Source organism: Bufo bufo, chromosome 2, assembly GCF_905171765.1.
Source record: "Bufo bufo chromosome 2, aBufBuf1.1, whole genome shotgun sequence".
Classification (NCBI taxonomy): Eukaryota; Metazoa; Chordata; class Amphibia; order Anura; family Bufonidae; genus Bufo; species Bufo bufo.
The window spans coordinates 297219779-297355007 of NC_053390.1; the positions used below are offsets into that span (position 1 = coordinate 297219779).

Here is a 135229-nt window from a genome sequence, read left to right on the forward strand (position 1 = left end):
CCTTCTATCTTCATTCAGCAGGACCTGCGCTGACATCACCGCGTTCACCACGTGATGAGCGCGATTACGTCATCAAAGGTCCTTTTGCAGGTCCTGAAAGATGAAGAAAGAAGACGATGCCGGCAGCGCGAACAACAGGATGAGGAGAGTTAATTAATTAATTAATTTTTTAACCCCTCAATCAACATTTTAGTAAGCATTCCTTATTAAGAAGGCTATTATTTTCCTTTATAACCATGTTATAAGGGAAAATAATACAGTAAATTCACTTTAATCAATTTACTAACATCATCTCCTAGCAACCATGCGTGAAAATCGCACCGCATCTGCACTTGCTTGCGGATACTATGCGATTTTCACGCAGACCCATTCATTCTATGGGGCCTGCGTTGCATGAAAAACGCAGAATATAGATCATGCTGCTATTCTTGCGAAAAGCACAAGTGATGTGTGAAATTCACTGGTCATCTGCACAGCCCCATTGAAGTGAACAGGTCCGGATTCAGTGCGGGTGCAATGCGTTCACCTCACGCATTGCACCCGGGCGGAAATCTCGCCTGTGTGAAAGGGGCCTAAGTGGTTGCCAAGAACCAACATTACAATCATTGCAGACTGGGCCTGGAAAAGAGTCCTAGCCACCTGAGAAGAGTCCTGGTTATTCATGAGTTCCTGCTCTCCTGCCCACCTGCTGATGACTGACAGTCTTCTACCTAGTTTTCTCCCTTTCTCTCTAGGAGAGAACTGCCAATCATCAGCAGATGGGCAGGAGATTATGAATAACCAGGACTCTTCTCAGGTAGATCTGACTCTTTTCAAGGCCTGGGCTGTAATGATTATGATGCTGGTTCTGGGCAACCACTTACTTTTAGCTCACTAGCGACACACCGCTGAAATCAGCATTTCTGTCACTATTTTATACTGCCCTCAGTGAGGTCAGCAGAAAGTTGATGACCGGTTCCCTTTAACTGTAAAACTACAGCCACCATGTGTGAATGTTTTTTTTTTTTTTATACAAAACTTGTTTGCATGGAAACTTCTACATGTGAACTGTCTTAGGGCTCATGCACAAGACCGTATGTATTTTGCTGTCCTCAAAAAATACAGATGACGGCTGGGTACATTCTGTATTTTGTGGAATGGAACAGCCTACCCCTAATAGAACAGTCCTATCCTTGTCCGTAATGCAGACAATAATGTGACATGTTCTATTTGTTTGCGAAACGGAATGCACATGGAGTGTCTTCCATTTTTTTTGAGGACCCATTGAAATGAATGGTCCACCAAAAAAAATAAAAAAAATGGACACGGAAAGAAAATACGTTTGTGTGCATAAGCCCGTAGGCTCCATTCACACGTCCGTAATTTCGTTCCGCATTTTGCGGAACGGAATTGCGGAACCATTCATTCCTAGTGCTGCCCGGACACGGAATTGCGGATCCGCACTTCCGTTCTGCAAAAAAATAGAACATGTCCTATGCTTGTCCGCAATTGCGGACAAGATCAGGCATATTCTATTAGTGCCGGCAATGTGCGGTCCGCAAAACACGTTGCGGACGTGTGAATGGAGCCTTAGGGTGGGTTTACATCACATTTTTTACATCAGTTTAATGTATAGGTTGGGAAAAAAAAGATACAAAAGTGTTATACACTACGTTTTCTATCCTGGAGAGTCCAGTAAAAAAGTATACATTGAGATATACGTTTTTTTTTTACAGTGGAACTCTATGGTGACTGATACAACAGTATGGCATCAGTCTAAGGCATCCGTTAACGTATACTATTTTGTATATGTTAAACGGATGGCAAAAACGTGATGTGAACCCAGTCTTAGTCCCCTTCACACCACTTTTTTCTTTCCTTTTACAAACCTGACATAAAAGTTACATTGGTGCTGGCGTGAGTGGAGGAACCCCTAATAAATAAACCTGGTTTGCACCTTTTAAATTTATTTCAGCATAAAAAATGGCTTCACGTATGAATGGCAACTCAATTAAAAAATATATATTTTATTCAGAAAATCTGCACCAAAAGTAAAAATTACAATGTAAGGACATAAAATGGTAACTGTACATTTTAATATTATTCTACGGCTAGATAAAAAAAGAAGATGAAAAGCACATCAAGTGTCAGATGTCGATAGTACCCACATTACACAGTTCATGATTTGTAAAACCTTTAATACATACTATTACTGAGATAACTTATACATTCTATTACTTTTTTCTTTCTTTTTATGTCTTAAATTTGCTGCTTGGAAGGTATGCACTGAAAAACCAGTAAGTCCTTTGTATTGAACTTCAGAAGGTAAGTTTTTTTAAAGAGCAATAAATAATCCAGAGCAGACCTTCTTAGTGGCTGCCATTAAAGATACAGCAGTGCTTATATCAGTGTACAAAATGTTTTGGTCACTCATTTGCCTGTAGTTCAAAACTTGAGGTTTATAAGAAGTTCTGAGAGCTTATTAAGATTATTTAGGCATGGCTCCTTTTGGAGTATAAAATCCACTTTAAAGTCCTGTTGAGGAAATATACTTAAGAGTTCACATCTCAGCCTCTCAGTGTCTATGGGAGAACGAACACCTTCATCTTGTCTCTCCTTATATCCAACTGGTTTTCTGTCCCGAAGGTTGAGGACTTCTGTTTGAGAAGATGGTTTTGGTTGAGCATGGGTAGCCCTTCGCCCAGCAAATGAATGACCTTTGGCTTTAGCCCTATATAAGTACATTTTTGTTAGTAAGAATGTGATACAGTGCTGATATTATCACAAGCTATTTGAGATAACTTACTTAGGTAAAGAACTCTTTGTAAGAAACTCGTCCAAAGGTGGCCCGTTTCTCCCTAGAGGATCATCTGGAACCATAAAGATGTCTCCAACAAAAGTGAACTGCAGCAATCTGGATACCCCCGAGATATGAAATAGGAGAAATGAATGTGACTGATACAATGAAATACCGTATTTTTCGCTTTATAAGACGCACTTTTTTTCCCCCAAAAGAGGGGGGGAAATGACAGTGCGTCTTATAAAACGATGGTTGACTTTTTTTTTACAGGGCTGACACGGATGTATCGCTGGCCGCTATGCTGCACAGTGTGGCCGGCGATACATCAGTCACAATGCGGGGAGGGAGGAGGGGCTTGAGGCAACTCACAGCGGGGCCCGGTGCAGTCACTGTAGTACACCGGGCCCCGTGCACAGAAGTCTCTTTGTATGTAAAATCTTTCATTAATCCTTTATACCGTAAATCGCTATCCTTTTGATAAACTTTACTAGCCTAATCGCCTGCATCAGTACTCACTATGAATGTAGCGTGCGGTCCTTCCGGCGCATGACTTCATCCTGCTCCTGCTTCATTAATGAAGTGGGAGGAGCGTGACGTCAGTCACACGCCGGCCGGACCGCACGCTACATTCATAGTGAGTACTGATGCAGGCGATTAGGCTAGTAAAGTTTATCAAAAGGAGAGCGATTGTGCGCTGGGCCCGGTGTACTACAGTGACTGCACCGGGCCCCGCTGTGAGTTGCCTCCAGCCCCTCCTCCCTCCACGCACTGTGACTAATGTATCGCCGGCCACACTGTGCAGCATAGCGGCCGGCGATATATCAGTGTCAGCTAGTTTATCAAAAGGAGAGCGATTGATTCAGGATTAAAGAAATATTTTACATACAAAGAATAAAGTACTGTAATGCTGTGAAACATAGGGCCATGAGGGGGACCAGCATAAGATGCTATATGTGTGTCTCATGGCCCTATGTTTCACAGCACACATCCCCCATAACAGTGCATCATCCATAGATCCCTCCATAACAGTGCATCATCCATAGATTCCCCCCATAACAGTGCATCATCCATAGATTCCCCCCATAACAGTGCATCATCCACAGAATCCCCCCCATAACAGTGCATCATCCATAGATCCCCCCATAACAGTGCATCATCCATAGATCCCCCCCATAACAGTGTCCGTCATCCACAGATTCCCCCCATAACAGTGCATCATCCACAGAATCCCCCCCATAACAGTGCATCATCCATAGATCCCCCCCATAACAGTGCATCATCCATAGATCCCCCCCATAACAGTGTGTCATCCACAGATCCCCCCATAACAGTGCATAATCCACAGAACCCCATAACAGTGTCATCCCCAGACCATTAGTTCAAAATCCACCAAAAGCACACCTTTTGGTTAAAAAAATTTTTTTTCTTATTTTCCTCCTCAAAAACCTAGGTGCGTCTTATAATCAGATGCGTCTTATAAAGCGAAAAATACGGTAAATAGTTTTTGGAGATAAAAGCTGTCTTTATAGGTACCTGTCCTTTATGATGTTCTGCCAAGCATGAGATTCTGCAAAAATGTCCCTTAGATAATCATTTGTGACTATTACGCCGTCTGTCTTCTCTGCCAGCTGTAGCATAAACCTGTGTTGGATTGGAAAATAAATTCAGCTGTTTAATACTTTTATTTCACCTAGCAAACATAATTTAAATCAATACTAATAAAAAAGGATCAACAATTTACCAGTTAAAAGGGTTGTCTCACTTCAGCAAGTGACATTTATTAATTAGAGGAAGTTAATATAAGGCACTTACTAATGTATTGTTATTATCCATATTGTCTCCTTTGCTGTCTGGATTGATTTTTCCATCACATTATACACTGCTTGTTTCCATGGTTACAACTAGGGATGAATTGCGTTATGGATTCCGTTACCACAGACCATAAAGCAATTCTATGATGGAATGCATAACGGAATGCCTTTAGAGGCATTCCGTTATTCATTCCATCATAATAGAAGTCTATGGACTGCATAACGGATTCGTCCCATTTCCGTTATGCAGGAGAGGACTCCCCTACATAACGGAAACCGGACGGATCCATTATGCAGGCCATAGACTTCTATTATGACGGAATAAATAACGGAATGCCTCTAAAGGCAGAATTCGCTCATCACTAGTCGTAACCATGGAAACAAGCAGTGTATAATGTGATGGAAAAATCAATCCAGACAGCAAAGGAGACAATATGGACAATCACAGTACATTAGTAAGTGCCTCGTATTAACTTTGTCTACATGCTAAATACCATTTGCTGAAGTGACACAACCCCTTTAATGATACTGCTGTAAAGGGCTTTAAAAGAGTATTCCCATCTTGGACATTGGGGGCATATGCCTTGTAATTTCACTGGAGTCTTTGAAACTGCATAACCAGGGGTATAGCTGGGGGAGGGGGGGGGGGGGGGGGCTAGGGCATGCGCCAAACTACTTTATCTAGGCCATGGTATTTAGATACTTGGTGAAGGCAGCAAACTTTGCACAGGGTGAAGGATAACATAGCTGTGATGTAAGAATCATTCCAAACTCAATAGAAAACATTCCAGAAGCATTAGGTGTGGTCCAGGACCATGAATATCTAATGTCTGTGGTAAATGTGCTTATGGAGATACACCTCGTGTCAATCACTGCAATTATTTGACCTGGTTGGAGAAAACTTAAAGTTCCAACTTTTGTGCAATTTGGAGAAAGTAGTATTATAGAGGGCAAACGTGCCAATCGCCCAGGACTTCTGCTTAAAGGGAACCTGTCATCAACTTTCTGCTGACCTCACTTAGGGTCACATAAAATAGTGACAGAAATGCTGATTTCAGCGGTGTGTCAGTCAGGAGCTAAAAGTAAGTGGTTGCCCAGAGCCAGCATCATAATCATTACAGCTCAGGCCTTGAAAAGAGTCACATCTACCTGAGAAGAGTCCTGGTTATCCATAATCTCCTGCTCTTCCCGTCCATCTGCTGATAATTGGCAGTTCTATCCTAGACAGAAAGGGAGATAACTCGGTAGAAGACTGTCAGTCATCAGCAGGGAGAGCAGGAACTCATGAATAACCAGGACTCTTCTCAGGTGGCCGGGACTCTTTTCCAGGCCTAGTCTGCAATGATTGTGATGTCTGTTCTCAGCAACCACTTACTTTTAACTTATAAATGATGGACCGCTGAAATCAATTCATTTGTCTCTACTTTGTGCTGCTGTTAGTATGGCCAGCGTAAAGTTGATGACAGGATTCCTTTAAAGGGATCTTATGGGAATGAAATATTCATATGCTATTCTCGGTAAAAGACATCAATAGCTGATCAGTAAGGATCCGAATCCTGGCACCTTCTGCCAATCAACAGTTTGAAAAGGCTGCATTCTCTTCATAGCGTAACAGCCACAATAGTGTAGGGTGTATATCGACCATGCTTGCTTTTGCAGTTCAATCCAATTCACTTGAATGGGACTGATCTGCCCAAAAGCCAATAGATGTGATATCAAGGGACTTGGAGGAGACCGCAGCACTTGCCCGAGTGCCACTGGGAATCGGACCCATACTGATAAGATAAAGATGACCTATCCACAGGATAGGTCATCAGTATTTAAGTCCTGGACAACCTCTAAGTATCTCCACCACACATCTCACCTAAAAAATACCATACAGTTGAAGACTTTTATATGCACCATATAGTAATACTATCTACAGTACAGACCAAAAGTTTGGACACACCTTCTCATTCAAAGAGTTTTCTTTATTTTCATGACTATGAAAATTGTAGATTCACACTGAAGGCATCAAAACTATGAATTAACACATGTGGAATTATATACATAGCAAACAAGTGTGAAACAACTGAAAATATGTCATATTCTAGGTTCTTCAAAGTAGCCACCTTTTGCTTTGATTACTGCTTTGCACACTCTTGGCATTCTCTTGGTGAGCTTCAAGAGGTAGACCCCTGAAATGGTTTTCACTTCACAGGTGTGCCCTGTCAGGTTTAATAAGTGGGATTTCTTGCCTTATAAATGGGGTTGGGACCATCAGTTGCGTTGAGGAGAAGTCAGGTGGATACACAGCTGATAGTCCTACTGAATAGACTGTTAGAATTTGTATTATGGCAAGAAAAAAGCAGCTAAGTAAAGAAAAACGAGTGGCCATCACTACTTTAAGAAATGAAGGTCAGTCAGTCAGCCGAAAAATTGGGAAAACTTTGAAAGTAAGGGCTATTTGACCATGAAGGAGCGTGATGGGGTGCTGCGCCAGATGACCTGGCCTCCACAGTCACCGGACCTGAACCCAATCGAGATGGTTTGGGGTGAGCTGGACCGAAGAGTGAAGGCAAAAGGGCCAACAAGTGCTAAGCATCTCTGGGAACTCCTTCAAGACTGTTGGAAGACCATTTCAGGGGACTACCTCTTGAAGCTCATCAAGAGAATGCTAAGAGTGTGCAAAGCAGTAATCAAAGCAAAAGGTGGCTACTTTGAAGAACCTAGAATATGACATATTTTCAGTTGTTTCACACTTGTTTGTTATGTATATAAGTCCACATGTGTTAATTCATAGTTTTGATGCCTTCATAGTCATGAAAATAAAGAAAACTCTTTGAATGAGAAGGTGTGTCCAAACTTTTGGTCTGTACTGTATATGTTACCATTATTTTGGCAGTATAATAGAAGTTCCCTTACTCTCCTCTCCAAAAACAGAATAAGTGTACTTTATCTGACACTGAACATGGGGCGATGATGCATTACTCACATTTTTCAATCACTTCTATTAGAACTCAACCCAAGAGAGAACCTACAGAATCATAGGAAAGCTGCATAATGCAGTTTAAGTTGTGTGACCTGCCTAGAAGTTGGCACCTAGCCTGTGTTTTTATATTGCCCTTAGATTTATAAACTGCAATTTTCAGTGTTACCTGTCATCATAAGATGTAATTCTTTTGCCTTCGATGGTTCTTGAAGGGGTGAAAGAGAGAAGCCCAAGATCATTTAGCTCAGTTAGGAAGTTCTGCTCTGTGAGGAGACATAAAACGGTCATGCACATAGAGTCCTGATCAAAAGTTTAAGACCACTTGAAAAATGGCAAAAAATCATATTTTACATTGTTGGATCTTAAGAGTGAGACAAAACATTTTTTGAGCATTCAATTAATTGAAAATAACGATTAAACTGAAACAGGCTGTTTTTCAGCTGATCAGAATTTTAGGACCACATGCCTTTAAAAGGCCAAATCTGTGCAAAGATGTGGATTCATTGTCATTTTCTGTCAGGTAGTCACACGTTGTGATGGCAAAAGCAAAAAAACTCTCCCTTTTTTAAAGTGGTCGGGTTGTTGAACTGCATAAGCAGGGTCTCTCACAGCGTGCCATCGCTGCTGAGGTGGGACGCAGTAAGACAGTCATTTGGAATTTCTTAAATGATCCTGAGGGTTATGGAAAAAAAAAGTCAAGTGGAAGAGCCAAAAAAATTTCATCAGCACTGAGCCGGAGGATCCAATTGGCTGTCCGTCAAGACACTGGACGATCCTCGACCCAAATTAAGGCCCTTACTGGTGCTGACTGCAGCCCCATAACCATCAGCCAGCATCTGAGACTGAAGGGCTTCAAAAACAAAAAACGTCTCCTTGAACGCCAGAGAACTGCTCGTTTGGACTTTGCAAGAGAGCACCAAACATGGGACATTCGAAGGTGGAAGAAAGTTTTAATCTCTCAGGAGAAAAAATTTAACCTTGATGGTCCTGATGGTTTCCAACGTTACTGGCATGACAAGCAGATCCCACCTGAGATGTTTTCTACGCGCCACAGTGGAGGGGGCGCCATAATGGTCTGGGGTGCTTTTTCCTTCAGTGGAACAATGGAGCTTCAGGAAGTGCAGGGGCGTCAAACGGCCGCTGGCTATGTCCAGATGTTGCAGAGAGCATTCCTCATGACTGAGGGCCCTCGTCTGTGTGGTAACAACTGGGTTATTCACCAGGACAACGCTACAGTACACAATGCCAGCAGGACAAGGGACTTCTTCCAGGAGAATAACATCACTCTTTTGGCCCATCCTGCGTGTTCCCCTGATCTAAATCCAATTGAGAACCTTTGGGGATGGATGGCAAGGGAAGTTTACAAAAATGGATAACAGTTCCAGACAGTAGATGGCCTTCGTGCGGCTGTCTTCACCACTTGGAGAAATGTTCCCACTCACCTCATGGAAACGCTTGCATCAAGCATGCCGAAATGAATTTTTGAAGTGATAAACAATAACGGCGGAGCTACTCATTACTGAGTTCATGTTTGGAACTTGGATTTCTGTTTTGGGAGGGGGGGGTTAGTTTTTTTTTTGGAGGTGTGGTCCTAAACTTTTGATCAGCTGAAAAACAGCCTGTGTCAGTTTATTCGTTGTTTTCATTAAATTGAATGCTCAAAAAATGTTTTGTCTCACTCCCATTTCTTCTTGTTGCATGTTGAAGCTCTACTTGGAACCTTGTTAAGATCCAGTCATGCTAAATATGCCATATTTTTTGCCATTTTTCAAGTGGTCTTAAACTTTTGATCAGGACTGTATAAGCTTCACAACAATAAAACTCTGTGCACAAATTTTGTATTTTTTCCAGTTTTTCTGTTCTGTTAGGGAAGCAGAAAGATGCTACAAATGGACTGCCAGATCTCTCATATGATAGACACCAGCGGTGACAGATGGACCTCATTGATTTATAATAGGTCAGGGCCAGTTCCACCACAGTGTTCATCAGTTTGACAGGAGGGTAGCACTGCATGCTGGACTATTATTGCTGTCCTATATGATGACATCCCACAATAAAGGAACCCAACAAAGCTTTGATTTATTTCCTAAATAGAATTTATATCTCTATTGTGTGGTATGAATTGATGGACTAAAGATGTTCATGGACATGTTCTGATATCCATAATTGCATTTACATCTATCGTGTTTATAACTCAGCAGAGGAATCAGTCATTCTATGTCAAAGAAATTCCAAGATTAAGCGAGGCAATGCTAGGTTCTTGGAAATGTGCTGGAATGCCATTTGTGCCAAGAGAGATCAATCATAGATCCCTCCTGTGCAAGAGAACCATTCTACTGACTGTGGATATGCTCCTCAAATGTTTCTCTTGGCAAAGGGATTTCATTTATAACCATTACTTTGGGCACAATGTTATGGGCAATTTTAGGTTCATTTTATGACTGTAATGGCACTGCTCTTCTACCTCCATTACTGTATTAGGGTTACAGTGTGGAATATCTATGAGGCAGCAAAAATATAGGGGGTTATGTGGCCCTCGTCTAAAACAGTCAGGCACTACATTTTGATTGGGTCACTCAGAAAACTCTGCACTGACATTCCATCTATATGTGTGGATACATTACTGATTCTGTTCTCCAGCTAATCACTGACATTACTAAATTACCAGAATGGCTTCATGGAAATACAGATATGTCCTTCCTCACCTTTCCTCTTGGTTTGCAATATTCCGTGCTGCGAGATAACCAGCTTTGGAAACAAGTAATCTCTTCCATTACTTACAACATGCAATAAGAGGATAGATTTCAAAACTGGTCATCTAGCATCACATTTACTTGGAGTGCCAGGACAAAGTTTTATACGTTACAGTTGATATTTTGGATAAAAGTGGCATCAAAGCCTTTCTCTGAGAAATGTGAAAGATTATTTTAGATACTTACCTTTAGCCTTGCTATCCTTTTTCATCCTCCACTGGGGCACAAAGACAGTGATGTTGCGATGCCCTCTGTCCCAGAAGAACTGTACAGCTAGTGCAATGCCACGGCAGGAGAAAAAACGATGGAGACCATGTCTACAGGGGAATTTAAAGATTATATATGACTTTTCTGTACTTTCAGTAATGAACATAATATTTCACTCATTATCAGTCATTGGCATGTCCTACACCTTTGTATACACTGCTAGGAATAGATCAAGGAATTATAAATGTAAAGTGCTCAGATATTTTTGAAAGTCCCATAGCAGCAAATGGAGAAAGATCTGGTGGAAGGTGAAATGCTCTGTGTCCTCATTATTAATGACAGGGCCCTGTTCTTGAGATAGGAGCAGGTCCCAGATGTGGGACTGGCACCTATTGGACTTTTAAGGCATATCCTATCAATATCTCAGAAATGTCCAGATGGGACAACCCTATTAATCTGGGTTTCTACTGCATTTTTTCCACATTTTATTACTAAGCAGTTGCTGACCTCAACTACAAGTGTGGACAAGGATTTACACACTCTGAGGAATTTTTGAAGGACCCTTTACTCTGCCCAATGTTTGAGCAGATTATCGCTAAAGAACATTCGTACAAACACTGGTTAGAGACAATATACATGTAAATGTACAGGTCTCCTTTAGGCTACTTTCACACTTGCGCTTTCTCTTTCCGCTATTGAGATCCGTCATAGGTTATGTTACTATGTTAAAGATAATACAACCGGATCCGTTCTTAATGAATGCAGGCGGTTGTATTATCAGTAACTGAAGTGTTTTTGCTGATCCATGACCGATCCAGCAAAAACGCTGGTGTAAAAGTAGCCTTACTGACAAGCAGGCGATTGTCGGGAAGGAGTGCTTTCTATACTGTTTTAAAGGCCAAAATATGCATTGTCACAAAAAAAAAGTCAAACATTATCATAAAACATAACCTTTTTTTATAACTTATAAAAACCACATGGAGATTGAATCATCGACAAATGAGATGGAAAACAGACAAAAAAAACACAGACCGATAAGAAGACTCTAAAGCCTAATCCCCCAAATAGATGTACTTAGGGGGGGGGGGTCTATGTAGGGGTGATAGTATGATAGTAAGGTCCAAAAATCTATTCTCGAATGACCCTACTTATCCCTATAATGCCCTAACTAGTGCTCTACATTTTTTTTTTTATTGGAGGCCAAAATACATTCATCTTGACGTTCAGTATGCACAAAGAGTGAATTCTCAGTAGTTACTATGAGTTGTTGAATGAGTCATGGAAAGTATCAGGTTTGCATTTTAAAGTGAACACAAGAAAGTGAGAGGAACAAGGGACAAAAGCAGAAATCACCGTTATCTGAATAATTGCAGTACATAAATAGATGTTATTTTCCCCTATGTATGGTAAAGCTGACCAACACTCTCCATAAATAACAAAGTAGCTTGACAAGTCACGCAATCAACACTGCACATACTGTTTGGACAAGGGAGGCACACAAGGTTCCAACAATGCCTTTACAAAATTCACCACTTTCTATAAGAATTGCTTGTTTACTCATTATCAATACTGAATAATAATTCTTACATAATTACTAAGAAAGGGCAAATCCAAGCTAAACCATTTCTAGATACAGTACAGACCAAAAGTTTGGACACCTTCTCATTCAAAGAGTTTTCTTTATTTTCATGACTATGAAGGCATCAAACTATGAATTAACACATGTGGAATTATATACATAACAAACAAGTGTGAAACAACTGAAAATATGTCATATTCTAGGTTCTTCAAAGTCGCCACCTTTTGCTTTGATTACTGCTTTGCACACTCTTGGCATTCTCTTGATGAGCTTCAAGAGGTAGTCACCTGAAATGGTCTTCCAACAGTCTTGAAGGAGTTCCCAGAGATGCTTAGCACTTGTTGGCCCTTTTGCCTTCACTCTGCGGTCCAGCTCACCCCAAACCATCTCGATTGGGTTCAGGTCCGGTGACTGTGGAGGCCAGGTCATCTGGCGCAGCACCCCATCACTCTCCTTCATGGTCAAATAGTACTTTCAAAGTTTTCCCAATTTTTCGGCTGACTGACTGACCTTCATTTCTTAAAGTAATGATGGCCACTCGTTTTTCTTTACTTAGCTGCTTTTTTCTTGCCATAATACAAATTCTAACAGTCTATTCAGTAGGACTATCAGCTGTGTATCCACCTGACTTCTCCTCAACGCAACTGATGGTCCCAACCCCATTCATAAGGCAAGAAATCCCACTTATTAAACCTGACAGGGCACACCTGTGAAGTGAAAACCATTTCAGGGGACTACCTCTTGAAGCTCACCAAGAGAATGCCAAGAGTGTGCAAAGCAGTAATCAAAGCAAAAGGTGGCTACTTTGAAGAACCTAGAATATGACATATTTTCTGTTGTTTCACACTTGTTTGTTATGTATATAATTCCACATGTGTTAATTCATAGTTTTGATGCTTTCAGTGTGAATCTACAATTTTTGTAGTCATGAAAATAAAGAAAACTCTTTGAATGAGAAGGTGTGTTCAAACTTTTGGTCTGTACTGTACGTCACAGTGACATGTCACATATCATCTCCCGACCTATTCTCATATTCAGAAGACCAAGCAACAGACACGTCTGACCAAACCCCTTGAGGCATAAACACTTATGTGCAGCAGAAAAGTCCAAATAGAGCCAGCGAGTAAAATCAATGATTCTTTATTTCTTCATTTAAAAAAAATGTATAAACAAGTAATCCTCCTGCATAAAATCAACGCGTTTCAACCATAAGACAGGTCTTCTTAATGGATTCAAAGTATAAAGTATTCAGATACAGGCATTTAACTGCTTTTTAAGCAAAAAGGGGGGAATGAAATCAATTGAAAATGTTAAGGAACGCCCGCAGTGCAGGTGTAGGGTAAAATGTAGATAATATTAACTCTTGATGTACATGCCTGTGGCTGAAGACTAAGTAGCAAGTAGAAAAGATCGACTAGTATGCCGCACGGGACAAGAGCGAACTCCAAGACAGTAATAAAGGAATCCCAGCGGACCACGGCTTCTTCAATCAATATACTTGATATTTATTCCATAAGTGAGTACAATAATAGTACTCACGAAACGCGTCCTACTATTATTGTGGCTGAAAACTGACTTGCACTAAAAAATATATATGAGTAAGTTGCATGCCTGTATCTGAATACTTTATACTATGAATCCATGAAGAAGACCTGTCTTATGGTTGAAACGCGTTGATTTTATGCAGGAGGATTACTTGTTTATAAAAAAATTTAAATGAAGAAATATAGAATCATTGATTCTACTCGCTGGATCCATTTGGAGTTTTTTGCTGCATCTACGTTGGGTGTGAACACAGCCCGGATCCGTGCAGAGCAGGTCACAGCACCTTTACCACTTGAGAGCTGGACTTTATTCTATCTACATAGACACTTATGTGACTGGAGAATTAGGACTCATTTCTCTCTCTAATCTGCTCCAATGATTTCACAAGCATGAGAATTGTGTCTACTATTTCTAGGTACAGAACTGTCTGACAATGACTGGATCATGCAGTATAAGGGTCTGTTTACATCTCGTTTTTTTGCTGTACGTCAAGTGGATACTTTTAGACATACAGTAAAAAAGTACACAAACATATGCAATTTTGTGGTTATCTATCCTTTTTTTTAGGGTATACCTTTGATGGATGTGCATATGTTTGTGTCTGTTTTTTAAATAAAAACGTATCAGTTTTTTTCTTAAACTTTTGTTATTTTTAATAAAGATTTTAGATGTATCTGGATAAAAACGGATATGTTTAACAGATGGAAACGTATTGTCTTACGTTTCCATCCGTCTCACATTCACTGCAATGTAAAAAAAACACATATACCTGTGAGGGCTAACCTCCGGCACTCCAGCTGTGATAAAACTACTACTCCCAAGATGCACAGTTGCTTAGCTGTTCTCAGTCGTAGTTTCAAAATAGCGGGAGTGCTGCAGGTTAGCCATCACTGATATAGGTTTCTATATGTATTTTTTGCAGGACAGAAAAGCGTGGTGTGCTACGTTATACAGTCCTGCAAGAAAAATGTACAGAAACATAAACAGTGACAAAAAATATACACTTTTGTACTGTTTGCCCAATTATAGTCTATGGATGAGTCAAGCCATACGTTTCCTCTATGTTTTTTCTGTTTACAAACCTATCCGCTTTACGTACAGCAAAAACGAGATGTGAACAGCCCCTAAGCAGGGGCGTAGCTAAATGCTCATGGGCCCTGGTACAAGAGTTCAGCTTGGGCCCCCCTTCCCTCAGTGCTTTGTGGCCAGGGGCAGGGAAGCACATCCCCTTTGTGCTGCCTAAGGCAAAAAATGAAATGGCATCCCCCCCATGCCAAATTCTTGACCTAACCCCTTCCCTCCAGCCAGAGGTGTAACTTTACTAGGATGCACTTTCTATAATACTGGTGTCTTCTTATGTGGCACAAGGGTCTTTGGGCCCCCTCAAGCTCCTGGGCCCGGTAGCGACTGCTACCTCTGCACCCCCTATAGCTACGCCCCTGCCCCTAAGCATGATATCGCAGAGCTAGGTGCACTGATTGTTCGGCCCCATATAGCCCCCGACACAAATGTCGCTAATGAGCGGGCAATGATCTGGAACATACATTTCTATGAACATTTGTTCCCGGTCATTGCCCACTTTCTTGGCGCTTACTCTCTGTAGTGTAGGTCAAAGCAGCATGCACAATTCTGTTGACTGAACTTGGAAATAGTGGAAGAGCTTGTTGTCACACATCCCTATCATAGCTGAGCTTCTGTAAGTCAGTGAGACAGAACTTTATATATCACATTATTTTTCAGTCCAGGTGTAAAGACTATAACTGCAGATCACCAGAGGAGGTTTTGTACAGCTGAGCTAGCAAGGATGCTGGGAGATTTCTGCTCTGAAGTAATGCTGTTCTGAATTATTACACATGCTAGGACACAATGAAATGTATCTACAAGGTAGGTAAGCTAGTGGGTCACCTGCTTGTGCAATGTCTACACATGGAACAGGATTCTTTGTCTTCATCCTACCCCCAGGGTACAGGAAGTTATGCAAAGGGTGTTTGCATTGTTCTTTAACTTTCAGTCCCAATGACGGGCAGTCACGATACGCATCAGGAAATATATACCATAACAATATAGGGAAATATCTAAATCTGCATAAGAAAACTGAGGAGATCAAGTTTACATTTATTACACCATGGTTACGTCCTGTTAATGATCTCCTGGCAATACAAGCCAAATGTATCCATAGGTCTCCATTCATCTGGTAGAGGCCAAAAGGACATCAGTATACCTCGTTTTGCAGTATGGAATAAAAACATATACTATGCAGTATATTTTTTGTATGAAGGGACTCGGAGGGCAACGTATTCCACTGTATGCCAATACAGTGTGATACGCTGCAGCCTGTTCAGAGGTATACATCAAGCAGAGGCTGAATGTGTGATGTGAACTCAACCTAAGGTATTGAAAGCAGCACCCTCACCAATCATACACTTATCCCCTATTTTATGGATAGGAGATAAGTGTACGTATTGGCACAATCCCCTTAACTTATTATTCCAGACAACCTCTCTAAGGGGAGACTGTACTTTGTGAGGAAGATTTTATTGTCTAACCAGCAAAAATAGGTTTTAGGAACTCAGAACATTGTTACTTACATCTTAGCCACATTACTGCCATCTATAATAATATGCCTCAGTTGGCCATTTCCTTTTTCATTTCTTAAATTTAGCTCAAAAGGTGTCTGCATTGCTTCATTAAACCTCTGTACTCCTGTTACAACAGGGACATTGTGTTCATCTCTCTTTATAATTTCATCCATAACCACAGGTTCCTGTTGGGCACCACCATTAAATATATCCTCCTCTGGAAAGTTTCTGTCCAGTGTTGCCTGCTTTCCAGCATTGAATTGTACCATCCTAGAGTCTGAAATGTTTGGTTCAGGTTGCGATTGAGAAACAGCGTTCTGCTGAAGTCTAAAGTCCATTTGTTGTTGCCCTTTATTTTGAGCTTTAACAGCCATTGCAAAATCCTCCGGATTGTTTTTTTCATTCAGCTTTCTTAACAGTCCTGTCACAGAACCATCTCCAATGTCTTCAATTTCACTTGGTGAATAGCCACAATTCTTGGCTGCTGACTTCATCACTTCTAGAAGGTAACTATCATCGTCATCATTGTTGGAAAGAGTATATGATATCCCTTTTAACATTGAAGGCCTGGTATTTTGACTCATGAGCTGATCATGGCTAGATTGCTCCATGTTAACTTTGTCCAGTATTTCCGATGGTTCCTGGATCCCATTCTCATGTAGCACTTTAAGAACAACAGATTCCTGATAACCCATCGTCTTAAAAAAATCTAAAAGCATGTTAAACTCTTTTTGTGTTCCCAAAGAAAATTGAGCTTGAGAGCCAGGATCTCTCTCATCCCTTCCCATTATGGTATCAAGCAATCCAGATATCTGCTTGAACTCATCATCATGTTCATCATCTAATGGTTCCACCTTTTCACTCAGGGTAGGTTCTTCTGCATGTTGACTAGAGGGGTAGTGATTGTTTTCCTGTACTGTAGGTCCCTTGTTGTTACTTATCTGCATTGGATGTCTGCTGTTATCCCATGTACTATCAGTAATTAATTGGCGTGGCTCAGAGGCCCTTTGGCGCAAAATTCTTTTAGTGGACTTTGATTTAGATCTATCCATTGGCTGAGATGTTGCACTGTTCGTAATTATTGGATTTTGGAATTCTACAGGTGCAGTGAAGAAAGGACTATTGCTCATTGCTGCGTCTGATGGTTGCATAGGTGTCCTTTCATGGGTTATTAACTGTTTCACCCCGAGATACTTATCTTCTTCTACTAAGAATAGTAATTGTTCTTTTATGGAAGTAGGGAGTATTAGAAGATCCAGTGAATGATGATCATTATGCTTCTCCACCAGATCCTTGAAATTCCTTTTGATGGAAGCTTCTTGGTCATCTGCTTTGGATATACTTTCATCTAAAAAAGTATGAATCCGACTCTGGGCCATTACCACTTCTTCTAATAGGCCAGAGATTCTAATACGACCAGGAGTTTGTGGTTGCACACATGATGAAGTGGCTCGAATTAAGCAATCAAGAAAAAGACCTCTTGCCCCTACAAAAATACAGTGCATCTCACGTGGGTAGTTGACATATTCCTCTAACTCTGGGGAGCATAGTCCTTTAATATAATCCTGAAAAGAGAAAGCAAACATTTCTTAGTTTTCTCATTTTGTCCATGCACATTTATTGGAAATAAATATTGACCATAAATGCTGATAATTTTACTTCGACACTTCTGGAAAAGCTGGGGGTGACACCCAACTACCCCAGCTACTTCTACACAGCCTAGTTAAGAGGTATTATGGTCACAAACCTTTATCACTTTTTCTGGTGATAAACGTTATACAAGTCGGTGTCTGACTGCTGGAACACTCACCGATTGCTAGAACGAGAGGATCCGGGCCCCTGCCAAGTGCAAGAGGAGTTTGACAGAAGATTTGGTCAAGCATGCGTGCTGTACTACTTTCAATCTCTATGAGAGTGATGGGCACAGCTAAGTGCATCAATCCAACATTTAACTGGATAGGTGCTAAATGTTTGTAACTTGAATACCCCCTTTGAGCTCAGTGCATGGGACTGAATCTGGTTTTATGGCCTTTACCATAGCTTGTAGCTTGTGCTCTCTCTTATACCGTGGCTTCCAATCTCATCTCTGCACTAGGCACAGAGCTCTTATTTTGAGATTCCCCACTTGATCGTTTAAAGGGGTTACACCATAACTGATGTAATAAAAGCAAATAAGACATCATATAGTACATGCCAATCTCTTTCCAGCAAAGCTAGAACCAGCCCTGTACCTCACATGCATCCAGAGATCTCCACAATCACTGCTCCAGTTAAAGATTTAAACTTAGCACGTTCAACCAGCTCAGTGAAACGGACAAAAAATTATTAAAAGAACAAACAGCAGGGTGGCGCTTTACAGATACATTTTTATTAAATAGCTTATTGGCTGTAATAACTTTTTAATTACATGCAATTACAAAAGTATTCAGGTCCAGGTGGGAAAGCTGGATGGCAATCCATTTTTAATATATAACAATTAAGCTGTCCACAATGCCATCAGCAGCTCTAGCTGGAACTTCCATCAGCAGATGTGGCAGATTTGATGGGAAGATCAGCACTGCGTGCATCACTATTTTAACCTAGGAATGACAGACCCCAGTATGGAGTCCATTGGGCAATGTTAGTATCCATCACACAAGAAAGCATATCACAGTTTCCTCTATAAACAGAAACTGCAACACAAGAGTGGACAAAGCCTTAGCTGAATTATTATTATTTTTTTAATAGAAATCTTACATCTTTTAGGGAAAACCATACAGAACAATTCCCCGTCCCATCTTACCTTGGCCTTTACTATGTTCCTTTTGTTACCTTGAAGCTGCAGCCACATCTGCTGCTGTCCGGGTGATTGCAGGGATAACTGATCTTGAGTAAGAACTCCTAAAATGTTCATTGCGATACCAAATATCCTCTCAATGTGGGAATGTTGGTCTCGTAGCTCCTTTTCCGATCCTCGAGGCACAGCAAATTCATCCATGCTGTTGCTGTCATGCACTGCCTCATACTCACCTACAGCCATCAGCATTCTAAGCAGCACAGCTTATGCCTGATAGGAAATGATATAATCATTAAAGGGCTGAAGTCTTGCCCTATACAAGTGACACTCTCCTTTTCCAGCTCTGGATTCTTGTTGTGATCACAAATGTAATTGTGCCCTGACCCCACAACTGGACCTATGAGTAGAACCGTCTGCAGAAGGTACATGAGGCAGACATCAGATACTTCCTGTTTTCTATAGTCAAACTGTATGCTCTATTTTCAGCACCGCAGAGTTTGTATCTCCTTCCTCATTCTGTAATGTCCCTAACAACCCTCCCATTACCCCCGCCTATGTGCTCCTATTTTCCTATGCACTTTATGTCGTCTTCCCTTATGTTCCCCTTCTAGCCAGTTTTTCCTACACAGATTCACTATAGCCCTACTGCAAGACTAGGCTCCAGCACTTGCAATAATCTGCCATTCCTGCCCTCTATACCTACCATTAGGATATTTCTTCCTTGCTGTAAGCAAACTTCCTGGCCCAATTCTCCGCCTCCCTATCACGATGACTGATGGGAAGTTCCTATGTGTGTCAGACTGGGGAATTCCACTTTTAGCTCACACAGAGGGGAGGAGTAAAGTGAATATGGTTTTTTATGTTTAGTCACAAGAGTTCAAACCTGTTCTGCATCTCTGTCTGCAAGCTAAGAACTATACTGGCATAGACTGTATGTACACATAGTAAACTATGTTACTAGGTTAACACATAGTTGAATTTGTGCTTATTGTTCCCTTGTCATGAACGTTATTGAGAAACAAAACAGAAACCATTCCAGCAAAGCAGAATCTGTCTGCTCCCCCTGCTGGCAGTATTACTGAACTGACTATAGACATAAGAAACAGGAAGTCTGAGGTTAAACAGTAGTTCTTTCCATAATTACTTAGGTCTCTTTCATATGGGTGATTGATGATTTTGCATGCAATTTGAATCAGCTATGTTGGCGATTTTGTTCAGTGTTTTTATTTTTTCCATCCAGATGGCATATGTTTGTCATCTGTCACGATAGAGCACGAATATTTAGAAATCTGGACATTTGTGGACATTTGTCCTTGTTTTTCTTAGGCAAAGTCATCAATTCTTTACTTTATTTCACTTTGAAGGGTCGACTTGCACTAACTTATAGAGGACCTTTCACCTCTCCGGACATGCCAATTTTATTAGCTTAATGCATTCCCCATGTAATAACAATTCTGGAGCATCTATTCTTATGTCTGTATGTTGTGCCATTCCTTTATTATTTCTACTAGAAGTAATGAATGAATTGCTAGCAGTCTGCAGTAAGGGCTAGTTCACACGAGCGGATGCCGTGCGAGTTATCCGCTGTGTGAAAGAGAGCCAAGCCCCGTTCCGGACAGCAAACACGGAGCAGTAACATGACTGATAATGCTCCGTTGCCTCTCTGTGACTTTTTTACTACAAAATCACGGGGACAACTTTATCTCACTGTGATTTTGCAGTAAAAAGATCACAGAGAGGCACGGAGCATTATCAATCATGTTACTGCTCCGTGTCTCTGCTGTCCGGAACGGGGCTTGGCTCTCTTTCACGCAGCAGATTACCCGCACGGCATCCGCTCCTATGAAAGAGCCCTAAGGGTACAGAGGGGTGTTAACCAGTTAGGATGTGTACCTGCACAGACTGACTCTATCGAATCAGTTCTTCCATTTTCAGACTGTGCAAGTAAACACCCCAAAGTTGTTACCATCGCTGGGTATCTTTAATGCAGACTGCTAGGAATTCATTCATAACTTCTAGTTGGAATAATAAAGGAATGGCACAATATGGAGCCATGAGAATAGATGCTCCAGACCTTACCATCCTTTCCGGGGAGCAGCAACACGTGATGACACCTCAACAGTTGCCGAGAGACCCAGTGTAGTGTTGGGGCCGCCCCAAACCTGGCCGCTGCATTTACAAAAAAAACTAAGGAAAAACAGAGTATTTACGAGGAGCCATCAATAAAAAATGTACTATACACAGATGCCATTTTTTTCCACTACCGCATTCACTTGACTGGACCAGTCCTGCATGAAGACAGAATATGCTACAGTTTTTCCTGAACTGGCAGATGGTCGCTGAAAACAATGCTCATGTGCATATACCTATTGAAATGAATTGGTCTACTATAGATACTGTCTGCTGTAAAAATGGACCACAGCTGGATCCAAAAATAGATTTTGTGAAGTAGGCCTTAGCCTACGTAACTAGTTATTCTGCCCCACTGCTCCTCAAACCCCACTCCATACAGCAATTGTTTACATATTTTTTACTACACTGCTCAAAAAAATAAAAGGAACACTATCACTAATTTTTTTTATTCTCTAACCTGTCAGAAAGGTGCATGATGTAAATCACAGTGAAGGTAATCTTCCTACCAGTTCCTGTATTTGTGAGTTATCCCCTCCCTTCTGATCCTCAGCTGTGTCATGTGACCAACAATCTGACTTTCAAAATAACACAGCATCTTATGCGTGGACAGGAAGTCTGTTTCTCTATGTATTACAATGGCAACATCAATGTCAGTCTCATAGGAATGAATAGAGCAGTAACTGAAGTCATGCCTTGTCAGTTGGAGATCAGAGTGTTGGTCACATGACACAGCTGAGGATCAAAAAGGAGGTTATAACTCAGAAATACAGTCACTGGTATGAGTGCTACTTTAAGGAAAACATTTTAATCAGACTTTGGATCTCGATAGGTGAAAGATTCAAGTTGAAAATCTTTACTGATTGTGTAATTCATCGAGAGCAGAATGATGTATCAACAGTCAATTGAAGCCAAAATCATCAAAAAACTGAGGGATGGATTCCAAATCATCCTGAAATCAAAGTATAAAATTCACATCACAGATGGATTCAATATGCCTGACTTTCATCACAGCAACTTATAATGTGAATCAGTAGTGTGTATGGACCTCATGTGCCTGTATGCACTCCTGACAACATCTGGGCATGCTCCTAATGAGAGTAAACTGCTGGACTGTTTGTGGAGCAACTTGGCAGCATTGGATGCACTGATACAGAATGTTTCAGAGGTTCTCAATTGGATTCAAGTCTGGAGAATTTGAGGGCCAGTCAAAGGCATTAATGCCATAATCATCCCGAAACTGCCTGCACATGCTTGCCACATGAGACTAGGCTTTGTGCTGCACCAGCATAAGATCTAACAATGATTAAAGGATTTCATTACTGTACATAACAGCAGTCAGTATACCATTGGCTATTATATGGGTTTGTGCAACACTCCAGGTATGCCTCCCCAGATCATCACTGACCCACTGCCAAACAAGTCATGCCAAACGATGTTGCAAGCAGCATTATGTTCACTGCGACATCTCTAGACTCTTTTGTGTTTGTCACATTTAACTCAGTAAGAACCCGCTATCATCTATGAAGAGAGAAGGGCACCAGTGGAGGACCTGTCAGTTTGTCTCCATGCTCATGAGACTGTGCTGGAAGACACAGCAAACCTTCTTGTGATGGCACATATGGATGTACCATCCAGTAGGAGTACCAGAAAGGACTCATGCTACTACTAGTGGTGACAATAACACTAGAAAAATATAAAACTGGGGAAGAATCATTCAGGGAGAATAAGGCCACCACTGAAAGTCACCGTCAGGGGAACAGTCTGCTGGATCTGTAACTACTGTGTGCTGCCGGAAGTTCGTCTGGCCCCATTCACTATAATGGGGAACGGTGGAGATCCGGTCGCAGATTGGAAAATATGCATGCAGCAGTTTTTGTCTGGCCACCTCTTGGCATATTTGCTGTGTTGCGTCCGGATCTCCGCCAGTCCCCATTATAGTGAATGGAGCCGGACGAACTTCTGCCAGCACACGGTAGTTACGGACCTGGCAGGCTGTTCCCCTGCTGAAACAGCCTGTTGGAACCAGGAATGCCAGTGTGAACTAGGCCTTAAGGTGAACCTACAATTTAAGCAATTTTCTTGAGTTGCTGTCCGCAAGAATACAGTGAGTAGCTTGAAAATCTCTTAAAAATGCTCCAGTCAAGCAAGTTGCTAGCAGTTTCTTAATTGTTACATACTAAGGCCTCATGCACACGACCGTTGTTTTGGTCCGCATCCGAGCCGCAGTTTTTACGGCTTGGATGCGGACCCATTCACTTCAATGGGGCTGCAAAAGATGCGGACAGCACTCAGTGTGCTGTCATGATCCTTTGCTCCGTTCCGTGGTTTGCAATAATATAACCTGTCCTATTCTTGTCCGTTTTGCGGACAAGAATAGGCAGTTATATCAATGGCTGTCCTTTTTCATTCCGCAAATTACGGAACGCACACGGACGCCATCCGTGTTTTGCGGATCCGCAATTTGCGGACCGCAAAGCACACAGCGGTCGTGTGCATAAGGCCTAAGGGAGAGATTTGTCTTCCCCATGAACCAGGCACATGGACTGCTGGAAGTTTCATTTAATTTATGATGAGGCGTGCATTTGGTCATAAATTAAATAAATGTTCCTGCAGCACAGGAGATATCAAGACCAGCATAGCACACACTGGTCTTGATAAAACTTCCCCTCAGTGTAGCCCTAGCCTTATGTGTGAAGAGTAAGTTCAGGTAAAGTGACATTGATGCATAGTTCTAGGGCTCCTGCATATGTCTGAATTTCAGACGTGTTTCCCAACCAGACCATGCCCCAAGATCACAGCCTCATAGATCCCTATGATGATGTGAGTTTGGGTCAGTAAACCTGAGGTCAGGCTGGGACACTCTGAGTGATTGGGCATCAACTTGGCAAATAAGGTTTAATGTGGATAAATGTAAAGTTATGCATCTTGGTAGTAATCTCTGTGTATCATATGTACTAGGGGATGTAGCACTGGGAGAGTCACTTATCGAGAAGGATTTGGGTGTCCTTGTAGATGGTAGATAAAATTACAGCATACAATGTCAATCAGCTGCTTCTAAGGCCACCAGGATATTGTCATGCATTAAACGAGGCATGGACTCGCGGTGCAGGGATGTAATACTACCACTTTACAAAGCGCTGGTGCGGTCTCATCTGGAATACGCAGTTCAGTTCTGGGCACCAGTCCATAGAAAGGACGCTCTGCAGCTGGAAAAGTACAGAGGAGAGCGACTAAGGGGCATGGAGGGTCTTAGTTATGAAGAAAGAGTAAAAAAAAAAAAAAAAAAATGTATTTAGTCTTGAGAAGAGACGTCTAAGGGGGACATGATTAACCTATACAAATATATAAATGGGCCATACAAAAAATAAGGTGAAAAACTGTTCCATGTAAAATACTTGCACCCAACCCATCTCCCCTGATGCCAGTATGCCTTATCCCAGACCTTCTAGATAAAAGTAGTAGGGACAAGCCACAGATATGGTCGCACCTTACATCAATCAGGTTTAGGGATGTCACACCTGAAGTGGAATCTTCCATTCTTGAAGTGCTCCCAAGCGCAGTCGTAGACTCATCTGGGTTTTTCCTCATGAAGTCACATATCAGAGCTGTGTGCGGGGAACTGAAAGAGCAGTACTCTGTCCGTGGGCATTTGACTGAATTTGAGAAATTGATATGCTCACCAATTACTGGCACAAGGAAAATTGCAAAGCTCTATCCTTTGGTGGTAGGCCTGGGCGAATCACTGAAACCACTATATCTTAGGGAGTGGGAAAAAGAATTGAACAAGGTTCTTAATGATGCTGAGGTCAAAAGAGTGCTAGCACACTCGCATGGATTCTCAACATGTATTCGCCTACAGGAGAATCATTTCAAAATGCTATCAAGATGGTATAGAACCCCTGACTTTCTCTTCAAGAGGGGATTAACGGAAGCGAGGGAGTGCTGGAGATGCGGAGGAGGAGTTGGCACATTATCACATATTTGGTGGGAATGTCCCCGCATAAAAAAGTATTGGGAAGAAATAGAAGTAATAATCCAAAAATTTACAACACCAAATTTCAAGCTTAAACTAGAAACGATAGTTTTGTCTCTCCCCACATCTGAATATAAACCATCCAAGAGGAACCTAGTATCCCATCTTCTTGCAGCTGCAAAAATAATAATTCCTCTACAGTGGCTGGACGCGGACCCCCCTCCGTATCTGAATGGAAGGCCAAGGTTAATCAAATTTGTAGGTTTGAAGAGATGAGCAGTTGGATCAACAGGACTCATGATAGGTATCTGGAAATGTGGGGCCCATGGATATCTCTGAAAGAGGCAACTCCTGGCGATAGCAACTCATAACTTAGGAAAAAACACAATGGATCAATGGATCAAGGTCCCCCTCCTCTTTCCCTCCCTGTCTTCCCTGTCTCTCTTCTCTGTGGTTTTTCTTCTTTCTTTATTGTCTAATATATTTTAATGATCTGGCCTATTATATACGTTTCTCTTTAATAGCACCAACAAAAGTGATTAAGGGATTGTATTAAACTATCCAACGCTTTTTCGGTACTCAGCCTCCCTTGCTATGAGACGTATCCATGACTGTACAAGATAAAGAATCCGGAATTGTTAATATTCAGACCATTGTCTGATACTCAGCTGTAATAACAGATGTTGATTCTTCATGGCCATGCATGTATGTCATGTTACATTGTTCTTCTTATTGAAAATTTAAAAATAAAGAATATATAAAAAAAAAAAAAAAAAAAAAAACTGTTCCATGTAAAATGCCCTCAAAAGACAAGGGGGCACTGCCTCCGACTGAAGAAGAAAAAGTTCAGTCTCCAGAAGCGTCAAAACTTCTTTACTGTAAGAACTGTGAATCTGTGGAATAGACTTCCTCAGGACGTGGTCACAGCAGGAACAGTGGACGGTTTTAAAAAAGGGTTTAGATGAATTCTTAAAAGGAAATTACATTAATGCTGATGAAAATGTGTAGAAATCTGAGTCTCACTTCCTTCTGGGATTCGCGTCCCCACCTATCCCTTGGTTGAACTTGATGGACTTATGTCTTTTTTCAACCGTATTAACTATGTAACTATGGTACTACGGCTTTCTGGCAGATTTTCAGCACAGAATCCATTACAAATTCAGCTCACAAAAACTCTATGTAAACCACCTTCTTGGGTAGGTACATACTGAACTAATATAACACGAATATATTGCTTAGTCAAAGCTTAGTACTATATCGGTAGCCGGATAGGACAGAAAATATCACATGGGGTAATGAACCGATATTAAAACTTAACATTTAATAAATATACGTTATAAAAAATGAGCCCAAAAATAGATATTCAATGTGTAAAATCCATATAACACTATTAATAGCTTACGCCTAATCATCCAACACTGTATGGTGGATACACAGTGGAATGACAGAAGCAAATGGGAACGAGGAAATAGCAAGGACAGTATTGAGATATAAGATACTGGGTCTATGCCCCTATATCTCCCTATATGCTAATCCTCTGACCCAAAAGAACTCAAAGTCCCTACCTCTCTCTCCTAAAGACAGGACAGTGACTGCCCAGCTTCGTCAAGATGTATAGGGAAAAGAGAGGTGAAACAATAATGGTAAATGAAAGTGTCTCAACGTGTTTCTTTGGCTCACGCCAAGTCTTCAGGGGACAGATACATACAATTATGTTACACCTATAAAATCCATGGTACAAATAATTGTGTAAACCGGGGATTAGTCGCCTAATAGGACTACTTAGCTGTCCAATGAAGTCCGGATAACGGTCAGCTGTAGCATGTTGGAGATCCTGCGTATGGCAGTCCCCAGTGGCCTTCCACGTGTGGCAGTAATAGCAATATAAGTGTGCAGCGTGTATTTTACAATACAAAGGGTAGCGCATTAAATCTCTGAGTGAAAACAACCAATATACTAGTCCATATTCTGTGTCAGGGCATATTCAGCCAATTCAAGTTTTTTTTGTTGCTAAAAATAGCCATACAAGTAGGACACTCCCGGGAGGTGCCGCAGCATAATGGCCGCATCTTAAACGAGCTCCGGACTTACCGCTCATAAGTGGCTGCCCCACGCTCTCCCTGTGAGGTACCGAGGGCAGCCACTGTCCGGATACGGCTAGGACAAAGGCGTGAAACACCTAGCCCAGCTCTTCTGCATCCCTGGAAGCCCCAGAGACCACCATTACTACTGTGGCCTGCGCTGACCCGCCCGCCATTGCCTTGTGGCGGCAACGACTATCAGCAGCCTCTCGAAGCATATACTATCCAGCGCTTCTGCACTCTCACAACTACAAGGCTTCTGCCTCCCTCCGGCTGTGCCACAGGACCGGGTGAGATTTAAGGGTGGCACAGGGGCACATAACCCCTTTACTAACTGGGCGGACATCCCGCAAGGCGCATCGTCATTTTCGCTCTATTAATTAGTCAAGGAGGGCTGTTTATGCACCTCTGCCTCATACTTTCTGATTTATAAACACAGGCTGCTTGTTGCCCACATTATACTTGCACTATATCAGCAGAGCTTGCACTATTACAGTTTCCCACTGGACTGGGGGGGGGGGGTGAATGCATAAGATCCCTCTGACTATATATTTGGGGATATCAACCTACAAATTGCTGGCTATTATCTACACCTAAGCCTGCGTGTCTTCGTTGCATTGCCCACCACTGGATCTTCATATTGAGGGACTTAATCCGCATCTGCTATAAGCTGCCTATAATCAGCACCTCATTACTTCTCTTGCTAATGTAACTCCGCTGGTTTGTTTACATTGAAGCTCAACCTATACAGCGAATATCCACTCTGTTGCTACCCCATGGATAAGTTTATGGGGAAAAGTAAGGATCTAGAACCCTGACCCCATCCTCTTTGGTACATATGTCTGCAGACCCTATTATGGATACTTATAGCCCAGGCTATATCTGATCTACTAATGCCAACTATTGATACTAGGTTGGCGGCCTTTCAGTCCTCATTGGACCTACCTTATCGTCTCTCGAGTAACTGCCCACAATACCCACCTAACTGAAGTTGAGCAGAGAGAGTTTCTGATCTGGAGGACACGGTCCACACATGCCGCGAACAATTGAAAGGAAAAGGAGCAACAGCTCATCACTATGCAAAACAAGGTAGATGACTTAGAGAATCAATCCCGGCATAACAACTTATGTCTTATTGGAGTTCCTGAATCTGTCTGTCCCAATGAATTCTTATGGTTTACCTCTGAATGACTACCTCAGGAATTAAAGTTGGGGGACTCCTCATACAAAATACCAGTGGAACATGCTCACAGAGTGGCCCCCCCGCATCCTGACAGCTCCTCTAAACCGAGACCTGTTATTTTTGGGATCCTCAACTATCAGGATAAACTCAGAATCATGACTGCCTTTCGCCAAGTCTCTGTAGTTAGCTATGAGAAGTCCAAGCTCCTATTCCAAGATTTCTCCTCAACAGTGGAGGAAAAACGAAGAGCCTTCAACCCGTTCTTTAAGCTTCTGCTGGACAAATCGATCCGCTTTACTTTTCAATATCCCGCCGCTCTCTGATTCTCTATGGGCAACAAAACGTGGGTGTTCAACAATATCCAGAAGGCTGTAACCCATCTTCATACTTCAGGTCGAGCTCCGCCCACCTCTCCTACCGCACCTACTTGAATGCGGGGTCACATATTGATCAACTTAGTGATAACTTGTTATTTTTAGGCTGTTCACATAAACAGAAATCCTGTGCGCACTACTTTGGGGGACCTCATATGCTATTGGGGAGAATCCCTGCTCGCTGGGACGGGTTTTCTTCCATCTCTTTCTCTTCACATTTGTAACAATTTTAGTTGCTTACTGGTATTGGTTAAATGGTGAGTACTACTAACATTACTGCGTCCACCATCTCCACCTTAACATGGTCTACCTGGAATGTTAACGGCCTTAATACTCCAGTCAAACGTAAAAAAGTGTTGAACCCTCTGCATAAATTTAAATCACATCATTTTTACAGGAAACCCACTGGGTAAAAGGGAATCATCCTCCATTACATAACAAAAGGTTCCCAACCTGTGTTGAAGCTTCCTTTTCTAGGAAAATGAGGGCGTAGCTATCCTATTTAGCTCACTGCTTCAACACAAAATATTGGAAACTATTGAGGACCCAGTGGGCAGGTATCTCCTGGTGAAGGTTATTATTAAAGGTACAATCTACTGTTTGGTAAATGTACAGTCGTGGCCAAAAGTTTGGAGAATGACAAAAATATAAATTTTCACAAAGCTTGCTGCTAAACTGCTTTTAGATCTTTGTTTCAGTTGTTTCTGTGATGTAGTGAAATATACAGGGAGTGCAGAATTATTAGGCAAATGAGTATTTTGACCACATCATCCTCTTTATGCATGTTGTCTTACTCCAAGCTGTATAGGCTCGAAAGCCTACTACCAATTAAGCATATTAGGTGATGTGCATCTCTGTAATGAGAAGGGGTGTGGTCTAATGACATCAACACCCTATATCAGGTGTGCATAATTATTAGGCAACTTCCTTTTCTTTGGCAAAATGGGTCAAAAGAAGGACTTGACAGGCTCAGAAAAGTCAAAAATAGTGAGATATCTTGCAGAGGGATGCAGCACTCTTAAAATTGCAAAGCTTCTGAAGCGTGACCATCGAACAATCAAGCGTTTCATTCAAAATAGTCAACAGGGTCGCAAGAAGCGTGTGGAAAAACCAAGGTGCAAAATAACTGCCCATGAACTGAGAAAAGTCAAGCGTGCAGCTGCCAAGATGCCACTTGCCACCAGTTTGGCCATATTTCAAAGCTGCAACATCACTGGAGTGCCCAAAAGCACAAGGTGTGCAATACTCAGAGACATGGCCAAGGTAAGAAAGGCTGAAAGACGACCACCACTGAACAAGACACACAAGCTGAAACGTCAAGACTGGGCCAAGAAATATCTCAAGACTGATTTTTCTAAGGTTTTATGGACTGATGAAATGAGAGTGAGTCTTGATGGGCCAGATGGATGGGCCCGTGGCTGGATTGGTAAAGGGCAGAGAGCTCCAGTCCGACTCAGACGCCAGCAAGGTGGAGGTGGAGTACTGGTTTGGGCTGGTATCATCAAAGATGAGCTTGTGGGGCCTTTTCGGGTTGAGGATGGAGTCAAGCTCAACTCCCAGTCCTACTGCCAGTTTCTGGAAGACACCTTCTTCAAGCAGTAGTACAGGAAGAAGTCTGCATCCTTCAAGAAAAACATGATTTTCATGCAGGACAATGCTCCACAGCGTGGCTGGCAAGAAAGGGTATAAAAGAAGAAAATCTAATGACATGGCCTCCTTGTTCACCTGATCTGAACCCCATTGAGAACCTGTGGTCCATCATCAAATGTGAGATTTACAAGGAGGGAAAACAGTACACCTCTCTGAACAGTGTCTGGGAGGCTGTGGTTGCTGCTGCACGCAATGTTGATGGTGAACAGATCAAAACACTGACAGAATCCATGGATGGCAGGCTTTTGAGTGTCCTTGCAAAGAAAGGTGGCTATATTGGTCACTGATTTGTTTTTGTTTTGTTTTTGAATGTCAGAAATGTATATTTGTGAATGTTGAGATGTTATATTGGTTTCACTGGTAAAAATAAATAATTGAAATGGGTATATATTTGTTTTTTGTTAAGTTGCCTAATAATTGTGCACAGTAATAGTCACCTGCACACACAGATATCCCCCTAAAATAGCTAAAACTAAAAACAAACTAAAAACTACTTCCAAAAATATTCAGCTTTGATATTAATGAGTTTTTTGGGTTCATTGAGAACATGGTTGTTGTTCAATAATAAAATTAATCCTGAAAAATACAACTTGCCTAATAATTCTGCACTCCCTGTAATTACACGCACTTCATACGTTTCAAAGGCTTTTATCGACAATTACATGACATTTATGCAAAGAGTCAGTATTTGCAGTGTTGGCCCTTCTTTTTCAGGACCTCTGCAATTCGACTGGGCATGCTCTCAATCAACTTCTGGGCCAATTCCTGACTGATAGCAACCCATTCTTTCATAATCACTTCTTGGAGTTTGTCAGAATTAGTGGGTTTTTGTTTGTCCACCCGCCTCTTGAGGATTGACCACAAGTTCTCAATGGGATTAAGATCTGGCCATGTTAAGTTTCCAGGCCATGGACCCAAAATGTCAACGTTTTGGTCCCCGCGCCACTTAGTTATCACTTTTGCCTTTTGGCACGGTGCTCCATCGTGCTGGAAAATGCATTGTTCTTCACCAAACTGTTGTTGGATTGTTGGAAGAAGTTGCTGTTGGAGGGTGTTTTGGTACCATTCTTTATTCATGGCTGTGTTTTTGGGCAAAATTGTGAGTGAGCCCACTCCCTTGGATGAGAAGCAACCCCACACATGAATGGTCTCAGGATGCTTTACTGTTGGCATGACACAGGACTGATGGTAGCGCTCACCTTTTCTTCTCCGGACAAGCCTTTTTCCAGATGCCCCAAACAATCAAACAGAGGCTTCATCGGAGAATATGACTTTTCCCCAGTCCTCAGCAGTCCATTCACCATACTTTCTGCAGAAGATCAATCTGTCCCTGATGTTTTTTTTGGAGAGAAGTGGCTTCTTTGCTGCCCTTCTTGACACCAGGCCATCTTCCAAAAGTCTCCTCACTGTGCGTGCAGATGCGCTCACACCTGCCTGCTGCCATTCCTGAGCAAGCTCTGCACTGGTGGCACTCCGATCCCGCAGCTGAATCCTCTTTAGGAGACGATCCTGGCGCTTGCTGGACTTTCTTGGACGCCCTGAAGCCTTCTTAACAAGAATTGAACCTCTTTCCTTGAAGTTCTTGATGATCCTATAAATTGTTGATTGAGGTGCAATCTTAGTAGCCACAATATCCTTGCCTGTGAAGCCATTTTTATGCAACGCAATGATGGCTGCACGCGTTTCTTTGCAGGTCACCATGGTTAACAATGGAAGAACAATGATTTCAAGCATCACCCTCCTTTTAACATGTCAAATCTGCCATTTTAACCCAATCAGCCTGACATAATGATCTCCAGCCTTGTGCTCGTCAACATTCTCACCTGAGTTAACAAGACAATTACTGAAATTATCTCAGCAGGTCCTTTAATGACAGCAATGAAATGCAGTGGAAAGCTTTTTTTGGGATTAAGTTAATTTTCATGGCAAAGAAGGACTATGCAATTCATCTGATCACTCTTCATAACATTCTGGAGTATATGCAAATTGCTATTATAAAAACTTAAGCAGCAACTTTTCCAATTTCCAATATTTATGTAATTCTCAAAACTTTTGGCCACGACTGTACATGCTTCTAATGCTTCCAATAGGGCTTTCTTTGCTTCGTTGCTGACAGCGATTGCCAGCTGGGATGTAAACAATGTCATAGTGGGGGGGCGGGGGGAGACTTTAATGATGTTCATGATATGCTATTAGATAGGTCTCAACAGCGTGCATCTTCTTCCACTACTGTATCAAATGCTATTCAAACTCTTATTGATCATCTAGACCTGATAGATCTCTGGCGATTATTGCACCCCACAGACTCTGAATATACCCATTACTCGCATGACCAAAATTCTCATACAAGAATTGATTACTGGTTGATCCCACATACCACCATTCACCTATTGAAATCATCTCGATTTCGGATCATGCACCTGTTATTTTTGAGTCGGCCATAACTACGCCTATTCCTCTTTCTAAGAGATGGCATTTTTCTTCATATTTATTTCATTTCTTAGGTTTCTCATAAACTGAAAAAATAATGGCCTCATTATCCTCAACCCAAAAAACCCTTACTGAGGCATACAAGAAATGTAAGCTTTTTAATACTCCTGAAACGAAACAACAATATTTAAATGCCAAAATGGAGGCCAAGGCAGTTGCTTATGAGCGAGATCTATTAGATGTGACACAGATTCTTTCGTTGGGGCAATAAACCAGGCAGACTGTTTGCTTCCCTCACCAAACCTTTTCGTAATGCTACAAAAATTCCCAAATTGAAGCTACATACAGGTTCTTTCATATCTCATCCTATGGAAATTGGAGAGCAATTAAAATCCTTTTTTGAATCCTTATATACTCCACTTTCAGAGGACGTAACTTCAGGATCACCTTTTCTCAATGCTAATCTTTTACCCACCTTGTCAGACGATCATCGCCTAATTCTGAATGCCCCTATTAGTCAAGAGGAAATCACTACCACTATTAAATCTCTCAAGCTTTCTAAGGCACCAGGTCCCGATGGCTTTGGGAATAATTATTATAAATTATTGAGTACAAACCTGAGCCCCCATTTACACTCTGTGTATAATCATATTACTTCTAAAACTATTCCTGACAGATTTAATGATGCTTGCATGACGGTTCTTCCATCTCACTCTTAAATGCATATTTCAAAATATTCACTAAAATATTGGCAAACAGACTTAAAACGATTCTCTCAGATATTATACACCCAGATATTATAGACCCCTTTATGTTAAGGAGATCTATTACCTACAATATCCAAACGGCTATTGGGGCGATATCATCTAGCACAGCGGTCCCCAACCGCCGGGCCGCGGCCCGGGACCGGGCCGTGGAGGATTGTTAGCCGGGCCGCGGCGATCAGGACAGTCTTTAACTCTGTACTAATGAAGCGCTTCCATTATGGAAGTGCTTCATTAGTACAGAAGGACCAGGGAGCGGTGAAGGATCTGTACTCACCACTTCCTGGTCCTCGGCTCGGCTATCCGCTGTGCATGGCTGCGCACAGCGTGAGGTCTCTCTGTGACCTCACGCTGTGCGCCGCTATACACAGCCAGCCGACAGCAGAATGAAGAGGATTGCGATGGTGACCAGGAGCAGGAGAGGTAAGTGTTTTTTTTATTTTATTTGCACTGGGGGCTGATGGCTGACATGAGGGACATGGGGCTGACATGAGGGGCTAATCGGGGCTTATGGCTGACATGAGGGGCTAATGGGGGGGCTTATGGCTGACATGAGGGGCTAATGGGGGGCTTATGGCTGACATGAGGGGCTAATGGGGGCTTATGGCTGACATGAAGGGCTAATGGGGGGCTTATGGCTGACATGAGGGGCTAATGGGGGGCTTATGGCTGACATGAGGGGCTAATGGGGGGCTTATGGCTGACATGAGGGGCTAATGGGGGGCTTATGGCTGACATGAGGGGCTAATGGGGGGCTTATGGCTGACATGAAGGGCTAATGGGGGGCTTATGGCTGACCTGAGGGGCTAATGGGGGGCTTATGGCTGACATGAGGGGCTAATGGGGGGCTTATGGCTGACATGAGGGGCTAATGGGGGGCTTATAGCTGACATGAGGGGCTAATGGGGGCTTATGGCTGACATGAGGGGCTAATGGGGGGCTTATGGCTGACATGAAGGGCTAATGGGGGGCTTATGGCTGACCTGAGGGGCTAATGGGGGGCTTATGGCTGACATGAGGGGCTAATGGGGGGCTTATGGCTGACATTGAGGGGCTAATGGCTGACATGAGGGGCTAATGGGGGGCTTATGGCTGACATGAGGGGCTAATGGGGGGGCTTATAGCTGACATGAGGGGCTAATGGGGGCTTATGGCTGACATGAGGGGCTAATGGGGGGCTTATGGCTGACATGAAGGGCTAATGGGGGGCTTATGGCTGACCTGAGGGGCTAATGGGGGGCTTATGGCTGACATGAAGGGCTAATGGGGGGCTTATGGCTGACATGAGGGGCTAATGGGGGGGCTTATGGCTGACATGAGGGGCTAATGGGGGGCTTATGGCTGACATGAGGGGCTAATGGGGGCTTATGGCTGACATTGGGGGGTTTATGGCTGACATTGGGGGGGTTTATGGCTGACATTGGGGGGGGGGTTTATGGCTGACATTGGGGGGGTTTATGGCTGACATTGGGGGGGTTGATCTGAGCCATTGGGGGTCTGATCTGAGGTCTGATTAACATTGGGGGTCTGATTGCTGGTCTGACCTGAGGTGTAATGAAAAATATTTTTTTCTTATTGTTCTCCTCTAAAACTAGGTGCATCTTATAGGGCGAAAAATACGGTACAGTGCAGCAGAGACCATAGTAAGTTTATATAGTCATTTTATAGTGTTATACATTTTAATATGCACCTTGTGTTTTGTTATGCGCGTGAATCAGTCAGCCCCGCCTACCCCCTAAGCCCCCCCCCAGAACCCCTGCCCCCTCCCCCCCCCCCCCCCCCCCGGTCCCTGGGAAAATTGTCTTGCATGAAACCGGTCCTTGGTGCAAAAAAGGTTGGGGACCACTGATCTAGCAGAGTACATCGGCAAACTAAGAATATCCTAGTTAGCCTAGATGCTGACAAAGCTTTTGATCGAGTGTCCTGGAGATATCTTCAGAAAATCCTCCAGTTACGAGACTTTGGCCCCATGTTCTTTACTGCTGTCCAGATGATTATGGGTTCTACAATATACAATTATGGGTTCTACAATATCTACAATATGGGTTCTCTCTATTTGCTCCTCCTCATTTGAAATTAGCAGATGGACGAGACAGGGATGCCCATTATTCCCACTATTATTCAACTTAGCCCTAGATCCTTTAATTAGAGTGCTACAAACTGTCCCATCATTCCATGGTATTTATACAGGATTGGTCAAAACCAAACTACTAGCCTTTGCTGATGACATATTATTGTTCATCTCAAATCCGCGCCAGGCTATCCCGGAGATAATGTCAGTTATAGCATCTTTTGTGGCTCTCTCTGGATTTAAGGTTTGTGGCTCTCTCCTATTTGTCGCATAGCCAGTCATCATTGGGGTACCTCATTCCCATGGCATCCCAAATCCATTACATATCTTGGGGTTAAAGTGTCAGCCAACCCAACCCAGCTGTATAGGCTGAATTACTGTCCTCTTATTGCTTTGGTCATTTCTTTAATTCAGTCCTGGCAACATTTTACTTGGTCTTTCTCTGGCTGATATCACCTCCTTAAAATGGTGGCCTTCCCTAAACTGCTCTACTTAATTCAAACTCTCCCCCTACTGCTCCACTCATCAGACATCAAACTTCTTCAGAGAACTTTTAGCCGGTTCATTTGAAGCTCCTCATGGAGGAGTAGTATTAGCCTTTATAAAATTACAGCAACCTCGAATATTGGGGGAAGGGGGGTCTTAACTTCCCCGACATTTCACTATATAACCTGTCTGCCAACTTTAGATATGTTGTTGATTGGATGTGAGGTCGAACCCTTTTTGCTAATGTAGATTTATGGGAGAGGCTTAACTGTGATGAGTGGGTGAAGCGCTTCCCCTGACCTAGCTGGCTGTGTTGTGCCGGAAGCCAGGAGCGAGGGTAAGCCTAGTAGTGGGCAAAATAAACGAGGAGAGCAGAGTAGTGACCAAAAGCCTTTAATACCACCCAGAGAGCAAGATTACAAAATGCCTGGGAAATCTCAACATGCGGGTTCGGGATGTATCTCGTGAAGCAAGAAGAGCGCCACCTACCCATGCATTTAATCACGTGCGCCGGGACCCCGTTTTTGATGCTGAGGACGCGGCTCCGGTTCGGAGCGAGTGTCCTGTGATGGCCAGCGGGTTATAACCGAGACCTGAGGCCAGCGTTCTGATGTGGGACACAAACTGGATTGACGTCAGGGGCCCCCCCACGCCAAGGAAGCAGCGGGGCCTCTGGGGAGGCATCTTGCAACAGGGCCAGCAATTGACGGGGGACCATGACTGGGCACCAATCGTTGGAGGTTTTAAAACCTGACCTCCGAGGGTGGTCCATGCTGATTGGCCTTCGTGGAAGGGAGCCAGAGGACAAAATGGTCATGGGCCCAGGACAACTATCGCACCTGCGACCCCTTACGTTTAGGGGAGGTGCTGGTGAACTCACCTGGCCTGAGGAACCCGTAAAACCCGAGATACATGGCTGCCTTAATAATCAAACTAGGAGAGTGCCCAAAAAGGAAATCCATCCAGCGCGGACGAGAGTCGCCTAAACATCTCGCCGGAGACAGGCTGCCTACGGGCGGGAGGGACGTCCCCGCACTTCTGGATCCCCCTAAGGGCAGCTTTTACCGCCTGCACTGAAAAAATGGAACCTCCATTCGGGTTATGGAGCATTGCGCAGTGCTGTCTCCCCGCTAGGTACAGCTTGATGGTGTTGAATGACAGCCTGAGATTGCGGTGATAGTGGGCTATAAACGCCAGGGTGTAGGAGACATCGTCCAAGCCACCTTGCGGGTGGGACCTGGCGAAACCTTCGTAAACCCTGACGCCGGCTTGGTAGTTCCTGATGGTATTGGAGGAGAGGGAGTGCTGAACCAGGTTCCTGGCGTGAGCAAGGAGGGATATGAGATCGGAACGTAGTACGACTGGTGCCTACGAGAAGGCTTGAATCGGTCTGGGCAACGTACCTGGCTTAGAGGCTACTACCTGTATCGATGTGTTGGGTCACCTGACCTTGATCCAAATGTCGCATAAGTGAACGATCAGGACACGTTCCTGAGAGGGCAAATCATAAGGTTCGGAAGGAAAAAGAGAACATAACTGAGGAGGGTGACGGGACTGGGTGAACCAGGAGATAGAGGTAGGTATGAGCCTGGGCGATCCAGGAGACAGAGGCAGGTGCGTGCCTGGGCGATCCAGGAGGCAGAGGTAGGCATGAGCCTGGACGAACCAGGAGACAGAGGTAGGTGCGTGCCTGGGCGATCCAGGAGGCAGAGGTAGGTGCGTGCCTGGGCGATCCAGGAGGCAGAGGTAGGTATGAGCCTGGACGAACCAGAAGACAGAGGTAGGTGGGTGCCTGGGCGATCCAGGAGGCAGAGGTAGGTGCGTGCCTGGGCGATCCAGGAGGCAGAGGTAGGTATGAGCCTGGGCGATCCAGGAGGCAGAGGTAGGTGCGTGCCTGGGCGATCCAGGAGGCAGAGGTAGGTGCGTGCCTGGGCGATCCAGGAGGCAGAGGTAGGTATGAGCCTGGACGAACCAGGAGACAGAGGTAGGTGCGTGCCTGGGCGATCCAGGAGGCAGAGGTAGGTATGAGCCTGGACGAACCAGGAGACAGAGGTAGGTGCGTGCCTGGGCGATCCAGGAGGCAGAGGTAGGTGCGTGCCTGGGCGATCCAGGAGGCAGAGGTAGGTATGAGCCTAGGCGATCCAGGAGACAGAAGTAGGTGTGAGCCTGGGTGATCCAGGAGACAGAAGTAGGTATGAGCCTGGCGAACCAGTAGATGAGACAGCAGCATATAACGTGAAGTACATACCTATAACACATGGCACTGTTGCCTCCATAGAATAGATGACTGCAATGAGCGTTTAGTGACCGCTGAATGGGTATGGCGTGCAATGATGACCTGGCCTACTCGTGGTGAGACCCCGGTTTCTTTGAACACGGTGCTGAAACTAGGTCCCTTCCACCCAGCAGGGACCCCGGGGCCCTCCCCCTAAATGAGGAACCGAGGATGACTTGCCTTCCTCCTGCTGCGGCACGGCGGGAGTGCGTATGAAATGGCTGGTGATTGGAACCTACCGATTTCATTGTATATTTTTATTTTTTTGCTGTTTGTGGGCATGGGCCGTCGTTGCCCAGGGGCTAGAAACCCCTGCTTGCCGCGTGTGGCCTGTTTCGACGGGGGTGCCAGTCTGGGGGCCGTAGACCTAATAGTAAGGCCAGAAACAGGGTGTAATAGAAGAAGGGGAGGGACCCAAAGGGGACAGGGATGACCCAGGTAGGAGCCAAGGCACCGGAGCCGCCATGGCATGAATCAGCCGGGCCCGAATGGCGATTCCGGCGTGCGCTCCACCCTGGAACGCACGCCGAATCCGCGACCAGGCCCAGGGCCGCTTGAGGGACTCCGGCGTGCGCTCCAAGCCGGAACGCACGCCGACCACGTGACCCGGCCCATGCCTGGCGGCGGACTTCCGGCGTGCGCTCCACCCTGGAACGCACGCCGAACATGTGACCCAGCCCAGGCCCGACGGAGGCACTCCGGCGTGCGCTCCAAGCTGGAACGCACGCCGAACATGTGACCAGGCCCGGCTGAGGGACTCCGGCGTGCGCTCCAAGCCGGACCGCACGCCGACCACGTGACCCGGACCATGCCTGGTGGCGGATTTCCGGCGTGCGCTCCATGCTGGAACGCACGTCGGCCTGCAGCGGAGCCCGAGGTAAGGACGGGGGAGGCCGTGTGGAGGGGTGAACCCGCGGGTCAGACCCTGCCCCCCCTGCTGTCTCGGGAGGGAGTTGGATGGGAAAAGACAGGGGAGAAACAAGAAAAGAAAAACAATTTTGGGCAGAAGTGTGTATCGGCATGCGTTCCACGCTGGAACGCACGCCGACTCAGGGAGCCGGAGGTATGTGACCGCCGCTGATGGAGCCCTTGTGGCGCATTGTTTGCACAGAGTTACCTCTCCTGAAGACGTGACGGCAGTGTATGAAAACGAAACGAACGAACCAGATGAAAGCAACTCATGATGTGCACGGATGCAGTACCAGAGCAAGCGACTCCTTATCCAGACTGTGAACAGAAGCCCTGTGAACAGAAGCGCCCTGAGGATCTGGGGGCTGGAGCTTAAGAAGGTAAGATGCCCCTCCGACAAATTCAGGCTGACTTTTCAGCCTTCCACATGGAGAAACTATTTTTCCCTCACATTTCCCTCTTGGCACTACTGCATTTACCGACAGCTGCTCTTCCTCCTAACAAAAGATTTCCCTGTTCTATGAAATACTATTCAGGTCTGGCATAAAGTAAGGAAATTTAGTAAACTAGAGGCACCTGGGGTTTTTCAGGGGTAGAACGCCCAGTATATACTACCCTAGCATAAAAGGGCTGTATTTAGATTCTTGAAAGATTCCAGTTACTTTGTTATTTCTTTTACGAAAGCCTCCCAACAATTCCAGGCATTTAATTATAATAAATGTATATATCTTCAAGCCCGTAGTTTTGTTCAACGTTGTATGAATAATATTCCGGGGGACTCGAGAGGGGCATGCTTAAACATATTTCTTAAAAGAGTCAGAACTCAGATTTCTTCCACTAGTACTATCTACAGATTCCTCAGACCATTGATAAATTGGGATGTAGTCACCACAGGTCCAAGGAAATGGATCAAAGACTTTCAAAATCTTGAAGTCAAAACACTATTAGAGGCAGGGCTGGCCTTAGGTGTTCAGGCGCCCTGTGCGAGCTAATCTCGTGGCGCCCCCCCCCCCCCCTTCACCTAAACATACACAAAGAGATAAACAATCTTTGTAACAAACTGTTTTCTTTAATTACAGATAATTTAAGTGCAAGTGCAAACAAGTACAATCATACCCAGTGTCACCCATAGCCAGTCTCCTGCCCCCCTTAATCATACCGTCACCTTTGCCCAGTCCCCTGCCCCCCTTAATCATACCCAGTGTCACCCAGAGCCAGTCCCCTGCCCCCCTTAATCATAACCTGTCACCTTTACCCAGTCCCCTGCCCTTCTTAATCATACCCAGTGTCACCCTTACCCAGTCCCCTGCCCCCTTAATTAGACCCCGCCCCCCTTAAATTAAGGGTGACAGACACTGGGTATGATTAAGGGGGAAGGGCACTGGATAAGGGTGACACTGGGTATGACAAAGGGGCAGGGGACTGGCTTTAGTTGACACTGGGTATGATTAAGGGGGGCAGGGGACTGGGTAAAGGTGAAAGGGTATGATTAAGGGGGGCAGGGGACTGGCTATGGGTGACACTGGGTATGATTAAAGGGGGCAGGGTCTAATTGAGGGGGCAGGAGACTGGGCAAAGGTGACACTGGGTGTGATTAAGAAGGGCAGGGGACTGTGTAAAGGTGACAGGGTATGATTAAGGGGGGCAGTGGACTGGCTCTGGGTGACACTGGGTATGATTAAGGGCCTTAATCATACCCAGTGTCACCCATAGCCAGTCCCCTGCCCCCCTTAATCATACCCTGTCACCTTTACCCAGTCCCCTGCCCTTCTTAATCATACCCAGTGTCACCCTTACCCAGTCCCCTTAATCATACCCAGTGAATGTCACGGTGTCACCCACCTTATCCAGTCCTCTGCCCCCTTAATTATACCCAGTGTCTGTCACCCTTATCCTTATCCAGTCCCCTGCCCCCAGGCCCCATTTAAAGAAAGATATTTGTAAAAAAAAAAAAAAAAAAAAAAAGGAGTACCGCACCATACCTGTTACATCCAGTGACATCTCCTGTGATGTAGACTTTCCTCAGCATCTTCATTCGGAGATAGGACCGTCATGATAACTTCTTTCAGCCGCGTCTCATCTCTGTAGAGTTTCACAGAAAATTTTGACTTTACTATCATCCTCAGATAACAGACCTCCCCTCCCCCGTAGTGCCCATAACTATAATGCCCTCTGTATAATTATAATATATACTGGCCCCTCTATATTATTATTATTTCCTCCTCTGTATTATTATTATTATTATTAATATTATAATGGCCCCCTCTGTAGTATTATAGTAATAATTATGCCCCCCCCCTCAGCCCCTCCAGCATACAGTCCCATGTAAGATACAACCTTCCCCCTGCCTTCAGCCCCTCTAGCATACAGTCCCATGTAAGACATATTACTTCCCTGCCTTCAGCTCCTCCAGCATACAGTCCCATGTAAGGTAGATCACTCTCCTGCCTTCAGCCCTTCAGCATACAGTCCCAAGTAAGGTACATCACTCTCCTGCCTTCAGCCCCTCCAGCATACAGTCTCATGTAAAATACATCACTTGGGCCCCTCCAACATACAGTCCTATGTAAATAATATCACACTCCCTCTCTTTTCCGCCTGCCTTCAGCCCCTCCAGCATACAGTCCCATGTAAGATACATCACACCCCTGCCTTCCAGTCCTTCTTGCACAGTCCCATGTAAAATGCATCACTCATCCTGCCTTCAGCCCCTCCAGCATACAGTCCTATGTAAAATACATCACTCCCCCTGCCTTCAGCCCCTCCAGCATACAGTCCAATGTAAAATATATCACTCCCCCTGCCTTCAGCTCCTCCAGCATACAGTCCCATGTAAGATACAACGCCCCTCCAGCATACAGTCCCATGTAAGACACATCACTTCCCTGCCTTAGCCCCTCCAGCATACAGCCCTATGTAAAATAATATCACCCCCTTGCCTTCAGCCTCTCCAGAATACAGTCCCATGTAAATAATATCACCCCAACTACCCTCTCTTCAGACCCCTCTAACATACAGTCTCCAGTACACAGATGATTCCTTCTCCCTTCAGCCCCTGCAAAAAGCCCCCCCAAGTAAAAATAACAGTCACTATTCTCCTCCACATACTTACCTGCAGACTTTGCTCCTGCTCTGTAGAATCTCCTGCACATCTTTAGGTCCCGCCCCCTGGATGACGAGACTCCGCCTCTTCCCCTGACATCATACCTCCTAGGATCAACTACATTCTAGACACTACGCTCGCTCTACTGCCTCATAGGCTTCAGGCGCTGAAGCCTATGAGGAAGAACGGAGGGGACTGGAGCCATAGGCTCCCATGATCCTCATTTTAGTGTTTGCTGCCTGGCGCCCCCTGCAATTTTGCGCCCAATCTCGGCTCAGGTCGGGACGGCCGGCTGCTGTAGCCTGTAGAGACCGACTGTGAGCTGTGTCGGCCGCCGGGCGCCCCTGTTGCCATGGCGCCCTGTGCGGCCGCACAGCTCGCACACCCCAAAGGCCGGCCCTGATTAGAGGCCACATTGAAAATGCACAAACATTCCCCAGTCAGTAGCTATACGGATATGGCATTGATGATATTTCATAGAGCTTATGTGACACCTAGCATTTTAAAATAAGGAGATTTTTGTATAACTTACCAGTAAAATCTCTTTCTCGCTCTTCATTGGGGGACACAGGAACCGTGGGTATAGCTATGTCCTCTAGGAGGCGTTGACACTAGTAAAAGCTGTTAGCTCCTCCTCTGGCAGCTATACCCCCTCCAGCCTGGAGAGAGAGGTTCAGTTTGTGTACAAGCAGTAGGAGAAGCAAGCCAACCAAAGAAAAACACGTGGAAAACCAACCATGTCAAAGGACCCAACGGGGTTCAAACCAGCAACAGCTGCAACTGTGGCCGGACAACAATACTGGGTGGGTGCTGTGTGCCCCAATGAAGAGTGGGAAAGAGATTTTACTGGTAAGTTATACAAAAATCTCCTTTTCTCGCCCATATTCATTGGGGGACACAGGAACCATGGGACGTCCAAAAGCAGTCCACAGGGAGGGAAAAAGCCACAGACCCATGGAAGCAAGCGTCCCTGCAGGCATCTAAGAACTGTCGCCTGCAAGACCACGCGGCCCACACAGTGACCGTCGATGCATAAGTATGCACCTGGTAATTTCTTGTGAACATGTGTAAGGAGGACCGGGAGCCGCCTTACACAACTGTGCAGCTGAAGCGCGATTCCTCCTAGCCCAAGAAGCGCTCACCGCTTTGGAAGAGTGAGCCGTGACACCTAAGGGTGGAACCCTGCTCCAGGCGCGGTATGCTTCAGCACTTGCAGACCGAATCCAAAGTGCAATCGCCCCTTGGAGGCCGCCAATCCCTAGCAAGGACCCTCCGTAGAGAAAAGGGGGTCCGTACGCCGAGAGGGACTGGAGGCTGCTAATAATGATTAGAGCTCTGACAACGTCCAATAATGTAACTCCCTTCCGTAGGGTACGAAGGAAAGGGACAGTGAAGGAAGGACAATTTCTTCATTGATATGGAAGTCAGAGACCACCTTCGGGAGAAGAAGGAATGGGCCGGAGAACCACCTTATCCTTATGAAGAACCAGGAAGGGGATCTTGCAAGAGAGCACCCCCCTTAGACACCCGCCTGATGGATGTGATAGGGACAAGAAAAACTACCTTCTAGGACAGGAGCCAGAGTGAGAACTCCCGCAAGGGCTCAAGGGGAGAAGACTGGAACGCTGAGAGAACTATATTTAGATCCCAAGGCTGTAAGGACGGTACAGACGAACCGTATGTGCCACTCCCTGAAGGAAGGTTTCCATGGGCACCAGAGGATGCTGGAAGCTGCCCCAGGACAGAAGCACCAACACCTGACCCATCAAGGAACTAAGGGCTAAACCAAGGTCCATCCCTGAATGTAGAAAGGATAGGACCGTGGGGAAAGAAAAACACGAAGTGAGGGGATGTCCCGACTTTCACAGAAGCCCAGGAAGGACCTCCAGGTCCCATAATAGATCCTGGGCGATGCAGGAATCATAGCGCAGAAGACATCCGCCGAAAACCCTCTCCATGTCAGAATGGCGGTCTCAATAGCCACGCCGTCATTGAAATGCAGATGTAAGACCGGACCCAGTGTAAGAAGGTCATCTCTGAGTGGCAGTGACCAAGGAACATCTGCAGGAAGAACGAGGTCGGCGTACCACGCACGACAGGACAAATCGGAGCGACTAGGATTTGTCGGAATGTCCTCCATCTTAATCTTCCGTGGAAAGGAGGGGAAGAAACACGTGTGGGGGGGGGGGGGGGGACTCCCACCAAGGAGAATCAGGGCGTCCCCGGCGCATGCTTCCGGAACTCTGGCTCTGGAGAGAAAGGTTGGAAGCTTTCGTGTAGATACCGTTAGCACACCCGAACCAATGGAAGAGTCCCTGTAGAAGGAGGGATGTGGAGGGCGCCACAGCCCACCAGTCGGGACCGGATCGTGCCTGGAATGGAAGGCCACCAAACGAATACCCCGTGTAAATGCAGATGAGGGAAGGTAGCAATGTAGGAACTACCAAGGCATGTGGGGTGGCTATAAACCATGAGTCAGAGGAGGAAGAGACAGAAGAAGAATAGGCTAGGTCTAAGCCCATTCCCCGTCTGAGACTAGCGCTATACAGAAGTAGCCAAGGTTTAAGTGGCTGTGCAAAAAAAACTCAGTCTGAGAAGGAAGCCAGGCAAGGGGAGTCACACTGTATTGCTAGCCCCATACCCCAGCAGAGAAGGGGGTCACCCGTAGAGGCCACCGAATCCAGTGCTAAAAGAGTCCACTGCCTGACGAGCTGTGCAGTAAGAACCCAAGCATGTAGTGGAAATGCAATACCACTCTTACAGTGGTAGCCAGCGCTTGCCCCGTCAGCGCAAAACTGAGGGGGAAGGTCCATACTGCCCCAGTTAAGTAGAGCTAACCTTAAAAAACTCTACCTGGAAGGGTGCTGAACAGGCGCAACTGCCAAGCTAGCTCCAGGGTAGGAGCCCTACCTGAGGGGGATGTCCCACTGCAGCGACCACGAACTCGAGCATTAGCGAAAAGCTGCACCTGTGGAGGAGAACAAGCTGTCAGAGCTAAACCAGAGTGCCAACATAACCACTTTCCCAGAGAAGGGGGAGTGGTGGATAGAGAATACGGAGTCAGTGAAACACTCGACTCGCTGGAAAGTACTCACCAGATATGTGCAATGGAGTACGTATTACGTATTGATGCAGACAATATTAGGACCGACTGGAACAACGGAGGCCCATGGAGATGGGGGTCTCTTGGACATGTAAGTGATGCTAGGCAACCCCCTGAGAAGACAGAGGATGTTATAATCATGCGCAAAACCAGCACCAAATGAAAAGAAGGAAACCATGAGGAATAGCCACCGTGTCCACTCGTGGCACCCATGTAGCACTAGAGTAAGAGTGCCAGGCACCTGCGAGTACCGACTGTTGCCACGCCCCCTTGGAAATAAGCGAAGGACCTAGAGCCGTGGTGCAGCAGAATTGCAGCATCTGAAGAGGTTTAGTTATTCCCCGCTAGTGGATCACTTGTGGAAGGGGGTAATGCGACAGAAAGCACGGTGATGTGCAACACTCCGCCTATGGAAGGATAGTGCGACAGTCAGAACCGTATTCAATGGTAGTGCAATTAGCTACCTAAGGAAGGTGGAAGCATACGGCAAATACTGGTCAGTGGTAGGGAGAATACCTCAGCTATGAAAGGGGGCGAACTAGTGCCGATGGCGATTCCTGTACCCCGTGGAGTGCAAATATTGCACCTAAGGGGGTATTGCATACAGCACACAATGTAACCAGTGATAATGTCATCGCGCCACCAATGGATATACATATGGCAGGTCCCGAACCCCATGGTATTGTACTTAGTCCACCTATGGCAGGGGTAGTGCAGTTAATCTGCCTAGGGAAGGGGGTAATGCATATGACAAGTACTGCTGGTCACCTAGACGCAATCTTGGGAGATTGCTTCGGACTCATGTCAGAGTCTGAATCAGTGACTCTTCCCCCCCCCTCCGGACGGACCCTCCAGAGTGAAGGAGGGTGTGTCTGAGCGTGATTTAGGGAGGAAGGGTGGGGGAGCGGAAATATTAGAGGAGAAAGATGCCCTGCTGCGGTTCGCTTGCGCGTAGGGCTACCCTTCAGAATCTCGCCCCTGGCAGTTGTGGACTGCGCAGGCAGGGACTTATCAATCAAACTACCCGAGGGTGGAATGGGAACTACCAGAGGTCTCTCCACCGGATTGCGAAGGCAGTGCATTATCAACCTAATAACCCCGGAGGGTGGATGGGAGGTTCCAGCGGACCCCAGTGGATTGCGCAGGTGGAGAAATGACCCAGGAGGGTGGATTGGAAATGTCAGAGGTCCTTAATGGGATTGCGCAGGTGGAGAATTATCAACCAACAACCCAGGAGGGTGGATTGGGAATCCCAGAGGTTCTCCACCGTAAGGCGCAGGTGGAGAATTATCAACCAAACGGCCACGGAGGACAAAATGGAATCCTGCAGAGGTCCTTCACTGGATTGCGCAGGTGGAGAGTTATCAACCAAACGACCCGGAGGGTGGATTGGGAACTATGCGAGGTCCTCCTTATCAGAGATAGGACACTGGCCCAGTGTGGGACCACACAGACAGGGTGGTCCTGCGGCTGAGGAGGGGGACCCGTATGGATGCACATTTTCTTTATTGTTTTTATTAATTTTTATTCTTTTTTTTAAACTAGGAAGCCCGCCTTAATGACAAGAGGCAGGAAGCGGTTAAAATCCTCCACTCATGCACTGTACTTAGGGGAAGAGCCCCAGAAATCAGGTGCCGGCCTAAGAATGGTGGATGGCCAGGAAGGGTTAAGGCAGTCACGAGGACCGGTGGCGGAGCTCAGCAGCTGTCTGGGGGAGGGGGAGAAGGGCGGGAAGAATTTCGCACCAGAGTGCCCCCCCGCCCCAGGGACGAAGGCTGCAGCTTTCCAAGAGGGTGCCCCCCCTCCGCCGAATGCTGCACCGGCCGTGTCACAGACCGGCCAGACTGACTGGGGGTGTTCACCCCGCGGGCCGGCAGTTGATACGCGGGTCGGGCCGAGAAAAGCGGGGGCTGGAACACCGATGCGGTGCACGGCCAATTGCGCTGCAGTTAACCCCTTCCAGAGCGGTGCGCCGGCGTCCGCTCCAAGGGGTGTAAATTGTGGCAGGTGTCAGGGAGCGGGAGTGTGTGACCGAGCGCCTTGGACCAGCAGTGCGCTCAGTCCCCGTATGCCCTGCCGGCTGCCATAGCTACCACGGTAAGCCTGCTTATTCCATGGTATTGCGCTGCAGTTAACCCCTTCTACTTAGCATCCCCGCTGCAGCTGCCCGTCTCCGTTGCTCTAGGCCTCCGCTGGAGTCGCCGAGCTTAGGCACATCGCAGGGGCAGGTGGGTAAAGACCAGAGATGGTTGCCGACCAGTGACTATGTCGGACGCCATCTTTTTGTATAATAGCGCAGGCATTGTCATTAACCCCCGATGGAGTGTGCCCTTGCCTAGTAAGGGGGGAGGGGGGGGACTAGAATGCCGCCACAACAGGGACTGCCCCTGGAAGGGTTAAACTGGCTAGAGATGCCACGAGGTAGGTGGCAATGCCTTAACCGTACGTGTGCTGTGAAGGTCGAGCAGCCACTTCCATCCTTGTCAAGGGGAGTGCAACCTTCTCTCCTTTCCCCATTGCCCTCATTGTGGAGTGGGCCCATGAGTGATAATGAACAAGGGAGGGAGGGGGAAGAAGGTTAATACTTACCTATTCCCGTGTACTCACCTCATCCTGCCACCATCTTCACCCTTCCTCTTCTCCAGCAGGGTCACCCCTTCAGCTACCATCACCGTAGTGGCAGGACGCTGGAAGGGGGGGGGGGCTTGGACGGGTGACCCTTCTGCTGGCGGGATGCAGGGAAGCGAGGCTGCCCTGGTCCAACTTGTCTTATTGTGGGGGGGAGGAGGCAGCGTGGCGGTCCAACGCTGGCGTGCTCCCCCCGGGAGAACAGGGAGGCTAGGCAACCACTGTTTCCCATCTAAAAAAAGAGAAAAAAATAAACTAAAATAAAAAATCTTCAGGAGCTTCCTTACAGAACAGGAAGGTCTTGCTCCTATTGACACTAGAAAAAACTGAAGCTCTCTCTCCAAGCTGGGGAAGAGCTAACAGCTTTTACTAGTGTCAACGCCTCCTAGAGGATATAGCTATACCCACGGTTCCTGTGTCCCCCAATGAATATGGGCGAGAAAAAATGTATTCTGATTGTACCTATTTCTTGCTCTAAATGCAATATACCCAATACAGACCTATACCATCATCTATGGGGCTGCACATGTGTTCAAGATTTATGGGAGCAACTGCGATCCCACAGATTAACAACTTACAAAATAACCTTCACTGCTACTCCCCAGTGGGCTATTTTTAACATATTATCTGAGGAACAGCAATGTCTCCCTAGACAAGATAAAGCTTTATTCCACATTTGGGCGGCTGCTACTAGAAAGAGCCTTTTACATCGATGGCTAGACTCAGAAACACCTTCTATCCCTTTTATTCAGGCCAAAAGAACTTTCCTGTTTAATACGGATTGGATTTACACCTTACCAGATAAAGAAAAACTGACCAAACGTTTCTTTTTTTTAAATTGTCTTTAATTTATGAATACCCTTTCTACTTCCATTAGATCTAAACTCATTTCACATTTTTAGCAAACCACATGGTTTTTATATGAGGTCCTACATGGATGCAAACCTCTTCAAACTTCGGCTAACACTTGAGGTTTCCTAGAGGAGACATTCTCTTGGGGGTTTGCACACGGGATTGGGGGGAGGGATGGGAACGGGGCAATGTTCTTGACATTCCTTTTTACCGGTGTCTGTATCTCTCCGTGTATATCGCCTTGTTACCGGTTTTGCTGAACTATATTTGCTTATTGATGTAATGATAAAACAATAAACAGATTTGGGGGGGGGGGGGGGGGGGGGGGGGGGAAGCCATACAAGTGTACAACACAACATGTGTTTTACAATCCAGAGTGTAGCATTTTAAATCTCTGACTGGCAACACTTGAAATACTAGTCTGAAATCTGTCAGGATATTTCTAGACAGCTCAAGGGTTTTTTGGTTTAGGAAATACATGTGCAACATGTTTTTTACAATACAGAGGGTAATGTTTTAAATCTGAGTGAAAACACGTTAAATACTAGTCTGAAATCTGTGTCAAGGCATCTCCAGACAGTCTAAGTTTTTTTTTTTTTTGGCGAAAATAGCAATACAAGTGTGTAACATGTGTTTTACAATCCAGAGGGTAGCATTTTAAATGTGAAAATCCATGAAATACAAGTCCGAAATCTGTGTCAGGATATCTCCAGACAGCTCGTAGTTTTTTTTTTTGGTTTATGACATAAAGCAACACAAGTGTGCAACATGTAATATAGTAACGTGGTTTATAAAGCTGGACAAAGACATACATACATTTAGTTCAGCCTGTTAACTTGCAAGTTTATTCAGAGGAAGGGAAAAAAACTCAAATCAGGCAACCGGAATAACTGCCTGGACCAACGACCTTTCTCCAGAAATCTAGTAACTATAACCCGTTTACAATACAGAGGGTAGTGCGTTAAATCTCTGAGTGAAAACACATGAAATACTAGTCAAAAATCTATAACAGGGCATCTTCAGACAGTTCAAGGTTTAGTTTTGCAAAAATAGCAAAACAAGAGTGCAATGTGCGTTTTACAATCCAGAGAGTAGCATTTTAAAATCTGGGTGAAAACCCGTAAAATATTAGTCTGCAATCTGTGTCAGGATAAGTTTTTTTTAATTTTTTAAATAGCAATATAAGTGTGCAGTGCTTGTTTTACAATACAGAGGGTAGAGTTTTAATTATCTGAGTGAAGACATGTGAAATACTAGTTGAATGTGTCTTAGGGCTTTTCGATACAGTTCAAGGTTGTTTTTTTGTTTTGCAAAAATTAGCAATATAAGTGCATAACACGTTTTACAATTTTACTATCCAGAGGGTAGCATTTTAAATCTTTGAGTGAAAACACATAAAATACTAATCCAAAATCTCTGTCAGGGCATCTCAAGACAGTTCAAGGTTTTCCCCCCCAAAAAATAGCAACACAAGTGTGCAACATATGTTTAACAATCCAGAAGGTAGCGTTATTAAATCTCTGAATAGGTGTGAAAAACTAGTCCAAAATCTGTTTTTTTTTGTGGAAAATAGCAATTTAAGTGTAAAACAGGTGTTTTACCATACAAAGGATAGCGTTTTAGATCTCTGAGTGAAAACATGTGAAATACTAGTCCAAAATCTATCAGGGCATCTCAAGACAGTTCAAGTGTTGGTGTGGAGGGGGGGGATAATATCATAGTAGGTTGACAACTTGTGTTTTACACAAGCTTTTTTCAGAATCTACATATTTGAACGCATATAAGACTATTAGGCCAAAATCTGTTATTGGCGCCGATACTGCATTATTTCCAAAGTAAATTGTCAGTGTCAGTGTTTTCAGTCTGTTTGTGGAAAGGGAAGAACGTTTTATTATGCCTCTCTGTCTTTAAGCTCCGGAAAACTGACATGCAAACTATTCCATACTTTGTGTGACTATGTACCTTAGGCCGAAAAATATCTGGAATATGGAAAGGTTCCAAAGAAAAGACCCAGGACTTCTACTCCCAGAGCCAGAATGTGGGTAGTAGCAGCACCAGCTATCCAGCCAAAAGTAGTAGTAGGCTGCAGTTCTCCCTGGCTTCAGAAAGGCATAACATTATCATTGAGGATAAGATTGTGTATTGGAGGGCTCATTCCTCCTCTCAGTTACAGCAGGATGATTTAGAGGTGAGTTATGGGTCTGAAACCATGCCTTAGAGGCAGGGATCACAGGATTCCTCCTGGTCCTCCTCCTTGCAGCCCCAAAGAAGCCTTTCAGTGGAGTCTTCACTGCCCTTTTCTTATCTTCCTGTTGATGACTTGTGTAAGAGCAGTCAGCATTTTGAAAAGGTTCAGGAGAAGGCGGGGGACCCTGTACATAGCTGTGTTGGTGATGGCAATAGTGGCACCCCCTAGCTAGGGTATTGGCATTGGGGCAGCGACGTTGGCAGTCGGGGAAAATACAGAGCAGGGAATCGGGAAGGAGGCCAATAGCCCACCATGATATTTCACAGTCTGATAAAATTGGCAGGGAGGGCGAGGACTCAGATTGTGTGTCGGAAATGAGCCGAGAGCCAAATTGGGGTGTTGAGGAGGTAACATCAGAGAACGAGTGTGGCAGCAGTGACATCAATAAGGAGCAGAGGTAACGTAAGAACTGCCAGGGCTGTATCTGCTTTGGAAACTGGTGATGCCGCTGACACTGTTGGTGCATTAGACCCTAAATGGGCCAGTGATAAGCCAAGCTTGACTGCCTCTAGCTCTGCACCAGTATCTCCTGCCTGGCAGTTTTTCTCCACGCTGCCAGAAGACAGAAGCATTGACCTGTGCAAGCTCTGCAAGAGTAAAGTAAGCCATGGGCAGTCAAACACAAACATAGGCACCAGCTATATTTAACTACATGAAGAAGCATTACCCCATCCCGTGGTCAAACAGAGGTGGCAGCCAGCTACCACAACAAAAGTTTTGTCCTTCTCCTGGTCTCCCTTTGCGGTAGCCAGGCCGCATCCACAGGCAGTACGGTTCCCCGAGTCAGATACCAAGGTTTTTTACAGTAATAATTCATGAAGTTATTACATGCGCGACTTCACAAAGTAATAACTTTGGCTCATTGGAGCCAATACATTCTAATACTGTACGGAGCAGGAACTCTGTGCAGTATTACAACAAAGTTTTTCGCTCATCCCTAATTATCATTGAGATTATGGATTGGATGTCTCACTCTTCCTCTCAGTTACAGCAGGATGACATAGAGTCGACTTATGGGTCTGACACTGTGCCTTGGAGCCAGGGATCACAACATTTCTCCTGATCCTCCTCCTTGCAGCCACAGAGAAGCCTTTCAGTGGAGTCCTTTCTGTCTTCAGAAAAAGAAAATGGGGTAATGATTTCCTCCCTTTGAAAGGGACTTCAACACCCAGGTTCAGGCCTACCTACACTCTGGCCTGTCTCCGGCGCATACCCTATTCCCTAACCTCATGGACTTCTGGCAGGCAGACTGGAACAGTGACCTGAATTGGCACAGTTTGCCCTCAATCTTCTTTATTGCTCACCCTCCAGTGTCATCTCAGAGAGAGTTTTCAGCATTGCATGGACCCAAACTGACCTAGCTGTCCTCTGCCCATGTCCAAAACATCACTTTTGTCAAAATAAACCAAGCCTCGATTCAGGAGGATTTTCACACTCCTCCAGCTGAGGCTGATTAATAGATCTGGCCTTGCTGAGGGTGCACCATCTTGCCATTGTTGCTGTCTGCCTTTCATTGTGTTGCCTGCCTACCATCATGTTCTGTACACCTGCTGCCTGCCAAAATTTACCATATGGCTGCTGCCACCTCCACTACTCCTTTCTATTAATTCCCTACTGCCACTACTATTAATGCTATGCATCCGCCACTACCACCACCATTACTACTACTACTGAGTATGCAGCTGCTCCTGTCCTGACCTCCCAGCACTGACGGGGTCGCGTATGATTTATGATGCTATGTAACCCTTGCAGTTCTGAAATGTATAGTATAACACAGCATTATGTCAATGTTATAAAATACATTCCAGACCTCTAAGGGTTACATAGCATCATAAATCAATACAATGCTATGTGACCTCGTCAGTGCTGGCAGATCAGGAAGGGAGATGCCACATACGCACACTGCGAGTTCAATGCGTGGAACTTGCCCATCTGAAAGGGGCCAGAGGGGGAGAAAAAGCAAAAATTACTTAATTTAAAAATTACTGACAAATTCTGTGTCCAAGAGACTAGAGGGTGTTCTATACTAATTTCCTGGGCAACTGGAGCCACTTTGGTTCGTGCTTCATCGATTGGGGTCCAAACTGAACCTTTTAAAAAATGTCGCGAATTGGAACCGAATCTAATCTCTAAAGGTTTGCTTGTCTCTAGTATAAAACCTTCCTTTATATTTCCCATTCGTTTAAAATCCACCTTTGGCTTTGGCTGAGAAACTTGCAGGAAAATCTGTCTCAAACCCTCCTCCAAAAAATGAAGTCCTTAGGCTGGATTTCCAAATTCAGTTTTTTTTTTTTTTTTTTGAAGCCAAAGTCAGGATTGGATTGGATTAAAAAAAATAGAATCCCAGTTAATGTATGCTCTATTTATGATCTGTTTTTGAAACCAAAGCCAGGAACTGCATAAAAATAAGCTGAAACTGTAAACCTAGCCTTTAGCTGTCAAGAGTTTCAGAGCATTGGCCCAGATTTACTACTCCTAAAAATGGCGTAAGCTTAAACAGGCTGTCTAGACCTGCACCAGATTTATCACAGGGGCTCAGGATGGATGTTAAATCTGATGCAGAAATAGACCCTTTTTTATGACTCTATACCAATTATTGATTGGGTTTGAATTTTAGTGGGTGGGCACTTTATTTCAGCAATATACCAATAAATTCTAATGGCGATTATGATTGAAGCTAATAACTATTACATCTTCACTTTCTGTGCTAGCTTACTCTTATGTTCACAGGGTGCTCCCTTCCATAAAATTGCTGCAGCTGAAGAGCCACTAGTTTAAATGCACCATGCCTCCTCCATTAAAAAACAATGCCCTTGACTTCTGACATCCAGAACTTGTGGATACGCAGATAGCAGGTGTAATGTGTTTCAATGGAGGAGGTATAATGATGGGTTTGGTTACATGCCAAAAAAACTAAACTTGAAACAGACTCCATAAATGTAAAAAAAAATATTTTTAATCCAAGCAATAAATCTGCATCTGATAGAATGTTATTGTCACAATGAAAGTAAAAAACTGGGATCCAGCCCCAAAAGTTATTGCAGGAGTTACCTGGTGCAAAGAGAAGCTCTTTTGTATTTTTGTGGAAGTGATACATTTTCTAAGGAAATTATGTGCCATTATGAAGTCAGTGAAATAGTTCCCTGAATCAACTGCTGACTCTCATTTGTACAGGCTTAGGTCAGGGCTGTAATACAGACACATATAAGCATCACAAAGTAGACGTCGGGCATATGTTGGCATAGTCTTTGGGTCTTCTTGCTGTAGTTCTTCAGCTGTCATTTCCAAGTATTCAGTCACTTCTGGGCAAAGAGTTACGCGAGGGATGTTGAAGCCATTCTGTCCTCCTAAAATGAGAAAATACAACACCCAAGGGAATAAATGTGATAAAATGGAGTGTCAGAAATCAAGATTTACTGATGAAGGGTATAGGAATTTTATGATGGGATATGGGTAGTTTTGCAGGAAGTGTGCACAAGTATAATGAGAACTCGCAGACTGGATCATACCACAGAGCTGGAACTCACCTTCCCGATCAGCCATGCTATCGAAGAAAACCCACAGAGGACGATTGTCAGAGTTCATTTTAATGAAAGCCACGTAATGACTTGTTTCTATACATAACACAGCATAGAGCTGTAAACTCTGTCTCTGGAGCACAGCTTGGCCATTCAGATTTTCAGGGACACTGAGGTTTCTTGGTTGGTGGCCACATCTTTGCCTGTGAAGGTGAACCTATCCATAAGGAAAAGTTAATTATGACTAAAAAGATCAATGTTTTCCAGACCACTACAATCGATTATTTCGGTCTGATTAACCACACAGAAACGTAGTACCTGCTTGTTGCAGATGGCACAATACTGTTTTATTTGTCCTGGTGTTATCTCGAGATCCTCGTAGCAATCAAGGCATTCCACAACTGCTAGAGATTGACAGACTGAACACTGACGTGGGGCTGCAGGTATGAAAAAACAGAATATAGTGCAGTATCTTAGAATATGTACATATAATACATATATCTCCTTCCCTTCAGCCGTCTTTCATACACTATATTCTGACTGTAATGTTATCCAGACATAGCCGTTTACCACAACGTTCCAAGTCAATGGTACTTTTTGTTCATTGCAAACAGAATCAGTCAAGAAAGAAGAGAAATGTCTGCTTTAGGGCTCATGCACGCAAACGTTTTATTTTCCTGTGTCCGATCTGTCTTTTTTCGGCCCGTATGCGGAACCATTGACTTGAATAGGGTCGCAAAACACGGAAATGACTCCGTGCATTCCATGACCATATGTCCACATGGCTGTTTTGCCAAAAAATAGGTGAATTCTTCAACTAAGAAGTTCCCTCCTGTTGTGTTTCCTAGTGTTTCAGCTCCCCTCAGTCTCTGCCTGTTTCCTGTAGCATTTTACACTTTCGTTTCCCTCTAACAATGTGAGAGATATAATATATATTATATCTCTTATATTATATATTAACATTGTGCATGATTGTGCTATAAGGATGATTTTTCACGATGACCTAAAATAAAAATTGTAGCAGAAAAGCTGGATGGAAAATGATCTAAAAGGCATCTAGAATATTAAAAACAATCATAACTGTGTGTATATCAAATAATTATTATAACAAACCAGTAAATGCTGTGTAAGTGATCTTGTATGTTCTTTAGATTAGATTCCAATCACCTATAGCTTTCTTATAAAAACTGAATGCCAATAAACGTAAAAAAAAATAAAAAAAATTATAATAATAGTAATATTATAAATACTCATACATAACAAATGTGACTATAGTAATTCCCAAAGGAAATCATTCTCCCTTGGTAAGTGTCAGCATGTAGTATAGTAATGCAGTCTAACCAGCAGAGGGAGATATTTCCAAAGCAGTATCTGGGCTAGATCATTACAACGCTGCTCTGTAGTCATGTCTTTTGCAGGTTTCACCTTTAAAGGAGGAGTATTCCCACCTCGGTCGTACATTCAATTGAGCTAGTCCTAAAAGGCATTGTGGCTGGTTTAACAGTTCAAACCACCTTTAAAAGGGCTATACCCATCTCTTCTTTCATGGCTGCTATGCTAATAACTAGAGTAGGCACCGGCCGGAGTTACGGAAATATTCGCTGTTGTCATAACTGCCATAGTAGCAGTAAACACAAGCAATGTAGCATAATAAGCGATGCAGTTTCTTGTAATTTGGGAGTCCACTGCTATGGGAGTTACAGAAATAGCAGAGTGCAGCCTGCTTGGAGGTTTTCATAACTCTCCCTATATCCAACCAGCATTTACTCTGGTTATTCCCATCACAGCCACTAAAGGCTGACATAGGAATAAAACTTTAAAGGGAATCTGTTACCAGGAAAGTCAGTTAGACCAGGGACTATGCCTTGTAGAGTTACCTCAGCTGGAGGTAAAGATACCTTTCACTTAGCGATCCAGTGCTTCAATCTGGAGAAAAAGTACTTTTAACATATATGCAAATCAGCAGTTAAGTGCACTGAGGGCGGTCTAAGCCACTCTATGAACCCTTACTCCTCCTGCTTCCTCCACCAGCCCTTGCCTCTTTTTGACTGTCAGGGCCAGGCAAGATGATAATACAGGAAACTGACCCTGTCAATCAAGAAAAAGAATGAGGGGCTGGCAGAGGGCAAGGGTGCACACAGTGGCTTGGGTCCACCAAACCGGTTCTCTGCATATGGATCAGTACTTTTTTTCTACAATGAAGTAACAGATCACTAAGTGAACGGTATCATTATATTTAACTGAGTAAGCCCTACAAGGCACTGTGTCTGGTTAAACCCCTTAAGGACAAAAGGAACAGCTTCATTTTTCTAATCTGACAGGTGTTAATTTATGTGGTAATAACTTGATATGAACACTTCTACATCAAGTTATTCTGGCCATGTGACTGATGAAGGTGACGTCATATTGCCAAGGCCAAGCTGGAAGAAGGCCATGGCACTACTGTGAGCAACGGTGCCTTCACAAACAGCTGATTGGCGCGGGTCCCTGGTATCGGACCCCCATCGATCAAATACTGATGGCCCTTCCAGAGGATAGGTCCATCAGTATAAAAGTCTTGGAAACCCCCTTTAAGGTTGTCATGTATCTTAAAAACACTATAGACGCAATAAACTTAAAGTAGCACTCCCACAAAAAAATGTATTCTCTGACCTGCTAGAAAAGTGCATGATGTAATTCTGTAGGGAAGGTAATCTTCCTACCAGTGGCTGTAGTTGTGTTATCCCCTCCCTTCTGATCCTCTGCTGTGTCATGTGACCATCAATCAGACTTTCCAAATAACACAGCATCTTATGTGTGGACAGGAAGTCAGTTTCTCCGTGTATTCCTACGGGAGCCTCAATGTCGGTCTCATAGGAATGAATAAAGAAGTAACTGACGTCCTGTCCTGTGTCAGTTGGTGATCAGAATTGTTTACATGACACAACTAAAAATTAAAAGGGAGCGGATAACTCACAAATACAGTCACTGATAAGAAGGTTACATTCACTACAGATTACTTCTTGTACTATTCTAACAGGTCAGAGAATAAAAGGTTTTTGTGGGAGTGCTACTTTAACAAATGAATACAGATTTAGGGAGTAAATTCCTGTATACTGCCTAAAAACACACCTCTAAAAATAAGAGGTTATGCATGTATTGTGTACCATCCTGGATGTCATCACAGTCATATGATAATGATAATGTCTCAGTTCTGGATCGTTGACTCGCATCTTATTTTATTCTTTTTTTCCATTAGCACTTACTGTCTTCTAGAAGATCAGTTATATCCAGCTGTTGGGTTGGAATAATGGTATTAAACATCTTGAAGTTTTTTCCATTCCTGGGCATTTGAATGATAAGGCAAGAGGGAACCTGTCAGAACATGGGGTAATTATTTGCTAAGACTCTAGGACATGACAAATTGTATATAATAAAGACATTAATAAGGTTGTTTGAGAGTTTTACAAATAAAGCTAAGACCAGGTGTTCCCCACCGATCTTTATTTTCCTGCAGTGGTGACATACAATACTGCCACATGACCATACATGATGGTGCGAAAATGCTGAGGCCAGTGACTGGCTGCAGTAGTCATTTGTATGTACAGGATGTCACCTCATCTTTATGGGGATAAACGATTGCTGTGGTGATCAGTCATTCCCATAGAGTAGAGATGATTGCTGCAATATGAATGTAGATCTCTCCTCTGCTCATGACCAGGCAATAATTGCCTGGTCAGTTGGCCCATAGAGGGACCTAACTGTATCAGCCGATAGAGTTGGAGGGTCTTGTGGTTTACCATTTCAATGCCAGGAATTAGGGTGGTATACTGGGTTATCGGGTTCAGGGATAATTTCTGCAAAAAGCTTGAACGTAGTGGAAAGAAGCAAAAACCAGAGCAGTGTCAGAACGGCTGTGGTTGGGGAATCCTGAGGTTGTGTAATGCTTCTGTAATGGCCCCCCCCCCCCCCCCCCTTCCCGTGTCTTACATCCTTCAAAATATTGAGGTATATAATCCTAAAAAATGACTTGTTGTCTATATTGATATGTCACTGCATTCCACAAAATAAGATACCATACCCATGTTTGTTGAATCAGAGGCTCTAGCACCATAAGCAGACTTTGGAAAAGCAGGATGATATCTTACCTCCGTAAACTTGAGATCACAAGTAACCATGGACCATTCGAGCAATTGCTGCACTGAGGGTACATCCACTGACTGCTTCTTCTCCATGAAAATTTGATAGAATATACAACCTTGGGGCTTTTTCTTTGCTGTTCTATTGAATCAGAAGACAAATTATAAAAAGGACTCTGTCCACCAAAGGCTGTTTTCACTCAAATACTTTCAGAATGATCTAAGAAACTCATTCTGGTCTGGTGGTTCTTCACATTATTTACACTCATTGAGACCATAATTAATAAAAATGCTTATAAATATTAATTTTTTTCAGTTTCCATTTCATCTATAGGTCTCTGAATAAGTCAACAACTTCCACCATGTAGAATGTTTATGAAGAAAAAGGGAGACTCCGAACTTCAACTGCCTTCCGACAGCAGATGTCAGGATTTAAACAACTGATTTGTTTTCAAGGTAGATAAGCTGCCACTAACAGGTGTCTGGCAGTATCTCATTCCCCCTCTGCTGAAAATACATACACAGAGGAAGAGGTTTCCATGAGGAATAGCTGTCGGCTGTGCCCAGCTTTAGACATATTCAGATCTAACTAAATCATTTTTAAAAGGACATCTGTCCGCAGATTTGTACCTATGACACTGGCTGACCTGTTACATGTGAACTTGGCAGCTGAAGGCATCTGTGTTGGTCCCATGTTCATGTGTGTCTGAATTGCTAAGAAACATGACATTTTAAGCTATGCAAATAAACATCTAGGAGCAATGGGGGTGTTGCCAGTACACCTAGAGGCTCAGCTCTCGCTTTGCAAATGCTATGCCCTCTGCAATTTGACTGACAGGGCCAGGCAGGCCTGATCAAGTTTTCACTGCCCTACCGAATCAATGAAAGTGCAGAGGGCATGACAGCAGTAGAGAGAGCAGAGTTTCTAGGTGCAATGGCAACACCTCCGTTGCTCCTAGAGGCTCATTTGCATATAGCAAAACTGAATTTTTCTCTGAAATAAAAGCAGATATGAACATGGTACCAACACAGATGCCTTCAGCTGCCAAGCTCACATGTAACAAGTCATTTTCAAAGGTACAAAACTGCTGACAGATGCCTTTTAAGACATTTAAAAATGAAGACCGAATTCCCAAGAGAATACAATAGAACATTGATTCTTACTCATAAAACAGTAAACATAAAACATCCTTAAAGGGGTTGTCCGAGTTATTTTTTTGTTCTTTGTATGTTTAATTAAATTTAACAGCTTTACCATGCACTTACTGCATCTTTAGTTGTTCCTTTCTTAGATTTCACTGAGGGTCACATGACCTGTGATGTCAGCCTCTCTCCCTGCTCTGATAATGTTTGGTGCACAAGCCTGAGAGAGCAGAAGTCACTGTGCTGGTCACGCTCCCCTGCACTGGCTGAGCTGCTGCTGTCTGCCCTGTGTCTCCCTCCCACTGGATACTTCAGGAAAGAGTAACCCCTTCAGGAGCACAGACTCCGGGCTGAAGGCTTTACTGAGCAGCTGTAGGCAGTGAGGAGACAATTGCTGGGCACAGAAGCTGACAGACTAGAGGGGTTCTGCACAAGAACAGGTAGGGAGAAGATCCTGTGTGTATCAGCAGTGTCATTGTACAGCTGGGACTTGTAGTCCTACACATACAACATGCTGCTGAGTATCCCGGCAGGCAGACATGTCACTCAGGGCAGCACTTGTATTCACTCCCTTTGCAGAGCAGGGGAAGGGGCAGAGATTGTTGTTATTGCAGGTAAACAAAGGGCCAGAAGACAACAAGGGAAATGAGGAAATATTTTTTTTGCTGTCCCTCAGATTTACAGTGCTATATATAATTTTTTTTCCATAACTTGGACAACCCCTTTAATAATGATCTGTTATGCTGATTGTACTGATTGTATTGTACTGTAGCACCATACTTGACCATATTTTTGGAGGGGCAGGCAAGAACAGTGAGTGAAAAGCATAGGAGTAGAAAGGTAGTCATCAAGAGGAAAATAAAGGATCAGAATCAAAACTATTAAATGAGGAACCACAAGTAAGATAAAGATAAAAGCAGGAATATTCAAGAGTTACAATGTGGTATTGACCCTAAAATGATTACTTAAATACCTAATATAAAAGAGGGGCTCCACCCTAAGGACTTGGAACAAGTGATTTAGAAATTCCTCAGGATCTAAAAAGCAAGAGCAGAGGTTAGATCATTGACATATTTTACAATTTAGCAAAACGTATTATAACTACAGTAATCTCCTATGGACTAAACAGTAGTGCCAATCTAACAGGAATAATCTCCACCTGTATGCTTAGTGCCCTTTATCTTTGTATTAGCTGTCCCTACAGGAACCATATAATCTCCAATGATGTGTAAACTCTAGACCAGGGGCCAGTAACCTACAGCACTCCAGGTGTTTTCAAACTATGGGCATTTCGATAACAGCTGACCAAGTGTGCAGGCAGGAAGATGTAGTTCACAACAGCTAGTGTGGGATGACTAATACACCTCCATTCTAGGAGTTTTCCGGGAGTTCCTTTTTTCTAAAACACACAAATCTATATTGGCCCACCGGGTAGGGCAAAGAGCAGAATACACTTTCCTCCACAAGGTAAAAGAATAAAGCTACCTTGTGCTCTACCAGTGATTAGACACTTGCAAACTAGAATAGAATCCGAAGTCAGGTGTGTGGCCCAGAGGCAGAATTCCCTCCAGGCTGTTAACCACCGCTACATCTAATCTTCCATTTTATCTCGCTCTTTCAGTCATAGTGCTGAGCAGCTTATTATACTCACAAACGAGCATATATCATAGGCATATCAAATGCTATTTGGTACTGCTCAACTCACATCTTCTGCTGTGCATGTGTTCCATGTATAACATTCCATTCAATGATTTTGCATAAAATTATTATTCATAATACTCAATATTTAACAGCAACAAAACATCATAAATTACAAATAATTGTTTTTATTTGTAATCTATGCCGTTCATGTCCCAAATAAAGTCGGCCCAGGAAAACTTGAAATGGTTGGTAACCAAACAGCAGTATTCATCACATGGACTTGGATTTTAAAGGGGAATAGCTATCTAATCGGGGGGTACCCCCACCAATCATGAGAACAGGGAACCCATATTTCCATCCTGATAGAGCAGCAGGCCGATCATGCACCCTGCCAATGCATTCATCTTCTACAGGACTGCTGCAGAGAGCAGAGTACAGTGCTTTGATATCTCTGGCAATCTCATAGAGAATAAATGGAGCAGCAGGGCGCAGGGTTGTATCACATTTATTAAAGAGGACCTTTCATCAGTCAAAACATTGTGAACTAAGTGTCATGATCTGTACAGCGGCGCCCAGGGATCTCACTGCACTTACTATTATCCCTGGACGCCGCTCCGTTCTCCTGCTATGTCCTCCGGTATGTTCGGTCACTTGGTTATAGTAGGAGGAGACTGCCCTTGTTCTCCTGGGCGTCTCCTTCTCCCAGGCTGTAGCGCTGGCCAATCGCAGCACAGAGCTCACAGCCTGGGAGAAAAAAAAACCTCCGATGCTGTGAGCTTTGCGCTGCGATTGGCCAGTGCTACAGCCTGGGAGAAGGAGACGCCCAGGAGAACAAGGGCAGTCTCCTCCTACTATAACCAAGTCCCCTAAGTCTCCGCCTACTATAACCAAGTGACGGAACATACCGGAGGGCATAGCGGCAGAACAGAGCGGCGCCCAGGGATAATAGTAAGTGCAGTGAGATCCCTGGGCGCCGCTGTACAGATCATGACCAGAGATGAGCGAACTTCTGTTTTAAGTTCAGCGTCTAAAGTTCGGCTTCCGGTTAGCGGAGGATCCCGATATGGATTCCGAATTCCGTTGTGGTCCGTGGTAGCGGAATCAATAATGGCCATTATTGATTCCGCTACCACGGACCACAACGGAATTCGGAATCCATATTGGGATCCTCCGCTAACCGGAAGCCGAACTTTAGACGCCGAACTTAAAACAGAAGTTCGCTCATCTCTAATCATGACACTTAGTTCACAATGTTTGGACCGATGAAAGGTCCTCTTTAAGCTGTTTTAGACGCTTTTTTAACCATTATATGACAATGGAGCACAGCTTCACATGAAAAAACAGTGTGCTCCAAAAAAAAGTGCCAACATTTAGGTGCATTTTTGAAGTAAACTAAGCCAAAAATAACAAGTGGTGTAAAGTTAGACTACACAGTATATAGGTGTGCCAAATTTATCATCCAGCATCAGCCACTGTGATAAATTTGGTGCAGTTTAAGTCTTACTTTTAGACAGTATTAGTAAATGTGCATATATATCTTTATTTCCTTGAATTAAAACAGGGAGTTGAAATGGAAGATGTAAATGTAGCAGTGGATAACAGCCATTTGATTTGAGACACTGCCCTTTATACCTCTGGAGCCACACACCTGAACTTGGATTTTTTCCAGTCTGCAAGTGCCCAATCACTGGTAGAGCACAAGGTAGCTTTATTCTTTTATTCCATAAGATATAGACTGTTGACCCATCCTTAGGATAGGTCATCAATATCTGATTGGTGTGGGTCCAACTCCCTGCACCCCGCAGAGTGAGCTGCAGAAAGGCCAGGTGACCAATGGACATGACAAGCCTAGGAAGAGGGTGCAGCATCACTGACCAGATATTAATGACCTATTCTGAGAATAGGTCTTCAGTATTTTGTTTATTCCCGGACAACTTCTTTAAGATCATCTGATCATCTTTTTACCCACAATCATAATGAACCCCGTAAAAGCATGTCACATGAATTGTGGAGACCTTCCAACACAGTTATGGACAGCAAGTATAGATGTGTACTGAACAGGTGGTATCTAGTTACCTTTTTCCTCATTGGTGAAGCCAGTGTTCTTTCCTGCAGCTTCCAAAATCTTCCTCAAGGCCATTATTTTGGTGGCACAGACATAGCCATTTCTAAAATGATATTAGCAGACAAAATATGGGAAATAAGAGCAGTGATGGTAATAAGTGATGTTTTTATACAGTAAATAATTAATACAGGTTAAACTCTAGACAATACAACTCAACCCACACACAGTTTTCTTCTTTTATTATTTTTCTTCAGCTAATATAGAAACATAGAAACATAGAATGTGTTAGCAGATAAGAACCATTTGGCCCATCTAGTCTGCCCAATATACTGAATACTATGGATAGCCCCTGGCCCTATCTTATATGAAGGATGGCCTTATGCCTATCCCATGCATGCTTAAACTCCTTCACTGTATTTGCAGCTACCACTTCTGCAGGAAGGCTATTCCATGCATCCACTACTCTCTCAGTAAAGTAATACTTCCTTATATAACTTTTAAACCTTTGCCCCTCTAATTTAAAACTGTGTCCTCTTGTGGTAGTTTTTCTTCTTTTAACCACCTCCGGACCGCCTAACGCAGGATCGCGTTCCGGAGGTGGCAGCCCTGCGCAGAGTCACGCATATATGCGTCATCTCGCGGTGGCCGAGATTTCCTGTGAACGCGCGCACACAGGCGCGCGCGCTCACAGGAACGGAAGGTAAGAGAGTTGATCTCCAGCCTGCCAGCGGCGATCGTTCGCTGGCAGGCTGGAGATGTGTTTTTTTTAACCCCTAACAGGTATATTAGACGCTGTTTTGATAACAGCGTCTAATATACCTGCTACCTGGTCCTCCGGTGGTCCCATTTGTTTGGATCGACCACCAGAGGACACAGGCAGCTCAGTAAAGTCCCACCAAGCACCACTACACTACACTACACCCCCCCCCCCCCCGTCACTTATTAACCCCTTATTAGCCCCTGATCACCCCATATAGACTCCCTGATCACCCCCCTGTCATTGATTACCCCCCTGTCATTGATCACCCCCCTGTAAAGCTCCATTCAGATGTCCGCATGATTTTTACGGATCCACTGATAGATGGATCGGATCCGCAAAACGCATCCGGACGTCTGAATGAAGCCTTACAGGGGCGTGATCAATGACTGTGGTTATCACCCCATATAGACTCCCTGATCACCCCCCCTGTCATTGATTACACCCCTGTCATTGATCAACCCCCTGTAAAGCTCCATTCAGACGTCCGCATGATTTTTACGGATCCACTGATAGATGGATCGGATCCGCAAAACGCATCCGGACGTCTGAATGTAGCCTTACAGGGGCGTGATCAATGACTGTGGTGATCACCCCATATAGACTCCCTGATCACCCCCCTGTAAAGCTCCATTCAGATGTCCGCATGATTTTTACGGATGCACTGATAGATGGATCCGATCCGCAAAACGCATCCGGACGTCTGAATGAAGCCTTACAGGGGCATGATCAATGACTGTGGTGATCACCCCATATAGACTCCCTGATCACCCCCCTGTAAAGCTCCATTCAGATGTCCGCATGATTTTTACGGATGCACTGATAGATGGATCCGATCCGCAAAACGCATCCGGACGTCTGAATGAAGCCTTACAGGGGCATGATCAATGACTGTGGTGATCACCCCATATAGACTCCCTGATCACCCCCCTGTAAAGCTCCATTCAGATGTCCGCATGATTTTTACGGATGCACTGATAGATGGATCCGATCCGCAAAACGCATCCGGACGTCTGAATGAAGCCTTACAGGGGCATGATCAATGACTGTGGTGATCACCCCATATAGACTCCCTGATCACCCCTCTGTAAAGCTCCATTCAGACGTCCGCATGATTTTTACGGATGCACTGATAGATGGATCCGATCCGCAAAACGCATCCGGACGTCTGAATGAAGCCTTACAGGGGCATGATCAATGACTGTGGTGATCACCCCATATAGACTCCCTGATCACCCCCCTGTAAAGCTCCATTCAGATGTCCGCATGATTTTTACGGATGCACTGATAGATGGATCCGATCCGCAAAACGCATCCGGACGTCTGAATGAAGCCTTACAGGGGCATGATCAATGACTGTGGTGATCACCCCCCCTGTCATTGATCACCCCCCTGTAAAGCTCCATTCAGATGTCCGCATGATTTTTACGGATGCACTGATAGATGGATCCGATCCGCAAAACGCATCCGGACGTCTGAATGAAGCCTTACAGGGGCGTGATCAATGACTGTGGTGATCACCCCATATAGACTCCCTGATCACCCCCCTGTCATTGATTACCCCCCTGTCATTGATTACCCCCCTGTAAAGCTCCATTCAGACGTCCGCATGATTTTTACGGATCCACTGATAGATGGATCGGATCCGCAAAACGCATCCGGACGTCTGAATGAAGCCTTACAGGGGCGTGATCAATGACTGTGGTGATCACCCCATATAGACTCCCTGATCACCCCCCTGTCATTGATCAACCCCCTGTCATTGATCACCCCCCTGTCATTGATCACCCCCCCTGTCATTGATCATCCCCCCTGTCATTGATCACCCCCCTGTAAGGCTCCATTCAGACATTTTTTTGGCCCAAGTTAGCGGAATTATTATTTTTTTTTCTTACAAAGTCTCATATTCCACTAACTTGTGTCAAAAAATAAAATCTCACATGAACTCGCCATACCCCTCACGGAAACCAAATGCGTAAAATTTTTTAGACATTTATATTCCAGACTTCTTCTCACGCTTTAGGGCCCCTAGAATGCCAGGGCAGTATAAATACCCCACATGTGACCCCATTTCGGAAAGAAGACACCCCCAGGTATTCCGTGAGGGGCATATTGAGTCCATGAAAGATTGAAATTTTTGTCCCAAGTTAGCGGAACGGGAGACTTTGTGAGAAAAAAATTAAAAATATCAATTTCCGCTAACTTGTGCCAAAAAAAAAAAATTTCTATGAACTCGCCATGCCCCTCATTGAATACCTTGGGGTGTCTTCTTTCCAAAATGGGGTCACATGTGGGGTATTTATACTGCCCTGGCATTCTAGGGGCCCCAAAGCGTGAGAAGAAGTCTGGTATCCAAATATCTAAAAATGCCCTCCTAAAAGGAATTTGGGCACCTTTGCGCATCTAGGCTGCAAAAAAGTGTCACACATCTGGTATCGCCGTACTCAGGAGAAGTTGGGGAATGTGTTTTGGGGTGTCATTTTACATATACCCATGCTGGGTGAGATAAATATCTTGGTCAAATGCCAACTTTGTATAAAAAAAATGGGAAAAGTTGTCTTTTGCCAAGATATTTCTCTCACCCAGCAAGGGTATATGTAAAATGACACCCCAAAACACATTCCCCAACTTCTCCTGAATACGGCGATACCACATGTGTGACACTTTTTTGCAGCCTAGGTGGGCAAAGGGGCCCATATTCCAAAGAGCACCTTTAGGATTTCACAGGTCATTTACCTACTTACCACACATTAGGGCCCCTGGAAAATGCCAGGGCAGTATAACTACCCCACAAGTGACCCCATTTTGGAAAGAAGACACCCCAAGGTATTCCGTGAGGGGCATGGCGAGTTCCTAGAATTTTTTATTTTTTGTCACAAGTTAGTGGAAAATGCTGATTATTTATTTATTTATTTTTTTTTTCATACAAAGTCTCATATTCCACTAACTTGTGACAAAAAATAAAAACTTCCATGAACTCACTATGCCCATCAGCGAATACCTTGGGGTCTCTTCTTTCCAAAATGGGGTCACTTGTGGGGTAGTTATACTGCCCTGGCATTCTAGGGGCCCAAATGTGTGGTAAGGAGTTTGAAATCAAATTCTGTAAAAAATGACCTGTGAAATCCGAAAGGTGCTCTTTGGAATATGGGCCCCTTTGCCCACCTAGGCTGCAAAAAAGTGTCACACATCTGGTATTGCCGTACTCAGGAGAAGGTGGGGAATGTGTTTTGGGGTGTCATTTTACATATACCCATGCTGGGTGAGAGAAATATCTTGGCAAAAGACAACTTTTCCCATTTTTTTTATACAAAGTTGGCATTTGACCAAGATAATTATCTCACCCAGCATGGGTATATGTAAAAAGACACCCCAAAACACATTCCCCACCTTCTCCTGAGTACGGAGATACCAGATGTGTGACACTTTTTTGCAGCCTAGGTGGGCAAAGGGGCCCATATTCCAAAGAGCACCTTTCGGATTTCACAGGTCATTTTTTACAGAATTTGATTTCAAACTCCTTACCACACATTTGGGCCCCTAGAATGCCAGGGCAGTATAACTACCCCACAAGTGACCCCATTTTGGAAAGAAGAGACCCCAAAGTATTCGCTGATGGGCATAGTGAGTTCATAGAACTTTTTATTTTTTGTCACAAGTTAGTGGAATATGAGACTTTGTAAGAAAAAAAAAATCAAAAAAAAAATCATCATTTTCCGCTAACTTGTGACAAAAAATAAAAAGTTCTATGAACTCACTATGCCCATCAGCGAATACCTTAGGGTGTGTACTTTCCGAAATGGGGTCATTTGTGGGGTGTTTGTACTGTCTGGGCATTGTAGAACCTCAGGAAACATGACAGGTGCTCAGAAAGTCAGAGCTGCTTCAAAAAGCGGAAATTCACATTTTTGTACCATAGTTTGTAAACGCTATAACTTTTACCCAAACCATTTTTTTTTTACCCAAACATTTTTTTTTTATCAAAGACATGTAGAAAAATAAATTTAGAGCAAAATTTATATATGGATGTAGTTTTTTTTGCAAAATTTGACAACTGAAAGTGAAAAATGTCATTTTTTTGCAAAGAAATCGTTAAATTTCGATTAATAACAAAAAAAAGTAAAAATGTCAGCAGCAAAGAAATACCACCAAATGAAAGCTCTATTAGTGAGAAGAAAAGGAGGTAAAATTCATTTGGGTGGTAAGTTGCATGACCGAGCAATAAATGGTGAAAGTAGTGTAGGTCAGAAGTGTAAAAAGTGGCCTGGTCTTTCAGGGTGTTTAAGCACTGGGGGCTGAAGTGGTTAAATATGCTCTCTTCCTTTACCGAGTTGATTCCCTTTATGTAATATGCCAATATTAAGACCAAAATGTTTGTTACATTCTTTTCTACATATTTCCAATACATCTGGCAAAACTCAGGCATTAAAAGGCAACAGAAACAAGTCAGAATATGAATTGGGAGGAAAAAGAAGGCATAGTAGGACCCCATGTGCCCCCTATTATGGCTCTGTACAACACAGATCCTTAATACAACCATGTGAAATAAGCCTAAACTCTACTTTGCACATTGCTGTACATATTCCATAATTAATGAGTACAGATTTCTTAAAAGGGGTTTTCTGAGACTTTAGAACACATGAACTATCATCTGGATAGGTCATCGGTTTCTGATTGGTGGGGGTCCGACACCCGGGACCATCGTCAATCAGCTGTTTGAGAAGGCAGTGGCACTGAATGAATGGTGCTGAGCGCGATTCCAAGCACAGCCACTATACAATGTACGGCGCTGTGCTTAGTAAAAGCAAAGAGAAGGCTACGGCGCTCAAAAGGAGCACTGGTGCCTTCTCAATTAGAGGATTGGCGGGAGCCCTAGGTGTCGGACACCCACTGATCAGATACTGAAGATCTATCTAGAGAATACTGTATGTCATCAGTTCCAAAGTCTTGGAAAATCCTTTTAAAGTCTCCTTGCTTAAATAAAATGGGTAATTTGGCAGGGAGCCACCCTACAATTGGGTTAGTGCCATCTTTTTTTCTGGCTAGTCTACAGGCTTACTCTTGGTGCCAGCACACTAACCTATTTACTTCTATTCAACCATGCACACATCTGGATTTTTTGCGGATCCGTGTGGCTGTTCTGCAAGTTATAGAACACATCCAATTATTGTCCGTATTGTGAATGAGAGTAGTCCTTTCTGTTGATGGGAGTGAGACAGAACATATCTGTATCTGTTTTGCAGAGCCGTTGTTTGAGGACTAGAATACAGACATGGCCGTGTGCATTAAATCTTAGCTTTACTCAGTAGCCTAGTCTCCAAGGAACATCAGGGTTCTCTGTCACGCGACAAAATATTTCAAAAGAAATATTAAAGTTCCTTTAATACGGGAAGATCTGCCGACTGAGCGTTGAAAAGATCGCTGGTTGGCTGCACATATTCCTGTGTATAAAGAGGGGATGTGCTGCCGCCAATATGTTAACTGTATGGGGATTACCTATTGTACTAATGACAGTCTGTCCCCCTTTTAGTTTGCATCAGCCAGTGTGAAAGGCCCTTTAAACAAGCACTGACGGACTAGTTATATCATTGATCAGCGCTCATTTCAGACTGAACCTGGCCCATGTAAAAGTATCCTTAGCATGCCTCAACTGTAGAACACAAATCTGTTTAGGAGTGCAAGATATTCTGGATACAATTGGGTAGAAATGCTAGAAAGGTCTCTTGTTTCTGCTTATCTGGGTGGTATTTTTTACTACAGTTCAAGAAAGGTATATTTAGCTTTCTTTTTTCCAGTGTACAGTTTTGGATGTCTGGCCTATAACAAACAACTATAGGTATTTTTTTTTCAAGTAGATGTTCCTTTAAGAGGGCGTTTAGGGTGCATGTACTGTAGCTGTGAATACATGAATGCCGCCTTTATAAAAACAAGGCTGAATCTGTTTCAACACACACAAACTGCCACTCTCTGTAGTCTGCTCTTGCCAAAAGTGACTCACTCAACAGAGCACATTGGCAGTAATCTCCAATTATTTATGCGTACGAGGCACAATTAAAAGTCTTTTCCCTTTTGCGAATAAGCTTCTTATGATCCACCATCACGTTAATTCCAGGTTTACATGGAACTTGGACTTTGCAATTTTAGGCCTCTTTCCATTACATTTCCTTCTCTGTTATAAGGGAATTTAAGGAAAGCAGCTATAATATAAGCCATTTCCGCCAGCGTCTCCTGAGCATTGGAATTAAGTTTAACAGAGCACCAACTTTAGCTGCCTCCATTTCCAGCCATATTAGGCCCCTTTCACACGGGTGAGAATTCCGTGCGGGTGCAATGCATGAGGTGAACGCATTGCACCCGCACTGAATCCGGACCTATTCACTTCAATAGGGCTGTTCAGATGTGCGGTGATTTTCAGACATCACTTGTGGTTGAGTAAAAAATCGCAGCAGGTTCAATATTTTTCACGCAACGCAGGCCCCATAGAAATGAATGGGGATGCGTGAAATATCGCATATCATCCGCAAGCAATTGCGGATGCAATGTGATTTTCACGCATGGTTGCTAGGAGATGATGTTAGTAAATTGATTAAAGTCAGTTTACTGTATTTTTCCTTATAACATGGTTATAAAGGAAAATAATAGCATTCTTAATACAGAATGCTTTCACACGACAGAATGCTTTCACACAAGCGTCCTGGATTTGCTTATAGAAGTACCTTTTCACCAAAGGAAGACCCCGAAGGAGAATTTAAGTCCAAACGGTAGTGCCTATAAAAGGTTGAAGGAGAAGACCAGGTGGCAGCTTTGCAAATATCCTCGATGGGAACCAAGGATCTTTCTGCCCAAGAGGTAGCCACCGCCCTGGTAGAATGTGCTCTGAGACCCATTGGTGGAGATAAACCTGAAGACAGGTAAGATAAAGAGATAGCCGAAACAATCCACCTGGCAATAGAGCTTCTTGAAGCTGCGCCTCCCTTATTCACTCCTTGGAATAGAATAAAGGGTGATTTGCGCCATTCTTTTGTATTGGAAATATAGTTAATTAAAGCCCTTCTGAGATCCAAGCAGTGAAGGGACTTTTTTTCCTCAGAACCAGGGTTTTTAAAAAGGGTAGGAAGAGTAATCTCTTGTGATCTGTGAAATTTGAAAGCGACTTTTGCTAGAAAAGCCGGGTCAGGACGAATCACAACCTTGTCCTCAAGAATAGTTAATGGAAATGGCCTGGATTTCATTTATTCTGCGGGCAGATGTCAATGCAACCAGGATACATAGTTTCAGGGTGAGACATTTTATGGAAAGGAAATCTATAGGTTCAAATGGGGGAAAAGTTAAGGCTTTTAAGACTATGTCCAAATTCCAAGGAGGAGGCCTGACTGATGACACCAAGGAAGACCTGTTAACTGCTTTAAAAAACCTAGATACCCATGGACATGCTGCAATCTTCTGATTGAACAGTGCTGACAAGGCAGAGACATGTATTTTTAAAAAGGTACTACCTGCTAGACCCAGGTCTAACCCTTTTTGGAGGAATTCTAACACCAAGTTTATGGGAGCAGAGGGTGGAATATCATTAATCTGGATTTGTGCAAAGGCTAAAAATTTTTGCCATACCCTAGTATAAATGGCAAAGTAACCTTCTTCCTAATCTTAATAAGGGTCGAAATTAGGGCCTCAGAAAAAAACCTTTTCCTTAGCATGTACCTCTCAAGTTCCAAGCAGTTAAGTGGAGGTTCTTTATATGAGGATGCAATACTGGTCCCTGGCTCAACAGGCCCCGGATCTCCGGAAGCACCCATGGGTCAGAGACCGACAGGATCTGGAGCCACGTGAACCAAGACCTTCTCGGCCAAAAGGGTGCAATGAGGATCACTCTTGCCATCTCTTCCTGGATTTTTTGCAACACACGGGGAATTAAAGGAAAGGGAGGGAAGGCGTAGGCCAGGTGAAAATCCCATTTCTGAATCAAGGCATCTATCCCATAAGGGGATCCGGTCTTATCTAGGGAAAACATTTTTTTTTACTTTCTTGTTCTGTTGAGTCGCGAATAAATCTAGGTCTGGTTTCCCCAGAGGTCCGTTATCTTTTTGAAAATGGATTGGTCGAGAGACCACTCGGTTTGAGAGAGGATCTCACAACTTAGAAAGTCCGCCTGTTTGTTTTCGATGCCCTTGCTATGGACTGCCGAGATTGAAGTACATACTCTTTCTGCTAGATTTAGGATTCTGTAGGCTTCTTGCATTAGAGTGCTGCACTTTGTGCCTCCCTGTTTGCTCCAGTAAGAAACTACCGTCTTGTTGTCCGTTACAATTCTTAAATCTCTTCCCCTTATCCTGGGAAGGACAGAGTTCATTGCTAGACGTATGGCCATCAGCTCTTTCAGGTTGGAGGACCCTTTTTCTTAGACACTTCCCCACAGGCCCTGAAGGGAGACCTCCTGAATATGAGCTCCCCATCCCCATGGGCTTGCGTCCGTGGTCAGACAAATTAGTTCTTCCATTTTCCATGGAACGCCCTGGATAAGATTTTCTCTTTCCAGCCACCATGTTAAGTTCTGGAGGGTCTGGTTTGATATTTTTATCTTTAACTCTAGAGAGTTGCTTTCTATCCATTCGGACAAGATCTCCCATTGTATTGTAGTCCCCTTGAATGGAGCTGTGACCATCGTACTGCTGGAATACAAGATGTGAGAGACCCCAGAATAGACATCCCCTTCCTTATTGAAATACAGGGTTTCTGATCAGGCCCCTGATTCTTGGATGAGACTCACTTTTTCCTCTGGCAAAAAACATCTCTGGAGGGACGAATCCAGAATTAATCCCAGAAAGGACTGCCACTTTGTGGGACGTGGTCTTGATTTTTCCCAAATTACTATCCACCCTAAACTGTTTAGGATATTCACTACCTCTGCTACCGCTGTTCTGCAAGCATTTTCTGCATTTCCAACAATTAAAAAATCATCTAGGTAGGGAATAAAAAGAATATCCCTCTCCCTTATATGGGCTGCCATTTCTGCGATTATTTTATTTTCATGAATACTCTTGGAGCCACAGATAGGCTGAAAGGGTACGCATCCTTGAGGTCAAGTACTGCCATGAAGCAATGAGGCGAAAGAAGGTTTATGGCTGAACTGATCGTTTCCATTTTGAATTTTTTGAACTGCAGGAACGGATTTAACTTTAGGTTTATAATTGTTCTTAAAAACCCATCTGGTTTTTCTACCAGAAATAGGGGGGAATAAAACCCTTTGCCTTTCTCTTGCTCCATTACCGGGATTAAAACTGCTTTTTCTATAATTTTACCTCTTTTTCCATGGCAAATTTTCCTAGACTTGAAGTTAGAATTTTTGTAATAAAGAATCTTGCTGGAGGGACCAGACTGAATTCTAATTTTAAACCGCTGCGGATTAAGTCTAGAATCCAAGAACTTGATGAAATTTGGGTCCATTCTATGAAGACATTTTTTAGTCTGCCCCCCACTGGATATTTGGCGTCATTGTTGGTTTTGTTTATTTTTTACCCCCATAGGACTTGTTGAAGAAGTAGTTTCTACCCTTCCTCTGGTTCCTAAATTTGTTATCTCTGGATTTTTTGTCTGATTCTCGATTCCCTCTGAAAGTACGAAAGGACCGGTTAAACCTATTTCCAGAAAAAGAAAAATCCTGGAACCCCGGAAACTTCCTCTTTTTATCAGCCTCCTTATCTAATAGATCGTCCAAAGTGGGACTGAAGAGGTGTTCTCCTTCGCATGGGACACCACAAAGTTTGTTTTTAGAAGGGAGATCGCCACCCCAATTTTTTAACCATAGCGCTCTTTGTGCAGAGTTTGATAATGCTGCATATTTGTCCGCCAATCTGACTGAATCAGCGGAAGAATCAGCTAGGAAGTCCACTGCTTTCTTAATTGTTGGAAGGGAAGCTATAATTTCTTCCCTGGGACATCTATTTTTAAGTTGGTTTTCTAACTCTGAAAGCCAGACTATAAGGGACCTGGCTGTACAGGTAGAGGCTATACTTGGCCTAAAAGGAGAAAGTTGATGCCTCCCATGCTTCTTTTAAAAAGGTATCAGCCTTTTTATCTAGAGGATCTTTTAATATTCCCATATTGTCGAATGGAAAGGCTGTTTTCCTAGAGACTTTAGAGATCTATTTTTGGGGCTTTATCCCATGTAGCAGTCTTCCTCTTTGAATGGATATTTACGCTTTAAATTTTGTTTATATAAACACTCTCCTATTAGGCTTTTTCCCTTCCCCCTTGATTAAAGGCTGAAACATTTCTGTGGACTGGAAACGTGGTATGGTGTTTGGATTCCAGGCCCCCAAACATGATGTCCTGAATAGATCGGGGCTCTCTCGTCTCCTCAATGCCCATGGTTGAGCAAATCGCTTTCAGGAGTTTCTCGGTGTCCTCTAAGGGAAAACAGGGTCTGCCACTAATCTCGCCATTCTCAGAGGAGGACTGTGAAGAATTTTCAGATTGTTCAAACAGAGAGGAGTGTATCTCTTCCTCCTCAGGGTCAATGGATATATACTCCTGGTACAGACTCCCGATGCTTTGCTCTAGTAGGGTTTTTTTCCCCAGTCCCTTCCTGGATGATAGTGTAGAGTTGACTTCGGATCTAACCAGGGTCTGGAGACATTTATAAAAGGAAGGAGACTCTTCCGCTACTGTTTTATCTATGCAAAATTGACACATCTTCTTTTCCCAATCTGAGGACAACATGGATTTACATATGGCACATTCTCTATTCTTCTTCTTAGAAAACACTTTTTTAGTTCTTGTCTGAAAATTGATTAACATAATACATCAGTATAAGGAAGCATAATAAAGAGATCCAGGCACTCACCCCCTCAGAGGTACCGAGACTGGAGGGACTGTCCTCATCAGTAAGTTTGTCCTCCTCCATGCTTCTCCTTGCTGGCCACCAGGACAGCTTGGAACGCCAGGCAAATCGAAAAGTGCGCTCTTCTCATAGGCGCACCTGAATGACGTCACTCGCGACGCAGTGCGTCGATCACGTGACCGCATTCCCAGGCCTACTCACTGCCGGAAGCTCTTACACCTCCTCCTCCGCCTGGGGTTCGGCGTCCGTGCCTCTAGCGCATCAAGTGATGCCGCCAGGCACCTCCCGCTCCAGCACACTATCACCCCCTCCGGAGTTTAGCTGTGCCTGTGCTTGTCCCCGTGCGCACCAACTGATGCCGCCTTACTTACCCCGGGACCGCAGGTATGAACAGAGAATCACCAGAGGAAAGGACCTGAAAGGAACAAACTGCAGGCTTTCCCAGAGACAGGAATCCACACTGAATTGGGAGGAGAGTGTCCGCCCTTTTATTTTCTGCAGGTTTCCTGTATCTGGGGGCAGATCCTCTCTCTCTCGTGTTGCTGTCATGGGTGAAGGGGAAAAGAGGCCTTAGAGTTTAGATTGGATACCTGGGTAAATGGCATCATGTTGATCCAAGTGAAAGTAATCATAAATCAAATACTGGCAGGGCATGCCTAAAACTCACTTTTCCTGCTGTGCACAGGACTTGTGTGGCAGTGCACAGCCTAGCCTCTGTATGCTGCCTGTCCCCATTGCCCCTATTTAACTGTCTACACGTAAACTGACTATTGAGAGGCATTTGTGGCACCATGTAGCACGTACATTTCTGCTGCTTAAAAAAATGTAAACTATTCTCTCAAATTTCTTTGTTTATTAAGTCAAGACAGAGTAATAAGTAAAGGGACAATTGAGGCTTGACACTATATTTCATCTTAATACCCACTGGTAGACTGCTGCCACACCAGGGGTATTGCTGCAGTAATCATTTATATATGCAGCTTAAGTAAATGGAACCCCACAAAAAACAGATTTTTGTGAAAATGGGGGGGGGGAAATGAAAGCATTTGCTTGCAGGTAGCTGCTTTTGAGGTGCACCTGCACTTCTGATAGCAGGCACAACCACAGGTCCTATCTCCTCTCCCCCTGTCTGTTGGCTGCAATGATTCTCTCTATTGTACATAACACACATAATTGTACTTTGGAATCCTAGACTTTCCCTGGTAATAAGCTTGTTTGATTTCTGACTCTCCCTAACTCCCTAAGATAGTTTTCCTGGAGGACACTGTAAGACCCAACCGCCCTTATTCACAGCCCAGCACAGAATGGCGTTCTGCTAGGACACCTCCCTGCCTGCTGCAGCACCGATTGGCTCATCCAGGCTGTCTGTTAGCCTGGGAGCCGATCAGGGGAATCCCTCCCCCCACTTTCTCTCAGGGTCATGCGAGACCCCTTCTTCCTCCCTAGTGCTTTTTTTCCTGCCTACATGTGCCCTAAAATGGCGCTACTTGCCGTTTAGGTGGATTCAGGTAGAGGTCAGAGAGGTCCACAGCTACTACGGAGAGATTTATCTCACAGCAGAACAGGATTATCAGTCATTTGTAAAAAAGTTTAAGACCAGAGATATTTCAACAAATGGCATAACATATTAAGTCCTAGGGGGAGATTTATCAAATGTGGTGCAGAGGAAAACGGGCTTGTTTTTCTATAGCAGCCAATCAGAATCAACCTTTGGAAAATGAAAGGATCGATCTGATTGGTTGCTATGGGCAACTAAGCCAGTTTTGCTTTGCACCTCTTTTGATAAATCTCCCCCCTAGTGTCTTTGAGTACTGAAACTGTCTGAAATCAGTACTTTATTTGGCCACCTTTGTTTTTTATAAGGCACAGAATGCGTTGTGGCATACTGTCAATGAGGGACTTGCTTTACTCACGCATAAAGTCTTTGCACCATAGTTCTTTATGGCAGCAACCAAAGTTTGAGAATTTGATGGTTGCATTTCTACAAGCTTGTCCATCAATTTAGTCCACTAATTCTCTATAGAGTTGGGGTCAGGACTGTTACCCGACCACTCAAGCATGTTGATGATGTTTCTCTGCAGGTAGTCCTTTACTAGCTTTGATCTGTGGAATGGAGCACCAACATAAAGATTGTGAATCTGTGCACTTCCATATGACTAAACTTTTCCTGTAACAACTCCAAATAAACAGGACCAGTCATGGTTGTCCCCCGGGGAAAAAAACATAATGCATCGGATCCGTTAGAGGACATAGCCCCCTATATCATCTGACTTGGCTGATGTTACAGAGTATTCACAATTTATTTTTCCTCACACCGATCGCCTTTTGGTCATTAAACGTGTTGTTGACGTGATGCAAACTGGTACAACGTTGCTTCATCAGAAAAGAGTACTCCAATCTTGAGCAGTCCACGACTGATGACGTTTCACAAAATTGAGTCTGGGGTTAGTCTTGGTTTATGTGCAGGTTTAAAGGGTTTCTGTCACCCCACAAAACTCATTTTTTTTTTTTTTGGATAGTTAGATTCCTCATAGCGCGATATAGGAGAATATAATAGTCTTACTTACTTTCATGCGGCCGATTCTTTATAAAACGAAGTTTTATAATATGTAAATGAGGGCTCTACCAGCAAGTAGGGCGTCTACTTGCTGGTAGCCGCAGCAGAAAACCGCCCCCTCGCCGTGTTGATTGACAGGGCCAGCCGTGATCTCCTCCTCCGGCCGGCCCTGTCAGTAATTCAAAAATCGCGCGCCTCTGGTCATTCGGCGCAGGCGCTCTGAGATGAGGAGGCTCGTCTCCTCAGCACTCCCTCAGTGCGCCTGCGCCGATGACATCATCGAAAGAGAAGACGTCATCGGCGCAGGCGCACTGAGGGAGTGCTGAGGAGACGAGCCTCCTCATCTCAGAGCGCCTGCGCCGAATGACCAGAGGCGCGCGATTTTTGAATTACTGACAGGGCCGGCCGGAGGAGGAGATCACGGCTGGCCCTGTCAATCAACACGGCGAGGGGGCGGTTTTCTGCTGCGGCTACCAGCAAGTAGACGCCCTACTTGCTGGTAGAGCCCTCATTTACATATTATAAAACTTTGTTTTATAAAGAATCGGCCGAATGAAAGTAAGTGAGACTATTATATTCTCCTATATCGCACTATGAGGAATCTAACTATCCAAAAAAAAAAAAAATTAGTTTTGTGGGGTGACAGAAACCCTTTAAGTGAAGCATAATCTATGATGAGCTGTCAGCAAACAGTGCTAATACTAATATCAAATCCTTCTGAAGGACTCTTTGGAGGCCACATAACAATGCGCTTTATAGAGCTATCATCAGGTGTAGTTTTCTTAGGATGATCTTTTTTCTTTCCATCACTCAAATCGCCTGAATTTTGTGATGGCGTTATGGATTGCAGTTTTGCCAACTCTCCTCTTTCTGCTTATGTCCCATTCAAAGTATCTTTCACTGTGTAAACTCAATATTCGTTCCCTCAAAAAGACAATTAATGGCGTTGTACCCACAGCAACAATGCATATACAACCTCTCAGTGCGAACACTAGAAGCAAACTGCACTGAAAAGCTTCCACTTAGGCCTCATGCACACAACCGTTTTTTTTTTAAGTCCGCAAAAACGGGGTCCATAGGTCTGTGATCCGTGACCGTTTTTTTGTCCGTGGGTCTTCCTTGATTTTTGGAGGATCCACGGACATGAAAAAAAAAGTCGTTTTGGTGTCCGCCTGGCCGTACGGAGCCAAACGGATCCGTCCTGAATTACAATGCAAGTCAATGGGGACTGATCCGTTTGACGTTGACACAATATGGTGCAATTGCAAACTGATCCGTCTCCCATTGACTTTCAATGTAAAGTCAGGAGTCCCTTTTATACCATCAGATCGGAGTTTTCTCCAATCCGATGGTATATTTTAACTTGAAGAGTCCCCATCACCATGGGAACGCCTCTATGTTAGAATATACCATCGGATTTGAGTTAGATCGTGAAACTCAGATCCGACAGTATATTCTAACACAGAGGCGTTCCCATGGTGATGGGGACGCTTCAGGTTAGAATATACTAAAAGAACTGTGTACATGACTGCCCCCTGCTGCCTGGCCGGTGCTGCCAGGCAGCAGGGGGCAGACCCCCCCCCTCCCTCCGCTGTAGTTAACACATTGGTGGCCAGTGCGGCAGGCCCCCCCTCCCTCCCCTGTAGTACTGTAGATTCATTGGTGGCCAGTGGGCCCCCCCCTCCCTCCCCCTCCTAATTAAAATCTCCCCCCCTATCATTGGTGGCAGCGGAGAGTACCGATCGGAGTCCCAGTTTAATCGCTGAGGCTCCGATCGGTAACCATGGCAACCAGGATGCTACTGCAGTCCTGGTTGCCATGGTTACTTAGCAATTTTTAGAAGCATTATACTTACCTGCGAGCTGCGATGTCTGTGACCGGCCGGGCGCTCCTCCTACTGGTAAGTGAAAGGTCTGTGCAGCGCATTGCTTATAGCACAGACCTGTCACTTACCAGTAGGAGGAGCGCCCGGCCGGTCACAGACATCGCAGCTCGCAGGTAAGTATAATGCTTCTAAAAATTGCTAAGTAACCATGGCAACCAGGACTGCAGTAGCGTCCTGGTTGCCATGGTTACCTATCGGAGCCCCAGCGATTAAACTGGGACTCCGATCGGTACTCTCTGCTGCCACCAATGATAGGGGGGGAGATTTTAATTAGGGGGGGGGGGGGATTTTAATTAGGAGGGGGAGGGAGGGGGGGGCCCACTGGCCACCAATGAATCTACAGTCTACAGGGGAGGGAGGGGGGCCGGCCGCACTGGCCACCAATGTGTTAACTACAGGGTAGAGAGGGGGGGGGGGGCCCACTGGCCACCAATGAATTTAAAACTGGGGAGGGACGGGGGTGTGCCCCCTCCTGCCTGGCAGCACATGATCTCTTACAGCGGGCTATGATACGCACAATTAACCCCTCAGGTGCAGCACCTGCCACTGCCACCAATGCTTTTAATACTGGGGAGGGAGGGGGGGGGGGCCGCACTGGCCACCAATGCTTTTAATACTGGGGAGGTAGGGGGAAGGGGCGCACTGGCCACCAATGCTTTTAATACTGGGGAGGGAGGGGGGGCCGCACTGGCCACCAATGCTTTTTTTTTTTTTTTAAATCAGATAATTTTTATTTGGTTTTTCAAAAAATCACAAAAAAGCAAAGGAAGACAGTCTGTACAGCATACATGCAACAGTAGATGACAAAAATACCATAGCATTACACGATTGGACAGATAGTTACTTACATAAGTATCACAAGTAACATAAACCATGTTACAAGAAGCACATAAAATCACGTATTCTAGTTACAAAGTATATCTGGTACAGAACCACATTTCCCATCCAATAATCAACAGGAAACCAACCCTCCCTACCCAACTAAAGCCCAGTACCCCCCCCCCCCCCCTACCCAAGCGATGGAGCGGGTCCAAACTCCAAGATTGGACATCTTATTAACATGTCAAAGGCATATCCATTGGTGTACACCTCCTGTCTGTGTATCAGACCTCTGCACACCCGACCTGCGTAGTATTACACACCTTCATACAGCATGCATCCAGAGTAAATTAGGATAGAGGAGATAGAGAGCCTACATAAACCAATACTGCGCCTCTTCCTAGCCCGTAGTCCAACTACGAGGAAAGGCTAAACCGGACACTGTAACCTGCATTTCTCCCAGTTATCCCATATTTTGTCATACTTCCCAACACAGTTTCTTTTAACATACACACTTTTCTCTAAGCGTAATATCTCTGACATTCTATTGAGGAATTCTCCCCTAGTCGGAGATTGAGGTCTAAGCCAGAATCTAGCTATGAGTTTCCTAGCTTGAAATAGTAGACGCTGTACTCCCAAACGATGATGACGATTTTTGATGTCTAATATCCCGACCACACACGCTCTCGGCCCAGGCGGGACTGCAATATTATATGCGTCTTTTATTAGGGCTAAAACCGAGGACCAAAAGTTCCGGAGCTCCGCACAATCCCAGAACATGTGCAACAAGGATGCAGGACTCCTGCCACATCTAGGACAATCCGCACCTTCCCGAACACCTATCCGGCATAAAAACTCTGGCGTCCTATACACCCGGTGTATTAAAAACAGCTGGGACATACGCTGCCCCTCGCAAACTGACAGTTGTGGAGTGAGCGCCAAAAGCGATTTCCACTGCTCTTCTGAGATCGGCCCGACCTCCCTTTCCCATTTAGATTTGACTGCTAAGACCCCTTGCTTCAATGATTTCACATACAAGTTCCTATAGATAGAGGATATCAGACCGCTCGAGGAGCTGTTTGTGAGGAGTTGTTGAAACAACGGGACCACAGTGCATTTCAGCGACACAGATTTAGCCTGTGTCTGAAAGGCGTGACGAAGTTGTAAAAATTGATAGAAGGCCGAGTGCGGGAGACCAAATTCACTTCTCAGCTGTTCAAAGGACTTGAAAACAGTAGCACTCTGAAGTTGACATAAATATCTCAATCCTTTGCGCTCCCAGGGTGAAAAGCCATCTAACTGGAATAATTCAGGAAGGTGCGGATTCCTCCAGATAGGGGAAAACTGCGTAAACCCCTGTACTGATAACAGCGCCCGGCTTTTTTGCCAAACCTTATACATCATAAAAAGTGTGGGGTGCCCCGACAGCTTACCTACAATTCCGCTATTTTCCAATAGAGCCACCGGAGAACTGTGCCCAATAATATGTGCCACCAATCTGGCCGAGGCAACATCTCCAGGAGTTCTTCCCCATCCCCTCAACTGTTGCAGCTGGGCCGAGATGTAATACAACCATGCATTCGGTACTGCTAGCCCTCCCTCCTCTTTTCCCCTCTGCAGAGTGTCCAGCCCAATCCGCGCTATTTTATGGCGCCAAATCAAATTTCTAAACAACCTATCAATCTTTATGAATATTCTGCGAGGAATCCATACCGGGGAATTATGCAATATATACATGAGTTTGGGCATGAGAATCATTTTAAGAAGGTTACTCCTCCCAATTTCAGATAGCGGTAACTTGCACCATGCCTTGATTTTATCCAACATTGTGATTAATAACGGCTCAACATTCAGTTTAATATAACTATTAGGATGTGCTGTAACCATTATCCCCAGATATTTGACCTGATGCACAATCTGCAATGGACAAGAATTCGGGACAAGAGTTACAGCAGATTCATCCATCGGTAGGAGAGTAGATTTGTCCCAATTGATACGGAGACCAGACCTATCCCCAAACTCCCGTATAAGTGCCATGACAGGACCTAATGACTGTTCCACATTGCCCAAATATATTAACATATCATCAGCGTAAAGGGACACCCTCTCCTCCCAAGTCCCGCAGGGAAATCCCACAATCTTGTCAGATGAGCGCAATACGCAGGCAAGCGGCTCAATCGCGATAGCGAACAGAAGGGGGGACAATGGGCACCCCTGACGAGTCCCTCTACCCAGACTGAACGAATCCGACGTTCCCCCATTCACCCGTATCCTAGCAGTGGGGCCATTATATAACAATCAAACCCAAGAGATAAAGGTCTTCCCAAACCCCATGACTCGCAACACCTCCCATAGATAACACCATTCAACACTATCAAAGGCTTTAGCCGCATCCAGTGAGAGGATGACACGCCCTCCGACAGACTCATCTCTTCTCTGAGTATTAAGAAAAAGGCGTCCAAGATTCACCGAAGTAGATTTGTCTGGCATGAAACCCGCCTGATCACTATGAATAATAGTGGAAATGACAGACTGCAGACGATTCGCTAAAACTTTCGGCAGAATCTTAATATCAGAGGTTAACAGTGAAATTGGTCTGTACGAGTCAGGGGATTTGGGATCCTTACCAGGTTTGGGCAGTACCACTACAATAGCCTCTTTCATAGAAGCGGGAAGGTTTCCTGTTTGAAGGGATTCAGTAAAGACTGACATTAAGTGGGGCATTAAGACACTACTATACTTTAAAAAAAATTCTATCAGTAAACCGTCTATCCCCGGAGCTTTCTCATTGGGAAATGATTGTAAGGCTAATTCCATCTCCTTGAGTGTTAAAGGACCTTCTAGCCCTGCTGCACACGTCGCGGATAGTCTCGGAACCTCAATCTCTGCAAGATACTCAGCTATATTAGTAGAATCCACCTTTAATTTAGTCCTATACAGGGATTCATAGTAAGTGTGGAAAACTGACAGAATCTCCTCATCTGCCGTGGCCAGAGAACCATCAGCCCTCTGAATAGACAAGATTTTGGACGGACCCTCCTGGGCTCTAATAACCCTTGCCAGTAGCCTGCCAGAACTTTCCCCGGCCTCAAAGTATTTTTGTTTTACAAAAAACCTACGATTTTCTGCCGTTTTCATTAAATGCTGCTTCAACACCAATGCTTTTAATACTGGTCAATACCGATCAGGGGGCTGAGATCCGCACAATTAACCCCTCAGGTGCGGCACCTGAGGGGTTAATTGTGCGGATCACAGCCCCCTGTAAGAGATCGGGTGCTGCCAGGCAGCAGGGGGCAGTCATGTACACAGTTCAAAGTATATTCTAACTAGAAGCGTCCCCATCACTATGGGAATGCCTCTGTGTTAGAATATACTGTCGGATCTGAGTTTTCACAAAGTAAAAACTCAGCTCTGAAAAAGCTTTTATGCAGACGGATCTGCGGATCCGTCTGTGTGAAAGTAGCCTACGGCCACGGACCACGGACGCGGATGCCAATCTTGTGTGCATCCGTGTCTTTTCACGAACCCATTGACTTGAATGGGTCCGTGAACCGATGTCCGTCAAAAAAATAGGACAGGTCCTATTTTTTGGACGGACAGGAAACACGGATCACGGATGCGGCTGCAAAACGGTGCATTTTCCGATTTTTCCACGGACCCATTGAAAGTCAATGGGTCAGCGAAAAAAAAAAAAAAAAGAAAACGTCACAACGGCCACGGATGCACACAACAGTCGTTGTGCATGAGGCCTTATGCTGTCAACACCTGCCTCGATTATATGATGTAATGACAATAGGAGGATGTAGAATATGGACAGCATATGATGCAATTTGCAGAAATCGCCTATTACAAATAGGTGATCTTAAACTTCTGCAAAGGACTGTAAATCTCTCCCTCACAGCTCGTTCTGGTCTCTCTCTGTGTACGGATCTGATCAGTGAATTTCAGACAGTGAACAGGAAATGGAGTGGGAAGAAGTGCAGACAACAGGCACTTTTCCTTAATAAACTATACTACAAAGTTCACTATATTCACTTATACAATTTAATTATGAAAAATAAAATAAAAATGTAGGTACACTTTAACCCATTTAGGCTGCTTTGACAAAGTTAGTGTTTGGTCAGTGTTTCATCACTGATTTCTATCAGTGATTGTGATAGAAAACCATGAGTGAAGCCTACACACACACACACACACAAAGCTATATAGATTTTAAACTGTACTTACTTGCGCAAAGGGTTGACTATCTCCGTGCGCAGCAAGTCCCGTGTGTCAGTGTAGGAATCACTGTCATTCTTGTCTGGGGGGCGCAGAAGTAGAGTGTCCAGTGCAGACGAACAAGCAAACATGCTGAAACACAGAATTATAACTAGGGATGAGCAAAATTTCTTATTTTGAGAACTCCAGCATAACGTAAACAGGACGGATCCGTTATACAGGCCATAGACTTCGATTATGACGGAATGAATAACAAAATGCCTCTAAAGGCATTCCGTTATGCATTCCGTCATGGAATTGAGTTATGGTCCGCGGTAACGTAATCCATAAGGCAATTCAGTAAATACCACAACACGAACCTGCACACAAACGTCCAAATATGAAATTTGCTCATCCCTAATTATAACAACCAAACTGTAAGGTTATTCAGTACTGTAAGGGTTTAAAGAGCAGGGCAAAATTTAACATTAGGCACTGATGTACCAATGCCTAGGGTGGCGCGCTACAGGATTGTAATAAACACTGCAAATACAGTATTTTTTGTTCCATGAGTACGTACAGTATCAGACCAGCTCCAGCAGCGGGAGACTTAGGGTATGTTTATATGAGCTCTATTATTTTCATTGTTCTGTTCCCTTATAGAAGCAGAACAACAAAAATAACTGAAATGCTGGATTCAGCCCATAACTAACAGGAATGGAGCCAAACAGATATATCCCACTGACTATAATGGGGTTGGTTTGGTTTGTGTTCGAAAAAACTTTTTACAGAGAAAAAGAAATCCTGCATGCAGGACGTCTCTCTCCACTTTCTTTGACAAGCTCTGTGACGAAGCCTTCAATGCAGATGTGAACATGCTCTAACCCCTCTTGACTGGACAGCGTGGCTGTGGTTCAGATTCTATTGACGCTGGGTGCTAGACACCACCCTATTATCCGTGGACACAGAGAATCAGAAAGGAAATGCTCTGCAATCAGGGGGCATGAAGCAATAAAAGGTAGATGGAGGAATATGATGCCAGTTACATTTTGTTTGGGACAAGACAGGTGTATTACTTTATCAAAGTCTATATATACAAACCACATAAATATGATGTTGTGGCACAAAATTATTGCTGCTTTTCACAGCGAGTTTGTGATCATTGTGAGAAAAAAGCAACTCATTTCTGAATGCAAAACTTGAGGAAACCATGAGCTAGGAAGTGTAAAAAACAATTTTTATTGCTGTTGATAATGCAGGCAATCTCTGTTCTTCGAACATCTGTGCATGAACATTTACGTACAAGAGATTTCTGCCGTGATAGCAGCATTTCGATAAAAAGCACAGAACTGGTCATTTAGGAAAATATTACAGGCAGCCCATAAAATTTTTAAAACTGATAAAAGCAATGCCGCCATATGACATAATAAAAAAGCCATTTATAGTTTGTACACACATTAATTATTAATACATCGCCTCAGCAGTGATCTAAAATACAATGTTGTAGATGCAGGAAAGTAGACAGGCCTCACAGATGGCAGAGCTGTGGCGCACTAGAAGATAATAGCTTTATGTTACACATCTAATATGGCACAATTTTCTTCTGTTGATTTCATATGTAACAAGACAGAAAAAAAATCCTTCATATGAATTAAAGGTATAGAGAGGAAAAATAAAGCGCTATTAAGGCTACTTTCGCACTTGCGTTAGGTGCGGATCCGTCTGGTATCTGCACAGACGGATCCGCACCTATAAATGCAAACAATGGTATCCATTCAGTGCGGATCCGTCTGCATAACAGCTTTTTCAGATCTGAGTTTTCACAATCGTGAAAACTCAGATCCGACAGTATATTCTAACACAGAGGCGTTCCCATGGTGATGGGGACGCTTCAAGTTAGAATATACTAAGAACTGTGTACATAACTGCCCCCTGCTGCCTGGCAGCACCCAATCTCTTACAGGGGGCTGTGATCCGCACAATTAACCCCTCAGGTGCCGCACCTAAGGGGTTAATTGTGCGGATCTCAGCCCCCTGATGGGGTGCTGCCAGACCCCCCTCCCTCCCCAGTATTAAAAGCATTGGTTGCCAGTGCGAGCCCCTCCCTCCCTCCCCAGTATTAAAAGCATTGGTGGCCAGTGCGGCCCCCCCCCTCCCTCCCCAGTATTAAAAGCATCGGTGGCAGTGGCCACAGGCTAACAACAACCCCCCCACCCCCCATCATTGGTGGCAGCGGAGCGGCATTTCCGATCGGAGTCCCAGTTTAATCGCTGGGGCTCCGATCGGTTACCATGGCAGCCAGGACGCTACTGCAGTCCTGGCTGCCATGGTTACTTAGCTTATACTTACATGTGCTGTCTGTGGCCGGCCGGCCGACGCTCCTCCTACTGGTAAGTGACAGGTCTTTGCGATGCGCCACACAGACCTGTCACTTACCAGTAGGAGGAGCGCCGGCCAGCCACAGACAGCCCATGTAAGTTTAAGCTAAGTAACCATGGCAGCCAGGACTGCAGTAGCGTCCTGGCTGCCATGGTAACCGATCAGAGCCCCAGCGATTAAACTGGTACTCAGATTGGAAATGGCCACTGCCACCAATGCTTTTAATACGGGGAGGGAGGGAGGGGGGGCCGCACTGGCCACCAATGCTTTTAATACTGAGGAGGGAGGGGGGTCTGGCATCCGATCAGGGGCTGAGATCCGCACAATTAACCCCTCAGGTGCCGCACCTGAGGGGGTTTATTGTGCGGATCACAGCCCCCTGTAAGAGATCGGGTGCTGCCAGGCAGCAGGGGGCAGTTATATACACAGTTCTTAGTATATTCTAACTTGAAGCGCCCCCATCACTATGGGAACGCCGCTGTGTTAGAATATACTGTCGGATCTGAGTTTTCACGATCTAACTCAAATCCGATGGTATATTCTAACATAGAGGCGTTCCCATGGTGATGGGGATGCTTCAAGTTAAAATATACCATCGGATTGGAGAAAACTCCGATCCGATGGTATATTAATAGGGACTCCTGACTTTACATTGAAATTTCTTTCAATGTCTGTCTTACATATTTAAATTTTTTTGTATTGCCCATGCGAAGCGCATGTGGATAATGTTTGCAATTTGTTTTTTATCTGATATTGTGTATGATTTTTGTATTATGGATGTTTTTAGTGTTGTTTGGATTTAATGCATGTCACCCGCCCTCCGGACCAATCGGAAGTTGGGTGTTGTCCTAGAGCAATTTAGGAAGGATATTTAACACTGAGTCTGAGGGAATTCAGTTCCTCAACCCCTGACGAAGCCTAAGGCGAAACCCGGGTCGGGTGTGATTTTATGAAATGTCTTTTATCACATGGACTTTGTAAGTACAATAACTTGGATACTTACTTTTACCACTTGGGTATTGCGCTATGTGTCTCTTTGTCTTGTGAAGGAATTGGTGCCGTATATTGAAGTTTTCGGTTGGTATCAAGACGCTGCAGGAGACGTCCATAGGAGTGGATTTATAACAGCTGCCTGCTGGAGCGTGTGTTGAAGTCTGCATTGTGTCTATTACTGCTGGTATCAGCGCGGTCCCTGCAACTACTTGTGGATTTGACCGTTTTAAGGAGACTGAACCTACTCCTGGATAAGGGTTCCGCTGCTTATTTGTGACTGTGCATCTACCCCCCCCTTTTTTTCTACATTGAAGGTCAATGGGGGACGGATCTGTTTGCAATTGCACCATATTGTGTCAACGTCAAACGGATCCGTCCCCATTGACTTGCATTGTAAGTCAGGACGGATCTGTTTGGCTCCGCACGGCCAGGCGGACAACAAACCGCTGCAAGCAGCGTTTTGGTGTCCGCCTCCAGAGCGGAATTGAGGTGGAACGGAGCCAAACTGATGCATTCTGAACGGATCCTTATCCATTCAGAATGCATTGGGGATGAACGGATCCGTTCGGGGCCACTTGTGAGAGCCCTCAAACGGATCTCACAAGCGGAACCCCAAACGCAAGTGTGAAAGTAGCCTAAAGCGCTTTCTTACCAAACATTTTAGGTATGAAATTCTAGGTAGTTACTCCATCTTGAAGCTTCTCCCAATTATCACACTTGGCAATTATGGTAGAATGCAGAGGACACACTGCTCATAGGCACTCAGCTTTAAAGGGGTTTTCCAGAAACTTTACGCTGATGACCTATCCTCTGGATTAGTATTTGATGGGTCAGGGTCTGACACCCGGGACCCCCGCTGATCACCTGTTTGAGAAGGCACTGGAGCTCACAGTAGAGCTGCAGCCTTCTCTCAGCTTTCCCTAAGCCATATGACGTCACTTAGGTGCAGCTAAGCCCCATTGAAGTGAATGGGTCTGAGTTGCGATACCATGCACACCCGCTATACAATGTACGGCGCTGTGCTTGGTTTGCAGAGAGAAGGCTGCGGCGTTACTGCAAGTGCCTTCTCAAACAGCTGATTGGCGGGGGTCCTGGGTTTCGGACCCCCACCGATCAATACTGATGACCTATCCAGAGGACAGTTTTCCAGCTCATCTAGTTGTATATTAGGTATAGTGAACATCCAGTATAGGGAATCTAGATGGATGTGACATATTATGACATTTGTGTTTCTTACATCATACTCAGTGTTTCAAAGAGTTAGGCCTCTTTCACACGGGCGTTGCGGGAAAAGGTGCGGGTGCGTTGCGGGAACATGGGCAATTTTTCCGCGCGAGTGCAAAACATTGTAATGCGTTTTGCACGCGCGTGAGATAAAATCGGCATGTTTGGTACCCAAACCCGAACTTCTTCACAGAAGTTCGGGCTTGGGATCGGTGTTCTGTAGATTGCTACTAGTTTCCCTTATAACCATGTTATAAGGGAAAATAATACATTCTGAATACAGAATGCATAGTACAATAGCGCTGGAGGTGTTAAAAAATAAATAAAAATAATTTAACTCCCCTTAATCCACTTGATCGCGCAGCACAGCTTCTCTTCTGTCTTCTTTGCTGTGTGCAGGAAAAGGACCTGTGGTGACGTCCCTCCGGTCATCACATGGTCCGTCACATGATCTTTTACCATGGTGATGGATCATGTGATGACCGGAGTGACGTCACCACAGGTCCTTTTCCTGCACACAGCAAAGAAGAAGACAGAAGAGAAGCCGTGCTGCGCGATCAAGTGGATTAAGGAGAGTTAAATTATTTTTATTTATTTTTTAACACCTCCAGCGCTATTGTACTATGCATTCTGTATTCAGAATGCTATTATATTCCCTTATAACCATGTTATAAGGGAAAACGAGATTTTTGTATAACTTACCAGTAAAATCTCTCTCTCGCTCTTCCTTGGGGGACACAGGAAACCTTGGGTATAGCTCAACTCCCTAGGAGGCGTGACACTAAGTGAAAACTGTTAGGCCCCTCCTCCAGCAGCTATACCCTCAGCCTGGAGAGAGAGACTACCAGTTGCGTGTCCAAGTAGTGAAAGAAAGGCAATGACCAACCATGTAAAACCAAACAAGTCAACTACCCGACAGGGGCAACTAAACCGTAACGGTAAATCAGAACAATGGGTGGGTGCTGTGTCCCCCAAGGAAGAGCGAGAAAGAGATTTTACTGGTAAGTTATACAAAAATCTCGTTTTCTCGCCCAATTCCTTGGGGGACACAGGAAACCTTGGGACGTTCAAGAGCAATCCAAGAAGGGAGGGACTACAGCCCAAAGTGAAAACCACCGGAGGTATCAAGAAACCGCCGCCTGCAAGACCAGGCGGCCCAAAGCAGCGTCCGCCGATGCATAGGTGTTCACCCTGTAGAACTTGGTGAAGGTGTGCAAGGAAGACCAGGTGGCAGCCTTACACAGTTGTTCAGCCGAAGCCCGATGCCTCTGAGCCCAGGAGGCACCGACCGCTCTGGTAGAATGAGCGGTAACACCAAAAGGCGTCTCCTTGCCCTTAGCGCGGTAAGCCTCGGCAATAGCCATCTTGATGAAGCGGGCAATAAACACCCTGGACGCCGCCAGCCCCTTGCGCGGACCTTCCGGAACCACAAAAAGAGAATCCGTGCGTCGAAAGGGTCCGGTGACTTCCAGGTAAATCTTCAGGGCCCTGACAACATCCAGGCGGTGAAGCTCCCGTTCTCGAGGATGAGAAGGAGACGGACAAAGAGAGGGGAGGACGATGTCCTCATTGAGGTGAAAGGCGGAGACCACCTTTGGAAGGAAGAAACCGGACGGAGAACTGCCTTATCCTGGTGGAAGACCAAAAGGGGCTCCGTGCAAGAGAGTGCCGCCAATTCAGACACCCGAAGGGACGTGATGGCCACAAGGAAAATGACCTTGCAAGACAGAAGGCGAAGAGAAACCCTCCGCAAGGGCTCGAAGGGGGAAGATTGGAGTGCTGCGAGCACAACATTAAGGTCCCAGGGTGGAATGGGAGAGAGCGATACGGGGAACAGAGTGAGCGACCACCTGGATAAAGGTTTTGACAGGTCCGAGAGGGGCCAGAGGGCGCTGGAATAGGACGGAAAGCGCAGAGACCTGACCCTTTAACGAGCTGAGACCCAGACCCAGGTCCAGACCAGACTGCAAGAAGGCCAAGACCGTGGGAAGGAAAAAACGAAGGGGATGAACACCCAGATTTTCGCAAAAACCCAGGTAAGACCACCAGGTCCGGTAGTAAATTCTGAACGAAGCCGGCTTTTGTGCGCGGATCATGGTACGAACCACATCTGCCGAAAAGCCCTGTTGCGTTAAAACTGCGGTCTCAATAGCCATGCCGTTAAACGCAGCGACCCTAAATGCTGGTGGAAGATCGGCCCTTGAGAGAGGAGGTCTTCTCTTAGAGGCAGCAGCCAAGGCGCGTCTCCCAGGAGCAGCTTTAGGTCGGCGTACCAAGGCCGGCGAGGCCAATCCGAGGCTATCAGAACCGTAGGCATGCCCTCTGACGCGATTTTACGAGAACCCGTGGCAGAAGAGGGAGGAAACACATACAGGAGGGAAAATTCCGTCCACGGAAGAACGAGCGCGTTGGCGCCGTACGTCCTCGGGTCCATGGACCTGGACAGGAAGGTGAGGAGCTTGTCGTTGAACCTGGAGGCCATGAGATCCACATCCGGACGACCCCAACGGAGGCAGAGGGACTCGAACACGTCAGGATGCAGAGACCACTCGCCCGGGTCGATCGTCGTCCGGCTGAGGAAGTCCGCCGCCCAGTTGTCCACCCCCGGAATGTAAATGCCCGACAGGGCCGGAACATGAGTTTCCGCCCAGTGGAGGATGTGGGACACTTCCCGCATAGCCGCTGCACTGCGAGTGCCCCCTTGATGATTTATATACGCCACAGCCGTGGCGTTGTCCGACTGTGGGGTCCAATGCCGGAACGATAGGAGACTCGCCCTCAGTTCCAGAATGTTTAAATCGGCAGTTTGGACTCCGACGGAGACCAAGTGCCCTGGGCGGACCGAGGGGGAAACACTCCCCCCCCAACCCTGCAGACTGGCATCAGTGGTAACCACCAACCAAGACATCGGCAGAAAGGATTTCCCTTGGAGGGGAATCCGTAACCACCAAAGGAGGGAGGTCCGAGCATGGGGAGGAAGGGGGAAGGGCCGGTCTAGACTCTCCGGAGACTTGTCCCAGGCAGACAGAATTGCCGTCTGGAAGATGCAGGAGTGATATTGCACGAAAGGAATCGCTTCGAAACAGGACACCATCTGTCCCAATACCCGCATGCTGGACCGGAAGGACGGACGGCGATGGAGAAGTAGGGTCCGAACCGAACGGTGAAGGAGCAGGCGCTTTTCCGGTGGGAGCCGAACCTCCGCCGCTTCTGTATCCAGTAGCATTCCCAGAAAAATGAGTTGTCTGGATGGGGTAAGCGAGGACTTGGGAAGGTTGATTATCCAACCGAACAGCTCCAAGGTTTGCAGCGTGAGGGTCACGCTGGTGGACGCCTGAGAAAGGGAGGGCGCCTTGATGAGCAGATCGTCCAAGTAGGGGAGTAGAAAGACGCCCAGGGAGTGGAGCAAGGCCAAGACAGGGGCAAGGATCTTGGTGAACACCCGAGGAGCCGTCGCCAGGCCGAAGGGAAGGGCGACAAATTGATAATGGTCGTTCCCCACCGCAAAGAGAAGGAAACGCTGGTGACACCGAGCGATCGGGACGTGGAGGTAAGCATCCTGGATGTCGATAGACGACAGAAACTCCCCTTTGTCCAGAGAGGCCACCACAGATCTGAGGGACTCCATCCGGAACTGCCGAAGCCGGAGGAAACGGTTTAACCGCTTGAGGTCCAATATTGGTCTTACCGAACCTTCTTTTTTGGGGACCACAAAAAGGTTTGAGTAGAACCCCCTGAATCAGTCCTTTAGAGGAACGAGAGTGATCACTCCCTTTTCCAGGAGGGTGCGAATGGCTCCGGAGAAGTCAGCCGCACACTGGGGGTCTCTCGGGACACGGGAGCGAAAAAAGCGAACCGGAGGGAGGGACGCGAATTCGATTTTGTATCCGGAAGATACAACTTCGAGAGCCCAGGTGTCGGAGACGTGCGCCTGCCAGATGTCCCTGAACAGCAGGAGTCGTCCCCCCACCCAGGTGGGTGGGGGCACACCTTCAGACGGGGGTCTGCTTGGCCGAGGGAGGGCGAGCAGGCTGGGACTTACGCCAGGAGGGTTGAGTCCGAAAAAAAGGCTTTTTAAGTCTATCCTGGGAAGAATTAGATGACGGACCGGACGCGGATCGAGGACCGGTGGCCCTGCGGGAGGACCTAAAGCGAGAGAAACCAGGACGGCCATGAGTGGCGCTCTTGGTCCTAGGCTGGGGAAGATGGGTGCTCTTCCCCCCCGTGGCTTCAGAAATGATCTCGTCCAGGCGGGTCCCGAATAAACGGGAGCCCGAGAAGGGAAGACCAGCAAGTGACCGTTTGGAAGCGGCATCCGCCGTCCAAACCTTTGGCCAAAGTTCTCTCCTAGCTGAAATAGCCAGAGCAGAGGAACGGGCCATGAGGGCACCAGCATCAAGGGAGGCCTCACAAATAAATTTCCCTGCCTGAACAATGAGCTGGGCTAAGGAACGGAGGTCCTGAATGGAGACGTCCGAATCCAGTTTCTGATCCAGCTGGGAAGCCCATTCCGAGACCGCTTTTCCGACCCAGGCGGAAGCAAAGACCGGCCTGAGGGCTGAACCGGAGGCGGCAAAAATGGCCCTTGTAAGGGATTCCATGCGCCTGTCCTCGGCGGACTGAAGAGAGGAGCCGTCCGCCACAGGAATGGCCTTGCTTTTGGACAAGCAGGCTACAGGAGGGTCAACCTTAGGTGGAGACGCCCAAGTGGAGATGCAGTCCGCCGGGAAGGGATAACAGATATCCAGCTTCTTAAGGGGGGGGGGGGGGGTAAAACGGGCATCAGGGCGAGACCAAACCTTAGAGACTACCGACGAGAAGTCGGCATGGAGAGGGAATACTGTGGACGCCTGCTTGGGGCGGATAAAAGACACACCGGCCTTGTCAGAGCTGGGAGGGTCATCATGAATTTTAAAGGTGTCACGAATGTTGGTAATGAGATGGCCCACAGCAGACGCCAGCTGGGACGGTAAAGCCGAGTCCATATCCCAATCCACTAATTCTCCCTCTGAGGGCATGTCTTGAGAGGAGGAGGCTCCCGACTGAGAACGTACCCTTGGAGGTGACAGGGATGCATCCGAGGATGACACGCACTCCGCCCTGGACTGCTTCTGGGGGTGCCGGGCCCTGGAGGCGTCGCTGGGAGTGAGGGACCCAGACAGGCTGTGCATTATAAGGCGGCCCACGACATTAGTGAGGCTTTCCACGGCTTGGGACAAGGATCTTGCCCATTCAGAACAGGGGGCGGCACAGCAAGTGGCGGGCCCTGTATTGGGACCTGGCATGCAGAACAATGCGGGTCCGATTGCCCCCGTGGAAAGGGTGCACCACAGGCGGTGCAGGCGTGATACCATGTGCGGACGTTCGTGATGCCGCCGGCAGTGAAGTGTGCCGGCTGCCAGGTGCTGTTACGCGGTTTGTAGCCTGGAGTCTCTTCCCCCCCCTGTTCTGAGTGGCTGAAGAGTACTTTGCCAGAAATATCAGGGTCCGCTCTGTGGTGATTGGGGCCCAAGTAACATCCCCAGCATTGAAGGGTCTTGGAAGGGAACGGAGAGCACAGAGCAGAAGGGGAAGGGGGGGAAGAGGGGCGCCTGGACAGCCACTCTCACCATCCTGAAGTCTTCACCCTCTGTCCATTCCAGCAGGATCGCCCCTTCAGCTACTGGCACCGCAGTGGTAGGAAGCTGGAGAGGGGCTTGACGTGCGGGCGACCCTTACGCTGGCGGGATGCAGGGGAGCTGGGCTGCCCTGGTCCACCTTGTCTTCTGTGGGGGAGGCAGCAGTGCGGATGACCGGCACTGGCGCAGCTCGACCCCGGGAGAAACAGAGAGGTTCAGGCGTCTCTGTTGTCCCTGTGAAAAAAAATAAAAAAAATAATCTAAAATTAAAAATGAAGAAGGAGAAAAAACAGCTCTGCAAAGCAGGGAGTGTTTTGCCTCCTTGGACACTAAGCAAAAAACTGGTAGTCTCTTTCTCCAGGCTGAGGGTATAGCTGCTGGAGGAGGGGCTTAACAGTTTTCACTTAGTGTCACGCCTCCTAGGGAGTTGAGCTATACCCAAAGTTTCCTGTGTCCCCCAAAGAAATTGGGCGAGAAAATAATAATGATCGGGTCTCCATTCCGATCGTCTCCTAGCAACAGTGTGAATATCGCACCGCATCCGCACTTGCTTGTAGATGCTTGCGATTTTCACGCAGCCCCATTCACTTCTATGGGGCCTGCGTTGCGTGGAAAACGCACAATATAGAACATGCTGCAATTTTCACGCAACGCACAAGTAATGCGTGAAAATCACCGCTCGTGTGCACAGCCCCATAGAAATAAATGGGTCAGGATTCAGTGCGGGTGCAATGCGTTCACATCACGCATTGCACCCGCGCGGAATACTCGCCCGTGTGAAAGGGGCCTTAGTAACCGAATTGTAGTTCCTGTACTTTTTTTTTATTGTTTATTTTTATTATGGGGAGGGGGTGGTTTAAATGTTTATATTTTTTACATTTTTCTTTAGTTTATAAAGACATTTTACTTTTTTTTCACAAATCTTAAGGCCCTTTAGGGGATTTTAACAAGCGACTGTTAGAACACTTGTCCCATACACTGCAATGAATTACCACTGCAGCCTACAGGAGTTGCGCTATGTTCCTATGGAGCCCTGCCACCTGCTGTGATAGCCTCGGATCCTTCAGAGAGACCGAAGCTATCACAAGGAACAAACGGCTTACCCCATTGGCGGGAGTCATTCAGGCCCTGGGAGCACAGCGCTCCTGATGAAAGCAGCCTGAGGTTACAATTGACCACAGCACCTGAGGGGTTAAATGTCTGCAATTAGCGTTATGCCACTTGAACACATTAGCATTGGGTGTCTGATGCTCTTTGGAGCAGGCCCCATCTTTAAAGATCTGATTTCTGCCAAGCTCGGGAAGGGGTCAAACCGTTAAGTTTAATAGCGGATATGTTGTCCTGTTGACAGCCTGTTTATATTTAGTATCTCAGTCTACTGTGTGTACAGCAGTGTACTGGCTTGGCTGCCATTGCTTCGCAGTGGGTGGGAATATTCCTAGCACAGGTAGGAGTCCCAGCAGCAGTGTTCCCTCTAAGCTTCCGCTGTTGCTGAGCGGAGCAGTAGGTAGCTGGGCGATGCATCCTGAAAGGTGGGAAATCCCTTACTTAGGGTCCATTCACACATCCGTGTGTATTTTGTGGATCCACGGATCCGCAAAACACAAACACCGGTAATGTGCGTTCCGCATTTTGCGGACCGCACATCACCGGCACTTAATAGAAAATGCCTATTCTTGTCCGCAACTTGTCCGCGAAACTATCCGGCGACATTTAAATGAAATGCTATGGCAGGAGACCCAGGAGGACCCCACTGCTGACACAGAGACATAAAAAAGCAAGACTACATTTTGCAAAAATGAACTTGAGTAAGCCAAAATCCTTCTGGACAGATGAGACTAAGATAGAGCTTTTCGGTAAAGCACATCATTCTACAGTTTACCGAAAACGGAATGAGGCCTACAAAGAAAAGAACACCGTACCTACAGTGAAATATGGTGGAGGTTCATTGATGTTTTGCTGGCACTGGGTGTCTTGAATGTGTGCAAGGCATCATGAAATCTGAGGATTACCAACGGATTTTGGGTCGCACTGTAGAGCCCACTGTCAGAAAGCTGGGTTTACGTCCGAGATCTTGGGTCTTCCAGCAGGACAATGACCCCAAACATATGTCAAAAAGCACCCAGAAATGGATGGCAAGAAAAGCGCTGGAGAGTTCTGAAGAGGCCAGCAATGAGTCCAGATCTAAATCCCATTGAACACCTGTGGAGAGATCTTAAAACTGCTGTTGGGAAAAGGCGCCCTTCCAATAAGCGAGACCTGGAGCAGTTTGCTAAGGAAGAGTGGTCCAAAATTCTGGGTGAGAGGTGTCGGAAGCTTATTGATGGGTATAGGAAGCGACTGATTTCAGTTATTTTTTCCAAAGGGTGTGCAACCAAATATTAAGTTAAGGGTGCCAATAATTTTGTCCAGCCCATTTTTGGAGTTTTGTGTGACATCATGTCCAGTTTGCTTTTTTTTCCTCCCTTTTTTGGTTTTGTTCCAATACACACAAAGGGAATAAACATGTGTATAGCAAAACCTGTGTTACTGCAATACTTTTCTGTGAGAAATACTTCATTTTCTTGGAAATTTTCCGGGGTGCCAACATTTACGACCATGACTGTACAAACAGGGACAGACACACACACAGTGACACACAGACACAAGGGCACACATATGCTCCCTGTCTGGCCCCTCCACAATATTTCAGCTAGACCTCCTCTTTGTAACCACAGGAACACAGTCCTTTGCTCCTCCCCTGCAAGTCTGGTCACCGTGGCAATGACGTCAGGAAGGTCCTTTAGCCCACTAGGAAACAGCATCTACCCTGTGGGTAGAATCACTTGTGCCTGTTCCGAGTTCTGGGGCCAACCATCCCGGCAGTGCACATAATGAAAATTGTCTGCATTGCTGGGGTAAGTCACCCTACAATTCAGAACATGCATTTTGTTGAAGTCCAGGTCGCGGGCTGCGGCGCTGAGCAGGCCTACAGAGGCCCTGTGCGGTCGCGCAGCTTAAAGGGAACACTGCGCAGCAGGTAAGGGTGGGGTCCCAATGAATAGAGTACTGTATTCTGCTTTGTATAGCCTGGGTTAGTCTGGGGATAGCCCTCTGTATTGGACCTATGGGGAAGCACGCATAGGCCTAGTCAAGAAGGATTGAGTAAAAGGTGGTGTCTGGTGTAGTGTGCAGAGACAATGGATATTACAATAAACCTCATGAACATTTGTACGGTCACAGACTGTACTGATAATAAATTACAGTAAGATATCTTCATGAGATTACATGATGTAATGAATACAAGAAAAATGTATAGATTTATAGAAGTATTATACTTTACCAAAAAAGTGTTGCATCTAGATAGCAGGAGTTGCAGTGTCCTTGTATTCCTTTCTTCCACCCTATCAGACAATCAATTGCTTCACTGTCCGTGGCTGGTGGAGTGTTTTCTTCAACACATTTACTGGTGTAGTCACGGAATGCTAGGACAAAATACATGGAATAAAACTACTAGCCAGACTCTACATTATGTGTCTACCATCACCTGGTATGCTTACCAATAGAGTTACACCTTAGAATCTGATTGGTTGGTCTGTGCAAGGAATAGAAGCGGGAGTCTGGACGACAGTTGCGTAGTTTCACAAACAAAGCCTTATTGGATCCACACTGAAAATAGCGCACTCCTTTAAATGTCCCATCCGTGTAGGCAGACGGACGTTCCTCCTCCTTGGGGGTCAAACAATGAGAATTTGGCGTTAAGTTGCACATAATATTTCTGAAGTTCCTGGAAACATTACTGCACATACATGCAGTTTGTCATGGGTCAATTCATCTTGACCTTGATCATCTTCACTCAGTAGAGGTCACCATGCTAATATAATGGTTTGCGAGCCAGAGGGACACAGAGAGTGGAGCAGCCACTTTGTTTTAGTGATCAGTGGGGGTCTTTCCTCCTGCACCCACACCGACTCCTCTGCAGGAAGAGGCCAAGTCAATTTATTACTCTAGTGATTGCTTTCAATTATATCTGAGGGCACTAAAGACAGGCAAAAATCCAACCAGCTCTAGGAAAAAACATAGTGGGATAGATTACCAGTCCATACATAAGACTGTTCATATAGATTTTTTTCAGATGGAGCATATGCATTAAATCCCCATACACCAAAAAGGGGCCAAAAGAATGCACCACTATTTTTCCTGGGTAAACCTGGTTGACTATACTTTTCTATGCAGAGGCATCTAGTAGAAAAAGTACAGTATACTGTGTGGTATAGGATTTTCATTTTTATAAAACATGTAAACCTATGGCTCAGTTGGCATTAAAGGGGTTGTCTCATCACAGACAATGGGGGCATATCGCTAGGATATGCCCCCATTGTCTTATAGGTGCGGGTCCCACCGCTGGGACCTGCACTTATATTGAGAACGGAGCCCTGAAAGTGTTCGAGGGTGCACAGCCGCCCTCCATTCATTTTTTATGGGGACCCCAAAAATAGCCGAGCTCGTAAATGGTAGCAGTGGCCAGTCATGCACGGTGCACTCCTATTCACTTCTATGGGAGCGCACTTGGTGGGATCTTCCAGCCACCACCTTGCGGGTTTCATTCCCGATATCCTAGCGATATGCCCCCATTGTCTGTGATGAGACAACCCCTTTAAATCCATTGATTCATCAGGATAGAACACCTTAGCTCATTACTGCATTCCTCTGTAAAATGAATGAACCTTACAATTTTTACAATTACCTGCAGTCCAGCAGATTGCAGGTGATGTTTAAAGTGGTTGTCTGGTGAGTTTACATTTTTTTTATATGGGGGAGAATGGGTTAAAAAAGGATTACTCACCTCACCTATTCCCTTCTGCTGACATTCCAACACTTGCAGAGTTCGCACTGGTTTTAATTTCCTGGTCCTGGCTCACTGGGCAGAAAATGGCTTGAGATGCCTGCTCAGCCACTCGCTGGGTGAGGCGGGTCCACAGTGCAGCCAGTGATTGAGCAGGCATCTCCAGGCACTTCCTGGGTGGACTAGCAGGAATCCAGTAAGCATGTGAATGGAGGCGGCTGGGGATTGGTGGGTTGGGCAAGGCTTCTTTTGTTAACCCATTGTGCCCCACTGGCCATAGCAAAAGTCCAACATTTCACATGTACATTGTGTTCATTAGACATAAGGCAACAGACTTAATGGCATATCAAGTCAACTGCATTTTGATGATCTATATGTCACACACATATTAAGGTAAAATTACTTACTGACGATTTGATTCACCTTAGTTATTTCTGATATAAAATTTTCACATCTGTGTGACTTCCACAAAGTTTTTTTCACATTTGCCCATAATAACTTAAAGGGGTTGTCTCATCATGGATATGCCCCCATTGTCCTATAGGTGCAAGTCCAACCGCTGGAACCCGCACCTATATTGAGAACAGAGCTCCGCAAGTGAAGGAGGGCGCACTGCGCATGCGCCCTCCATTCATTTTCTATGGGGCCGGTGAAAAACGCTGGTTCAGCTATTTCCGTCGGCCCCATAGAAATAATTGGGAGCGGGGGCCGCGCATGCGCGGTAAGCTCCGATTCACTTCTATGGGGAGCCGGCTTGGTGGTGTACGGACCAGAGTCCTCCAGCCAAGTATGCCCCCATTGTCCATGATGAGACAACCTCTTTAACAATAATATTCAAACTATGCAACACGTCTACTCTCTGAACAAACGCAAATTCGTGCAGATGAAAAAACACATGATAAACCCTTTACCATTTCAAGCCCTGCAATAGGTCCTGGACAGTCTGGGATATGCCCGATCCAGCGGATAACACCATATATTGGAGGATCATTTACTTCAACCATGGAATTGGGTTCAAGACCTTTACTTAGAGCCTCGTCTTCAGCAGATGGACTAGAGGGACTACAATTCCTGGGAGGACGGTAGAGGCTAGATGGTGGCTGATCTTCTGAAGGCTGATTCAAGTTTTGTGCCTCCTCTTCTTCAATAGGGTTGGTTAAGGGTTGTGGGTCATCCTCAGCTGAAAATATATATTTAGTTTAGTAATTAAGTTAGTTTTATGATGTATAAAACAACTGTGTATGCCTTATTATATTCATGGTGTGTTTTCTTATGTCTAGTTTGAAGGGATGTAAATGGGCTCATAAAAAGCTCTGCCTCCAATGCCACCAGATGTTAGGTAGCTATCCTTTAAGTCAATGTTCAACCTATTAAGCAGGCCTTGAGACATGTATAATAATTAAGCCAGCATCTCATCTTCAGACAGCTGTTTCGGGGTGACTGGCCCTCAGTGCAGAGCAGAGAGTACTTGCTTAAATAGGTGAGAGGCCTAGGTCAGGATTTGGGGAATGGAATATCTCCTTATGGGGATATATGGCGCTAATCGTGGTTTGTTTAAAGCGCACCAGGCCACCCCCTATGAAACCAAGCACATAGCCTGGTAGGGGTGATCCTGCAGTTACTCAGTGTACAGTGGTCCCTCAAGTTACAATATTAATTGGTTCCAGGATGAACATTGTATGTTGAAACCATTGTAACTTGAGTAATCGGTTTCAAAGTCCCAAAATGTCATCCAAGATAAGAGAAAATTAATATTCAAGAAAAATAAGCAGATAACTAAGACAGATAAAACAAGTCCTTAAATATAACAGTCAGGAATAGCTGCTAACTAGAGAAGTGGCCTAGATTGGTTGGATCTGAGTCTGAGGCCTTGTATGTCGAGTCTGGTTTCATCTTATAATGGGTCAGGAAAGACCGTTGTACAGTATGTACACTATGTATCCTGAGGCCATTGTATCTTGTGGGACCACATGTAATACCTTTCTCCTCACTGTCAGGCTTAGGAACTCAGCTAGTTCTGACACGTCCCCACTTCCTGTGAGCTGTCTTCTGTGTCTCTTACTAGGGACGGATCTTACCTGACAAAAGGCAGTGGACCGCAACTTAGGTGTAAGTGAAACCCCTAGTGGACATGACTTTACAGCTTTTTTTAAAAAAAAAAATTTTTTTTTACGGTGGATGCAGCCTTAGGGCTCGTTCACACGACCGTATGCCCTCCGAGACATACGGTCCGTGAGCGGGCCATATGTCCCGAAGCGGCATACATCGTGCGCACGGCATTATAGGTTACTATGATGCTGTGTGCATCGCTCATATCATATGAGTGCGAGACAATAGTCCCATGGGCGGCCCAATGCGCACAGCATCATAGTAACCCATGATGCTGTGCACTCCCGTGAGCATGATGTATGCCGCTCTGGGACATATGGCCCGCTCACGGACCGTATGTCTCGGAGGGCAAACGGTCGTGTGCATGTGCCCTTAAATTAAGTGATTTAGAAATTTGATAAACCAGTCTCTATTAAATGAAATTGTGTGCAAGTAAAGTGACTTTTTAAAAAGGGGTTGGCCGGTAGCATAAATCTTATAAATAAAGGACAAAATGGGTAAAAAAAAAAAAAAGCTGCAACCTTTACACTGAACAATTCAGCAGGTGATCGTCAGGAAGGAAGCAGTCACCTGGTCGTCAGTTAAGGAGACCTCTGTATTTACATGCAGCGATCTCCTCCACAGTGTGAGGAGGAGTGATGATAATGCCATCGCTCGTCCTCATACAGAATCATTGTTTGCCGGTAGCAGAGCGTGATTAGACTGCAGGATCTGATACTGGCAAATGATGATTTTGGTGACCGCACAAACGATCATATTACCCAATGAATGAGCGTTTGGCTTGTTCATTGGTTAATCGGCGGCACCTATACACTGGAAGATAATCACTAACAAGCGTTCCTACGAATGCTTGTTAGCTATTATCTGACCAATTCTTGGCCCATGTAAAGGGACCTTTACTCACCTCATTGATCCCCAGCTGCTGTTTTTCCTGGGTCCCCATTGATTTCCACTTTCTAGTCCCAGTATGACACGCAGGAAATGCCTGATCAAGTCAATCACTGGCTAAGAAGGGTCACCACTGTGGCCAGTGATGGGCTGAGAAGGCATGTCCAGGCATTCCCTGCTCTTTGAGCCAGGAACCGGACACCAGCAAGCGCGTGGCGCAGGAGACTGGTGATGTCTATAATACTTCTTTATTTTTAACCCACCAGGCAGCCCCTTTAATGCTTGTGATATTCTGTAAACCATCATGACTTCAACAGAAACATAAAAAATTACAGATGTTCTTCTATGGTCACTCATGTTTGGGGTATCTCACATTACTACGTACCTTGTAAAGCGTGTTCTTCTGGAGCACAATGCTTCACATTCTTTTCCTCTGACTTGGGGACATCTGCAGAAACAAGGTCAAACATCAGCAAGGTGGAGTTGTCAGATGTATCTCGAGGCTGCCATCTTATTATGGATGGTACATGTCCTCATTTGCAATGTACACACAGAGAGACAAATGGAAGGGCATCCTGCTCTGTGGACTCTGCACGTGCCGGATGATGCAGAATACTTGTACCTTGCTGTGTTTGCATAGATTTCCCTATTTTTGTCCTGCCATTTATCTGCTCTTGGAAATATTGAAAACACAAAGGTGCATAATGAAGGTATTTTACAATTCTAATTCCAATCGAGACTTGGAGCTGTAGACTCCAATCATCACATAATTCATACCATGTGAATAAATCCCTGATTACCAGAGTTACGTAAGCACTTCTAGGATGATGGCTCCATTAAAATGTAATTCTGGTGAAAGTGGAACTTAAGTTCACTGTACAGAATGAGATGTGGAATTTTTAGGGTGAATAACACTAGAGAAGCCTAGAAATAAAATAATTTAAGAATGGAGATAATAATGTCCCACCAAAACAGACGCTATGACGCACATTACCCAACAGCCTGGACAAGGACGGCTTTCTATTTTGTACAGTATTCCTTTGTAATGTCCTTTACAGGAGTTGTCTAGGATTAGAAAAACATGTCAGCTTTCCTCCAAAAGATTGTGCCTGGTATTACAGCTCAGCCCCAGTCACTTCAATGATGCAAATACTAAACACAACCCTTGAACAAGCCAGACGCCGTTTCTATAAGAAAGCAGCCATTTTTTTTCTAACCCTGGATAAATCCTCTAACCCATTCCTGATGCAGCGATTTTACATTTTCGTTTTCCGCTCTCTGCCTTCCCGGACCTATAACTTTTTTTTATTTTTCCGTTCACGTAGCCGTATGTGGCCTTATTTTTTGCGGGACAAGTTGTATTTTCTAATGCCATCATTTAATATGGCATACAATGTAGTGGGATGGAATTGGAAAAAATTCTGCCACAGTTTAATGGGTTTTGTTTTTACGGTGTTCATTATGTTGGAAAACTGACTCATGCTCTTCATTCTGCAGGTCAGTACGAGGGATGAGCGAATCGACTTAAGATGTTTCATCCGAAGTCGATTCGCTCATCCCTAGTCAGTACAATTACGGCAATACCACACTTGTATAGTTTTTCCTGCGCTTTAATACAGAAATAATAAAAAAACTTTTTAAATCACTTATAAAAATTTTCTCCCCAATTGGATCCCAACTTGCAATCAACATAAATAGAATAATGTAATTTGCTCCATTATTCTATACAGAAATCACTGTTACAGTTCAGTGCTGCCACCTGCTGACCTGAACTGTAACATACAAGTAATAAACCTGGAAACCTAGTACAGGCTCAGGCTCATTACTGTAAAGGAATGTGTTCCCCGATCTCTGCCGAAAGGAGAGCAAATGCTTCCAGGTTTTCTGCTGTTTCATTAAATCCTTTAGATGTTGTGATCAAGTGAGATCACTGCATCTAAAGGGCGAAAAAACAGCATCTTACCAGCATCCTCTGCGGCCAATGAGGATGCCGGTAATTGATTTAAATACGCTGGGTCTTGCTGAAGAGACATAGGGCATTTAAGCCGCAATTCTTATTTTGGCCAAGAAATTAGCAATTCTGACCTTTAAATGGATGTAGAAAAATCCACGAATGTTCAGAATTAAAAACAAAAAAATTGGATTTTGTAGGCTTAAATATGAGCTTCAAAATGATAACAAAAAATAAATAAATATTTTTTATTTTTTTTTAAATATATATGAAATATAAAAGTTTAAATCACCCCCATCATTATACAGTTATTATAAATTAAAATCACCCCCATCATTATACGGAAAAGTATAATAAAAAAAATATGGTCAGAGGATAGATCATCAGTTTAAACTGTAGAACCCCTTTAAATGTAATGGACTGGAGGGTTGGAAGGAGGATGGTGTGCCTGAGTATGATTGCTGGAGAATATGGGGCAGGCAATAATGGGGAAATAACTCACTACTTTGAGGGATGGGGGTGGTCAGTCTGAATGTGATTACTGGGGGAAAGGGCAGGTTACCATGGGGAACAAGCTGTCTGACTACTTAGCCTGAGATCACTGGGGGATAGGGGATGATGGGGAACAAGCTTTCTGACTACTTTGGGGTATGGGAGGATGTAGGTCTGAATGTGATTGTTGGGGAAAATGGAGAACAATATTTGTGGCTACTTTAAGAGATAGGGCTTGGTTAGGAGCCTGAAAGTCATTGCTGGGGTAGATGGGGGAGTGATGGAAAACAAGCTTTGTGACTACTCTTGGAGTGGGGTGAGCATGGTCAGCCTGACTGTGATTGCTTTGGGGGCTAGGAGGGGTAAGGGCGGGGACAATAGGGAACCAGCTTTGTGACTATCTTGGGGTGGGGAGGTGATTATTTTTGTTGGGGGGTGGTCAAGTTTTGGATATGATTGGCGAGGGTAGGTTTGAATGCTATTATTAGGGATCAGTGAATTTCATATTTTGAAGTTCATGTGTGGGTTCGTGTTGTGGTATTTACTGAATTGCGTTATGAATTCCGTTACCATGGACCATAATGCAATTCCATGATGGAATGCCTTTAGAGTCATTCCGTTATTTATTCCGTCATAATAGAAGTCTATTGGCTGCATAACGGATCCGTCCGGTTTACGTTATGCTGGAGTCCTCTCCTGCATAACGTAAACCGGACGGATCCGTTATGCAGGCCATAGACTTCTATTATGAAGGAATGAATAATAGAATGACTCTAAAGGCATTCCGTTATGCATTCCGTCATGGAATTGCGTTATGGTCTGTGGTAACGGAATCCATAATGCAATTCAGTAAATGCCACCACACGAACCTTCACACGAACATCAAAATATGAAATTCTCTCATCCCTAGTTATTATTGTGGTCGTGGTTGAGATCTGAATGTGATTACAGTGGGGGAGTTAGCTTGGCCCTGGATGTGTACAGCAGCACTGGGTATATTATACTGGGGGAGATACTCACCACAGTGGACATATAGATGCTAGTCACAGCAAGACCTCAGCACACGTCTTATCAGCGGCTTTTGTGGGTGCACGTCCCCTTTCAGACCCCTTCCACCCGAGGTGTCGGTAAATAACTTGTATCAGTAGTTTGGAGACAGCACACCAAGGACAGCATATAGCTTCAATTCAATATTTATTTTACCAGTGGTACAATCTCATAGTAACATTTATTGCTTATTATGACGTTTCGGGCCCAATTTGGTGCCCTTTATCAAGCTGAGAAGGCCGGTCATAAGACAAGGCATGCCGTGGAAGTCTTATGACTGGCCTTCTCAGCTTGATAAAGGGCACCAAATTGGGCCCGAAATGTCGTAATAAGCAATAAATGTTACTATAAGATTGTACCACTGGTAAAATAAATATTGAATTGAAGCTATCTGCTGTCCTTGGTGTGCTGTCTCCAAACTACTGATACAAGTGGACGTATAGATGATTATACTGGAAGAAGAGGGCACTGGATGGGACCTATAAAAGGCATACAGTAGCAACATCCTTGTACATGGGGGATATTATAGTTATATTCTTGTATATAGGTGCCACAATTATGCATAGGAGTGTTATAATAACTCGCTTAGACCCATCTCCAACGCCGGTATTTTAATCTGGTGACCAAAAATTTTATTTGCAACAACATTTTTCAGTTTAGGAGCAAATGTCTCCTAGGAATTTAACCTGGAGCACTGCAATAGTGTAGAAAAGATTAATATAACAACTGGCTTAATGGTTACCATTTTCTTGATCCTTCTCGCTAGTCCTCTGTGGACTTCCCTGCCTCATTCCACGTGGCATGAATACCAATGGTTTGGAGCGTGGCTCTTGACAGTTTCTGCCTCTCAAAACTGATTCTTCATGTCCTCCAAGAGTCTTCTCCTCTACTCTTCCTGATTTTCTTACAGGATATTCATCCCAATCCCTCTCCAACCTGCTTCCTGATACGAAAACCCCACAATTCTCGTCACAATGGAAGAATCTCTGACCACGAAATGATCCGTCTGTGAAGCCTTTCCCCATGGCATGCCCCTGAAATGCAAGACCAGTTCTGTTACAGTTAAAAAGAGTTGCATAATTTGTGAGAGAATTTACAGATGTTTCCAACATACATGTTTTCCAAAGTGTCTATACAATTGGGTGTGGTTTAGCAGAAAGGGGTGTGGTTTAAAGTGAAAATATGCACCAACATTTCAGTGCAAATATTTGGCATAGACTAAGGGTACTTTCACACTTGCGGCAGAGGATTCTGGCAGGCAGTTCGTCGCCTGAACTGCCTGCCGGATCCGGCAATCCGGACACGAACAGATCGGATTTGTCAGACGGATCCGGTTCAGTCTGACAAATGCATTGAAATACCAGATCCGTCTCTCCAGTGTCATCCGGAAAAACTGATCCAGTATTTATTTTTTTTCCACAGATTTAAAGGTCTGCGCATGCGCGGACCGGAAGAACAGATCCGTCAATGCGGCAATTTTAATGCCGGATCCGGCACTAATACATTTCAATGGAAATTAATGCCAGGATTTTTGGTCGGAGAGAAAACTGCAGCATGCTGCGGTATTTTCTCCGGCCAAAAAACGTAAGAGGGACTGAACTGATGCATCCTGAACGGAATGCTCTCCATTCAGAATGAATTAGGATAAAACTGATCAGTTCTTTTCCGGTATTGAGCCCCTGTGATGGAACTCAACACCAGAAAAGAAAACAGTGTGAAAGTACCCTAGTTAGATCCAAAGGGGAGGATGCGTCTAATTTATGATGGTATGGACTAAGTTAGAAGGCCCTCCATGTGCTTCTAGGTCAATGGGGCCCCACCACAAATGATAAGACATGTCCAATTCTTTGCCACATCTTGCAGATCACAGACTCGTTGAAGTCAATGGGTCCTCACTGTGATGTGGTGTGCACACAGTCTGTGTCCCTGTTTTGCAGATCCACGATTTGTGGTCTGCAAAACGGACAAGGTCATGTGAATAGAACCTTAGACAGAATTAATTGGCAACAAGCAGACTACACTCGCTCACAAAGCGGTCCATCAGGTTCTGCTGAAGTGTCCTCCGTTCACATGTGGAAACATAGCACATACTATATGAGGGAGTGGATGGAGCCTCTGATGCAGATGTGAACAGTGCCTAACCTGTTGTTTTGTTACTGACTGATAGCTCACCATAAGCTGAACTCCATAAAAGATCTCTTGTTCCTGATTGACAGACCCCATGTAACGAAGCACGCCCCTCTCTTTGCGTTCACTGGAGGACTTAACTTGGACACGGACATGATCCCCAGTTTTTAGGTGCATTACGTCCCGCAGTCTTTTATAGTCCATATAAAAGGCATATCGCTCTTCTGTATCAGTGACTGCCAGTAATATTCTCCATACCAAAGGTTCAATCTCCTTTACAGACTCTGGGTCCACCCCAACCACCTTCTCAGTTTCATGTACTCGGAGCCATAGGATGGGTGAATGGAGAAGAGTACTGTCTGTCCTGGAGAGGTGTGAGGAGGGGGCCGCAGTCAATGTTAGTAGACTCCCTCTCTCCACTTTGTCGTATTTGCCATCTGGATTTTGGAGAACTGATGAGAAGTCACAAACAGCAATATATAAATTTGGAGACGACATTTCACTCCAGTTTCTTCAGTAGGTGAATCAAGAAGAAAAACATGGAACCTGGAAGAGAAGATTATCTGATTAATACGCTTCACTGCCAGCTCCAAACCGGTTACATCTGAGCGTGAAAATTTATGGGGAGTCGGGAGGGATAGATGCCCTCATCTGAAAGCTCATTCAGGACCTATTTGTGCAAGGTCTCCACCACCATCACCACCACTGACTAAGCCCAGACACATTCCAGCGAATTCAAAGCGAATTCAAAGCGAGAAACTCGCTGCGTGTGTCAGTGAGCGGTCAAGTGTGCACTCCGTGCTGGGGATGTGAACCCACTGACTTGAATGTGTCTGTGATCAGCAAAATACGGCAAAAGATAGGACATGTCTTATCTCCTGCAGTGTGGAGGGACGGACCCGAAAGCCCATGGAAGCGCTTCGTACTGTTTCTGCGGGCTTCCGATCAGTGCCTCCGCACAGCAAATGATAGGACATGTCCTATCTTTGGCCGTATCTTGTGGATCGCAGACCCATTCAAGTCACTGGGTTCACATCCGCAGCACGGAGTGGACATGGCCGGTGCCCGTATACTGGGGACCTGCCTTTAGCGATCCACAATATGATGATTTATAATGCTGTGTGACCCTGAGAGTCCTGGAATCTATTGTATTATACTGACAGCATTATGTCAGTGTAAATCAGTAGATTTCAGAACCCTAAGACCACCTGTAAACAAATGCAGCTGAATTTCCGTGCGGATTTATGTTAGTTTCTGCAGAATATCTGCATAAAAAAACGCAATGTCTAACAGCGGTTTTTGGTGCAGATTTGATGCCATTTCAACACAGATCTCACCCTCCTTTGGAAACGGGTGATATCCGCAGCTAAAACCACAAACATAATTAAAAGGGGTTGTCCGGGTTCAGAGCTGAACCCGGGCATACCCATAATTCCACCCAGGCAGCACCCCTGATGTTAGCATCGGAGCATCTCATGCTAGATCGCGCAGGGCAAGGGCTCTTTTGTTTACAATAACACACTGCCGGGCGGAGGCTTCGCCCGGCAGTGTGTTCGGTACTGTCACCGGCTCTGATGGACGTGCTTTAGCGTTGCCCTAGCCGTTTTACAGGCTAGGGCAGCGCTAAAGCCCGCCCATCAGTGCCGGTGACATCACCGGGCTTCCTGGCAGCCCCATGGAGAGCCCGATAAGTCACCGGAACTCCGGAAAATGCCTTTGCCCTGCACGATTTAGCGTGGTACTGTAATACTTTTTTTTGCACGGGAATCTGCATGGAAAAACCACACATATTTCGCAATGTGTGCAAGTGGCATATAAATCAGTATTAGGCCTCATGCACACGAACGTATTTTCTTTCCGTGCCCATTCCATTTTTTTGTGGACCGTATGCGGAACCATCATTTCAATGGTTCCACGAAAAAAAAAACTGAAGTTACTCTGTGTGCATTCTGTTTCCATATGTCCGTACCTCCGTTCCGGAAAAAAAAATAGAACATGTCCTATTATTGTCCGCATTACGGACAAGGATAGGACTTTCTATTAGGGGTTAGCTGTTCCATTCCGCAAAATATGGAATGCACATGGACATCATCCGTATTTTTTGTGGACCGCAAAAACAAGATTTTTGTGAACTCAACTGTAAAATCTCTGTCTCGCTTAGTTCATTGGGGGACACAGAACCGTGGGTATAGCTGCTTGCTGCCACTAGGAGGCGACACTAGGCTAAAAAGTGTTAGCTCCTCCTTTGCCGGCTATACCCCCTCCAGCCTGGAGAGAGCATATCAGTGTGTGCTCAAGCAGTAGGAGAAAAAAATTAAAATAAAACATATAAAAGCAATCAGAACACAAGTAATGCCAGAGGGCCGAACCAAACTGAGGACCCCACTGGCAAAACGCCAGCACCTTCGGTTATAATGAAACACAATGGGTGGGAGCTGTGTCCCCCAATGAACTAAGCGAGAAAGAGATTTTACAGGTGAGATCACGAAAATCTCGTTTTCTCGCTCGTATCATTGGGGGACACAGAACCGTGGGACGTTCCAAAGCAGTCCACGGGGTGGGAAGAACACATCCCCATGGAAACTGCCTCGCGGAAGCTCAAGACACCGCTGCCTACAAGACCTTGAGGCCCAGCGCAGTGTCCGCTGATGCAAAAGTATGCACCTGGTAAATCTTGGTGAACATGTGCAAGGATGACCACGTCGCTGCCATGCATAGCTGTGAAGCTGAAGCTTAATGGAAGCGAGCCCAAGACGCGCCCACCGCCGTGGTCGAGTGAGCCGTGATACCAAGGGGCGGCACCTTGCCCCGGGAGTGGTATGCCTCGGTAATTGCCAACCGGATCCACCTGGCAATTGTCACCTTGGAAGCCGCCAAACCCTTGTGAGGACCTTCCGGAATAATGAACAGAGAGTCCGTACGGCGGAAAGTTCTCGAGACAGACAAATCCTGAGAGCTCTAACCAAGTCCAGTTGATGGAGAGCCCGCTCTCTAGAATGCGAAGGAGAGGGGAAGAATGACAGAAGAACGATGTGTCTTCGTTGACATGGAAGGCCGAGACTACCTTCGACTGAAAAGAGGGTATAGGTCGGAGTACTGCCTTATCTTGGTGCAGAATAAGAAAGGGTTCCTTACAGGAAAGCGCTGCCAATTCTGAAAACGCGCCTGATGGAAGTGATAGCCACCAAGAATGTGACCTTCCAGGAGAGAATACGGAGGGGAACTGTGTCTAAAGGCTCAAATGGAGCTGATTGGAGAGAACCCAGAACCAGGTTCAAGTTCCAAAAGGCAAAAGAGGACGATAAAGAGGAACGGTATGGGCCACCACTTGCAGGAAGGTCTTAACCGGAGCCTGCATGCTGGAAAAAAAATTTACAGCGCTGACACCTGTCCCTTCAAGGAACTAAGGGCAAGGCCCAAATCCAGACCTGACTGCAGAAATGAAAGAATGACGGGAAGAGAGAAGCGTAGCGGGGGGAGGCTATGTTCTTCACAAACGCAAAAAGGACTACAAAGTTCTGTAATAAATCCTGGAAGACACCCGTTTCCTGGCTTTAATCATGGTGCGGATGACCCTCTCCGAGAAACCTTACTGCTTCAAAATGTTTCAACAGCCACGCCGTCAAACGTAGCGACTCTAAACGCTGGTGAAAGACAGGACCCTGAGAGAGAAGATCTGGTCTGAGCAAAAGGAGCCACGGTGTGTCTCCTAGGAGACAAACGATGTCTGTGTACCACGCGTGACAAAGCCAATCGGAGCGATGAGGATCGTTTGAATGCCCTCCATCTTGATTTTGCGTAAGACTCGGGGCAGGAGAGGTGGAAACACGTACACCAGGGAACACCTGTCCCATAGTGTCACCAGCGCGTCTACCGCGCATGCCCTGGGATCTCTTGTTCGAGAGAAGAAGACGGGGAGCTTGTGGTTGAGTCTGGATGCCATCAGGTCCACCTCTGGCTGGCCCCACCGGAGACATATCGCTTCGAACACCTCCGGATGCAGAGACTACTCCCTCGGGTCCACAGTCGTCCGACTGAGGAAATCCGATGTTCAGTTCTCCACTCCCGTAATGTAGACCGCCGAAAGAGCTGGTACATGGGTCTCCGCCCATCGTAGGATCTTGGCTGACTCCGTCATCACTGCCTGACTTGATGGATTATATAAGCCACTGCGGTGGCGTTGTCTGACTGCACCCGTATCAGCTGGTCCTTCAGGAGAGGGGCCCAATGTAGAAGAGACAGATGAACTGCCCGGAGTTACAGTATGTTGCTGGTCAGTTTGGACTCCGACTGAGCCCATACACCTTGGACCGTCCGGGGCGGGAAGACTCTGCCCCAACCTTGGAGACTGCGTCGGTGGCGATGACCCTCCATGAGATCGGGAGAAAGGATTTCCCCAACTCCAACGTTGGGGACGAAAGCCACCACCTGAGTTCCGAACGCACCCCTAGGGGCAGTACAATGTGACGGTCCAGGGAATCTGGCGACTTGTCCCACAACGACAAGATTGTGCAAACGAAACCGCCTCGAAAGAAGCGACCATTGCACCCAATAGCTTCATGCAAAACCGAATTGAATGGTACTTGCACCAAAGAAGGCAGATTGACCGACGAAGAGCCAACCGCTTGTCCAAAGGGAGGCGCACCAACGCCTCGACCGTATCGAGGATCAGGCCTAGAAAAGTGATACGTCTGGCAGAGAAGACTTCTGGAAATTCACCAACCACCCAAACCGTGCCAGGGTATCCAAAGTGATACACAGGCTGTGCTCGTTATGGCCGAAGGTCGCCGCTTTGACCAGAATGTCGCCTAGATAGGGAATCAGGTTGATGCTCCTGGTACGAAGAAGTGCCAGGAGAGGAGCGAGAATTTTTGTAAAGACTCGCGGTGCCGTTGCCAGGCCAAAAGGGATGGGCGACAAACTGATAGTGATGGAGTACAAACTACAAATTGGCGTGGTATTAAAAAGCAGGAAGTGCTCAACCCCATATGCAGTGGTGCATCTATACCGGGGGGGCAGATCCTGCACTTGTGGCCCGTTGCTAATGGCAATCCCCAGCAAAAATGCATACAATGGAGGATGCCTGCAGCGGACCACAAGTACCACAATGGACATCCTACACAGGATAGCAATTGTGTGGATGTGATAAGCAGTCAAAATAACATAACAAAAACAAAGACAGGTGCACTCTGCGGTCTTACTAACCCTCGTACTGGTGTAAAATTGAGAATTCCCTTACGTCCTACCAGCAGCACAGATGGGGTTAACTGCCCCTGTGGACTGGTAGGACCGGCGGAATTTTTAAATGAGCCCAAGAACCAATAAACGATCTTCAGCTCCTTGAAAGGGAGGAGATCACCCCCCAGCCCACCGTGTTTTTTTCTGTCCTTTGGACAGGTGGACTGGCGTATCGCTCCCTCTCAGGGAGCTGAAGAGTGCTTGAGGGGCTCTCTTTTTTCCTATAGGAAAATTGCCCCTTTATTGTAATGCCTTTATTTTAGGCGGTATCGCTGATACACTTATCTTATTGGGGGTACCGTCGGGGGAGGGACGGTTCCCCTCTCTTCTTCCGCCTTGATTCGGCGTCTCTGCGGTGTCCGGTACCTCTCCTCGCCGCAGGTGTGTGGCGCCGTGGGCGCCGCCATCTTCCGGAAGTGACGCGCACCCTGTGCGCTACGTCACTTCCGGTTTTTCGTCTGATGCGGTGGGGTTTAGTAAATCTCACCGCTCGTTTTGGCTCCTTATAAACGTCTCTAAGGTTCAGGTAGCCTGGGGAGACACATAGGGTTGATTTGAGCCTGATATAGGCTCTATTTCCTTCTCTGGGCTGTTCCGATTGAGGCCCTGCCCAGGGGGCGGGGCTTCCTCCTTTTAAGCGCCCAGAGCCTGTCATTCAGTGCTCTGGTTGCACCGTTACACTTATGGAACGGCAGCCCTGCGGGGCTAGATTCCCTGTGCTCCCTGTCCGGTCAAACCCGGAATTCCCTCAGATGGTGGTTTCAGCTGCCAGCAGGGAAGTCTATGACCCAACCAGCTTGGGTCATATTGACTACAGACGCGTCCCTTGTAGGCTGGGGCGCTCACCTGGACGGATCCCCAGTACAGGGATCTTGGTCTCCTCTGGAGCGGCGTCTTTCTTCCAATCTTCGCGAGATGCGAGCTATCCGGCTAACCCTCCTTCACTTCGCCCCTCAGATCCAGGGCAAAGCAGTGAAAGTCCAGTCAGACAATATGACTGCGGTTCTCTATATAAACAAGCAGGGAGGCACAAGATCATTGCCCCCAGAGATCGGGGTAATTCTTCGGTGGGCAGAGGCGAACCTTTCCCATCTATCTGCCACTCATATTCGAGGTTCCCTCAATATGATAGCGGACCGCTTAAGTTGGGGATTACCGACCATGGAGTGGTCTCTGCATCCGGAGATTTTCAGGCAGTTAGTTCACAGATGGGGTATGCCAGTGGTGGATCTCATGGCAACCAGGTTCAACGCCAAGGTGCTGAGGTTCTGTTCCCTGTACAGGGAGGACAACCCCCTGGCGATAGATGCTCTGTCGATACCGTGGAGGTTCAGGCTGGCTTACATCTTCCCTCCGTTTTCCATGATACCGAGGGTATTGACGAAAATTCGTCAGGATCAGGCCTTGGTAATAGCCATCATACCGTTCTGGCCCAGGAGTTCCCGGTTTACCCAGCTCATTCAGATGAGTCGGGGACAATACTGGAGACGCCCCCCGGAGCAGACCCTGGTGTCGTGGGACACTCACCTCTGCCCAGATCTGCACAGGTTCAACCTGACAGCCTGGAGGTTGACCAGTCCCTTCCCAATATAAAAAGGGCTTTCCGAGTCGGTCCTGAGAACTTTGTCGCATTCCAGAGCAGAGTCTACAAAGAAGGCCTACTCCAGGATCATGAGAATCTTCGTGGCATGGTGTGATTCAAAACAAGTGGCGTCCGCAGATCCGCCCCTTCCTGCGATACTACAATTCCTTCAAGATGGATTAGATAGGGGCCTATCTCCAGCTACCTTGAAGGTACAGATTTGTGCCATCTCGGCCTGTCTCAACAGGCCACATTCTCGGGACCCACTCATCAAATGCTTCCTGAAGGGAGCTGAAAGACTAAAGCCTACTATACTGAAACCTATTCCCCAGTGGGATCTTTCAGTAGTGCTCAGGGGGCTAGCATCTCCCCCCTTCAAGCCTTTGGAGGAGGTGGAATTTAAATTTTTGACTTTAAAGATGGTTTTTCTTCTGGCTGTAGCTTCAGCCAAAAGAATCTCTGAATTGCAGGCTTTCTCTGCAATTCACCCGTATATTATCTTCTTACAGGACAGAGTACTCCTGAAGTTTTTACCCTACTTCAGGCCTAAAGTGCCTACCTTCCAAAATATCAACCAGGTAATCTCTTTACCAGTTTTGTTTTCAGCCTCCTCCTCTGATACTCCAGCAAGAGACCCGCTGGATATTTCAAGATGCCTCCAGGTCTATGTGGATAGATCCAGAGAGTTCAGGATAGATGAGAATCTCCTTATCCTGTTTGCCGGTAAGTCTAAAGGCCGTAAAGCGTCTAAAGCCACCATTAGTCGCTGGATCAAGGAGGCCATTAGGGAAGCTTTCGTCTCCCAATCCCTAGATCCTCCGGAGTTCGTGAGAGCCCATTCTACTAGGGCTGTCTCCACCTCTGTTGCGGAGAGAAGACTTCTCCCCTTAGAGTTGATCTGTAAGGCGGCCTCCTGGAGCTCTGAGTCAACCTTCATCTCCCATTATAGGATAGATGCTAGGATGCCAGGCATGAGGACCCTCCCTAGGGGATTCTTCTTGCTATCTCCCCATCTGTGCTGCTGGTAGGACGTAAGGGAATCGTTAATTTCTAACGATAATTAAGTTTTCCCTTAGTCCTAACAGCAGCACACAAATATCCCACCCTAAATACATTATGGTTGTTAAAAACACGGTGGGCTGGGGGGTGATCTCCTCCCTTTCAGGGAGCTGAAGATCGTTTATTGGTTCTTGGGCTCATTAAAAATTCCGCCGGTCCTACCAGTCCACAGGGGCAGTTAACCCCATCTGTGCTGCTGTTAGGACTAAGGGAAAACAAATTATCGTTAGAAATTAACGATTAGCCAACATATCCTGCTTGGAGGACATGTCTGAGCCCGAGCACCGCGCCAAGGTTTCTCAAGTAGCTCGGGAACCTAACGCTAAACCTACCTGGGCCGTATGGGCAATACCAGGAGCCAGTGGGCGAATTACAGGTGCGCAAGGTCCGACTCAAAGCAATCTCCCAGTAACCTCCAGCATGTGACCATGCATACAATGGGAGGAGGCAGAGAGCTTATCACATCCACACCCCCTGGTATAGATGCACCACTGCATATGGGGTTGAGCACTTCCTGCTTTTTAATACCACGCCAATTTGTAGTTTGTATTTTGAATTTCTGGAGGCGTAGAAACTCCTAGTCTGAATGTGCCTTCATTTCCATCCACAGGCAGCATTCTGGTGCACATGTGATGCCCGAGCTATATCAGCCAGTCTTGGGTGGGGCTCAGAGCTCTCTGCTTCCTCCCATTGTATGCATGGTCACATGCTGGAGGTTACTGGGAGATTGCTTTGAGTCGGACCTTGCGCACCTGTAATTCTGCCCAGATAGGTTTAGCGTTAGGTTCCCGAGCTACTTGAGAAACCTTGGCGCGGTGCTCGGGCTCAGACATGTCCTCCAAGCAGGATATGTTGGCTAATTCTCAATTTTACACCAGTACGAGGGTTAGTAAGACCGCAGCGTGCACCTGTCTTTATTTTTGTTATGTTATTTTGATAGTGATGGAGCCCCACTGCGAAGAGGAGGAAACACTGATGCGCCGGGGCAATGGGGACGTGTAGATACGAGTCCTGAATGTCAATGGACGAGAGAAATTTGCCTCGGTCCAGTAAAGCAATCACGGAGCGAAGGGATTCCATTCTGAAGTGCTGAACCCGGAGGAACCGGTTCAACAACTTGAGGTCCATAACAGGGCGAACTGATCCTTCTTTCTTGGGGACGACAAACAGATTTGAATAAAACCCAGAGAATTGCTCCGTCCGAGGGACATCACCCCCCGTGCAAGGAGAGATTGAATTGCCTGGAAAAAAGCGACAGCTCGATCTGGATCCCTCGGTGGTTGGGAGGGAAATAAACGTTGCGGAGGAGGGGACGCAAACTCAATCTTGTAACCCGAGGTTACGATTTCGAATGCCCACACATCTGAGATGTGGGCCCGCCACACTTCCTGAAAAAGGAGTAGGCGACCCCCCACCCGCGAGGGTGGGGGCACATCTTCATGCGGAGGACTGCTTGCCGGACGCAGGATGGGCAGGCTGTGCCTTTGGGCGCCAGGCTGGTTGAGATCTGAAGAATGGCTGGCGCTGGTCCTGCGTAGAGGATCTGGAAGGGGCTGCTGTTGCTGCCGGACGCGTGCCGAAGAAGTGACGAAAGGACTGGATCCGGGCACTTGTCTGCCTAGCGCGAAACATGCACCTGGACATTCCTTGCGGGAGGTGGGTACTTTTATCGCCCGTAGCCTCGGAGATGATTTCATCAAGCCAAGTCCCGAACAAACGAGAGTCGGCAGACGGAAGGCTGGTAAGAGAACGCTTTGACGAAGAATCCGCTGCCCAAACCTTAAGCCAGAGTTCGCGCCTCAAGGTTACCGCGAGAGCCGATGAGCAGGCAACAAGTGCACCCGCATCCAGGGATGCCTCAATGAGGTACTTCCCTGCCTGTGAAATTTGCAGAGCCAAGGACTGGAGCTCGGTGAGTATAATGTCCGCCCCCAAGTCCTGGTTTAACCAGAGTGCCCACTCCGAGACCACTTTAGCCACCCAAGCGGAGGCGAAAATGGGCCGAAGTGCTGAGCCACTTGCCGCAAAAATGGACTTCGCCCAATACTCCTGCGGCGATCAACTGTGTCCTGCAGGGCTGAGCCATCGGCTACCGGAATGGTGATGTTTTTGGCGAGGCGTGCTACCGGAGGGTCCACTTTTGGAAGGGTAGGACCACTTAGTCATCCGGTCCACCGGAAAGGGATACAGCAGATCAAGTCGCTTTGGCGTGTTAAAGCGACGATCTCGATGGTCCCACGCCTTGGCAATGATGACCGAAAAGTCGTCATGTAAAGAAAAGGCATTAGGAGTTTGCCTGGCTCGGAGAAAAGACACTCCCTGGTGACTCATTGAGGGGGAGTCGTCCTGCACCTGAAAGGTGTCAAGGACAGCAGAAACTAAGCTGTCCACCATGGAAGCAATCTTAGAAGATTTTTCCGGTTCCATATCCGAGTCAGAGACACCAATTTCCCCATCTGACAGAACTTCCCATGTGAGGGAGGATGTGTCAGAGCGTGACCCATGGGGCGGGGGGGAGGAGATGCTGAAAGGTCAGAGGAGGAATGACGTCCTGCTCTGAGCCGCTTGTGCGAAGGTCTGACCCTAAGGCGCTCCCGCAGGTGGAGATTTATCAACCAATCGACCCATGAGAGTAAGGGTGGATTAAGATATCTTAGAGAGGTCCTCCACTGCCCGAGATAAGGCACGAGCTCAGTCCGGTTCCACCTGGTCAGGACGGGCATACGGCTGTGTGGGCAGAACCTGCGTGGGCTCACAGCATGCGGAGCAGACGGAGTCTGGCTGGCCGCAAGGAAACTTAATTTTGCATTTCACACATGCATAATAAGTGGCGACTGTTAGAATGCGGGGGTCACCAGTGGGTTCGGACATGGCTGCCCACTGATGTACTCAAGGCTGGAGGGGGAATGAACCGTCCTACCAGTATGCAGGTCTGAGTCCACTGGTGTGGCCGCGGTCCTCTGAATCCTCCGAGCTGCGGCTGGAAACTTAGCCCCGCCCCCTTGCATCACAGTGGGAGGCGCAGAAGGCGGCCTACCCTTCCGAGAAGCCGGGGCCTAAATTTGAGGCGCAGGGCCGACCGGGAGTCACTTCCGGTCGGCCGGAGAACGGAGCGATCCGAAGCGGAGCGAGCGCAGAGGCGCCCGATGTGTATACCGGCCGTGGGAGCCCACCCCGTGGGCCGGAGCCCGAAAAAAAATAATAAAATGAAATAAAAAAAATCGAGAAGCCCAAAGGGAAGCCGGGACTAAAATACAAAAATACATAGGAAACCGGCCGGAGGTAATTTAACCGATGTGCCCACTGTCCCTATCTCAGAAATAAAGAGAGAGAGATCTCTCTGGGGACTTGAACCCATAACATGACCATGTTAAAAGTCCCCTTACACACACGAGGTGGCCGAGAAGGGGGGGGGGGGGGAGGGGAATACTCAGCACATCGTCATCCTCTTCTCTTCAACCCTCCTCTGACTACCAGCAGGGTCACCTCTTCAGCAGTTGGCACCCAAAGTGGCATGAGACTGGAATGGCGGGGGGTCTCGCCGGATCCAGGTGACCCTTTGGCTGGCGGGAAGCTGGGCTGCCCTGGTCCACTTTTGCTTCTTGGTGAGGTTGAGCGGTGAGGGAATCCAACACCGGTCTAGCTCCCAGGGTAGACAAAGGGGCTAGGCTGTTTCCCCTACCAAAAAGGGAAAGAGATAAAACAAAAAAAGAAAAAAAATAAGAAAAGGAAGCTGCCCTGTAAGCATGGAGGTCTGCCTCCTACGACACTAAGCTAAAAAAAACTGATATGCTCTCTCCAGGCTAGAGGGGGTTTAGCCGGCAGAGGAGGAGCTAACACTTTTTAGCCTAGTGTCGCCTCCTAGTGGCAGCAAGCAGCTATACCCACGGTCGCCCAATGATACGAGTGAGAAATACATACGGTCGTGTGCATGAGCTCTAATGCTGTGCTGTCCTGTCAGAGGAGCGGTGAACAGAACGGGACCTCTCACTGACACACGCTGCGAGTTTCTCACATTCAACTCACTCCTTTGTCTGGCCTAAGTCTACCCCTGATGTATATGTACACCTTGGGTTAAGCACAGATTTCGAACAGGGCGCCCTGCTATGGGTACGTACTGATTTAGGGCTCATGCACACGACCGTATGTATTTTGCGGTCCGCAAAAAAAAGTTTCCGCAAAGAATACGGATGACGTCCGTGTGCATAACGTATTTTGCGGAACGGAACAGTTGGCTCCTAATAGAACAGTCCTATCCTTGTCCGTAATACGGACAATAATAGGACACGTTCTATTTTTTGGCGGAACAGAAATACAGACATACGGAAACGGAATTCACACGGAATAACTTTGGTCTTTTTTGCGGACCCATTGAAATGAATGGTTCCGCAAAATAAAAACCGTTTGTGTGCATGAGCCCTTACTCAGAGGCATTTCCCTACAGGGGTCATGAGAAAAATAACAGCATGCTCCAACACATATATTACTTCTAGGGTCCCACCCAGGGGTATATTGAACTCTGGTAAGTGGGCATGATGCCAGTAACCTATATAGGTCATCAGCGCTCTATTGCTGGGGCCCCATCCTGTCTCTTTTTGGAGGCCACACACAGGATATGTGATGATAAGCAGACCTTACAGCCTCTGATGGAGTCCATGCAGGGTCAGATACATTGGGCACACTACATGGCACAAATTAGCCCCCCCTCCAATAATACATGTTCCCACCTGAAGTTATGAGGCAATAAAGCAGCACTCCACCTGCCAGAACCCCTGTGCAGGAGGCAGAGGAGGCTCAGCAAATTACAGATCAGTAGAAAAGCTGAAAGAACGTCCCCTTCCTCACATTAACCCTTTCACTTTCACCTGCTAGTTTTTCAGCCTGCAGTCCACTGCCTGGTGATAAACACATCTCTAACAGTAGTCTTACCTACAACTCCCAACGTGCTATGACAGAGGCAGGGCATGCTGGGCGTTGTAGTGTGTGTAACAAGAGCCGGAGAGGCAGCTCACTAGAGCTTGTAATGATAAAAGCGGCAGCCATTTCCAGCACCCTCACCTTCATGTACTGTCCGCTGCCTCAGCTCCGCTTCTGAGGGGATTCTTCAGCCTCCACAAACTTTCCGTCAAGGCTGGGAATTTACAACAAGGAAGTGTGCAAGAAGAGAAAGACAGCACGGACATCCAATCAGAGACAAGAAAGTGTTGTGAGAACCAATGGAGGAGCAGAAGGGGCGGGGTGGGAAAGTCCCAACTTGTGACAGAACGGGGAAGTATGCACTTTGGCTGAGGAGCGTGTATGTATAGCTGTCCTCTGTGTACTGAGAAGTGTGTATAGCTGTCCTGTGTGGACTGAGGAGCGTGTGTAGCTGTCCTCTGTGGACTGAGAAGTGTGTATATATCTCATGTGTGTGTACTGAGGAGCTGGCCTGTGTGTACTGAGAAGTGTGTATATATCTCCTATGTGTGTGTACTGAGGAGCGTGTATATATCTCCTATGTGTGTGTACTGAGGAGCATGTATATATCTCCTATGTGTGTGTACTGAGGAGCGTGTATATATCTCCTATGTGTGTGTACTGAGAAGTGTGTGTAGCTGTCCTCTGTGTACTGAGAAGTGTGTATATATCTCATGTGTGTGTACTGAGGAGCTGGCCTGTGTGTACTGAGAAGTGTGTATATATCTCCTATGTGTGTGTACTGAGGAGCGTGTATATATCTCCTATGTGTGTGTACTGAGGAGCGTGTATATATCTCCTATGTGTGTGTACTGAGGAGCGTGTATATATCTCCTATGTGTGTGTACTGAGGAGCGTGTATATATCTCCTATGTGTGTGTACTGAGGAGCGTGTATAGCTGTCCTCTGTGTACTGAGAAGTGTGTATATATGTCCTGTGTGTACTGAGGAGCTGGCCTGTGTGTACTGAGAAGTGTGTATATATGTCCTGTGTGTACTGAGGAGCGTGTGTAGCTGTCCTCTGTGGACTGAGAAGTGTGTATAGCTGTCCTGTGTGTACTGAGGAGTGTGTGTAGCTGTCCTCTGTGTACTGAGGAGTGTGTGTAGCTGTCCTCTGTGTACTGAGAAGTGTGTATAGCTGTCCTCTGTGTACTGAGAAGTGTGTATATATCTCATGTGTGTGTACTGAGGAGCTGGCCTGTGTGTACTGAGAAGTGTGTATAGCTGTCCTGTGTGGACTGAGGAGCGTGTGTAGCTGTCCTCTGTGGACTGAGAAGTGTGTATATATCTCCTATGTGTGTGTACTGAGAAGTGTGTATATATCTCCTATGTGTGTGTACTGAGGAGCGTGTATATATCTCCTATGTGTGTGTACTGAGGAGCGTGTATAGCTGTCCTCTGTGTACTGAGAAGTGTGTATAGCTGTCCTCTGTGTACTGAGAAGTGTGTATATATCTCATGTGTGTGTACTGGGGAGCTGGCCTGTGTGTACTGAGAAGTATGTATAGCTGTCCTGTGTGGACTGAGGAGCGTGTGTAGCTGTCCTCTGTGGACTGAGAAGTGTGTATATATCTCCTATGTGTGTGTACTGAGGAGCTGGCCTGTGTGTACTGAGAAGTGTGTATATATCTCCTATGTGTGTGTACTGAGGAGCGTGTATATATCTCCTATGTGTGTGTACTGAGGAGCGTGTATATATCTCCTATGTGTGTGTACTGAGGAGCGTGTATATATCTCCTATGTGTGTGTACTGAGAAGTGTGTGTAGCTGTCCTCTGTGTACTGAGAAGTGTGTATATATCTCATGTGTGTGTACTGAGGAGCTGGCCTGTGTGTACTGAGAAGTGTGTATAGCTGTCCTGTGTGGACTGAGGAGCGTGTGTAGCTGTCCTCTGTGGACTGAGAAGTGTGTATATATCTCCTATGTGTGTGTACTGAGGAGCTGGCCTGTGTGTACTGAGAAGTGTGTATATATCTCCTATGTGTGTGTACTGAGGAGCGTGTATATATCTCCTATGTGTGTGTACTGAGGAGCGTGTATATATCTCCTATGTGTGTGTACTGAGGAGCGTGTATATATCTCCTATGTGTGTGTACTGAGGAGCGTGTATATATCTCCTATGTGTGTGTACTGAGGAGCGTGTATAGCTGTCCTCTGTGTACTGAGAAGTGTGTATATATGTCCTGTGTGTACTGAGGAGCTGGCCTGTGTGTACTGAGAAGTGTGTATATATGTCCTGTGTGTACTGAGGAGCGTGTGTAGCTGTCCTCTGTGTACTGAGAAGTGTGTATAGCTGTCCTCTGTGTACTGAGAAGTGTGTATATATCTCCTATGTGTGTGTACTGAGGAGCTGGCCTGTGTGTACTGAGAAGTGTGTATATATCTCCTATGTGTGTGTACTGAGGAGCGTGTATATATCTCCTATGTGTGTGTACTGAGGAGCGTGTATATATCTCCTATGTGTGTGTACTGAGGAGCGTGTATAGCTGTCCTCTGTGTACTGAGAAGTGTGTATAGCTGTCCTCTGTGTACTGAGAAGTGTGTATATATCTCCTATGTGTGTGTACTGAGGAGCTGGCCTGTGTGTACTGAGAAGTGTGTATATATCTCCTATGTGTGTGTACTGAGGAGCGTGTATATATCTCCTATGTGTGTGTACTGAGGAGCGTGTATATATCTCCTATGTGTGTGTACTGAGGAGCGTGTATATATCTCCTATGTGTGTGTACTGAGGAGCGTGTATAGCTGTCCTCTGTGTACTGAGAAGTGTGTATATATGTCCTGTGTGTACTGAGGAGCTGGCCTGTGTGTACTAAGAAGTGTGTATATATGTCCTGTGTGTACTGAGGAGCGTGTGTAGCTGTCCTCTGTGGACTGAGAAGTGTGTATAGCTGTCCTGTGTGTACTGAGGAGTGTGTATATCTGTCCTGTGTGTACTGAGAAGTGTGTATATATGTCCTGTGTGTACTGAGGAGTGTGTGTAGCTGTCCTCTGTGTACTGAGAAGTGTGTATAGCTGTCCTCTGTGTACTGAGAAGTGTGTATATATCTCATGTGTGTGTACTGAGGAGCTGGCCTGTGTGTACTGAGAAGTGTGTATAGCTGTCCTGTGTGGACTGAGGAGCGTGTGTAGCTGTCCTCTGTGGACTGAGAAGTGTGTATATATCTCCTATGTGTGTGTACTGAGGAGCTGGCCTGTGTGTACTGAGAAGTGTGTATATATCTCCTATGTGTGTGTACTGAGGAGCGTGTATATATCTCCTATGTGTGTGTACTGAGGAGCGTGTATATATCTCCTATGTGTGTGTACTGAGGAGCGTGTATAGCTGTCCTCTGTGTACTGAGAAGTGTGTATATATGTCCTGTGTGTACTGAGGAGCTGGCCTGTGTGTACTGAGAAGTGTGTATATATGTCCTGTGTGTACTGAGGAGCGTGTGTAGCTGTCCTCTGTGGACTGAGAAGTGTGTATAGCTGTCCTGTGTGTACTGAGGAGTGTGTATATCTGTCCTGTGTGTACTGAGAAGTGTGTATATATGTCCTGTGTGTACTGAGGAGTGTGTGTAGCTGTCCTCTGTGTACTGAGAAGTGTGTAAATCTGGCCGGTGTGTACTGAGGAGCGTGTGTAGCTGTCTTCTGTACTGAGAAGTGTGTATATATGTCCTGTGTGTACTGAGGAGTCTTAGCTGTCCTGTGTGTACTGAGGAGTGTGTATAGCTGTCTTGTGTAGTAAGGACTCTGAGTATGTATAGCTGTCCTGTGTGGACTGAGGAACATGTATTGATGTCCTGGGTGTACAGAAGAGTGTGTGTAACTGTCCTATGTGTACAGAGGAGTGTGTGTATAGATGTCCTCTGTGTACTGAAAAGTGTGTGTAGCTGTCCTTTGTGGACTGACAAGCGTGTGCAGCTGTCCTATACTTACTGAAGAGTGTGTAGCTGTCCTGTATGGACTGAGGAGCGTGTATAGCTGTCCTGTGTGGACTGAACAGTGTGTGTAGCTGTCCTGTGTGGACTGAACAGTGTGTGTAGCTGTCCTTTGTGGACTGAACAGTGTGTGTAGCTGTCCTTTGTGGACTGAACAGTGTGTGTAGCTGTCCTTTGTGGACTGAGTGTGTAGCTGTCCTGTCTCTACTGAGGAGCTTGTATAGCTGTCCTGTGTGGACTGTATCATATGTATATAGCTGTCCTGTGTGGACTGAAGCGCGTGTATAGCTGTCCTGTGTGGACTGTATCATATGTATATAGCTGTCCTGTGTGGACTGAAGCGCGTGTATAGCTGTCCTGTGTGGACTGAGGAGCGTGTATATGTCCTGTCTGGACTGAGGAGTGTGTGTAGCTGTTCTGTGTGGACTGAGGAGTGTGTGTAGCTGTACTGTGTGGACTGAGGAGTGTGTGTAGCTGTCCTGTGTGGACTGCGGAGTGTGTGTAGCTGTCCTGTGTGGACTGCGGAGTGTGTGTAGCTGTCCTGTGTGGACTGCGGAGTGTGTGTAGCTGTCCTGTGTGGACTGAGGAGTGTGTATAGCTGTCCTGTGTGGACTGAGGAGTGTGTATAGCTGTCCTGTGTGGACTGAGGAGTGTGTATAGCTGTCCTGTGTGGACTGTATCATACAGTCCTGATCAAAAGTTTAAGACCACTTGAAAAATGGCAAAAAAATCATATTTTACATTGTTGGATCTTAACAAGGTTCCAAGTAGAGCTTCAACATGCAACAAGAAGAAATGAGAGTGAGACAAAACATTTTTTAAGCATTCAATTAATTGAAAATAACGATTAAACTGAAACAGGCTGTTTTTCAGCTGATCCAAATTTTGGGACCACATGCCTTTTAAAAAGGCCAAATCTGTGCAAAAATGTGGATTCATTGTCATTTTGGGTCAGGTAGTCACACGTTGTGATGGCAAAGGCAAAAAAAACTTTTTTGTACGTGGTCGTGTTGTTGAACTGCATAAGCAGGGTCTCTCATAGCGCGCCATCGCTGCTGAGGTGGGACGCAGTAAGACAGTCATTTGGAATTTCTTAAATGATCCTGAGGGTTATGGAACAAAAAAGTCAAGTGGAAGAGCCAAAAAAATTTCATCACTGAGCCGGAGGATCCAATTGGCTGTCCGTCAAGACACTGGACGATCCTCGACCCAAATTAAGGCCCTTACTGGTGCTGGCTGCAGCCCCATAACCATCAGACGACATCTGAGACTGAAGGGCTTCAAAAACAAAAAACGTCTTCAAAGACCTCGTCTCCTTGAACGCCACAGAACTACTCGTTTGGACTTTGCAAGAAAGCACCAAACATGGGACATTCAAAGGTGGAAGAAAGTTTTGTTCTCTGATGAGAAAAAATTTAACCTTGATGGTTTCCAACGTTACTGGCATGACAAGCAGATCCCACCTGAGATATTTTCTACGCACCACAGTGGAGGGGGCGCCATAATGGTCTGGGGTGCTTTTTCCTTCAGTGGAACAATGGAGCTTCAGGAAGTGCAGGGGCGTCAAACGGCCGCTGGCTATGTCCAGATGTTGCAGAGAGCATTCCTCATGACTGAGGGCCCTCGTCTGTGTGGTAACGACTGGGTTTTTCAACAGGACAACGCTACAGTACACAATGCCCGCAGGACAAGGGACTTCTTCCAGGAGAATAACATCACTCTTTTGGCCCATCCTGCGTGTTCCCCTGATCTAAATCCGATTGAGAACCTTTGGGGATGGATGGCAAGGGAAGTTTACAAAAATGGACAACAGTTCCAGACAGTAGATGGCCTTCGTGCAGCCGTCTTCACCACTTGGAGAAATGTTCCCACTCACCTCATGGAAACGCTTGCATCAAGCATGCCGAAACAAATTTTTGAAGTGATAAACAATAACGGCGGAGCTACTCATTACTGAGTTCATGTTTGGAACTTGGATTTCTGTTTTGGGGGATTTCGTTTTTTCTTGGAGGTGTGGTCCTAAACTTTTGATCAGCTGAAAAACAGCCTGTTTCAGTTTATTCGTTGTTTTCATTAAACTGAATGCTCAAAAAATGTTTTGTCTCACTCCCATTTCTTTTTGTTGCATGTTGAAGCTCTACTTGGAACCTTGTTAAGATCCAGCCATGCTAAATATGATTTTTTGACATTTTTCAAGTGGTCTTAAACTTTTGATCAGGACTGTATGTATATAGCTGTCCTGTGTGGACTGAGGAGCTTGTATAGCTGTCCTGTGTGGACTCAGGAGCGTGTACAGCTGTCCTGTGTGGACTGAGGAGTGTGTAGCTGCCTGTGTCTACTGAGGAGCTTGTAAAGCTGTCCTGTGTGGACTGAGGAGTGTGTATAGTTGTCCTTTGTGTCCTGAGGAGTGTGTACAGTCGTGGCCAAAAGTTTTGAGAATGACACAAATATTAGTTTTCACAAAGTTTGCTGCTAAACTGCTTTTAGATCTTTGTTTCAGTTGTTTCTGTGATGTAGTGAAATATAATTACACGCACTTCATACGTTTCAAAGGCTTTTATCGACAATTACATGACATTTATGCAAAGAGTCAGTATTTGCAGTGTTGGCCCTTCTTTTTCAGGACCTCTGCAATTCGACTGGGCATGATCTCAATCAACTTCTGGGCCACTTCCTGACTAATAGCAACCCATTCTTTCATAATCACTTCTTGGAGTTTGTTAGAATTAGTGGGGGTTTTTTTGTCCACCCGCCTCTTGAGGATTGACCACAAGTTCTCAATGGGATTAAGATCTGGGGAGTTTCCAGGCCATGGACCCAAAATGTCAAAGTTTTGGTCCCCGAGTCACTTAGTTATCACTTTTGCCTTATGGCACAGTGCTCCATCGTGCTGGAAAATGCATTGTTCTTCACCAAACTGTTGGATTGTTGGAAGAAGTTGCTGTTGGAGAGTGTTTTGGTACCATTCTTTATTCATGGCTGTGTTTTTGGGCATAATTGTGAGTGAGCCCACTCCCTTGGATGAGAAGCAACCCCACACATGAATGGTCTCACGATGCTTTACTGTTGGCATGACACAGGACTGATGGTAGCACTCACCTTTTCTTCTCCGGACAAGCCTTTTTCCAGATGCCCCAAACAATCGGAAAGAGGCTTCATCGGAGAATATGACTTTGCCCCAGTCCTCAGCAGTCCATTCACCATACTTTCTGCAGAAGATCAATCTGTCCCTGATGTTTTTTTTGGAGAGAAGTGGCTTCTTTGCTGCCCTTCTTGACACCAGGCCATCTTCCAAAAGTCTTCGCCTCACTGTGCGTGCAGATGCGCTCACACCTGCCTGCTGCCATTCCTGAGCAAGCTCTGCACTGGTGGCACTCCGATCCCGCAACTGAATCCTCTTTAGGAGACGATCTTGGCGCTTGCTGGACTTTCTTGGACGCCCTGAAGCCTTCTTAACAAGAATTGAACCTCTTTGCTTGAAGTTCTTGATGATCCTATAAATTGTTGATTGAGGTGCAATCTTAGTAGCCACAATATCCTTGCCTGTGAAGCCATTTTTATGCAACACAATGATGGCTGCACGCATTTCTTTGCAGGTCACCATGGTTAACAATGGAAGAACAATGATTTCAAGCATCACCCTCCTTTTAGCATGTCAAGTCTGCCATTTTAACCCAATCAGCCTGACATAATGATCTCCAGCCTTGTGCTCGTCAACATTCTCACCTGAGTTAACAAGACGATTACTGAAATTATCTCAGCAGGTCCCTTAATGACAGCAATGAAATGCAGTGGAAAGGTTTTTTGGGGATTAAGTTAATTTTCATGGCAAAGAAGGACTATGCAATTCATCTGATCACTTCATAACATTCTGGAGTATATGCAAATTGCTATTATAAAAACTTAAGCAGCAACTTTTCCAATTTCCAATATTTATCTAATTCTCAAAACTTTTGGCCACGACTGTATAGCTGTCCTATGTGGACTGAGGAGTGTGTATAGTTGTCCTATGTGGACTGAGGAGTGTGTATAGCTGTCCTGTGTGTATAGAGGAGTGTGTATAACTGTCCTGTGTGTGCTGAAGAGTGTGTGTAGCTGTCCTGTCTCTACTGAGGAGCGTGTATAGCTGTCCTGTGTGGACTGAGGAGTGTGTATAGCTGTCTTTTGTGTCCTGAGGAGTGTGTATATGTCCTGTGTGTACTGAGGAGCGTGTACAGCTGTCCTGTGTGGACTGAGGAGCGTGTACAGCTGTCCTGTGTGGACTGAGGAGTGTGTAGCTGTCCTGTGTCTGAGGAGCTTGTAAAGCTGTCCTGTGTGGACTGAGGAGTGTGTATAGTTGTCCTTTGTGTCCTGAGGAGTGTGTATAGCTGTCCTTTGTGTCCTGAGGAGTGTGTATAGCTGTCCTGTGTGGACTGAAGAGTGTGTATAGCTGCCCTGTGTGTATAGAGGAGTGTGTATAACTGTCCTGTGTGTGCTGAAGAGTGTGTGTAGCTGTCCTGTGTGTACTGAGGAGCTTGTATAGCTGTCCTGTGTGTACTGAAGAGTGTGTATAGTTGTCCTGTGTGGACTGAGGAGTGTGTATAGCTGTCTTTTGTGTCCTGAGGAGTGTGTATATGTCCTGTGTGTGCTGAAGAGTGTGTGCAGCTGTCCTGTCTCTACTGAGGAGCGTGTATAGCTGTCCTGTGTGGACTGTATCATATGTATATAGCTGTCCTGTGTCGACTGAGGAGTGTGTATAGCTGTCTTTTGTGTCCTGAGGAGTGTGTATATGTCCTGTGTGTACTGAGGAGTGTGTATAGCTGTCCTGTGTGAACTGAGGAGTGTGTATAGTTGTCCTTTGTGTCCTGAGGAGTGTGTGTAGCTGTCCTGTGTGGACTGAGGAGCATGTATAGCTGTCCTTTGTGGACTGAGGACTGTGTTGCTGTCCTGTCTCTACTGAGGAGCTTGTATAACTGTCCTGTGTGGACTGTATCATGTATATAGCTGTCCTGTGTGGACTGAAGAGTGTGTATTGCTGTCCTGTGTGGACTGAGGAGCTTGTATAGCTGTCCTGTGTGGACTGAGGAGCGTGTATAGCTGTCCTGTGTGTACTGAGGAGCGTGTATAGCTGTCCTGTGTGTACTGAGGAGCTTGTATAGATGTCCTGTGTGGACTGAGGAGCTTGTATATATGTCCTGTGTGGACTGAGGAGCGTGTATAGCTGTCCTGTGTGTACTGAGGAGCGTGTATAGCTGTCCTGTGTGTACTGAGAAGATTGTATAGATGTCCTGTGTGGACTGAGGAGCTTGTATAGATGTCCTGTGTGTACTGAGGAGCATGTATAGCTGTCCTTTGTGGACTGAGGACTGTGTTGCTGTCCTGTCTCTACTGAGGAGCTTGTATAACTGTCCTGTGTGGACTGTATCATGTATATAGCTGTCCTCTGTGGACTGAGGAGCTTGTATAGCTGTCCTGTGTGGACTGAGGAGCTTGTATAGATGTCCTGTGTGGACTGAGGAGCTTGTATAGATGTCCTGTGTGGACTGAGGAGCTTGTATAGCTGTCCTGTGTGGACTGAGGAGCTTGTATAGCTGTCCTGTGTGGACTGAGGAGCTTGTATAGCTGTCCTGTGTGGACTGAGGAGCATGTATAGCTGTCCTTTGTGGACTGAGGACTGTTTTACCGTCCTGTCTCTACTGAGGAGCTTGTATAACTGTCCTGTGTGGACTGTATCATGTATATAGCTGTCCTGTGTGGACTGAGGAGCTTGTATAGCTGTCCTGTGTGGACTGAGGCGCTTGTATAGATGTCCTGTGTGGACTGAGGAGTGTGTATAGTTGTCCTGTATGTATAGAGGGGTGTGTATAACTGTCCTTTGTGTACTGAAGAGTGTGTCTAGCTGTACTGTATGGACTGTATCATATGTATATACCTGTCCTGTGTGGACTGAGGAGCATGTATAACTGTCCTGTGTGGACTGTATCATATGTTAATAGCTGTCCTGTGTGGATTGTATCACATGTATTCAAAATTTAAAACCGCCACCACAATCCGACCACTTCAGTATATGTCGATATTTAAAATGCACCAATCACTGTTTCCATAGCACTTCACACCGCACACTTATTCATCTCTCCTATAGATGGTCAAATCAAAGGAGCAAAGGATAGTGACGCACCGCAGTAGATATTTGAAAATCAGCTTTTATTATACTCACAAGATCAAAAAGGACTCAGGCATATCAAATGTTTAGACTGGTTTCCCGTCTACCGCCCAACCCAGGTTTCACCTATGCTTCGTCAGGAGCGTATGTCCCACATTTCAGTGACGTACTTTTTATATACACATGGGTTCTACTCCTCCCTCCACCTGTCTAACATCCTCCTCATTTGCATACCTATTTTAATATCAATCTAAAAGCCTTCATAAATACATTTTTGAAATCACTAAAAACTCCCAGAAATAAACATTCATCATTTTATCATCTGAAAAGGCCTAAAATATATAATCCCACATGATATTTTTCTATCTTCGCTTTTCTTATCAATGGAAAACCTCTTTCTCCCCCCTTTCATAATCACATGTCCAGGTATGGCCAATTGGAGATCACTATCGTGATTCATTCATAAAAATTCATTTGACCTCCCTCCTCAGTCACATGTTTACACCATCCAATCAGCACCTACTACTAAATTCTCATTGTGTATACACCGCTGTCACAATCTCCAAGATCAGCACTTCATACCCTTCATATGAGGGACATTATACCTTCACATAGAAAAATAATAGTGCTCTTTCCCTGTACTCTCGGCATACCCACTTTTATATCAAACAAGGTTTCAGGTCAAAATCCATATTTAACCCAGAGGGCTACAGAGTGCCTAATTTATCGATCCACTCTACCTCGCGGCGATTAATCTTGGCAATGGGATCTTCCCCTCGCCATTTGTTTACCACTCGTTCCACTCCCACAAACTTTAATCCTAATGGATTTTTGTTATGCACGCTTTTGAAGTGTGCCGAGACACTATGCGTCTTAATCCCTCTTTTTATATTCCGAACATGTTCCTGTACCCGTGTTTTCAATTTCCTCAGGGTTCGTCCTACATACTGGAGTCTACATGGGCACTCCAGCATATAGACAGCCCCTGTATTTTCACAGGTTAGTTCACCCTCAATTTCCCACCGTTGCTTTTAGATACCACTTCCACTATATTGCGTATTCTATCTTTTTTCTGAAATTTTTTTCATGGCATACAAAATACGCACTAAGTGCTATGGAAACAGTGATTGGTACATTTTGAGTATCGACATATACTGAAGTGGTCGGATTGGCACCTGTTGGAGAGCAGCGCAGTTTTACATTTTGAATTGTGAAACTTGGTGTGAACAGGTCCCACCACACCCGTAACCTGCAGCGCTCAAAGTAGGATTGACAATTTGGAATTTGCTGTTTCTTTTGATTGTTTCACATGTATATATTTGTCCTGTGTGGACTATATCACATGTATATACACTGCCGGTCCAAAAGTCGCCACCTGGATTTAACTAAGCAAATAGTTGTGAGCCTCCTATTGGATAATTACTGCATGGGCGATTATCTTTCAGCTGGCAACAAGTTATTTAACCCCAACTGGTGCAATGAGTTGCTTCTCATTTCTTAATCAACCATGTCGAAAGACACATCTCATGGTCGTGGAAAAGATGTTAGTCTGTTTGAGAAGGGTCAAATCATTGGCATGCATCAAGCAGAGAAAACATCTAAGGAGATTGCAGAAACTACTAAAATTGGGTTAAGAACTGTCCAACGCATTATTAAAAACTGGAAGGATAGTGGGGACCCATTGTATTCGAGGAAGAAATGTGGCGGGGAAGAAATCCTGAATGATCGTAATCGGTGATCACTTAAACGTTTGGTGAAATCAAATCGAAGAAAAACAACAGTAGAACTTAGGGCTATGTTTAATAGTGAAAGTAAGAGCATTTTCACACGCACCATGCGAAGGGAACTCAAGGATTGGGACTGAAAAGCTGTGTAGCTGTAAGAAAACCACTAATCAGTGAGGCAAACCAGAAAAAAAGGCTTGAATTTTCTAGGGAGCATAAAGATTGGACTTTGGAGGAATGGAAGAAGGTCATGTGGTCTGATGAGTCCAGATTTACCCTGTTCCAGAGTGATGGGCTCATCACGGTAAGAAGAGAGGCAGATGAAGTGATGCATCATGCCTAGTGCCTACTGTGTACAAGCCTGTGGGGGCAGGGCTATGATCTGGGGTTGCTGCAGTTGGTCAGGTCTAGGTTCAGCAACAGTATGTGCTCCAAGAATGAGGTCAGTTCAACCTTAACCCCATTGAGAATCTTTGGGATGTGCTGGAGAAGGTTTTGCACAGCAGTCAGACTCTACCATCATCAATGCAAGATCTTGGTGAAAAATGAATGCAAAACTGGATGGAAATAAATCTTGTGCTGTCCTGTGTGGACTGTATCACATGTATATAGCTGTCCTGTGTGGACTGTATCACATGTATATAGCTGTCTTGTGTGAACTGTATCATATGTATATAGCTGTACTGTCTGGACTGTATCATATGTATATAGCTGTCCTGTGTGGACTGTATCATATGTACACATGTATATACTTGTTTTGATTTGCCCCTTGCCAGGCATGGCACGTGAAAAGACTGTTCCATCATGTTAAGGAGATTGAATTGGCTGCTGCTGCAGCTTCTGCTGCTTGTGGCGGTGGGTGACTCTGGGGGGAGGAGAGGCGCCACAGATAGTCTCCCCCTTTCAGGGAAGCTGGCAACAGGCGTCTGCTCGCCGGAAGCTGCGTACACAGTACTTCCTGGTAATAATGTAATTTGGCCTTCCATTTTGGAGGGAGGAAAACATTCCACCATTTTGCTTTGATAGCGAGGGTCTTAAAAGTATAGATATCCAGTGATCATCAGACTGCTTGATGTGAATGATACCTGTCAGTGTGTAAGCAAGCATACAGGTTGCCATTCTTTCCGACTCCAACCCCCACTGACACTATAGGGTGTCGTGGCCGGTGTCACATCATCATCATCCAACTCCTCGTCCAGTGGGTGCTCCTCCTCTATGGTGTCTCAACAGGTGTCTCAGAGGAGCTGACACTGCCTGACCTCAAAAGAACACATGCTCCCTTCTGCAGTGGTCTGCTACATCACAAAATCATTCATGGCTTTTCGCTGCTTGTACAGATTCTCTAGCATGTGCAGTGTTGAATTCCAGTGAGTTGGAACGTTGTAGCACCATGTACAAGCCAGTGTTTTTATTAATAAAGCGTTGCACGACTAGTTTAATCACGACCGTCATGCAGGGAGCATATGTTATTTCCCACAGATTCAGTGCAGCCACCATGTTGCAGCCAGTGTCGCTTATACCCTTTCCCAGTTGGACTTGGATGCCACTTGATGTACTTTAGCAAGTGCTCTCCTGTGTGGCTACCCCCAGGCCAATGAGCTCCAACACAGCATGCCAACGCTTGACATATGAGGGGAAAGTGGGAGCAACACTGTGCCCTTCTGATGTTGGAGATAGGGGGATGTCCATGGAGCAGTACCTGAAGGAGGCGTATAAATGCCTGGTGTGGGAGGCAGGCTGACACAATTGTGGCGGTGTGAAAAAAGGACTTGACCTTGTTGCTGCCTCACCACTGCTACAAATAAAACATTGACCCAGTGGGCCATGAAAGACATACTGTGCCTGCCCGTAACAGCTGCTCCAGGTGTCCACTGTGGCTTGCACCTTGCCACACAATGACAATTGCAAGGAGCGACCCACATTCTCTACAACGTGAGAATACAATACAGTGTTTTTGGGTGAAATAATGCCAGTATCATCCAGCGAGGCTGAGCACACACCATCAGCTCCCTAAAGGCAGCAGACTCTACTAAATGGTACTATAGCGACCTCACCGCCAGCAAATTGGCCAAGTGGGGGTTCGGCTTGTAAGCAAGCTAACTGCTGGTAAAGAATAGTCTCACGATGGAGCGGAGGAGGAGTCTGACCA

General features: G+C 45.6%; 2 protein-coding genes and 1 non-coding gene across 4 annotated transcripts; all 3 read right to left on the minus strand.

The window, feature by feature from the left end:
* Positions 1–2014: 2014 nt before the first annotated feature.
* LOC120988966 (protein KHNYN-like) lies at positions 2015–19799 on the minus strand. Of its 2 annotated transcripts, XM_040416784.1 has the most exons (8): positions 19704–19799; positions 19007–19270; positions 16234–17789; positions 10501–10631; positions 7728–7824; positions 4313–4420; positions 2786–2893; positions 2015–2710 (listed from the first exon to the last, which is right to left on the minus strand). In XM_040416784.1, the coding sequence occupies exons 2-8, from the start codon at positions 19247–19249 to the stop codon at positions 2425–2427; spliced, it is 2529 nt and encodes an 842-aa protein (XP_040272718.1). In that variant the 5' UTR covers positions 19250–19270; positions 19704–19799; the 3' UTR covers positions 2015–2424. The 2 variants fall into 2 exon arrangements, with proteins under 2 accessions (XP_040272718.1, XP_040272719.1); XM_040416785.1 differs by lacking the exon at positions 19704–19799 and having other exon boundaries at positions 19036–19173.
* A 28132-nt stretch (positions 19800–47931) lies between these two features.
* LOC120992695 lies at positions 47932–48056 on the minus strand. The gene has a single exon (XR_005777085.1). It is a non-coding gene; the product is annotated as a U6atac minor spliceosomal RNA (small nuclear RNA).
* A 6149-nt stretch (positions 48057–54205) lies between these two features.
* On the minus strand, positions 54206–121503 carry LOC120988967 (ubiquitin carboxyl-terminal hydrolase CYLD-like). The gene is made up of 15 exons (XM_040416786.1): positions 121394–121503; positions 108502–109002; positions 107072–107363; positions 103225–103287; positions 100754–101022; positions 98557–98725; positions 98340–98481; positions 84834–84956; positions 63760–63851; positions 61016–61079; positions 58909–59041; positions 58027–58135; positions 55100–55218; positions 54791–54998; positions 54206–54610 (listed from the first exon to the last, which is right to left on the minus strand). The coding sequence occupies exons 2-15, from the start codon at positions 108952–108954 to the stop codon at positions 54426–54428; spliced, it is 2421 nt and encodes an 806-aa protein (XP_040272720.1). The 5' UTR covers positions 108955–109002; positions 121394–121503; the 3' UTR covers positions 54206–54425.
* Between the last annotated feature and the right edge of the window lie 13726 nt (positions 121504–135229).

Coding starts and splice junctions, on each gene's coding strand:
- LOC120988966 (XM_040416784.1), bottom strand. CDS start 19,249: ATGCTGATGGCTGTAGGTGAGTATGAGGCAGTGCATGACAGCAACAGC. Junction 17,790..19,006: donor GGAACATAGTAAAGGCCAAG/GTAAGATGGGAC, acceptor TTCTCTTTTCAG/GATTATATTAAAGGACTATG. Junction 7,825..10,500: donor AAAGGATAGCAAGGCTAAAG/GTAAGTATCTAA, acceptor GTCTCCTCACAG/AGCAGAACTTCCTAACTGAG.
- LOC120988967 (XM_040416786.1), bottom strand. CDS start 108,954: ATGTCGTCTCCAAATTTATATATTGCTGTTTGTGACTTCTCATCAGTT. Junction 98,726..100,753: donor CTATTGCAGGGCTTGAAATG/GTAAAGGGTTTA, acceptor TTGACCCCCAAG/GAGGAGGAACGTCCGTCTGC. Junction 59,042..61,015: donor GAGCCCCTCTTTTATATTAG/GTATTTAAGTAA, acceptor CTGATTCAATAG/AACAGCAAAGAAAAAGCCCC.